Source organism: Amphiura filiformis, chromosome 14 (genome assembly GCF_039555335.1).
Source record: "Amphiura filiformis chromosome 14, Afil_fr2py, whole genome shotgun sequence".
Taxonomy (NCBI): Eukaryota; Metazoa; Echinodermata; class Ophiuroidea; order Amphilepidida; family Amphiuridae; genus Amphiura; species Amphiura filiformis.
The window spans coordinates 66512634-66656812 of NC_092641.1; the positions used below are offsets into that span (position 1 = coordinate 66512634).

The window sequence follows — 144179 nt, forward strand, 5'->3', positions numbered from 1 at the left end:
TTATCTCAAGAACTGAACATGTTAGACTTTTTTAATTAAAATTGGAACAATACATTTTGTCGGTGTACATAAGGTTTTTTTTACATTGAGGTCAAAGGTCATTAAAGGGGACAAAAGGTCAATCAAAAATTTTCAAAAAATCAAAATCGATGTATAAGTTCCGATTAAGCTGAAATTCACCAGGAATATTTCTTATGACATCCTAAGCACACAGTGCAAGAGCAGTTGACCCCATCCGTAACCCAGGGGTCAAGTTATAGGGGTCAAATTACGGCTTGTATTCAGCGTCTGTTGACTCTAGTTACAAGCCGACGACGGATGTCGGCTTGTTCTGTCTCTTCTCAATTCTTCTTACAAGCCGACGACGGATGTCGGCTTGTTCTGTCTCTTCTCAATTCTTCTTACCTAGCCGGGACACCGGCTAGGTCTTGTGATGCTATCGGATCTTTCTTCTTCTTTCTTCTGGCAACACGTGCGTGACTTGTCACGTTTCGACCTAGCTCTGTTATGCTTTGACAGTTTTTGACCATACTTGGTCACAAACACCACTGACCATGTCCTCACATGTGACATGACATTGAACTCCATTTGACCTTTGACCTGCTCACAATGGCAAAAATGTGATTTTTACTCTAAAATGCTTCTTCTTCCACAAATACCATGCGATGGTGACATGCTTAGGTCATGTGACTTGACTTTGGTCGGTGTCTATAATTTATTCACAGAATTTGGGTCAAAAGGTCATTAAGGGGTCATTTCCGGTCTGAGAGCTAAAAATATTCAAAAATCACTGTTTTTACAAATTACATAGCAGAGTGCTGTCATTAGCACACATGCATTGCTACTAACCAGGGTCTTTGGGGTGACTACAGTTTTGGGGTCAAAGGTCATTAAGGGGTCGCTTCCGGTCAAAACCCAAAAATCATCAAATATGTTCATTTTTTTTAATCTCAAAACGTAACCAGACCAGAGTGACATAAACTTCATATATGCATTAGTGTTACCCGATGTATGCACAGTATTTTTATTTTTTTGGTCAAAGGTCATTTAGACGTCATTTCCGGTTTTAAGCTAAATAACTTCAAGAATTTTTATCTCCATAACTAAACATAGTAGATTTTTTAATTTAAACTGTAACAATGCATTTTCTCGGTGTAAATGAGGTTTTTTTATATTGGGGTCAAAGGTCATTAAGGAGGTCAAAACGTCAAATTTGCACAAAAATGTTTAAAATTACGGAAAAGTAGCTGTATCTCAGCATATGGAAGACGGATAAAGCCCCTACATGAACAGTGATGCACCATTAATGGTGTGAGATGTCCATAATAGCCGGTCAAAGGTCAAACTTTAAGTTAAGACTGGCATTTCCGGCCCCAGCTAGGTCCAGATCTGTAACCAGATCTAGTTTCTTCTTTCTTCTTTCTTCTTCTGGCAACCGCAATCAACTGCATGTAGCTCCGCAAGGGATTGACAGATTTCAACCAAAGTTGACCCAAATGACCATTGGGCTAGGCCAAACCTTCCATTTGACTTTGACCTCGCTGTGACCTTTGACCTAGCTATAATGGTCAAAAATGTGATTTCACAAAAAAATGCTACTCCTTCCACAAATTTCATGCAATGATCATGTGACTCATGCATATGAATCAACATGTGGCAGTGCTTAAAACTTCCTAAAAAGAATTGAGGTCAAAGGTCATTAAGGGGGTCATTTCCGGTCTGAAAGCTAAAAATATTCAAAAAATCACTGTCTTTACAAAATATATAGCAGAGAGTCGCCATTAGCACACATGCATTGCTACTAGCCAGGGTCTTTAGGATGCCTACAGGTTTGGGGTCAAAGGTCATTAAGGGGTTACTTCCGGTCAAAAACCAAAAATGTTCAAAAAATTTTATCTCAAAATGTAAACAGACCAGAATAATATAACCAACATACATGAATTAGTGTTCCCTGATGTATGCATGGTATTTTTATTTTGGGGGTCAAAGGTCATTAAGGGGTCACTTCCTGTTTTAGCTGAATAACTTCAAGATTTTTTATCTCAAGAACTGAACATGTTAGAATTTTTTAATTAAAATTGGAACAATGCATTTTGTCGGTGTACATAGGGTTTTTTTTACATTGAGGTCAAAGGTCATTAAAGGGGTCAAAAGGTCAATCAAAAATTTTCAAAAAATCAAAATCCATGTATAAGTTCCGATTAAGCTGAAATTCACCAGGAATATTTCTTATGACATCCTAAGCACAGTGCAAGAGCAGTTGACCCCATCCGTAACCCAGGGGTCAAGTTATAGGGGTCAAATTGCGGCTTGTATTCAGCGTCTGTTGACTCTAGTTCTTTCTTCTTTCTTCTTCTGGCAACCAATCAACTGCATCTAGCTTCTTAAAGGATTGACAGATTTCAACCAAAGTTGACCCAAATGACCACTGGGCTAGGCCAAACCTTCCATTTGACTTTGACCTCGCTGTGACCTTTGACCTAGCTATAATGGTCAAAAATGTGATTTCACAAAAAAAGCTACTCCTTCCACAAATTTCATGCAATGATCATGTGACTCATGCATATGAATCAACATGTGGCAGTGCTTAAAACTTCCTAAAAAGAATTGAGGTCAAAGGTCATTAAGGGGTCATTTCCGGTCTGAAAGCTAAAAATATTCAAAAATCACTGTCTTTACAAAATATATAGCAGAGAGTCGCCATTAGCACACATGCATTGCTACTAGCCAGGGTCTTTAGGATGCCTACAGGTTTGGGGTCAAAGGTCATTAAGAGGTTACTTCCGGTCAAAAACCAAAAATGTTCAAAAAAATTTTATCTCAAAATGTAAACAGACCAGAATAATATAACCAACATACATGAATTAGTGTTCCCTGATGTATGCATGGTATTTTTATTTTGTGGGTCAAAAGGTCATTAAGGGGTCACTTCCTGTTTTTAGCTGAATAATTTCAAGAATTTTTATCTCAAGAACTGAACATGTTAGAATTTTTTAATTAAAATTGGAACAATGCATTTTGTTGGTGTACATAAGGTTTATTTTACATTGTGGTCAAAGGTCATTAAAGGGGTCAAAAGGTCAATCAAAAATTTTCAAAAATCAAAATCCATGTATAAGTTCCGATTAAGCTGAAATTCACCAGGAATATTTCTTATGACATCCTAAGCACAGTGCAAGAGCAGTTGACCCCATCCGTAACCCAGGGGTCAAGTTATAGGGGTCAAATTGCGGCTTGTATTCAGCGTCTGTTGACTCTAGTTCTTTACACAGCCGTGACGTTAGTCACGGCTGTGTCTTTTTTCTTACAGGTTCTTTCTTCTTACAAGCCGACGACGGATGTCGGCTTGTTCTGTCTCTTCTCAATTCTTACAAGCCGTTGTCTTTAGCACACATGCATTGTTACCAACCAGGGTCTTTGGGGTGTCTACAGTTTTGGGGTCAAAGGTCATTAAGGGGTCGCTTCCGGTCAAAAACCACAAATCATCAAATATGTTAATTTTTTTTTATCTCAAAACATAACCAGACCAGAGTTGCATTAACTTCATATATGCATTAGTGTTACCTGATGTGTGCACGGTATTTTTATTTTTTGGTCAAGGGTCATTTAGACGTCATTTCCGGTTTTAAGCTAAATAAGTTCAAGAATTTTTATCTCCATAACTAAGCATAGTAGATTTTTTATATATAAACTGTAACAATACATTTTCGTGGTGTATATGAGGTTTTTTTTGTATTGGGGTCAAAGGTCATTACGGAGGTCAAAACGTCAAATTTGCAAAAAAATGTTTAAAACTACGGAAAAGTAGCTGTATCTCAGCCTATGGAAGACGGATAAAGCCCCTACATGCTACAGTGATGCACCATTAATGGTATGAGATGTCCATAAACTTTAAGACTGGCATTTCCGGCTCCGGCTAGGTCCAGATCTGTAACCAGATCTAGTTACCTAGCCGGGACACCGGCTAGGTCTTGGGATGCTATCGGATCTTTCTTTCTTTCTGGCAACACGTGACATTTTGCGTGACTTGCCACGTTTCGCCCTAGCTCTGTTATGCTTTGACCGATTTTGACCATACTTGGTCACAAACACCACTGACCATGTCCCCACATGTGACATGACATTGAACTCCATTTGACCTTTGACCTGCTCACAATGGCAAAAATGCGATTTTACTCTAAAATGCTTCTTCTTCCACAAATAACATGTGATGGTGACATGCTTAGGTCATGTGACTTGACTTTGGTCGGTGTCTATAGGGTGTTCACAGATAAGGGGTCAAAGGTCATTAAGGGGGTCATTTCCGGTCTGAAAGCTAAAAATATTCAAAAAATCACTGTTTTTACAAATTACATAGCAGAGTGTTGTCATTAGCACACATGCATTGCTATTAGCCAGGGTCTTTGGGGTGTCTACAGTTTCAGGGTCAAAGGTCATTAAGGGGTCGCTTCCGGTCAAAAACAAAAAATCATCAAATATGTTCATTTTTTATATCTCAAAACGTAACCAGACCAGAGTGACATAAACTTCATATATGCATTAGTGTTACCTGATGTATGCACAGTATTTTTATTTTTTTGGTCAAAGGTCATTTAGACGTCATTTCCGGTTTTAAGCTAAATAAGTTCAAGAATTTTTATCTCCATAACTAAGCACAGTAGATTTTTTTAATTTAAGCTGTAACAATGCATTTTCTCGGTGTATATGAGGTTTTTTTAATATTGGGGTCAAAGGTCATTAAGGGGTCAAAACGTCAAATTTGCAAAAAATGTTTAAAATTACGGAAAAGTAGCTGTATCTCAGCCTATGGAAGACGGATAAAGCCCCTACATGCTACAGTGATGCACCATTAATGGTGTGAGATGTCCATAATAGCCGGTCAAAGGTCAAACTTTAAGTTAAGACTGGCATTTCCGGCCCCGGCTAGGTCCAGATCTGTAACCAGATCTAGTTCTTCTTCTTCTTCTGGCAACAAATTTCAAAATGCTTCTTCTCCTACATGTTACATCCTACAATGACGTCACTTGCACATATGCATCGGCTATATCCAGTGTCTATATGATGTTCACAAATTTGGGGTCAAAGGTCATTAAGGGGTCATTTCCGGTATAAAACCAAATATCTTCAAAATGCTTCTTCTGCCACAAATTACATAGTACGATGATGTCACTTACACATATGCATCGGCTATATCCAGTGCCTATTAATTGTTCACAGAATTTGGGTCAAAGGTCATTAAGTCGGGTCATTTCCGGTCTGAAAGCTAAAAAAAATAAAAAAATCACTGTTTTTACAAATTACATAGCAGAGTGTTGTCATTAGCACACATGTATTGTTACCAACCAGGGTCTTTGGGGTGTCTACAGTTTTGGGGTCAAAAGGTCATTAAGGGTCGCTTCCGGTCAAAAACCAAAAATCATCAAATATGTTCATTTTTTAAATCTCAAAACGTAACCAGACCAGAGTGACATAAACTTCATATATGCATTAGTAATACCCGATGTATGCACGGTATTTTTATTTTTTTGGTCAAAGGTCATTTAGACGTCATTTCCGGTTTTAAGCTAAATAACTTCAAGAATTTTTATCTCCATAATTAGGCATAGTAGATTTTTTTAATTTAAACTGTAACAATGCATTTTGTGGGTGTATATGCGGTTTTTTTTATATTGGGGTCAAAGGTCATTAAGGAGGTCAAAACGTCAAATTTGCAAAACAATGTTTAAAATTATGGAAAAGTAGCTGTATCTCAGCCTATGGGAGACGGATAAAGCCCCTACATGCTACAGTGATGCACCATTGTGATTGTACCTTTCTGTCTCAAGTTATATGTAAATAGGATCAAAGGTCAAAGATTAGCATTTCCGGCCCAGAACGCCCGGCTAGGTTCAGATCTGTTCCCAGATCTAGTTCTTACCTAGCCGGGACACCGGCTAGGTCTTGTGATGCTATCGGATCTTTCTTCTTTCTTCTTTCTTTCTTTCTTTCTGGCAACAAATTTCAAAATGCTTCTTCTCCTACATGTTACATCCTACAATGACGTCACTTGCACATATGCATCGGCTATATCCAGTGTCTATAGGATATTCACAAATTTGGGGTCAAAGGTCATTAAGGGTCATTTCCGGTATAAAACCAAATATCTTCAAAATGCTTCTTCTCCTACATGTTACATCCTATAATGACGTCACTTGCACATATGCATCGGCTATATCCAGTGCTTATAAATTATTCACAGAATTTGGGTCAAAGGTCATTAAGGGGGTCATTTCCGGTCTGAAAGTTAAAAATATTCAAAAAATCACTGTTTTTACAAATTACATAGCAGAGTGTTGTCATTAGCACACATGCATTGCTACAAACCAGGGTCTTTGGGGTGTCTACAATTTCGGGGTCAAAGGTCATTTAGGGGTCGCTTCCGGTCAAAAACCAAAAATCATCAAATATGTTCATTTTTTTATATCTCAAAACGTAACCAGACCAGAGTGACATAAACTTCATATATTCATTAGTGTTACCTGATGTATCCACGGTATTTTTATTTTTTTTGTCAAAGGTCATTTAGACGTCATTTCCGGTTTTAAGCTAAATAACTTCAAGAATTTTTATCTCCATAACTAAGCATAGTAGATTTTTTTTATTTTAAACTGTAACAATGCATTTTCTCGGTGTATATGAGGTGTTTTTTTATGTTGGGGTCAAAGGTCATTAAGGAGGTCAAAACGTCAAATTTGCAAAAAAATGTTTAAAATTACGGAAAAGTAGCTGTATCTCAGCCTATGGAAGACGAATAAAGCCCCTACATGCTACAGTGATGCACCATTAATGGTGTGAGATGTCCATAATAGCCGGTCATAGGTCAAAGACTTGTATTTCCGGCTCCGGCTAGGTCCAGATCTGTAACCAGATCTAGTTCTTCTTCTTCTTCTTCTTCTTCTGGCAACAAATTTCAAAATGCTTCTTCTCCTACATGTTACATCCTACAATGACGTCACTTGCACATATGCATCGGCTATATCCAGTGTCTATATGATGTTCACAAATTTGGGGTCAAAGGTCATTAAGGGGTCATTTCCGGTATAAAACCAAATATCTTCAAAATGCTTCTTCTGCCACAAATTACATAGTACGATGATGTCACTTACACATATGCATCGGCTATATCCAGTGCCTAATAATTGTTCACAGAATTTGGGTCAAAGGTCATTAAGGGGTCATTTCCGGTCTGAAAGCTAAAAATATTCAAAAAATCACTGTTTTTACAAATTACATAGCAGAGTGTTGTCATTAGCACATGTATTGTTACCAACCAGGGTCTTTGGGGTGTCTACAGTTTTGGGGTCAAAGGTCATTAAGGGGTCGCTTCCGGTCAAAACCAAAAATCATCAAATATGTTCATTTTTTAAATCTCAAAACGTAACCAGACCAGAGTGACATAAACTTCATATATGCATTAGTAATACCCGATGTATGCACGGTATTTTTATTTTTTTGGTCAAAGGTCATTTAGACGTCATTTCCGGTTTTAAGCTAAATAACTTCAAGAATTTTTATCTCCATAATTAAGCATAGTAGATTTTTTAAATTTAAACTGTAACAATGCATTTTCTCGGTGTATATGCGGTTTTTTTTATATTGGGGTCAAAGGTCATTAAGGAGGTCAAAACGTGAAATTTTCAAAAAAATGTTTAAAATTATGGAAAAGTAGCTGTATCTCAGCCTATGGGAGACGGATAAAGCCCCTACATGCTACAGTGATGCACCATTGTGATTGTACCTTTCTGTCTCAAGTTATATGTAAATAGGATCAAAGGTCAAAGATTAGCATTTCCGGCCCGGAACGCCCGGCTAGGTTCAGATCTGTTCCCAGATCTAGTTCTTTCTTCTTACCTAGCCGGGACACCGGCTAGGTCTTGTGATGCTATCGGATCTTTCTTTCTTCTTCTGGCAACAAAGCGTGACATTTTGCGTGACTTGCCACGTTTCGCCCTAGCTCTCTTATGCTTTGACAGATTTCAACCATACTTGAGCCAAATGACCACTGGACTAGGCCAAACCTTACATTTGACTTTAACCTGACTGTGACCTTTGACCTTGACCTTATGGTCAAAAATGTTGATTAAAAAAAAAATGCTTCTCTTTCCACAAATTACATGCAATGATCATGTGACTCATGCATATGAATCAACATGTGGCAGTGCTTAAAACTTATTTAAAAAATTGAGATCAAAGGTCATTAAGGGGTCATTTCCGGTAAAAGTCTGAAAAATTTGTAAAAAATATTCAAAAAATCACTGTCTTTACAAATTATATAGCAGAGAGTCGCCATTAGCACACATGCATCGCTACTAGCCAGGGTCTTTAGGATGCCTACAGTTCTGGGGTCAAAGGTCATTAAGGGGTTACTTCCGGTCAAAAACCAAAATTATCAAAATGTTCAAAAAAATTTATCTCAAAATGTAAACAGACCAGAGTGACATAAACTTCATATATGCATTAGTGTTACCCAATGTATGCACGGTATTTTTATTTTTTTTTTCAAAGTTCATTTAGACGTCATTTCCGGTTTTAAGCTAAATAACTTCAAGAATTTTTATTTCCATAACTAAGCATAGTAGATTTTTTTTTTTTTTATTGTAACAATGCATTTTCGCGGTGTATATGAGGTTTTTTTTATATTGGGGTCAAAGGTCATTAAGGAGGTCAAAACGTCAAATTTGCAAAAAATGTTTAAAATTACGGAACAGTAGCTGCATGTATCTCAGCCTATGGAAGACGGATAAAGCCCCTACATGCTACAGTGAAGCACCATTAATGGTGTGAGATGTCCGTAATAGCCGGTCAAAGGTCAAACTTTAAGTTAAGACTGGCATTTCCGGCCCTGCTAGGTCCAGATCTGTAACCAGATCTAGTTCTTCTTCTTCTTCTTCTTCTTCTGGCAACAAATTTCAAAATGCTTCTTCTCCTACATGTTACATCCTACAATGACGTCACTTGCACATATGCATCGGCTATATCCAGTGTCTATATGATGTTCACAAATTTGGGGTCAAAGGTCATTAAGGGGTCATTTCCGGTATAAAACCAAATATCTTCAAAATGCTTCTTCTGCCACAAATTACATAGTACGATGATGTCACTTACACATATGCATCGGCTATATCCAGTGCCTAATAATTGTTCACAGAATTTGGGTCAAAGGTCATTAAGGGGTCATTTCCGGTCTGAAAGCTAAAAATATTCAAAAAATCACTGTTTTTACAAATTACATAGCAGAGTGTTGTCATTAGCACACATGTATTGTTACCAACCAGGGTCTTTGGGGTGTCTACAGTTTTGGGGTCAAAGGTCATTAAGGGGTCGCTTCCGGTCAAAAACCAAAAATCATCAAATATGTTCATTTTTTTTTTTTTTTTAACGTAACCAGACCAGAGTGACATAAACTTCATATATGCATTAGTAATACCCGATGTATGCACGGTATTTTTATTTTTTTTGGTCAAAGGTCATTTAGACGTCATTTCCGGTTTTAAGCTAAATAACTTCAAGAATTTTTATCTCCATAACTAAGCATAGTAGATTTTTTTAATTTAAACTGTAACAATGCATTTTCTCGGTGTATATGCGGTTTTTTTTAAATTGGGGTCAAAGGTCATTAAGGAGGTCAAAACGTCAAATTTGCAAAAAAATGTTTAAAATTATGGAAAAGTAGCTGTATCTCAGCCTATGGGAGACGGATAAAGCCCCTACATGCTACAGTGATGCACCATTGTGATTGTACCTTTCTGTCTCAAGTTATATGTAAATAGGATCAAAGGTCAAAGATTAGCATTTCCGGCCCAGAACGCCCGGCTAGGTTCAGATCTGTTCCCAGATCTAGTTTCTTCTTTCTTCTTTCTTCTTTCTTCTTTCTTCTGGCAACCGCAATCAACTGCATGTAGCTCCGCAAGGGATTGACAGATTTCAACCAAAGTTGACCCAAATGACCATTGGGCTAGGCCAAACCTTCCATTTGACTTTGACCTCGCTGTGACCTTTGACCTAGCTATAATGGTCAAAAATGTGATTTCAAAAAAAATGCTACTCCTTCCACAAATTTCATGCAATGATCATGTGACTCATGCATATGAATCAACATGTGGCAGTGCTTAAAACTTCCTAAAAAGAATTGAGGTCAAAGGTCATTAAGGGGGTCATTTCCGGTCTGAAAGCTAAAAATATTCAAAAAATCACTGTCTTTACAAAATATATAGCAGAGAGTCGCCATTAGCACACATGCATTGCTACTAGCCAGGGTCTTTAGGATGCCTACAGGTTTGGGGTCAAAGGTCATTAAGGGTTACTTCCGGTCAAAAACCAAAAATGTTCAAAAAATTTTATCTCAAAATGTAAACAGACCAGAATAATATAACCAACATACATGAATTAGTGTTCCCTGATGTATGCATGGTATTTTTATTTTGGGGGTCAAAGGTCATTAAGGGGTCACTTCCTGTTTTTAGCTGAATAACTTCAAGATTTTTTATCTCAAGAACTGAACATGTTAGAATTTTTTAATTAAAATTGGAACAATGCATTTTGTCGGTGTACATAAGGTTTTTTTTACATTGAGGTCAAAGGTCATTAAAGGGGTCAAAAGGTCAATCAAAAATTTTCAAAAATCAAAATCCATGTATAAGTTCCGATTAAGCTGAAATTCACCAGGAATATTTCTTATGACATCCTAAGCACAGTGCAAGAGCAGTTGACCCCATCCGTAACCCAGGGGTCAAGTTATAGGTCAAATTGCGGCTTGTATTCAGCGTCTGTTGACTCTAGTTCTTTTTTCTTACAAGCCGACGACGGATGTCGGCTTGTTCTGTCTCTTCTTAATTCTTCTTCTTTCTTTCTTTCTTTCTTTCTTCTGGCAACCAATCAACTGCATCTAGCTTCGCAAAGGATTGACAGATTTCAACCAAAGTTGACCCAAATGACCACTGGGCTAGGCCAAACCTTCCATTTGACTTTGACCTCGCTGTGACCTTTGACCTAGCTATAATGGTCAAAAAATGTGATTTCACAAAAAATGCTACTCCTTCCACAAATTTCATGCAATGATCATGTGACTCATGCATATGAATCAACATGTGGCAGTGCTTAAAACTTCCTAAAAAGAATTGAGGTCAAAGGTCATTAAGGGGTCATTTCCGGTCTGAAAGCTAAAAATATTCAAAAAATCACTGTCTTTACAAAATATATAGCAGAGAGTCGCCATTAGCACACATGCATTGCTACTAGCCAGGGTCTTTAGGATGCCTACAGGTTTGGGGTCAAAGGTCATTAAGGGGTTACTTCCGGTCAAAAACCAAAATGTTCAAAAAATTTTATCTCAAAATGTAAACAGACCAGAATAATATAAGCAACATACATGAATTAGTGTTCCCTGATGTATGCATGGTATTTTTATTTTGGGGGTCAAAGGTCATTAAGGGGTCACTTCCTGTTTTTAGCTGAATAACTTCAAGAATTTTTATCTCAAGAACTGAACATGTTAGAATTTTTAAATTAAAATTGGAACAATGCATTTTGTCGGTGTACATAATTTTTTTTTTACATTGAGGTCAAAGGTCATTAAAGGGGTCAAAAGGTCAATCAAAATTTTTCAAAAAATCAAAATCCATGTATAAGTTCCGATTAAGCTGAAATTCACCAGGAATATTTCTTATGACATCCTAAGCACAGTGCAAGAGCAGTTGACCCCATCCGTAACCCAGGGGTCAAGTTATAGGGGTCAAATTGCGGCTTCTTCTGGCAACCGCAATCAACTGCATGTAACTCCGCAAGGGATTGACAGATTTCAACCAAAGTTGACCCAAATGACCATTGGGCTAGGCCAAACCTTCCATTTGACTTTGACCTCGCTGTGACCTTTGACCTAGCTATAATGGTCAAAAATGTGATTTCACAAAAAATGCTACTCCTTCCACAAATTACATGCAATGATCATGTGACTCATGCATATGAATCAACATGTGGCAGTGCTTAAAACTTCCTAAAAAAGATTGAAGTCAAAGGTCATTAAGGTGTCATTTCCGGTAAAAGTATGAAAAATTTGTAAAAAATATTCAAAAAATCACTGTCTTTACAAATTATATAGCAGAGAGTCGCCATTAGCACACGTGCATTACTACTAGCCAGGGTCTTTAGGATGCCTACAGTTTTAGGGTCAAAGGTCATTAAGGGGTTACTTCCGGTCAAAAAACCAAAATTATCAAAAATGTTCAAAAAATTTTTATCTCAAAATGTAAACAGACCAGAGTAATATAACCATCATACATGAATCAGTGTTACCTGATGTATGCATGGTATTTTTATTTGGGGGTCAAAGGTCATTAAGGGGTCACTTCCTGTTTTTAGCTAAATAAAATTCAAGAATTTTTATCTCGACATCTGAACATGCTAGAATTTTTAAATTAAAATTGGAACAATGCATTTTGGCGGTGTACAGAAGGTTTTTTTTTTATTTAGGTTAAAGGTCATTAAAGGGGTCAAAAGGTCAATCAAAATTACAAAAAATCAAAATGGTTGTCTTTTTAAAGACATTTCTTGCCCGATTTTTTGTTTATCATCGTATGTGGTTGTGTTGCCGTACGTGTGCTTTACACCGGTTTCTGCAGTACTGGGAAAGAGGCTACATTGTTTTCCGACCATTTTTGTGTGCATGTAAGGGCTGGGGTATGAACGTTTGGATAGTATTTATTTTGGGACATTAGAGCACATCAGACATATCGAATTGCATTCTGGATACGAAGAATGTCATTCTGATATCAAATAATTTTGATTTTTGAAATTCGCAATTTAATACACATTTTATGGCAAATCATTAAAATTGATATTTTTGATATTTAACAGTACTTGAAGTAAACTTTATAAATCTGATGATTTGTACTTAAAGTGTATGTAGGTGGGATGAAAAGCCGACGATCAATTGAAAATTTTGACCTTTCGTATTGAAGATATGGATTTTTTTCCCAAAACACCAACAAAAAATAGGTCTTTTGGGGAAAAATCCATATCTTCAATATGAAAGGTCAAAATTTTCAATTGACCGTCGGCTTTTTCCTCCCTGCTACATACACTTTAAAATATATCATTAGATTTATATAATTTACTTCGAGGACTGTTATATATCAAAATTTGAAAAATATCAAATTTGTATAATTTGTCATAAAATTTGTATTAGGCCTATATTGTGATTTTCAAAAAATTGAAAATTATTTGATATCAGAAAGACATGCTTCGTATTCAGAATGCAATTCGATAGGTCTGAGGTGCTCTCATGTCCTACAAAAAATACTGTCGAAACGCAATAAACGCTCATTTTAGATCCCGTAAGTGTAGCAAAATTGGATTTGTGCTACGCCACCGTAAAAACGATCTACTGCCCTCACATGACGAGATTGAAATGGGAGACAGGCGGCCGATTGCGATATTTCGCATGGTTTTCCTTAGAGAGAGTGTGTGCCCCCGATCTACGAAAATGCGTGTTTTGATTGTTTTGGACACCAGAAAATGGCCTGATTTTCCGCCGAAACTATATCTGCCAGAGTAAAACTTATATACAATTGGTATGGAGACTCCAGTGAAGTGCCTCATGGAACCTACGGTCATGACAGTGTAGTAAGAGGGTCGAAATATCCAGAAATAAGAGTGTTGATATAAATTTGTAAACAGTGCTTAAAAATATTCATGGTGCAATTACATTGAACTTGTTATGATTTAGAACCCATACACATGGGAAATCATGTACTCATTCTTATGAATATGAAACAGGTTGATTGCCATCTTTTATATCGACCAACAGCTTAAATAACACAACGTCAAGCAAGGGAGCATTAAATCAATAACCTAAACTCTGCCTCTCTGTGTTGACACATGTACTGAGCTGTGGGAAATAATGTGCTACATGTACAACTACAAGCCTGTAAATAAGCCGGAATCATGATTGCACTAAACTTATTCATGAAAGCCGTCAAGCGTATACATAAACCAGCATCATGATTACACTGAACTTATTCATGAAAGACGTCCATATTATACCTAATCAAGGTTGCGCTCAATTGCTGTGTAACGGGTTGTTTTAAGGTTGCGCTCAATTGCTGTGTAACGGGTTATTTTAAGGTTGCGCTCAATTGCTGTGTAACGGGTTATTTTAAGGTTGCGCTCAATTGCTGTGTAACAGGTTTGTTTCAAGGTTGCGCTCAATTGCTGTGTAACAGGTTATTTTAAGGTTGCGCTCAATTGCTGTGTAACGGTTATTTTAAGGTTGCGCTCAATTGCTGTGTAACGGTTTGTTTCAAGGTTGCGCTCAATTGCTGTGTAACGGTTTTGTTCTTAAGGTGGCGCTCAATTGCTGTGCAAAGTGTTTGTCTTAAGGTTACACTCCATTGCTACCGTATTTTATGAGATTGCCGTAACTGTGATTTTTATGTGTGATGCCATATTTTGTGCTACCATATTTTTATGAGGTTGCCCTAACTGTGATTTTTATTGTGTGGTACCATATTTTATTGAGGTTGCTTTAACTGTTGATTTATATGTATGATGTCATGATATTTTACGCTACCATATTTTTATCATGTGACAATACCCTGTAGATCATAGTTGCATAATACATTGTTGATATTTTACCTGCTGGTGGCTCAGTCCATGTCGAAACAGATTGAGTGTACACCCACCCTCTTGGATTTTGCTCTCCTTTGGCTCAGGGGTACCTTCATGGATCCCTAGGTGAGGTCACAAGAAAAAAATTTTTCGTTTGCGAATGGCGGGCAATCAAAGTTTGGCGACCTCGACCAAAATTGTGAATTTAAGGGTCCAAATGACAAAGTGCTCTCTTTGAGGGCACTTTCTTTAATTTAATCAGTTGTGATCCTCTTTTTGAATGTGGTCACTCACTGGCTGTGTCTGAAATACCTAATGCCAAAAAAGATAGATTTGAATTTTATTGGGATTTCAGAGGGGTCAAAATCAGCACTTCGTATGTTCAATCAAATTATCTTGATTTTGAAGGACCCATGATAATGTCACAGTGCACTTATAGGTCCTAATTATGTTCAGAATGGATTAACCATATGCCAATGTCTATGAGCAATTAAAAAAAAAGAAATTTCTAGACCCTACAGAATTTTAGGCCACCCTAAAGTGGTTCAGCCACAAATGGCACTTAAAATCGGCAAATTTTGACCCCTAATAACTTTAGGTGTACACCAGATATGAATTTCTAGTCTTTTGCATCTGAAAGAATGTAGTTTAATGTTACTAGGAACATAAGATTTGTTTTGTATTTTTGTGTTTTAGTATTAAGTTGGCGCTTTCAAAAATAGTAATTTTTGCCTAACATACCATGCATACAGGATACGGTACAAAATGCCAATTTTGTATGATATTTTTTTATATTTTTTATCACTTTATAGCCATTTGTATTATTTATCCTGATATTTCAAGTTGCTCTTGAGTCAAGTAATAAGAAAAAACCACTTTCTAATCCTCTGTATGGATTTTTAAGGGGGTCAAAAATGCACTTCCTGGCAACGATGCACATGCAAAGTACAGGTTATGGGGGTCAAATTTTCAGAATGCTCCCAATTATGTCAAGTAATATATCAAATTACTCGTATGGTCATGAGGATTCCAAAAATGTATAGTTTGTTATGTGTCAGACCTTTCAGGAGGGCTATATGACGAAAAAATGTTCATAGGTCAACGACCTTTTGAAAGTATCAAAACACAAAAAATACAAAACAAATCCTATGTTCCTAGTAACATAAGACTACATTCTTTCAGATGCAAAAGACTAGAAATTCATATCTGGTGTACACCTAAAGTTATTAGGTGTCAAAATGTGCCGATTTTAAGCGCCATTTGTGGCTGAACCACTTTAGGGGGCCTAACATTCTGTAGGGGTCTAGAAATTTCTCTTTTTTGAATTGCTTATAGACATTGGCACATGGTTAATCCATTCTGAACATAATTAGGACCTATAAGTGCACTGTGGCATTATCATGGGTCCTTCAAAATCAAAGATAATTTGATTGAACAGTATGAAGTGCTGATTTTGACACCCTCTGAAATCCCAACGAAATTCCGAAATCAATCTTTTTTGGCATTAGGCATTTCAGACACAGCCAGTGAGTGACCACATTCAAAAGAGGGTCACAACTGATTTAATTAAGAAGAAAATGCCTCTCAAAGAGATCATTTGGACACCTTAAATTCCCAATTTTGGTCAAGGTCGCCAAACTTTGATGGCCCCCCATTCGGAAACGAAATTGAATTTGAATTTTTTTGTCTTGTGACCTCACCTAGGGGTCCATGAAAGGTACCCCTGAGCCAAAGGAGAGCATAATCCAAGAGGGTGGGTGTACACTCAGTCTGTTTTGACATGGACTGACCCTGGTGTCTTTTCACTTCTTGCGCGTAGCGTACAGCGCTGCCTTGCATCGCGTACTGCGCTTCGCCCGAACAACCATCATCCAAGAGGTCCGCTACATAAGTATAGGCTATGAAACTCGGTTTTGAATCGCTCTTTATTTTGTTGACTTCAGCCATCCGGTCATGTAAAGTATCAAATTGCAAAATATATAGATGTCATGGAACATTAGTGAATGGTGATTGTGTGTAATGTTGTCCAATTTGGTGTTTAAATCATGAAGTGAAAATTACGGTGGAGTATAGGCTACAAGTAAGACTGCCACACATGAGGTTTTTACGGTCACATTGTCATTGTATACTGTGTGTTGCAATAGCTATGGTTGTAATATCTTGACCTCCCACAGTAGTAAAATCACATGGGTATGTCATTGATACGCGTGCATGTACCATTGTGCACGGTGCTACACCCATCGTACATGTATGTGTGAGTTAATACATTGTATATACCGGCTCCATACATTCGATGTATGTAGCACGGTGCATGGTGGTGTTCAGTCAAGATGATGTCAGATATTAATATTTTGTTCTGGGTCTGATTATTCGGACTAGATGATGCACTGCATGATCATCGTTGCCAAATCATCAAAATTCATATGTTTAATTTTCAAAGGGATCTCTATTGTCATGATTGTGTGCCATTTACGTTCCCAAACTGGCATAACAATATACATAGACATGATACATGTCCATTGACAAACTATTATACACTGTATAACAGGCAACCTTTATAGTTGACACATTTGCTTGTCAGATTGGTTCAAAAACACAATACAAATTTTACATAGAAGATTAAAAGAAAAGAATCGTCAAGGAAATCTACATAAATATGTTGTCTATACTTCACTTGACACAAATATATGTAATTTATTTTTGTGATGAGACAACCGTGTATGGAATTTTAGAGGGATTTTAATAGCAGTTCCACATAAAAAAAAAATGATGCATCAGTTGGCTGAACGTTTTGGATGAAAGTCAATCTTTGACAAGATGTAACTTTCCTACTGATGGCGTTATGACAAAACGGTTTTCGGTTTTGGCTTTCTTTACTCAAGGGCTTTAATTTGATATATAAAATGATGTGGTGTGATGACAAATTTGATTTCGCTTTTCATACCTATTTATACTAGGCCTATTTAGATATGAGTAAAAAAAAACACCTTTGTTTCTAACTTTACTAAATATGAGGTTTTTACGGTCACATTGTCATTGTATACTGTGTGTTGTAATATCTTGACCTCCCACAGTAGTAAAATCACTGACCTGTGACTATTAATAACAAATGGCGGCTTTATGAGCCTGCTTAAAGGGGCATGTTCCTATTGCTAATAGTCTCATCCCCAGAACCTCAGATTTTACCAGAAGTGGTGTCAATTTTGGTACCAGAAGAAAGATGTCATATTTTTATCATTGACCATGTGAATTTTTAGAGCTAAGAGTAACAGATATTTATTTTGGATTTTATGAACAAAAATAGGGGCACTTTTGGTCGACCGATATAGCTTCATATACACAGTGTTATATAAGGATTAAAAAATATTTTCAATTGAACAAAATATTTTCCCCAGACTCCTTATATTACATGTACATGTATCTCTATTGTTAACAAAGTAAACTGAAGTGCATCTACTTAATTTCTACAGGTGAACTCACATGGTAATCACAGTCACGAGATACACAGAACGTTATCATACGCTAGTTAGAGGTTTATCACTACAACTACAGATTCTTCAGCACTTGCAACATTTTATCACAGCTGCCTCACGTACCAATACCAGGTAAATATTGAAAGAAAACATCATGCAGCAGTGCTCGATTTAGAAAATTAAATTTACATGCACATATAATTTTTTCCTCAAAATTGTCGAAACTTTTGTCGGAATTCTGACTTTTTAGGCTAAGCAGACAAAAATAATTGTCTTTTCGGACTTTTCTAGTCGGAGAGAAAAATATTTTATGTTCATTTTTATTATTAACCATATAACAACTGATAGATATGCTATGTCTTCTGAAGGTATTTAGTCAACTATTTAGCTGCTTTTCGACATCGTTTTCTTCCGAATTCAGATGATACATGCCATTAAAAACATTTAATACTAATAGGCCTACGAGATGATTACCAAAATAATTTCTTCTGACTTTCACTCCGCAAAGCTAGGCGAGAAAATATAAACCTGTACAGTGGAACCTCGTTAATACAAGCTCTGATAATACAAAAACCCTGATAAGACAAGCTTGATTTTCAGGTCCCTGGCACTGAATCCCTATGTAATATGTGATGGATAAGACAAAATCCTGATAAGACAAACTAAATGTTGTGGCCCCACAAATTCCGTATTAAAGAGTTTCCATTGTATTATGAAATGTGGGTGGGGGAGGGGGTATGACTGGGCAATGTAAGCAAGTGTGTGTGAGGTGTATGTAGAGTATGTTATTAGTACACTGTATTTATATCTATTTTTTATTATATAATTTATACATGAAATCATCATTCTGTCGGTCGGCATGATGTTACTTGCGATAGATCCTATCTTCCCATTGGTTGCTTTTGCCGAGATTTGGCTGTTCCATCTCGCCCCCTCATACACAAAGGGGACCGTTGCACTCAATGGGGGAATTGCGGGAAATCACAAAACATGCCAAAATACTTCTTGTTGAAACAAAAAAAATTCCAGAAGTTCTTATCAGGAAATCAACTTTAAATAATTATCAAAGGCAGGGCAAATTGGTATTTTCTGCACTGAGAAAATTGACTAGAACTGAAAGGCCCTGTACAAACCAATAGGAATTTTGCGAAGGTGTCCCCTTTGACAGGCGTGAGAAGTGGGTAAGTGCAATAGATGGAACAACCCCGACCAAGAGAATGTAGGAGCATGCCTAATCGTCTGCCAGAAATAGCATAGCTGATTGGCGCACCATCCACCATTTTAGAAATTTATTACCGTAGTAAATTTTACGGCAATGTTTTTGATAAAAAAATTTTAGGGATCAGATTAGGTAAGACCATTTCCAAAGTTCACAAGGTTAAGCTTAAAGGTTAATTAATAGAGTAAAACAGGGAGCATGCGCCAGCCAGTGCTCCAAAGGGTGCACGCTGAAAACATTTTGCTCCGGGAGGGGTAGTGCATGTACCAGCCAGTGCTTAAACACATTATATTATCTCCCCCTTGGCATGCTTGGTATCAATGCAATTGTGTACTCAGGTGGGTAGTATCAAAACCAGGATATTTTTTAATGACAACTATAAAAAATAAAATCAATCTACAATTTATGCATGCTCATTCATCATTGTATTGCGCACATGTATTTGCACACTGTACGCACATATTTGTGCGTCAATCATGTGCTGAGAATCTGTGCTTTTTTTATATCCGGGGGCGCGCGCCTGTTTAAAAAGGGCTGTATAAGCTTCTGAGCAAGTGCTTAATTCTTAAAATTGTGTACTTTAAGAATGCATAGTATAGGCCTATAACTTGCATTACAATATGTACATGCACAAAAAGTTTATACAGTATATTGGCTGACAAAATTGAGATATTTAAATTAGCATATCTCTGCAACCACATGTCGTATAAAGTTATTTATTGCTCAACAGTTTTCTTTTATTTAGCTCTTGAATATAAGACTAGTTAATGACTGATGAGAATAAAAAAAAGGGGGGGGGAGGTTTTCTACCTATACATGTGGTTTATATTTCAAGGTGTACATGTGTGAATTGTGTATCACACTTTAGAATTTATAACACAGGAGTTACACTTTTTATTTTTTATATTTATTGGAATTGCGATTGTTCACTTAAGTTTGTTTCTTGTTTGATTGTTCCTTGCAGACACATCACTGTGTGCATGACTTATCCCCTTCTATCATTTTACACCACCATGGGATCGGAGTATGGTAATCCTACATCTTCGTCTGGCTTTGCTGTCATTCCTTGCATATGTCATTCCATATCGGCACAAGAAACCTTTGTTTTTGCATGAACAAGAATCTGTGATAACTGCCTGTCAAATCCTTTGTTGAGGCTTTTAACATCAACTACTAAAATTAAGGTATGTTAAAACTAGTGTACATTATACATTTGGGCATTTACAAACAAACAGGGACATGACCAAAAACATCAAAAATGCTTCAGAACTTTAAAACTACAAGTCCTATAATGACAAATTTGGTATCAAATGAAAGAGGTTTACATGCTCTTTAAATTATTAAGTCATCTTACAGTTATGTTGGTGCATGCTTACCAAATTACTAGTTGTAGTAACTACAAATTTTGAATGTTTGAGGACTTGTTCTCAAGTTGTAGATACTCCCGTAGGGTGCATCCAGGGTTTTATTTTGGCAAGTTTGCATTAGTATATATCTAGTAAAATACTATCTTTAGAAACCTGTGTCACTGATATATGTCATCTGTGATTGCTCAACTTATTCTACGCATCGATCAGCTTTTGTCCAAAGAAATATTTAAAAAGCTGATTTTTAAGTGATTTTTATGAGCAGCGAAAAGTCCACTCTACGACTATGTACATGTGAATATGGTTATGAATGCCAGTAAATCGCGGCGACACATACACGTAGCTCCTTGGAACTCACGTTTTTCATAGCTGTCTTATGCGTACAAAAGTTGATATTTTTTTACCCTGGAATTGCCCATTTGTTCCTATCTGGTATTACAAAATGTCAGACATTCCGATGTGCAGATATTATGTACAAAATTTGCACAAATTATGATGTGAATAATTACATACAATGTAGCTCTGACAGATTTGATGGAAACCCAATTTATTTTACGAAAACATGTACAATACTTTTGTCAGATTAGCCCTTTCAGCTGCACCTGTCAAACCCAACCAAACAAGCAAAATAACCTGATACATGAACTTCTCCCTTCTCCATAAAAGAAAAATAAACTGTAATTTTCTTTATTTCCTTTTCAGGTGTTCTGTATGTTGACTGTACTTTGATTTGTTGGTTGGAGTGGAGTACTTACCTGGTCGGCCATCAACATCACCACCATTTAAATTTTGTATGCAGTAGTCTTCCTGAGTTTTCGTCTGGTGCTTTCCAATAAAGGCTTACCTTAAGTCTCAGACTCGGAGCATATATATTACATACTTTCAGCTCAATACAATATACATGTATTGTGTTATTTGAACTGTATGAACATATCTAAAAAAATGTGACTTAAGGTAGGAGCATCGGATAATAGACCCATGCAGGAAAATAGCCACTATTTCAAATCAGAATTATGTATCCATTTCAAATATATAACCAATTGAAGATAAGTCTTTACTCCACTGATTTTTAATGTTTCATGAAAATTTAAACAATTCTTATGTTTTTTTTATTTTTTGAAAATTCTCTAATTTTTTCTACTAATAATTATTGCTAGCCTAGAGGGAATGTGATATGGTCTCCATAGTTTGTGGGGTGGTTAATAAGGCTAATATCTAAATTCTCTCGCCAGATTTTTTGGATAAAGTGTTTATTTTTTGAGAAAAATCATTTTTTCTATTTTTAAATTAGGGAAATCTAGAAACACCCATAACTTAAAATAGAAACACTTTATTAAAAAAGCTGGCGAGAAAAAGTTTCTAAATTTAATAACCTTTCATATGACACCTTGTTTGTTATAATTGGCCCTATGGTTAGCTCAGACAATAATTATGAAATTGGGTCATTCAGTGTTTCTAGATCAAATCAAGAAAATTTGAGCAAGTACTAACATTACCTTCAAATATCCCCTATATTACTGACCAATATATTGGAAAAAAAGTCACTAATATTATTTGGTAACATTTTTGTAATAAAAAGATCCAAAAAGCAGTTCTATAAATGGGATAGAAAGGAGAAACAATAATATTTAAACATAGTATCCATTTTCAAACTTTTACCAATTTTAGTGAACGAGGCTTAGTGTCAAAACCACTTTATGTGCAAAGTCAATGGGGCTTTCTAATGATAAAAAATGGCATAACTCCAAAACGCTTTGTTGGCAAAAATTAAAACTTGGCAGGCAAGTTTTTCTCTCCCAACTACACATCCTGTATCATTTTAAACCAAATCTGTGCATGACACCGTAGCCGATGTTTCTACCTTAAGGTAAAGGTACATTGTGCATATCAGTACATATTATATATAATATGGAAAGACCTAAGCAGTTCCTTTATCTACAATGGCACCAGTATTACATTCAACTTGCATCATAAACTCTATATTATTTTTTAAAACTTTTTTCTTTCCAATGCTTGGCTAAAATCACAGCATTTATTGTGTGCATACATGTTTAATGTACTTACTTTTTATGGATAAAGTAACTACATAATTGTATTCAAAGTAACTGCATGTAGATGTCAGTCACAGTAATGACCTGTATGAACAACACTAAAGTTGTCACTTCTGATTAAGATATGTTGTGCATACCAGTACATATTGTGTAATATGGAGCCCAGCCTCACTGCCGAGAAGTTTACCAGTATTGCATTCAACTGACATCATACATAACCTGTGAACTTTTGAATTTTAACAACCATACTTTTAGATTCGCAGTATTCAATGCTGCGGCAGTACTCAGTACTGTCATATTTTCTGCCATAGATTCGCAGTATTCAATGCTGCGGCAGTACTCAGTACTGTCAGATTTACTGCCATAGATTTGCAGTATTCAATGCTGTGGCAGTACTCAGTACTGTCAGATTTTCTGCCATAGATTCGCAGTATTCAATGCTGCGGCAGTACTCAGTACTGTCAGATTTTCTGCCATAGATTCGCAGTATTCAATGCTGCGGCAGTACTCAGTACTGTCAGATTTTCTGCCATAGATTCGCAGTATTCAATGCTGCGGCAGTACTCAGTACTGTCAGATTTTCTGCCATAGATTCGCAGTATTCAATGCTGCGGCAGTACTCAGTACAGTCAGATGTCTGCCATATAGATTCGCAGTATTCAATGCTGCGACAGTATGGAGTACTGTCAGTTCTTGACATAGCAAAACACATAGATTCGCAGTATTCAATGCTGCGGCAGTACTCAGTACGGTCAGATTTTCTGCCATAGATTAGCAGTATTCAATGCTGCGGCAGTACTCAGTACTGTCAGATTTTCTGCCATAGATTCACAGTATTCAATGCTGCGGCAGTACTCAGTACTGTCAGATTTTCTGCCATAGATTCGCAGTATTCAATGCTGCGGCAGTACTCAGTACTGTCAGATTTTCTGCCATAGATTCGCAGTATTCAATGCTGCGGCAGTACTCAGTACAGTCAGATGTCTGCCATATAGATTCGCAGTATTCAATGCTGCGACAGTATGGAGTACTGTCAGTTCTTGACATAGCAAAACACATAGATTCGCAGTATTCAATGCTGCGGCAGTACTCAGTACTGTCAGATTTTCTGCCATAGATTAGCAGTATTCAATGCTGCGGCAGTACTCAGTACTGTCAGATTTTCTGCCATAGATTCGCAGTATTCAATGCTGCGGCAGTACTCAGTACTGTCAGATTTTCTGCCATAGATTCGCAGTATTCAATGCTGCGGCAGTACTCAGTACTGTCAGATTTCTGCCATAGATTCGCAGTATTCAATGCTGCGGCAGTACTCAGTACTGTCAGATTTTCTGCCATAGATTCGCAGTGTTCAATGCTGCGGCAGTACTCAGTACTGTCAGATTTCCTGCCATAGATTCGCAGTATTCAATGCTGCGGCAGTACTCAGTACTGTCAGATTTTCTGCCATAGATTCGCAGTATTCAATGCTGCGGCAGTACTCAGTACAGTCAGATGTCTGCCATATAGATTCGCAGTATTCAATGCTGCGACAGTATGGAGTACTGTCAGTTCTTGACATAGCAAAACACATAGATTCGCAGTATTCAATGCTGCGGCAGTACTCAGTACTGTCAGACATAGCAAAACACATAGATTCGCAGTATTCAATGCTGCGGCAGTACTCAGTACTGTCAGATTTTCTGCCATAGATTAGCAGTATTCAATGCTGCGGCAGTACTCAGTACTGTCAGATTTTCTGCCATAGATTCGCAGTATTCAATGCTGCGGCAGTACTCAGTACTGTCAGATTTTCTGCCATAGATTCGCAGTATTCAATGCTGCGGCAGTACTCAGTACTGTCAGATTTCTGCCATAGATTCGCAGTATTCAATGCTGCGGCAGTACTCAGTACTGTCAGATTTTCTGCCATAGATTCGCAGTGTTCAATGCTGCGGCAGTACTCAGTACTGTCAGATTTCCTGCCATAGATTCGCAGTATTCAATGCTGCGGCAGTACTCAGTACTGTCAGATTTTCTGCCATAGATTCGCAGTATTCAATGCTGCGGCAGTACTCAGTACAGTCAGATGTCTGCCATATAGATTCGCAGTATTCAATGCTGCGACAGTATGGAGTACTGTCAGTTCTTGACATGTAGCAAAACACAAAGTATTAAACACAAAAGTATGACAACTGAGTACATGACTATCAACTGCAATGAAAGGGTCTATACCATCACCAACACTGTGCCTCTTATCAACTCTGTCAGATCCGAACAACTACGATTCCTGGGACATATCCTGAGGATGCAAGAAGATGAACCATGCAGAAGATATGCTCTCTACACCCCATTACATGGTAAAAGAAGACCTGGAAGGCAAAGAACATCCTACTTGTCTTATGTGCAAAAACTGTTGGGGGATTTCAACAACTTTCTACTGCCAGATGCCATTGCCACTTTGGCTTCAGATCGTAGTAAATGGAGAAACGTTGTAGTCGCCTGCTTCGCAGCCCAATGAAATGAAATGAATTAAACACAAAGTATTGCCTTAGCAAAGTATTCGAACAGTAGTAAACCCCGTAGTAAACCAAAGATTTCTAGGCACAGTTTTCATAACCTACACAGGTATGGGGTCAAAGGTCATTTTGGGTCATTTCCAGAATGAATCAGAAAATCTAAAAATCGCCTAAGCACCCAGACAAACTTTTAAACGTTATACAATAATATATAGACTATCAATGGGAAATAATGAGTGTATATGGTAAATAAAATATGAATACTATGTAACGTACGACATAAAAAATAATGAACTTTTTCTCTAATATTAACCTGCAAAAGCCTAATGAACATGGAGAATTAAACACGTCCAGAACTATCCAATTCATGTATTTCAATAGAATTAGCCTTTATGATAGCATACTTTATACTAGATGTTCTAGATCATGTTAGGCCAATTGTGATGTGTTCAGATGATGAAAGACGTAATAATTTCATAGGCACCCCAGATCTAACATCCATTTTAATTGACGTGTACGAAGAACAAAAAAAACTTGTTACATTACACTTATTCTTTGCTTTACAAATTCATTGTTTAAACAATGTACATTGTGTATTCTTCTTGTAATATTTTATGATGTATTGTACAGCAATAAAGAAATACATATCTCAACCCGAAAAACTCTTTTTAGTCTTGCTAGATTGTCTACACTTTTAACTTGAGTACACAGAAAGTGGGAAAAACAAATAGTCAATAATAAGATTTTTTGCAGTGTTTCTAGTAAGAGCCCGAAAATGTTTTACAGTGCATTGTAGAAAATAATCCCTATACATGCAGATATTTTATATTCATACAAAAATGAAAGACCAAATAATGTATTAGGAATTTATCCATCTGGAAAAATAAGTTTTATTCTATACATTCTAAACATTATTTATTCATGAATTGCATTTGGATTGAAACTTGTCACGTGACGGCTAATGGTGTTCTTAATTCAACGGTCATTCTTGTAGAAACACTCATTTTGATATTCAGCTCTGCTCTGACCCTTCCACTACTTCGGTAATATAATAAGTTTCGTATCTAGTTCAAAAGACAAGACGAAATCAACAATTAAAGAGCATAACCTAGAATTTGAAAGACGACGATTTAAAACTTTAACATGATACCAAATATTATCCGCAATGATTAGGAGCCCGCTTGAATTCATAATCTTTTCCACAGCTGTCTTCCATCATCTTCACAACAATATGTCTTAAATATGAACACCAAGAGACTTTTAAGGATCTTGATATCTTGACATCCGGTTGAACTTTGAATGACAGATATTACTCCGTTTCACTTCCCGCCTCGAAGCTCCCTATCTTACCAACCTCAGTTGTGACATTGTCTTCAACCAGTGAAACATTGTTATTTTAAAACATAAGATTAAACTAGTGAAGTGAAATTCAGTCATAATTAGCATGGTAATTTAGGCGATATAAATATAAGTACCTTGGTACATCATGTAGATATAGACCACTTGACAATTGTAATGATTGAAAAAGTACCCAGTCCAGACCTTCATTTTAAAAGCATAACCTAGAGTCTGAAAACTCGCATTTAAGAATTTGAAAGACAATGATTTAAAAATTAAGCATGGTACCCAATATTATCCGCAATGATTAGGAGCCGGCAGTTGCTACAATTAAAAATGGTCAAGGCAGTATTTTCAGCTTATATCTACTGAGTCTATGTAGGCCGGAAATTCAAAATAGGCTTACTGAATTGTTTTATATACGTGAATAAAATACAGTACTAACTTATATCGCCCATAGTATGGTAAATATATTCTAATGGTATGTTTAAAATACATACTTTATAATGAACCGCTAACATTTTTACAGCACACATCACGTGTCATATCCAGGAAACATTACACAATCCAATTTGTAATCAAAACTGATATGGTCTTAACCTATACACGGGCATATACATGTAACCCCTTCAATGAAAACCTGCAAAAGTGCGCTGTTCCCGTAGTGAGAAATTCACATTAAACCATAAACATTATTCATGATTGAAATATTGAAACAATTCAAGAATATAAACAATAGATTATCATTATAAAAAGCTATTAAATACGTATATTTTCATATGATAATTTAAACGTAATAATCGACCGCAACGTCATGGGGCTTTTGTGTAACTGGTTCCGTATGGTATAGAGAACGCATTTATTTTGCATGCTACAAGTTCAAAGCGCATACAACCAAGTCCCGGTAACGCTAAATGTTACACACAATTTCGTATAACGAATTGATAATCTGAACAGATTTTGTGGAAAAAATTTAATTAATTGTAACGGATAGACTCTACGTGCAGTCCCGCTTACATTTACGACACGAAACGTGAAGAACTGGATGTGATCCAAACTTCAAAAAACTCAGTTTACACATAAATTTAGAAGAATTCAAGAACTTTCATAAAGTATTTTGATTCAAGTTCAAAGAATATAATTATTGTTTGTTTAAAAGTTATTATTGTTACTGTTGTATTCATAAAGTTGTATTTTTCTAGTTACTAATTGTTGTATTTATATTTAGTGTTACATTTTCCAGTTTACATATTTATATACAGATATCGTTTATTAGTTACCCTCGTTGATTATAACTGCATTTATTTACATTGTTTTCGAATTAATTTAGCATAATATTAATTCTATCAAATTATCTAGACACGGTAATAATGCCACGTCCATCAAAGAAATCACGTATTGCAAAAGCAAGCTACAGTAAACAGAAAAGTAAGAAAATATCAGATATACAATCTGAAAACAAGGAAGAATGCAAGAAAGAAATTACAATCGAAATATCAGAAATACAATTTGAAAACAAGGAAGAATGCGAGAAAGAAATTATAATCATCGATGATAATATTCAACCAAATCCTGATTCGATTCGCATTGCCTACATAAATCAAGTGTCTGGTACTTTCCATCAGGGTGATTTTCTATTTAGTGACCATTCTAGAGGTGTCCAATGCTCTTGCAATACATTAGTGTATCTTTGCCGCATTCCTTTTATTTCCCGAGAATTCAATTCTGTGAATTTAGATCAAATATTGAAGGATGGCGATTATCTGTATAGAACTTTATCCCAGAAATTACGTCTATCGGGTGAACTCCACGAAAGTGGTTATTTAGAAAATACGCAATTACCTACAGAATGTAAATTACAAGACAACTCAACATATGCAATCAATTATGAACCCTTAAGATATTGCATACTCGAAAGAGAGGATGGTAATGACCTAGAACCACTCAATGTACAATTGCAAGCAGCATTTACACTGTCAGATTTAAATATACTGATATTTCAATCGTACATGATGGCAATTTACAGGGATTCAGCAACTGGATGCTATATGTTCTTTGATTCACATTCACGAGATGAATTTGGGTTCCCCACAGCAAATAACGGTCATTCAGTACTGTTGGTTTTTGAAGACTTTGACAATTTACATTCTTACCTGAAAGTCTTGTGTTCAAAATTGAAAGTCACAACTGAAATATTCGGTATTCAGTCTGTACATATTAAAATGACCGGCGAAATGTTATCAGAAACTAACATTCACGACGAGGCAGGCTGTTCCACGTGGACCAAAAGTCAAGATATACCACAGACGAAGTCGACAGGACTGTCAAAATACCAAAAGTGGTATCAAAGTTTGACTACCGATCAAAAAAATGAAAGACTCGAAAAGAAGCGAAAAATGTCAAAGCAACAATATGAAATAACCGAATACGCAGAGCGCAAAAAATTGCGGACACGTCAAAAATACGAAATTCCTGAAAATGCAGACAACAAACGTGACCAGGCACGTCAGCAATCAAAGAAATCATATGAAATTCCAGAAAAGGCAGACAACAAACGTAATCAGGCACGTCAGCAATCAAAGAAATCATATGAAATTCCAGAAAAGGCAGACAACAAACGTAATCAGGCACGTCAGCAATCAAAGAAATCATATGAAATTCCAGACAATGCAGGGAAAAAACGTGATCAGGCACGTCAGCAATCAAAGAAATCATATGAAATTCCAGAAAATGCAGAGAAAAAACGTGATCAGGCACGTCAGCAATCAAAGAAATCATATGAAATTCCAGAAAATGCAGAGAAAAAACGTCAGCAATCAAAGAAATCATATGAAATTCCAGAAAATGCAGAGAAAAAACGTCAGCAATCAAAGAAATCATATGAAATTCCAGAAAATGCAGAGAAAAAGCGTCAGCAAACACAGTCAAATATGTACAGCAAAAAATCGGATATCAGTACAGTAATTTTGCATTTTCAAGAATCGTGTAGAAACGATCAGCTTACTTACGTGTGTCAGATATGTCAACGTATCTTTTTCAAGAGACAAGTCAGGGCACTGTACACTAGCGCATATAATCGGTCTATCCTGGAGCAAAGTTTACCTTGCAACACCGATATAAATGCATTATCCGCAAAGAAAAATGATGAAGTTCATGATCAAGTGTGGATTTGCATGGCATGCCATGATAATTTATTAAAAGACCGTGTGCCGAAGTTGTCAACTGTGAACAAATTGACATTAGTACAACAACCTCACCAATTAGCCGGATTAAACATGCTAGAAAGACATCTTATTTCGCCAGCTATCCTATTTATGAAAATGATCCCATTGATTAAAGGTGCTCAAAAAGGTATCAATGGACAAGTCGTGTGCGTAAAAGCTAATATTAATAACACAGCTGCGTGTTTACCAAGACTACCAACGGAACAAAGTCTTATCCGGATCAAGTTAAAACGTCGCCTCATTTACAAAGGGCATCATATGTGTCAGGACGTTAATCCAGAAAATGTTAGACAAGCACTTAAATGGTTGAAAGCCAACAATCCGGTATTTGAAGATATCGATATCAACTTTGATCAGTTTGATTCTTTGTTAGACGACCAACTAATTTCCGGCGAACACGATCAAGAAAATGACATCATCGCAGAACCCCATTCTCCAAATGAGAGTGAACTCGCGACTGAGTCTATAGCTAGTGACAGCACAGAATTGTACGAATACATCAATATTGATGAAGAGCAAGACATGCACGACCAAGATGAGGATAGCAGTGACAACATAGAAATGTACGATGAAGGACAAGACTTGGACAACCATGATAATGATGATGATGATGCTACTAATAATGATGATGACGATGATTGTAGTAATGATGACGATGATGATGATGATCATGACATTACGAACACATCTGCTCCTCTGTATTCCTTTTTGCACCCGGTTGATTTTTCTCAATATCTTGCAGACAAGCATGACGAATCAATCCTCTGTATAGCTCCAGGTGAAGGCAATAAGCCACAAAAGGTTTTGGAAATGGAAGCGCAATCTTTTCCCGCCGAATTCCCGGATGGTTCAAATACTTTCAATGACGACAGAGAAGATAAATTATCGCCATCTCGCTATTTCAATGCACGCATATTGTCAGCAGACAACAGGTTTGCCAGAAACCCAGAATATATCTTTTTTGCGTTGTATGCAACAGAGGTACAACAGATTTGTGACAATATTCAAATTGCACTTCGTAGAGGTAGCACCAAGACTGCAGATGGAAGAAAGATAACAGCTTCAATGTTAAGAAACCATGAAGAAGTGAAGGGTCTGATTCGAAGAGATGAAGGGTACAGATTCCTAGCAAAGATACGAGGAACGCCCGCTTACTGGGAAAAATCAAAGAGAGATGTTTTTGCAATGATACGGCAACTAGGAATTCCTACCTTTTTTATCACCTTTAGTGCTGCTGATAGACGTTGGATTGACATAGACAATGGTATCCTAATATCACAAGGAAAACAGCCAATGACTGCAGAACAGCATAAGAACATGACCTGGGAAGATCATTGTAAGATCATCATGTCAAATCCAGCAGCAGCAGCCAGAATGTTTCAGCAAAGAGTCCATACGTTAATCAATGACGTCATTCTTTCTCCAGCCAATCCTATTGGAAAAGTCGAAGACTATTATTACAGAACCGAGTTCCAACAGAGAGGTTGGCCACATATTCACATGATAGCATGGGTGAAAGATGCGCCAGAATTCGATACAGATCCAGACGAGGAAATCGCTGAATTCATTGACAAATATGTGTCATGTGAACTTCCTCCAGAGGAAGACGTCGAATTGCATGAAATAGTATCAAAAGTACAGATGCATACTAAATCCCATACAAGGTCATGCAGAAAAACTGGACAGGTATGCCGATTTAACTATCCTAGGCCACCATCGAACGAAACCTTCATTTGCAGACGTCCAGAATCCATAGACGATCTAGATCTTAATGAACTGGAAGCGGAAGTGGAGCGTACAGATAGAAAAGAAAGGGAAGAGAATGCAAAGGAGACTATTAAGAAAATGTGGAAAGAAATTGAATCAGCCACCGATGACACAGATTTTGATGAAATCCTCCAGAAAATACAAATAACTCACAGTCAATTTGAAACATGCTTAAGCACACTTGCCAAAAGAAACACCGTCTATCTGAAACGACGTCTCAAAGATCAATGGGTAAACAACTACAATCCTCACTTGATAAGATGTTGGAATGGAAACATGGACATACAGTACATATTAGATCCATTTGCGGCTACAATATACATGCTCTCGTACCTGACGAAGTGTGAAAGAGAAATGGGTGACTTGCTCAGAAACGCACAAAGAGAAGCTAGAGAAGGGAATGTCGATGTTCTTACCGAACTTAGAAAAGTTGGTAACGTATACTTGCAACACAGAGAAATCAGTGTAATGGGTGCTATTTACATGGTTTGCAGTATGCCTTTGAAACAAAGCTCACGTAATGTTGTGTTTGTTCAAACTGATGTTGATGGACACAGGATATCGTTGCCACTCCAACAACTTCAAGAGAATGCTGGGAATTCTGAAGAAGTTTGGCAAACATCTCAAATTGAGAAATACATCGGTCGACCTAAGCTAGCAAAATATGAAAACATGTGCATGGCAAAGTTCTTCTCTAGTCATTATCAAGTATCTAGCAAAGAAAGTACACAGACAGAAAACGAAACTGATGATCAGACAGAAGGTGACCAAAGTGATTATGAAGATGGAAGTGTACCGAAAGAAGGAATTAAGAGATGTCGACCAAAGAAAAAGGCTATCGCATTGTCGGGATGCTCAGCGAAAATGAAACAACGAACCACCGCAAAACCAGCTGTCATTCGTTATCCTCGAGTATCAATTCATAGGGATAAAGAGCGTTACCACATGAACATGCTACGCCTATATCTGCCACACAGAAGAAAGCAAATCAAACCTGAATCATATGAAACGTATGAAAGTTATCACTTACAAGGTCGCGTAACCATTAATGGGGAAATCGTTTCAGTTCAAGAAATAGTGCAACACAACATGAAAGAATTCGAACCAGATAACGGTGCCCTAGATAATGCATGGGATGCACTCCAAGAAATACCCGACCTTCAAGATGCATGGAATGCTTTAAATCCACAAGGAGAACAACAACAGCAGGATGATAGATTGGAGCGTAATTTGTACGAGGATTCAGATGACGAGCTTGCTGAAATCGAAATTCCTGAATTACAGCAGCCGCAACAACAACGTCAAGATTTACCGAGGTGTGCAATAGAAACATGCCGTCCTGAAATTACAGAAGATCAAGCAGAATCTATGATGCGACAGTTGAACGACAAACAACGTCAACTATTTAACTATGTTACCAAGTGGTGCAATGACAAGGCCAGTGACCATACCATATCACCATTCCACATTTTTCTTACTGGAGGAGCTGGAACTGGGAAATCACATCTGATCAAGTGCATAACATATTATGCTAGAAAAACCTTTCTTCCAATGACAGAAAATGCTGAGGAAGTGACTGTTTTACTACTTGCCCACATGGGAACTGCCGCCTTTAATATATATGGCCAAACAATCTGCACTGGGTTAAAGATACCTCCCAGAGGATCACATCATTACACGCCTCTTGCAGAAGAATCTGTAAACACGTTGCGAATGAAGTATCGACACCTACAACTTGTCATCATTGATGAAATATCTATGGTGAGTGTACCACAGTTTGACTATATAAATGGTCGATTGCAACAGATCAAAGGTTGTTCAGACACCACTTACTTTGGCAATGTGTCAATTCTTGCAGTTGGAGATTTTATCAATTACCGCCTATTTCTCCAAGAACACCATTGTGTCTTCCACGTGATGATATATTAATGGACCTCTGGAACCTATTCAATGTTGTTGAACTGACAGAAATTATGCGTCAAAAAGATGATGTCGTCTTTGCTCAAATGCTGAACAGACTTCGCACAAGGAAACGAAATGAACCAATAAGCGATACTGATATGAAGTTACTTCAGTCACGTACAGTTTCCGGTAACCACGATAACGGACTATCCGCTCCCGATGACGCAATGCATCTATTTTATCGCAATGATGATGTCGATGACCATAATGAGAAAATGCTAGCTACCTTGAGTACACATATACATACGATACAAGCCATTGACATTGATCAAACAGGTGGGCGAATCATAAGAAGAAATGAGCAACCACATAAGACAACACGCAAAGATCGCAACACAACTTTGGCAGATGAACTGAAATTAGCAGTGGGTGCCCGAGTTATGCTGATATCGAACGTTGATGTGACAGACGGTCTGTGCAATGGAGTTTCTGGCGTATTTAAAGGTATCGAATTCTGCAACTCGACAAATATGCCAACTGTCGTATATGTCAAATTTGATAGTTCTCGTATTGGTGCCAAGGCAAGAACAACAGAATTCATCCCACCACACTATCAAGAATGTACTCCCATAAAGCCACGCAAGGAATCGTTTCAGTTGAAAGGAAAGACGTTTACCACAACCAGAGAACAGATACCGTTAAAACTTTCCTGGGCTGTAACCATTCACAAGATCCAAGGACAAACTACGGACAAAGCAGTAATATCATTGAAATACTTGCAGCAGGCAATGGCATACGTAGCACTTAGTCGAGTCACTCATCTTGATGGAATGTATCTGATGAATTTTGATGCCAGAAGAATCTATTGTGATGAAACTGTTGCAACCAATATTGCCAAGATGTCGCAATGTGATCTTTCCGTAGCTAACCCTTTATTAGAAATAGACCACAACAACTATTTCATTATTGCACATCATAACATACAGAGCCTAAATCGACATTTCGAAGATATGAAAAACAATAGCGAGTTCAGAAAAGCTCACGTCATTTGCTTATCTGAAACCTGGTTGACAAGTAGCAATAACCCTGAAACAATTGCAATTGATGGTTATTCATTGGAATCAATCAATTCTGGTAGTGGAAGAGGGGTTGCCATCTATGTTCAAAACAGTGTGAAATACAATATATTACCATTGATAACTGAGCACTCCGATGTATTAGCGATAAGAACATCAGGAAGAACCAACTTGCTGATTGCAGCTATATACAAACCTGTTGCAACAAGCTCAAGAGTATTCAATGATGAAATGAATGAGATAACAGCCCAGATTGAAAATCTAGAAACAGATTTTAAAGTCCTTGTGGGAGACTTTAATCGAAACTTGATAAAAGAGCAAGTCCTGCCTGCATTCAGACAATACAATCAATTGATTGAAGACCCAACTACTACCAAAGGAACTCTTTTGGATCATATATATATCAAACCAACACCGCAGAACTACAATGCTTCAGTATTGACTTCCTACTACAGTTACCATCATCCAACATTTGTTGCCATAAAGTATTAGGAACTTCACAGTCTTGATATTGAAGGATCCACATTGATTTCAGTCAACTCTAGTAACGGTAAAGGAATAATTGAAATGATCATTTAGTGACACTCCAAATTGTATTATTTTCAATTCTATAGAAGACAATGAACACGTTCTCGTGGTACAAAAACAATCATTTTGGTTGAAATTCTCCAATTATATGTATCAATTCATGAAAACGCTTTTAATGTTGATGTATCACTGCATACAATTATTTTGGATGGAATATCAATGATAAACTTAACATTGTAACCAATATTTCGATTGAATTTGCATCTTTTTCTATATACAAGATTAAAACAAAGAGACCAACAAGTTCCTATTGACAATTTACTTTTTACAGAATCAAATAAACTCAATGATATTATGAAGAACTCGACAAGAAAACTTAAGATATAATGATAAATGAAGTACAATAAAACGAATGTCAAACATGTTCGAATGTTATGTAATATACAAAGTGTAACTCCATCGTGAGTATATTTAATGGTATTGTTTAAAACTGAAAGTGTTTGTTACAATATATTTGAATTTATATTTGACCATTGTGATCAAAAACACTGAAAAGAGAAAAATAATTTACAATAATTAATGTGCAATATACTGTATACTAGTAATAATCAATATCTACATGTGCAATAATAGTGTAATGAACACTACAGCAAAAATCTTATATGCGAAATATAATCGACATTAATGTATTACATAATAAAATGTGACGTATTTTCATCTACAATGCTGTCCAATTTGTTATTTGTATTGAATTATTTTGCAATTATAAATTTGCCATCTTTTTATTATCATAGAGCTCAAAATAGGCTCGTTCTGGTCCAGGAGAGCAGGTTTTACTGCTCTCACCGAAACGAGTCTTAAAACTACCGATCCTCAAAAATTGAGGATCTGTGGTTAAAACCAGAATGCGGCAATCTGGATCACTGACGAGGAGCCACATTCGCATTCTCTGTTTTGGCCCCCAAGTTCGGCACATTAAAGGGCATTTCGTGATCCACAGCCTCATCCCCCACTTTTGTCAAAAAAAGTTGAGATTTTTATATCACTGGAAACCTCTGGCTACATAATGTTTATGTACAAAATATTTCTTGCAGATTAATTCGTTTTGCAAAGATATCGTGAAATTTGAATTTCGTTCTGGTGCACCATAACGAAATTACAACGCATTGTCTATGGAGCAGTGTAATCACATAATCATGCATAACTCGCAAACGCAAAATCGGAATCAACTGAAATTTTGGGAATAGACTTTTTTCGTGGATATGTACTGAAAATGTCATAAAAAGAGGATGCTAGGATCACGAAACACTCCTTTAAACAGGAACAAAATTAAAATGGGAACAATGCATTTTGTCGGTGTACATAAGGTTTTTTTTTCATTGAGGTCAAAGGTCATTAAGGGGGTCAAAAAGTCAATCACAAATTTAAAAAAATCAAAATCCATGTATAAGTTCCGATTAGGCTGAAATTCACCAGGAATATTTCTTATCACATCCTAAGCACAATGCAAGACCAGTTGACCCCATCCGTAACCCAGGGGTCAAGTTATAGGGGTCAAATTGCGGCTTGTATTCAGCGTCTGTTGACTCTAGTTTCTTCTTTCTTCTTCTGGCAACCAATCAACTGCATCTAGCTTCTTAAAGGATTGACAGATTTCAACCAAAGTTGACCCAAATGACCACTGGGCTAGGCCAAACCTTCCATTTGACTTTGACTTCGCTGTGACCTTTGACCTAGCTATAATGGTCAAAATGTGATTTCACAAAAATGCTACTCCTTCCACAAATTTCATGCAATGATCATGTGACTCATGCATATGAATCAACATGTGGCAGTGCTTAAAACTTCCTAAAAAGAATTGAGGTCAAAGGTCATTAAGGGGTCATTTCCGGTCTGAAAGCTAAAAATATTCAAAAATCACTGTCTTTACAAAATATATAGCAGAGAGTCGCCATTAGCACACATGCATTGCTACTAGCCAGGGTCTTTAGGATGCCTACAGGTTTGGGGTCAAAGGTCATTAAGAGGTTACTTCCGGTCAAAAACCAAAAATGTTCAAAAAAATTTTATCTCAAAATGTAAACAGACCAGAATAATATAACCAACATACATGAATTAGTGTTCCCTGATGTATGCATGGTATTTTTATTTTGTGGGTCAAAGGTCATTAAGGGGTCACTTCCTGTTTTTAGCTGAATAATTTCAAGAATTTTTATCTCAAGAACTGAACATGTTAGAATTTTTTAATTAAAATTGGAACAATGCATTTTGTTGGTGTACATAAGGTTTATTTTACATTGTGGTCAAAGGTCATTAAAGGGGTCAAAAGGTCAATCAAAAATTTTCAAAAATCAAAATCCATGTATAAGTACCGATTAAGCTGAAATTCACCAGGAATATTTCTTATGACATCCTAAGCACAGTGTAAGAGCAGTTGACCCCATCCGTAACCCAGGGGTCAAGTTATAGGGGTCAAATTGCGGCTTGTATTCAGCGTCTGTTGACTCTAGTTCTTTACACAGCCGTGACGTTAGTCACGGCTGTGTCTTTTTTCTTACAGGTTCTTTCTTCTTACAAGCCGACGACGGATGTCGGCTTGTTCTGTCTCTTCTCAATTCTTACAAGCCGACGACGGATGTCGGCTTGTTCTGTCTCTTCTCAATTCTTTCTTTCTTCTTACAAGCCGACGACGGATGTCGGCTTGTTCTGTCTCTTCTCAATTCTTTACACAGCCGTGACGTTCGTCACGGCTGTGTCTTTTTTCTTACAGGTTCTTTCTTCTTTCTTTCTTCTTTCTTTCTTCTTTCTTTCTTCTTTCTGCCGACCACTTCATTTGCTCTAGCACTTACATGCTTACACCGATTTTGACCTTACTTGGTCACAACCATCATTGACCATGCCCCTACATGTCATATGAAACTCGTGGGGTCAAAGGTCACGCAGAGGTCATAGGGGTCAAAAAACGTGATTTCAACTAAAAATGCTTCTGCTCTCACAGATTACGTAGGACAGTGACACCACTTGCACACATGCATTGTTATTATCCAGTGTCTATAGGGTCCTCACAGATTTTGGGTCAAAGGTCATTAAGGGGTCACTTCCGGTATAAAACGAAAAACCTTCAAATTTTTTATTTGCTAAGAAAAACATAGGACAGTAACGGTATAGTTCACACATGAATTGTGGGTACCCAATTCATATGTGGTATTTTTTTATTTGGGGTCAAATGTCATTAAGGGGTCACTTCTGGTATAGAACACAAAACCGTCAACATTTTTTACTTGCTAAGAACAACATAGGACAGTCACTGGCTATTCACACATGAATTGTGGGTACCCAATTCATATGTGGTATTTTTTTATTTGGGGTCAAATGTCATTAAGGGGTCACTTCCGGTATAAAACGAAAAACCGTCAAATTTTTTTATTTGCTAAGAAAAACATTGGACAGTAACGGTATGTTCACACATGAATTGTGGGTACCCAATTCATATGTGGTATTTTTTTTTATTTAGGGTCAAATGTCATTAAGGGGTCACTTCCGGTCTGAGACGAAAAACCTTCAAAATGCCCCTTCTGCCACAAGTAACATAGCAAAGTGGTGCCACATGCACCCATGCATTGACATTAGCCAATGTCTATGGCCGTTTTCATATATTTTGGGGTCAAAGGTCATTAGGGGTAACAACACGGCTGTGTTCGTGGGTTAGACCACAGCTTAGTCTAGTTCTTCTTCTTTCTTCTTTCTTTCTTCTGGCAACCAATCAACTGCATCTAGCTTCGCAAAGGATTGACAGATTTCAACCAAAGTTGACCCAAATGACCACTGGGCTAGGCCAAACCTTCCATTTGACTTTGACCTCGCTGTGACCTTTGACCTAGCTATAATGGTCAAAAATGTGCTTTCACAAAACATGCTACTCCTTCCACAAATTTCATGCAATGATCATGTGACTCATGCATATGAATCAACATGTGGCAGTGCTTAAAACTTCCTAAAAAGAATTGAGGTCAAAGGTCATTAAGGGGGTCATTTCCGGTCTGAAAGCTAAAAATATTCAAAAAATCACTGTCTTTACAAAATATATAGCAGAGAGTCGCCATTAGCACACATGCATTGCTACTAGCCAGGGTCTTTAGGATGCCTACAGGTTTGGGGTCAAAGGTCATTAAGGGGTTACTTCCGGTCAAAAACCAAAAATGTTCAAAAAATTTTTATCTCAAAATGTAAACAGACCAGAATCATATAACCAACATACATGAATTAGTGTTCCTGATGTATGCATGGTATTTTTATTTTGGGGGTCAAAGGTCATTAAGGGGTCACTTCCTGTTTTTAGCTGAATAACTTCAAGAATTTTTATCTCAAGAACTGAACATGTAAGAATTTTTAAATTAAAATTGGAACAATGCATTTTGTCGGTGTACATAAGGTTTTTTTTACATTGAGGTCAAAGGTAATTAAAGGGGTCAAAAGGTCAATCAAAATTTTCAAAAATCAAAATCCATGTATAAGTTCCGATTAAGCTGAAATTCACCAGGAATATTTCTTATGACATCCTAAGCACAGTGTAAGAGCAGTTGACCCCATCCGTAACCCAGGGGTCAAGTTATAGGGGTCAAATTGCGGCTTGTATTCAGCGTCTGTTGACTCTAGTTTCTTCTTTCTTCTTTCTTCTTTCTTCTGGCAACCGCAATCAACTGCATGTAGCTCCGCAAGGGATTGACAGATTTCAACCAAAGTTGACCCAAATGACCATTGGGCTAGGCCAAACCTTCCATTTGACTTTGACCTCGCTGTGACCTTTGACCTAGCTATAATGGTCAAAATGTGATTTCACAAAAATGCTACTCCTTCCACAAATTTCATGCAATGATCATGTGACTCATGCATATGAATCAACATGTGGCAGTGCTTAAAACTTCCTAAAAAGAATTGAGGTCAAAGGTCATTAAGGGGTCATTTCCGGTCTGAAAGCTAAAAATATTCAAAAAATCACTGTCTTTACAAAATATATAGCAGAGAGTCGCCATTAGCACACATGCATTGCTACTAGCCAGGGTCTTTAGGATGCCTACAGGTTTGGGGTCAAAGGTCATTAAGGGGTTACTTCCGGTCAAAAACCAAAATGTTCAAAAAATTTTATCTCAAAATGTAAACAGACCAGAATAATATAACCAACATACATGAATTAGTGTTCCCTGATGTATGCATGGTATTTTTATTTTGGGGGTCAAAGGTCATTAAGGGGTCACTTCCTGTTTTTAGCTGAATAACTTCAAGAATTTTTATCTCAAGAACTGAACATGTTAGAATTTTTTAATTAAAATTGGAACAATGCATTTTGTCGGTGTACATAAGGTTTTTTTTACATTGAGGTCAAAGGTCATTAAAGGGGTCAAAAGGTCAATCAAAAATTGTCAAAAAATCAAATTCCATGTATAAGTTCCGATTAAGCTGAAATTCACCAGGAATATTTCTTATGACCTCCTAAGCACAGTGCAAGAGCAGTTGACCCCATCCGTAACCCAGGGGTCAAGTTATAGGGGTCAAATTGCGGCTTGTATCAGCGTCTGTTGACTCTAGTTTCTTCTTCTTCTTTCTTTCTTTCTTTCTTTCTTCTGGCAACCAATCAACTGCATCTAGCTTCGCAAAGGATTGACAGATTTCAACCAAAGTTGACCCAAATGACCACTGGGCTAGGCCAAACCTTCCATTTGACTTTGACTTCGCTGTGACCTTTGACCTAGCTATAATGGTCAAAAATGTGATTTCAAAAAAAATGCTACTCCTTCCACAAATTTCATGCAATGATCATGTGACTCATGCATATGAATCAACATGTGGCAGTGCTTAAAACTTCCTAAAAAGAATTGAGGTCAAAGGTCATTAAGGGGTCATTTCCGGTCTGAAAGCTAAAAATATTCAAAAATCACTGTCTTTACAAAATATATAGCAGAGAGTCGCCATTAGCACACATGCATTGCTACTAGCCAGGGTCTTTAGGATGCCTACAGGTTTGGGGTCAAAGGTCATTAAGGGGTTACTTCCGGTCAAAAACCAAAATGTTCAAAAAATTTTATCTCAAAATGTAAACAGACCAGAATAATATAACCAACATACATGAATTAGTGTTCCCTGATGTATGCATGGTATTTTTATTTTGGGGGTCAAAAGGTCATTAAGGGGTCACTTCCTGTTTTTAGCTGAATAACTTCAAGAATTTTTATCTCAAGAACTGAACATGTTAGAATTTTTTAATTAAAATTGGAACAATGCATTTTGTCGGTGTACATAAGGTTTTTTTAACATTGAGGTCAAAGGTCATTAAAGGGGTCAAAAGGTCAATCAAAAATTTTCAAAAAATCAAAATCCATGTATAAGTTCCGATTAAGCTGAAATTCACCAGGAATATTTCTTATGACATCCTAAGCACAGTGTAAGAGCAGTTGACCCCATCCGTAACCCAGGGGTCAAGTTATAGGGTCAAATTGCGGCTTGTATTCAGCGTCTGTTGACTCTAGTTACACAGCCGTGACGTTAGTCACGGCTGTGTCTTTTTTCTTACAGGTTCTTTCTTTCTTTCTGCCGACCACTACATTTGCTCTAGCACTTACATGCTTACACCGATTTTGACCTTACTTGGTCACAACCATCATTGACCATGCCCCTACATGTCATATGAAACTCGTGGGGTCAAAGGTCACGCAAAGGTCATAGGGGTCAAAAACGTGATTTCAACTAAAAATGCTTCTTCTCTCACAGATTACGTAGGACAGTGACACCACTTGCACACATGCATTGTTATTATCCAGTGTCTATAGGGTCCTCACAGATTTGGGGTCAAAGGTCATTAAGGGGTCACTTCCGGTATAAAACGAAAAACTTTCAAATTTTTTTATTTGCTAAGACAAACATAGGACAGTAACGGTATGTTCACACATAAATTGTAGTTATCCTGTGTATATGTGGTATTTTTATATTTAGGGTCAAAGGTCATTAAGGGGCCACGTCCGGTATAATACGAAATACGTTTAAAATGCTTCTTCTCCCACAAATTACGTAGGACAGTGACACCACTTGCACACATGCATTGTTATTACCCAGTGTCTATGGGGTCCTCACAGATTTGGGATCAAAGGTCATTAAGGGGTCACTTCCGGTATAAAACGAAAAACCTTCAAATTTTTTTTATTTGCTAAGAAAAACATAGGACAGTAACGGTATGTTCACACATGAATTGTGGTTACCCAATTCATATGTGGTATTTTTTTATTTGGGGTCAAATGTCATTAAGGGTCACTTCCCGTATAAAACGAAAAACCGTCAAAAATTTTTATTTGCTAAGAAAAACATAGGACAGTAACGGTATGTTCACACATGAATTGTGGGTACCCAATTCATATGTGGTATTTTTTTATTTAGGGTCAAATGTCATTAAGGGGTCACTTCCGGTCTGAGACGAAAAACCTTCAAAATGGCCCTTCTGCCACAAGTAACATAGCAAAGTGGTGCCACATGCACCCATGCATTGACATTAGCCAATGTCTATGGCCGTTTTCATATATTTTGGGGTCAAAGGTCATTAGGGGTAACAACACGGCTGTGTTCGTGGGTTAGACCACAGCTTAGTCTAGTTTCTTACAAGCCGACGTCAAACGTCGGCTTGTGCTGTCTCTTCTCAATTCTTACAAGCCGACGTCGATGTCGGCGTGTTCGGTCTCTTCTTCTTTCACTTCTTACACAGCCGTGACGTTAGTCACGGCTGTGTCTTTTTCTTTACAGGTTCTTTCTTCTTTCTTTTTCTTTACACAGCCGTGACGTTAGTCACGGCTGTGTCTTTTTTCTTACAGGTTCTTTCTTTCTTTCTTCTGCCGACCATTACATTTGCTCTAGCACTCACATGCTTACACCGATTTGGACCTAACTTGGTCACAACCATCATTGACCATGCCCCTACATGTCACATGAAACTCATGGGGTCAAAGGTCACGGTGGGGTCATAGGGGTCAAAAACGCGATTTCAACTCAAAATGCTTCTTCTCCTACAGATTACGTATGACGGTGACCCCACTTGCACACATGCATTGCTATTACCCAGTGTCTATGGGGTCCTCACAGATTTGGGGTCAAAGGTCATTAAGGGGTCAATTCCGGTATAAAACGAAAAACCTTCAAAAATTTTTATTTGCTAAGAAAAATATAGGACAGTAACGGTATGTTCACACATTAATTGTAGTTACCCTGTGTATATGTGGTATTTTTTTATTTAGGGTCAAAGGTCATTAAGGGGCCACTTCCGGTACAAAACGAAATACCTTTAAAATGCCTTCTCCCACAAATTACGTAGGACAGTAACACCACTTGCATACATGCATTGTTATTACCCAGTGTCTATGGGGTCCTCACAGATTTGGGGTCAAAGGTCATTAAGGGGTCACTTCCGGTATAAAAGGAAAAACCTTCAAATTTTTTTATTTGCTAAGAAAAACATAGGACAGTAACGTTATGTTCACACATGAATTGTGGGTACCCAATTCATATGTGGTAATTTTTTATTTGGGGTCAAATGTCATTAAGGGGTCAATTCCGGTATAAAACGAAAAACCGTCAAAATTTTTTATTTGCTAAGAAAAACAAAGGACAGTAACGGTATGTTCACACATGAATTGTGGGTACCCAATTCATATGTGGTATTTTTTATTTGGGTCAAATGTCATTAAGGGGTCACTTCCGGTCTGAGACGAAAACCTTCAAAATGCCCCTTCTGCCACAAGTAACATAGCAAAGTGGTGCCACATGCACCCATGCATTGACATTAGCCAATGTCTATGGCCGTTTTCATATATTTTGGGGTCAAAGGTCATTAGGGGTAACAACACGGCTGTGTTCGTGGGTTAGACCACAGCTTAGTCTAGTTCTTCTTCTTTCTGCCGACCACTTCATTTGCTCTAGCACTTACATGCTTACACCGATTTTGACCTAACTTGGTCACAACCATCATTGACCATGCCCCTATATGTCATATGAAACTCGTGGGGTCAAAGGTCACGCAGGGGTCATAGGGGTCAAAACGTGATTTCAACTCAAAATGCTTCTTCTCTCACAGATTACGTAGGACGGTGACACCACTTGCACACATGCATTGTTATTATCCCGTGTCTATGGGGTCCTCACAGATTTGGGGTCAAAGGTCATTAAGGGGTCACTTCCGGAATAAAACGAAAAACCTTCAAATTTTTGTATTTGCTAAGAAAAACATAGGACAGTAACGGTATGTTCACACATAAATTGTAGTTACCCTGTGTATATGTGGTATTTTTTTATTTAGGGTCAAAGGTCATTAAGGGCCACTTCCGGTATAAAACGAAATACCTTTAAAATGCTTCTTCTCCCACAAATTACGTAGGACAGTGACACCACTTGCACACATGCATTGTTATTACCCAGTGTCTATGGGGTCCTCACAGATTTGGGGTCAAAGGTCATTAAGGGGTCACTTCCGGTATAAAACGAAAAACCTTCGAAAATTTTTATTTGCTAAGAAAAACATAGGACAGTAACGGTACGTTCACACATGAATTGTGGTTACCTAATTCATATGTGGTATTTTTTTATTTGGGGTCAAATGTCATTAAGGGGTCACTTCCGGTCTGAGACAAAAAACCTTCAAAATGCCCCTTCTGCCACAAGTAACATAGCAAAGTGGTGCCACATGCACCCATGCATTGACATTAGCCAATGTCTATGGCCGTTTTCATATATTTGGGGGTCAAAGGTCATTAGGGATAACAACACGGCTGTGTTCGTGGGTTAGACCACAGCTTAGTCTAGTTCTTTACACAGCCGTAGTCACGGCTGTGTCTTTTTTCTTACAGGTTCTTTCTGCCGACCACTACATTTGCTCTAGCACTCACATGCTTACACCGATTTGGACCTAACTTGGTCACAATCATTATTTACCATGCCCCTACATGTCACATGAAACTCGTGGGGTCAAAGGTCACGCTGGGGTCATAGGGGTCAAAAACGTGATTTCAACTAAAAATGCTTCTTCTCCTACAGATTACGTATGACGGTGAACCCACTTGCACACATGCATTACTATTACCCAGTGTCTATGGGGTCCTCACAGATTTGGGGTCAAAGGTCATTAAGGGGTCACTTCCGGTATAAAACGAAAAACCTTCAAAAATTTTTATTTGCTAAGAAAAACATAGGACAGTAACGGTATGTTCACACATAAATTGTAATTACCCTGTGTATATGTGGTATTTTTTTATTTAGGGTCAAAGGTCATTAAGGGGCCACTTCCGGTACAAAACGAAATACCTTTAAAATGCTTCTTCTCCCACAAATTACGTCGGACAGTAACACCACTTGCATACATGCATTGTTATTATCCAGTGTCTATGGGGTCCTCACAGATTTGGGGTCAAAGGTCATTAAGGGGTCACTTCCGGTATAAAACGAAAAACCTTCAAAAATTTTTATTTGCTAAGAAAAACATAGGACAGTAGCGGTATGCGCACACATAAATTGTAATTACCCTGTGTATATGTGGTATTTTTTTATTTAGGGTCAAAGGTCATTAAGGGGCCACTTCCGGTATAAAACGAAATACCTTTAAAATGCTTCTTCTCCCACAAAATACGTCGGACAGTAACACCACTTGCATACATGCATTGTTATTATCCAGTGTCTATGGGGTCCTCACAGATTTGGGGTCAAAGGTCATTAAGGGGTCACTTCCGGTATAAAACGAAAAACCGTCAAAAATTTTATTTGCTAAGAAAAACATAGGACAGTAACGGTATGTTCACACATGAATTGTGGGTACCCAATTCATATGTGGTATTTTTTTATTTGGGGTCAAATGTCATTAAGGGGTCACTTCCGGTCTGAGACGAAAAACCTTCAAAATGCCCCTTCTGTCACGAGTAACATAGCAAAGTGGTGCCACATGCACCCATGCATTGACATTAGCCAATGTCTATGGCCGTTTTCATATATTTTGGGGTCAAAGGTCATTAAGGGTAACAACACGGCTGTGTTCGTGGGTTAGACCACAGCTTAGTCTAGTTCTTCTTTCTGCCGACCACTTCATTTGCTCTAGCACTTACATGCTTACACCGATTTTGACCTTACTTGGTCACAACCATCATTGACCATGCCCCTACATGTCATATGAAACTCGTGGGGTCAAAGGTCACGCAGAGGTCATAGGGGTCAAAAACGTGATTTCAACTAAAAATGCTTCTTCTCTCACAGATTACGTAGGACAGTGACACCACTTGCACACATGCATTGTTATTATCCAGTGTCTATAGGGTCCTCACAGATTTTGGGTCAAAGGTCATTAAGGGGTCACTTCCGGTATAAAACGAAAAACTTTCAAATTTTTTTTTGCTAAGACAAACATAGGACAGTAACGGTATGTTCACACATAAATTGTAGTTATCCTGTGTATATGTGGTATTTTTATATTTAGGGTCAAAGGTCATTAAGGGGCCACTTCCGGTATAATACGAAATACGTTTAAAATGCTTCTTCTCCCACAAATTACGTAGGACAGTGACACCACTTGCACACATGCATTGTTATTACCCAGTGTCTATGGGGTCCTCACAGATTTGGGATCAAAGGTCATTAAGGGGTCACTTCCGGTATAAAACGAAAAACCTTCAAATTTTTTTATTTGCTAAGAAAAACATAGGACAGTAACGGTATGTTCACACATGAATTGTGGGTACCCAATTCATATGTGGTATTTTTTATTTGGGGTCAAATGTCATTAAGTGGGGACTTCCGGTATAAAACGAAAAAGCGTTAAACTTTCTTATTTGCTAAGAAAAACATTGGACAGTAACGGTATGTTCACACATGAATTGTGGGTACCCAATTCATATGTGGTATTTTTTTATTTAGGGTCAAATGTCATTAAGGGGTCACTTCCGGTCTGAGACGAAAAACCTTCAAAATGCCCCTTCTGCCACAAGTAACATAGCAAAGTGGTGCCACATGCACCCATGCATTGACATTAGCCAATGTCTATGGCCGTTTTCATATATTTTGGGGTCAAAGGTCATTAGGGGTAACAACACGGCTGTGTTCGTGGGTTAGACCACAGCTTAGTCTAGTTCTTCTTCTTTCTTCTGGCAACCTCGTGACATTTTGCGTGAATTGCCACGTTTCGCCCTAGCTCTCTTATGCTTCGACAGATTTCAACCATACTTGAGCCAAATGACCACTGGACTAGGCCAAACCTTCCATTTGACTTTGACCTTGCTGTGACCTTTGACCTAGCTATAATGGTCAAAAGTGTGATTTCACAAAAAATGCTACTCCTTCCACAAATTTTATGCAATGATCATGTGACTCATGCATATGAATCAACATGTGGCAGTGCTTAAAACTTCCTAAAAGAATTGAGGTCAAAGGTCATTAAGGGGGTCATTTCCGGTCTGAAAGCTAAAAATATTCAAAAAATCACTGTCTTTACAAAATATATAGCAGAGAGTCGCCATTAGCACACATGCATTGCTACTAGCCAGGGTCTTTAGGATGCCTACAGGTTTGGGGTCAAAGGTCATTAAGGGGTTACTTCCGGTCAAAAACCAAAAATGTTCAAAAAAATTTTATCTCAAAATGTAAACAGACCAGAATAATATAACCAACATACATGAATTAGTGTTCCCTGATGTATGCATGGTATTTTTTATTTTGGGGTCAAAGGTCATTAAGGGTCACTTCCTGTTTTTAGCTGAATAACTTCAAGAATTTTTATCTCAAGAACTGAACATGTTAGAATTTTTAATTAAAATTGGAACAATGCATTTTGTCGGTGTACATAAGGTTTTTTTTACATTGAGGTCAAAGGTCATTAAGGGGGTCAAAAGGTCAATCAAAAATTTTCAAAAATCAAAATCCATGTATAAGTTCCGATTAAGCTGAAATTCACCAGGAATATTTCTTATGACATCCTAAGCACAGTGTAAGAGCAGTTGACCCCATCCGTAACCCAGGGGTCAAGTTATAGGGTCAAATTGCGGCTTGTATTCAGCGTCTGTTGACTCTAGTTCTTTCTTTCTTCTGGCAACCGCAATCAACTGCATAGCTCCGCAAGGGATTGACAGATTTCAACCAAAGTTGACCCAAATGACCACTGGGCTAGGCCACACCTTCCATTTGACTTTGACCTCGCTGTGACCTTTGACCTAGCTATAATGGTCAAAAATGTGATTTCACAAAAAATGCTACTCCTTCCACAAATTTCATGCAATGATCATGTGACTCATTCATATGAATCAACATGTGGCAGTGCTTAAAACTTCCTAAAAAGAATTGAGGTCAAAGGTCATTAAGGGGGTCATTTCCGGTCTGAAAGCTAAAAATATTCAAAAAATCACTGTCTTTACAAAATATATAGCAGGGAGTCGCCATTAGCACACATGCATTGCTACTAGCCAGGGTCTTTAGGATGCCTACAGGTTTGGGGTCAAAGGTCATTAAGGGGTTACTTCCGGTCAAAAACCAAAAATGTTCAAAAAAATTTTATCTCAAAATGTAAACAGACCAGAGTAATATAACCATCATACATGAATCAGTGTTCCCTGATGTATGCATGGTATTTTTATTTTGGGGGTCAAAGGTCATTAAGGGTCACTTCCTGTTTTTAGCTGAATAACTTCAAGAATTTTTATCTCAAGAACTGAACAGGTTAGAATTTTTATTTAAAATTGGAACAATGCATTTTGTCGGTGTACATAAGGTTTTTTTTTCATTGAGGTCAAAGGTCATTAAGGGGGTCAAAAGGTTAATCAGAAATTTAAAAATATCAAAATCCATGTTTAAGTTCCGATTAAGCTGAAATTGACCAGGAATATTTCTTATGACATCCTAAGCACAATGTAAGAGCATTTGACCCCATCCGTAACCCAGGGTCAAGTTATAGGGTCAAATTGCGGCTTGTATTCAGCGTCTGTTGACTCTAGTTTCTTCTTCTTCTTCTTTCTGCCGACCACTACATTTGCTCTAGCACTTACATGCTTGTACCGATTTTAACCTAACTTGGTCACAACCATCATTGACCATGCCCCTACATGTCATATGAAATTCGTGGGGTCAAAGGTCAAGCAGGGGTCATAGGGGTCAAAAACAAGATTTCAACTCAAAATGCTTCTTCTCTCACAGATTACGTAGGAGAGTGACACCACTTGCACACATGCATTGTTATTATCCAGTGTCTATGGGGTCCTCACAGATTTGGGGTCAAAGGTCATTAAGGGTCACTTCCGGTATAAAACGAAAAACCTTCAAAATTTTTATTTGCTAAGAAAAACATAGGACAGTAACGGTATGTTCACAAATAAATTGTAGTTACTCTGTGCATATGTGGTATTTTTTTATTTAGGGTCAAATGTCATTAAGGGGCTACTTCCGGTATAAAACGAAATTCCTTTAAAATGCTTCTTCTCCCACAAATTACGTATGACAGTGACGCCACTTGCACACATGCATTGGTATTACCCAGTGTCTATGGGGTCCTCACAAATTTGGAATCAAATGTCATTAAGGGTCACTTCCGGTATAAAACGAAAAACCTTCAAAAATTTTTATTTGCTAAGAAAAACATTGAGGGTGATGGTATATTCACACGTGAATTGTGTTTACCTATTGTACATGTGGTATTTTTTCATTTGGGGTCAAAGGTCATTAAGGGGTCACTTCCGGTCTGAGACGAAAAACCTTCAAAATGCCCCTTTCTGCCACAAATAACATAGCAAAGTGGTGCCACTTGGACCCATACATTGACATTAGCCAATGTCTATGGGCGTTTTATATATTTTGAGGTCAAAGGTCATTAAGGCGTCAAAACACGGCTGTGTTCGTGGTCTTAGACCACAGCTAAGTCTAGTTCTTTCTTCTTCTGGCAACCTCGTGACATTTTGCGTGAATTGCCACGTTTCGCCCTAGCTCTCTTATGCTTCGACAGATTTCAACCATACTTGAGCCAAATGACCACTGGACTAGGCCAAACCTTCCATTTGACTTTGACCTTGCTGTGACCTTTGACCTAGCTATAATGGTCAAAAGTGTGATTTCACAAAAATGCTACTCCTTCCACAAATTTCATGCAATGATCATGTGACTCATGCATATGAATCAACATGTGGCAGTGCTTAAAACTTCCTAAAAAGAATTGAGGTCAAAGGTCATTAAGGGGGTCATTTCCGGTCTGAAAGCTAAAAATATTCAAAAAATCACTGTCTTTACAAAATATATAGCAGAGAGTCGCCATTAGCACACATGCATTGCTACTAGCCAGGGTCTTTAGGATGCCTACAGGTTTGGGGTCAAAGGTCATTAAGGGGTTACTTCCGGTCAAAAACCAAAAATGTTCAAAAAATTTTATCTCAAAATGTAAACAGACCAGAATAATATAACCAACATACATGAATTAGTGTTCCTTGATGTATGCATGGTATTTTTATTTTGGGGGTCAAAGGTCATTAAGGGGTCACTTCCTGTTTTTAGCTGAATAACTTCAAGAATTTTTATCTCAAGAACTGAACATGTTAGAATTTTTAATTAAAATTGGAACAATGCATTTTGTCGGTGTACATAAGGTTTTTTTACATTGAGGTCAAAGGTCATTAAAGGGGTCAAAAGGTCAATCAAAATTTTCAAAAATCAAAATCGATGTATAAGTTCCGATTAAGCTGAAATTCACCAGGAATATTTCTTATGACATCCTAAGCACAGTGTAAGAGCAGTTGACCCCATCCGTAACCCAGGGGTCAAGTTATAGGGTCAAATTGCGGCTTGTATTCAGCGTCTGTTGACTCTAGTTTTCAAATCTGTTTTTATTGCATCTCGTAGTTAATTGTCATATTATATTTAATTGTTTTGCTTATTAATGAACGCACCGCTGTTTTACATGCGAGTGCCGATGTTATGAAATATAATATCGAAAAAAATCTCGCTACCTTGTTGCTGATTGACTCAATCAGGCCCGTAGCCGGGGATGGGGTGCGACACAAATTTTCAAAAGTATACAAAAAATCCAAAAAGTTCAGAATTTGCGAGCGTACGGTAGCGATCAAAAAAAAAGAAGAAGATTTTTAAGCTTCTTTTGATCAAAAAATGTCTAAATTTGGGGAAGAAAGTCCACTTTTCACAGAATTGCCCCCCCCCCCAATCCTAACTACGGGTCTGGGCTAAATAGATCCTTTAATATTATTTAAAGGAAAATCGTACCTCTAAATAAGCCATTATCTCCTCCCTCATTACACAGTTCAAGATGTGCTCCGTTGTCAGAAGTGAATAACACCAGGGTCCGTTCATCTAATCCTAGATCTTTGATCTCGGACATTATCTCCCCAACACCCCAACTCAATTCACGTATGCTGTCTCCATAAGCACCTGTAATGTGTTAGGAATACACCCAATGTGTTAGGAATACACCCAAATGTAGTAGGATTACACCCAAATGTATTAGGAATATATCCAAATGTATTTGGAATACACCCAAATGTAGTAGGAATACACCCAAATGTATTAGGATTACACCCAAATGTATTAGGAATACACCAACTATACTAAGAATACACCCAAATGTACTAGGAATACACCCAAATATATTAGGAATACACGAAAACGTATTAGGAATACACCCAAATGTATTAGGAATACACCCAAATGCATTAGGAATACACCCACATGTATTAGGAATACACCCACATGTATTAGGAATACACCCAAATGTATTAGGAATACACCCAAATGTATTAGGAATACACCCAAATGTATTAGAAATACACCCAAATGTATTAGGAATACACCCAAATGTATTAGGAATACACCCAAATGTATTAGGAATACACCCAAATGTATTAGGAATACACCCAAATGTATTAGGAATACACCCAAATGTATTAGGAATACACCCAAATGTATTAGGAATACACCCAATGTATTAGGAATACACCCAATGTATTAGTAATACACACAAATGTATTAGGAATACACTAAAATATATTAGGAATACACCCCAATGTATTAGGAATACACTCAAATGTATTAGGAATACACCCAAATGTATTAGGAATACACCCAAATGTATTAGGAATACACCCACATGTATTAAGAATACACCCAAATGTATTAGGAATACACCCAAATGTATTAGAAATACACCCAAATGTATTAGGAATACACCCAAATGTATTAGAATACACCCAAATGTATTAGGAATACACCCAAATGTATTAGGAATACACCCAAATGTATTAGGAATACACCCAAATGTATTAGGAATACACCCAAATGTATTAGGAATACACCCAAATGCATTAGAATACACCCACATGTATTAGGAATACACCCACATGTATTAGGAATACACCCAAATGTATTAGGAATACACCCAAATGTATTAGGAATACACCCAAATGTATTAGAAATACACCCAAATGTATTAGGAATACACCCAAATGTATTAGAAATACACCCAAATGTATTAGGTATTAGGAATACACCCAAATGTATTAGGAATACACCCAAATGTATTAGGAATACACCCAAATGTATTAGGAATACACCCAAATGTATTAGGAATACACCCAAATGTATTAGGAATACACCCACATGTATTAGGAATACACCCAAATGTATTAGGAATACACCCAAATGTATTAGGAATACACTCAAATGTATTAGAATACACCCAAATGTATTAGGAATACACTAAAATATATTAGAATACACCCCAATGTATTAGGAATACACTCAAATGTATTAGAATACACCCAAATGTATTAGAATACACCCAAATGTATTAGGAATACACCCAAATGTATTAGGAATACACCCAAATGTATTAGGAATACACCCAAATGTATTAGGAATACACCCAAATGTATTAGGAATACACCCAAATGTATTAGGAATACACCCACATGTATTAGAATACACCCAAATGTATTAGGAATACCCCCAAATGTATTAGGAATACACCCACATGTATTAGAAATACACCCAAATGTATTAGGAATACACCCAAATGTATTAGGAATACACCCAAATGTATTAGGAATACACCCAAATGTATTAGGAATACACCCAAATGTATTAGGAATACACCCAAATGTATTAGGAATACACCCAAATGTATTAGGAATACACCCAAATGTATTAGGAATACACCCAAATGTATTAGAATACACCCACATGTATTAGGAATACACCCAAATGTATTAGGAATACACCCAAATGTATTAGGAATACACTCAAATGTATTAGGAATACACCCAAATGTATTAGGAATACACTAAAATATATTAGGAATACACCCCAATGTATTAGGAATACACTCAAATGTATTAGGAATACACCCAAATGTATTAGGAATACACCCAAATGTATTAGGAATACACCCACATGTATTAGAAATACACCCAAATGTATTAGGAATACACCCAAATGTATTAGGAATACACCCAAATGTATTAGGAATACACCCAAATGTATTAGGAATACACCCAAATGTATTAGAATACACCCAAATGTATTAGGAATACACCCAAATGTATTAGGAATACACCCAAATGTATTAGGAATACACCCAAATGTATTAGGAATACACCCACATGTATTAGGAATACACCCAAATGTATTAGGAATACACCCAAATGTATTAGGAATACACTCAAATGTATTAGGAATACACCCAAATGTATTAGGAATACACTAAAATATATTAGGAATACACCCCAATGTATTAGGAATACACTCAAATGTATTAGGAATACACCCAAATGTATTAGGAATACACCCAAATGTATTAGGAATACACCCACATGTATTAGGAATACACCCAAATGTATTAGGAATACACCCAAATGTATTAGGAATACACCCAAATGTATTAGGAATACACCTAAATGTATTAGGAATACACCCACATGTATTAGGAATACACCCAAATGTATTAGGAATACACCCAAATGTATTAGGAATACACCCAAATGTATTAGGAATACACCCAAATGTATTAGGAATACACCCAAATGTATTAGGAATACACCCACATGTATTAGGAATACACCCAAATGTATTAGGAATACACTAAAATATATTAGGAATACACCCCAATGTATTAGGAATACACTCAAATGTATTAGGAATACATCCAAATGTATTAGGAATACACCTAAATGTATTAGGAATACACCCAAATGTATTAGGAATACACCCAAATGTATTAGGAATACACCCAAATGTATTAGGAATACACCTAAATGTATTAGGAATACACCCACATGTATTAGGAATACACCCAAATGTATTAGGAATACACCCAAATGTATTAGGAATACACCCAAATGTATTAGGAATACACCCAAATGTATTAGGAATACACCCAAATGTATTAGGAATACACCCACATGTATTAGAATACACCCAAATGTATTAGGAATACACTAAAATATATTAGAATACACCCCAATGTATTAGGAATACACTCAAATGTATTAGGAATACACCCAAATGTATTAGGAATACACCCAAATGTATTAGGAATACACCCACATGTATTAGCAATACACCCAGATGTATTAGGAATACACCAAAATATATTAGGAATACACCCCAAATGTGGTGTGATCAAGCAACATTAGTCAGAAATATTGATTTTGAGATATAGTTCAACAAAGGAAATAATTTCTTCAGAAAAGCATACTTTTAAGTATGTTTTTCTGAAGAAATTATTAAAATAACATATCAAAAGTCACCGTAGTGGAACAGCGGTTAATTTGCATAAATCCAAAATGGCCGCTTATGCATCAGGTGTAATTTCAATGTTGATCAAATGTTAATAAAAACATAGTAATGTATTCCACTCGTCATTAGGATTCAGAAAAAGTATAACTGTTTAACTTATGTACAATTCTTGAGTTAGAGAGGAAAGGTTAAATGTCAAAATTTAGGATTCCACAAGGGACAAAAATTGACAAATTATTTTGATACAAATTATTACTCCACTTGCAAGAACATTAACAAAAACGAATAGTTTGCCAGAATTTCAGATGGTTTGTTACCTTGGTAACAACACAGTAAAAAGATCAAAATCCATTCGGTCACAATGGAACAATTTGAGACTGTTACGAGTCGTACAGACGCAAGGCTAAAATCACCTCTTACGAATGCACAACACAAATACACTGTTTGATTAAGCTAACAAAATCTAAGTCTTTAATTGAAAGTAAAATATGATTGGTACATATAACAACAATAATGCATATACAATGTAACAATCACACACTCACAGTTTTGATTATTCAGTACTTAACCAGCAGTCTTCTTGTTGGTGATCACAGAGTTCTTGCAATGTTCTGGATGACTGTTGTATATATCCTTATTCACTTGTCCTGCGAAAATCGGCGAAGTCCATCGTACACTTGCATTTATATCTCCTTGTGTATAAAAATCCTCACACAGAAATGTGTTGCTCTCTCCAAACACTTAACTCATTGCGCAGTTCTCCAAACACTAAACTCCTGGCGCTGTTCTCCAATGCTAAACTCCTTGCGCAGTTCTCCAATACTAAACTCCTTGCGCTTTTTTTCCAAATCTCCTTACTCCTTGTGCAGTTCTCCTACTTGACAGACTTTAGAAGCTTTGAATCAGTTATCAGCATGTCGACGAAGAACAAATCCCTCCTTTCCGGGATGTTTACACACTATCTTCTCCGTTCAACGGCTAAAAACTTAAATATAGCACCTTCGCTACAATTCCAATGCTGATTCAATATTCAACTTTGTAAATATTTTGCTGCACCATACATACAGCATACAAGTGGCGTAGCTGGGATTTTTCCAGGGGGGGGCAAGCCTGTATGGGGCGGGGGCCCAAATCCACCAAACAAAAATGTCACCGCCCCTCAACAGCCCGAAAAGGTTGACCCAATTTTTTTTCAGGTGGTTTGATAAAGTGAAGAGCAAAAAAAAAAAAAAATAAATGAAAAAAAAAAGGATTACATGCGCTAGCGCCTTAAAAGCAATACATTTTGATATATTTATAGTACCATTTTTTCCTCCTCTCCTCTCTCCTCCCTTTTTCCTCTCTCTCTCCTTTTCTCTTTTTTTTTCCGTGCGCAAGGGCGGGGCCCAAATAGCGCTAGGGGGCGGGGGCCCAAACAGACAATTTTTGCAGGGGGGGGGCAACTGCCCCCTGCTCTCCCGGCAGCTACGTCACTGCCTAAAACATGTCATAACACACAATTACTTCCAAGGTGTTTCCCCTTGTCTCATTTCTCATGACATACTTTCAGCTTGTTAACAAAGTTAAATATAAGTTTAATTTTAATTATTTAAAAATGTAATTACTCAGGGCACATCATAAGACCAGTTGAGATTAAAATTGGAGATTTTGTAACTGTAGACGCATGCGAGCCCCAAAATTCGACCTTTGACCTTTTTTCCCAAATATCGAGAACTGTATGTCGGAGACGCGTCAAACTTCACCTTTTCTGAATCCTTATGAGAGCAATACATTGGTATGGTTTTCAAAGATTTGACCAACTTTAAAATTTCACCCCTGCATTAGCGGCCATTTTGTATTTATGCAAATTAAGCACTGTTCCACTGCTTGGATTTTCGGGGACCTTTGATATTATAGGTTAATGAACGCGTATTACTTATTGGAAGAGAAATTAGACAAAATAATGCACGCGTGCTTATGTTGATGGGTCTAATGCACGAGCCCCGAAGGGGGGGAGTGCATTAGAAGCATCAACATCAGCACAAGTGCATTATTTTGTCTAATTTCTCGGGCAATAAGTAATACAAGTTTATTACTCTATTTCATACACGAGAAGAAAAAACACGGGATTTTTACTTTTTTTATATAACAAATTATCACTAAAAATTTTGGAAAACAGAACCAAATCTAAACGCATCAACCCGCCCGAAAAATGAATCAATCCTACGCGACGCGAACGCGGGCGAAACACTGCGCGTAGTACGCGGAGTGCACAATATACACAATCAATGCATGTTTCGTACTTCTCTAACAGCTTTTCTGATTGGCTGCTTTGATATAAGAGTGTATGAAGTATTTATTAATTATGCTTTTCTGAAATGAATGGCGATGAAATGATTTCTGTTGCAATTAATGGCGAGTTAACCGTTTATTTTTCTTAATTTGACTAGCCTAATATAGTACTCGTAGCGATATTGAGTAGTCTACCTCTTTGTGAAGTTCCATTGAAAGATGTACTGCCGAACAAATTCACATGCGGTTGCGAAAAAGACATGAACAAAAAGAACTTATGTGCGCTGTGTTGTCTAATGAAGGTCTTGGCATCCTCGGTGAATGTTTGTGTCAGGTTTTCATGAGCAATGGGTTGTTGGATAATGGTGGCGTTATTGTAGAGATAACACCTGCCAGGATCGGGATAGTTTACATGGATCTAAAAGAGCAAATAAACCAAAAACAATCAAACAAATAAACAAACGTCAAACACAGTAAACAACACATGGTAGTTTTGTAGAAGTTATTATGTATACTTCCCGGGTATACTTAAAATGTTTATTAATCAACGGGGAAGTTGTTACACCTCTCAATGTGCCAAGCTGGAATAAGAGAGAGAAGGCTAACTTACATCCATATGTTGCCTACACATTACTGGGGTATACTCAAAGCCATGATTTCTCCGTGATACGGAAAAACGGAAAAAATCACGGAATTCGGTGTTTGCTCACGGAATTTTGAAAACGTCACAAAATAGTGAAAAACCTGTGCAAATCGTCTACCTTTTGTGTTGATTTGCAAAAACGTGTAATTGAATATGGTGATTCTTTGCGAGTTGCAGCGGCTGACCAGAATATAAGAGCATCATAGTTTAATATAAAGGAACTTATTATAGAATAAAAATTATCTAAATGCTTCTAAAGGCCTATAAAATGTCCATACAATTTGAAACATTTTAACAACTTACACCGCATGGTGTACCAACTTACCCAGTATGCGGGGTAAGTTGTTACAAAAAATTATATTCATTTAGTAGTTAATTAGGTGTTTGATATTTTCATGTTTTGTATGCCCCAAGTTTTAGTAAACATAATGTGCTAACCACAGACCCAAGATGGAGTGTTTGAGTTCTTTCATTGGAATTATTTGGGGCAGAATGTAAATTTTGTAACGTCCATCCCCAGTCTCCCTACTCATGGGGGTCTTCCTGGTTGAAGGTATACGGGGATGTGCCCCTGTTTTGGGGCACCTTTTCAGCGATTTTAGTATATCGCTGGGTAGGTTTTTAGAGGAGACTGATATGCCTGATTGAGCACATTCGGTTAAAGATGCCCTTAAAAGAGCCCAATTAAGGTATGTTTGGGTGTTTTTATTTGTGGAGAAATTGGTATATTCTGAAGGGTTGCAAAAACAGTAAAAGGTAGACATAGAGAAAGTCAGTATTCTTTTTATTTAAAAATGCAAAATATTTAGATAGATTAGCCATATTTTCAATCAGCATGAAAAATGCATTAGATTTAGGTCAAACAAGCCTTAATATTTAAAGACAATATCGCAAAACTTAGGTCTGTTTTAGTGTTGATCGACGACAGGCAGTTTCAATTAGGCGAAATTAAAAAGTATTCATGTTAGCCATGGTGGTCAACGGTAAGTGCGGGTTGTGTAAACTGGCGAACTCAAAAATAACACAAACAGCGCGAACGTACACAAAAAGGGGTTTGTCTAATAATCTAAGCACCCACTACTCAAAAATTTTGGACATGTCTGGAAGAAGATCAATACCACATCACCACAATGCGCCATGCTTCTGCAAAAGACCATAAATCTGGTTCACTATGCATGCAAGGACATTGGACATGTACATGAACCCCGTTATAGCACCAATACCACTGGGGCCCCCAGGTTCTAGATGGTATTTATGGGTAACTGGTGTCTCATGTATTCATTACCAGTGTTCAAAAAATAAGAGCTCCTGAAAGCAAGACAAAATATTGTTGTTGAATTTGAAATGAAAAATATGAACCAGTCTTTTTTGACACCGAGATCAACATTGCTTCTCTTTTGATGTTCACCGATGTATGAAGATTGCGACCTTCATCTCCTAAGTTTCGCCCGGAAATATCGGCTGAAATCAAAGTGTAGTTCCTGATAGATGCACAAATCCATTCGAGTATGAAATTCGTTGTTTGCACATGGATGAACATTATAATCCTTTCCTGATAATAATAAGTCTTTATTTAGCAAGAATATATAAAAAACACGAAAAGACAAAAAAGACGAGTAAAATGACATGGAGGAGATGATCAAAAGGCCATGAAGGCCAGAAGTGATCATCCTCTAAGACATGATAATTATGTCATGGTTTGTTCTAGCTGAAAAATGTAAATTTCACATATAAAGTGGCATTTTAGGGACATTTCTTTTGAACTGCCGTCCTACCTGGTGTTCGTCACATGACCATAGATTGCTGTAAGGTAAATTGGTACCGACATAATCGAAGCCATTACGATATGGCAAATATGAACCATCCATTGGAGTGTCACTATTTATTCCTGAAATAGAATGTTGCAGAAACAATCAAATGATTATTGCATAGGCAAGATACTAGTATATCATACATACTAATCGATTAGGACACATTTCTTTGAACGTAGTACGATGATGGTATCATCATTGAATGACCGTTGAATATGGGTACACAAACTCGTTCTCAACAACTTTTTTTATCTTCATGTATTTTCTCAACAACTTAATCTTTCTCTTTGAAAGTCGCCTCCCCAATGGCCTCCTAAAAGAAAAACCATGACAACGCCACTGAGGGAAGGGGTAATGGGAGTGCCCCGGAGTGGGGTATCATAGGAGGGTCAAGTTTGAGAGAGCATTAGTATAGATGGAGGGAAGAGGAAGGGTAGAGTGTGGGCGGAAGGGGAGGTGAAACAGGAGGGAGAGGGGAGAGAATGCTGCACGTTGTCTTAATTGTTCCATTCCCACCTGTACTTTTATTCAGTATCGCGGTAAGCATGATCCTCACTTTGATGTAGTCTCTGAAAGGCTTACATCTGTATCCCTTCCCTGCTCGAACGAAGTTCATAAGCACGCGACGAACCGTTTTGCTAATTGGCCTAATTAAATAAAGCATCTTGACAATATATATGTTTACATGTATAATTGAGTGGATGAAATAAAACTGAAACGGAAAAACTGAAACAGAATATTTACGTACCTAAATGCCACTTTCCCACCATCCCCGTTGAATAGCCAGCATCTCGTAGCGCCTCAGCCAGGGTGATTTCCTCAGCAGGCAGCCCTGTTGGCGTCCAAGGATTAAAATTCCTTTGACGACCGTACATTCCAATACGAACAGGCAAACGTCCTGTCAGATATAGGCACATACTCGGTAAATCCAGAAAGCAATTGGGCTATTCCAGTTGAAATCCACACACACCCATGGAAGACTTGCCCTTAAAGGAACACTCCGGCAATCATAACATTTTATCATGGACGAATATTAGAGCACGAAGTGCGATGGACTTGCAACTCCGTTCACCGACGTGAGGACAGTGACAAAAAATAAGTCCTTATATAAATACGCGACTTACGTAGCCTATATCGCTAGCTATCGTTAGTGGCAGCAGCATTTTTCTGTAATTATATATTCATATATTCATAATGTATCAAGATGGCGGTCGAATCCCGGTTCTATGTCTCTAATTCTGTGGTGGCAGCAGCATTTTTCTTCAGTCACGTGATAATGGCACCGGCGAATAATACACGTGGGAAGCCGACAGTGTCTCCACTTTTTTGCATTGCGCTGGTATATGAGTTGCAACGGCCTGATTTTATGCCTTATATGTTTATAGAAAAATAATTATCAAGCACAAATCATGTGGTTTATTTAAAACAAACTCATACATACAAATAAAAACAGCAGTCTCTCCTGTGGCAATGACGTCCCAGTAACAGAAATGAAGTCTGACGTCATTTGAGCAAACATAACCATGACGTCATTGCCACAGGCATTTTTTCGTGGGAATTTTGAATATCACGTGTTGAGAGCCGGCTGTTTTTCTTCGTTTTTATGGTTAATATGAGTTTGTTGTAAATAAAACCATGTGATTCATGCATGCTTGATTATTGTTTTTCTAACATATAAGGCATAATGTTGTGATTGCCGGAGTGTTCCTTTAAACTTTCAAACAGGGAGTGTGAATTTTAAAAGGGTTACCTGGATGGGTGGCGCCATTTAAAATCCACACTCCCTGTGTGGAATATCAAGGGGGGGGTGTGGATTTAAACTGGAATAACCCATTGATCACTGATGACGTGTCATTGCTAGGCAAATCTTTGCTGCCCAATTCATATTTGCCCATAATTCCCATTGCGCACGCGCACATCTTTATTAAGCAATTCATATTTGCGGATGTCTTCATTGCGCACGCGAACGCCTAACATTGTTGAATTGTGCAGATGTCACCGCTGATACTTCATCAGGTGTATAATCACAAAGGATTTACTGATTTACCGTTAAGTTGATATGAGAACACATAATTCTCGCGATTCACAATACGATGCGCCGCCAGCGGTTGCACTTGTCAGTCGATCCAAATTGTGTAACTCCAGCGTCACACTTCTAGCCACTAGTTTGAAATCACGCGATAATGTTGAAAACAGCTGCACACATGATTCCGTATGATCAATAAAATTGGTTTCTTCTATAATATTTCTAAAGTGTTGTTTTGGTGTGCAACACAGACATAATGTTCTTGCATTGCATTCTTATTACGCGAGCTTTGGATGTCGATATTTTCCCATGATGAACTGCGTATTTTGTCCCCAACAACCCCTGGAAGCGCATCGTATTGTGAATATACTTAATTATAGAACACGACTGTCAATCTTTTGCTCTGTGTTTTGTTTGCATCACTACATAAAATTTTTAGTTTCGCAATATTTATGACAATGGCAACTATTACTTTCTTGAAACAGAATCACAATAAGTGCGCCCCTAAATTTTTAGCTGGGTCTAACCCACCCTGAAATTACAAAAGAAAAAAAAATAAAGCAATAATTGCCCTCTGCATCTTCCTCTTTGTACACGAAAAACACCAAGATTTTTGCCCAAATAGGGTAAAATTAGAAAATTGAGAGCGCTTGCGCGCACTGGCCCATAAAATAGCAAAACGCACATTCATATGAGGCTTAAATACTAGTAGTCTAGAATTGCAATTTTTGAGCGCTTCGCGCGTTAAAGGAGTCCCAATAAAACCAGAAAATATGCTCAACCCCGACCCCCGTTAAAATTTAGTGCTTCCACCGCCACTGCCGCTGAAGCCGTCAAGCCATACTGTTGCGGATTGGCTCAATAAAATAATGATGATATGCTATCGACCAATCAGCAGGTAGCACATATAATCACGATAATCACGCACCTGTTAATAAAGCAGCTCGATTTGGTGAGCACGTCGAGCTAGCTGTATACATTGAAGTAAATCTCAAGCCTTCCTTAGCGAGATCATCAATCGGTCCCCATTCCTGAGTCGGATGTCCATAAGATGAAAGATCACCATAGCCCATATCGTCCGCAAGAAAGATAACAATATTAGGGCGTTCTGCTGTATAAAGTATAATGAAAAACAAAACAAACGAGGTTATAAATTTGTTTTGTTTGTGTTTTAAGGCGAAGCGATCTACTCGGTTGTTTTTTGGCGGGAAATAATCCCTCCAAAATGTTAATAGGCTTATAGTCTTTTTCAGTCAAGAAAATAATGACGGAGCAGGGTGTCTAGTCAGAGGGTGACATTTCTTCAAAATCAAGCCCAAATTGAAGCCATTTTTAACCCAATAATTGGTTCTAGTAGAACAAAGCTAAACATGTGGGCCTTAATTTCATGTTTATACCATGGAATAGAAACACTTTTGTGGGGACGGACTCTCCGTGACCAGACCGATAATTTACACTGTAGGCAGCACACCACTAAATCCTTCCGCATTTGGTGTAACCCTTGATAGTCCCGGTAAACATAGGTCGGTAGTGCAAACAAGTGGGTGTCCCTTGGGAGCAAGATGAGTAGTCATGATTGTTTATTATAATTAAATTAAAAGATATACAATTGGTAAATGTTCCGAATATCACAAAATGGTGCATCTTGATCTGGTCAAAAAGTTTGGCTCCCAAAACTAATCCGCGTACGGACATGGTAAGGAGGCATTCGTGCAAGCTGAAAATAAGGGTGGCGCTGTTCAGGTCCCCGTAGCTTAAAAGTTAGTCTCAACTTGTGTCAAAAAACCCATTTTAAATTAAATTGTAATCTTTGTTTACGACATTGGTGCTACCAAAATATGAAAAATGGTTTTACATGGGGTAGAAAAACAAACTTACTTTTATGTATATTTACACGTATTGGGAGTTTATTTAGTGGTGTGCGCCCTGTACAGTAATATTTAATCAGATTGCTCATGGTTTAAGTGTTCTGTTCTATTTTGTTCTGTTTGTGGTTAAGTTTTCTGCTAAATTAACATTACAGGGGGGGGGGGGGGCTGGATATGGGATTTGGAAAAGTGTGGTCCCAAAAAATGGCGTTTTGAACGAACAGTGACGTTATAACCATGAGAAAATGACGATTTCTTGGGTACCTTTTAACACATAAAAGAACTTGGATTTAGTGGTGTGATCCCACGCGACAAAAAAGGGTGTCGGATATTTTGTTTTTAAAATGACGCCCCTTTGGGTGCATTCTAAAAACATAATGTTTTGATTGAAGAACCGTCGCACTTACGAAACTTCGGATTATAGAATATATAGAAGCGTTGGATGTCCCCGGAGATCTAATGGCGCCCCTATTAAATTATAAATTAAACTATAAATAGCAATCAAAACGTCAAAAAGACAGATCATTCCGAGACACTTGTTTAAATTTTAAATGCAACGATGTTTTAATGTACTTTTAAGATTTTTTTAATATTTATATTATATAAACTTTAATATTTATATTTTATAAACTTACCTGCTACCAGCATGGTCACACACCATTGCTCACTCGACTGACTGGGTAGTTTGAAAATAAAAAATAAGAATAAGTTTCACATCAGGATAATTACTAGCCTCGGTTCGAGGCGTTAGGGCGCCTGGGATAGTGTTTTACAGGGATAAACCGGGATAAAGCACATGGCAGGCACAAAGATCATTAAAAGGAGCTTATAATAGATTGAGCACCTGTAGTTGTTGAGAGCAGTTACTAAATGAAAATTGGGATCAGTAATTTTCTCTGGTTTATCCTTGTCACATGAAATCATTCCTGTCCCGGTACATCCCTTTTTAAAGGGTTTTTTTTATTCTAAACCATGACAGACAGGGCAACTAGCGATCTGATAACAGCAGCAGTGGGTGGACAAGACATACAGAGATCAGAATAAAAAATAAATTGAGGAAAAAACACTATCCCAGGCGCCCTAACGTCTCGAACCGAGGCTAGATAATCACTGTTTTGTCACCGTTAAGGTGAGGACGGAGGCTTTATCTGCAGAGTAATATATAGATGTTATAAGAAATGAGTCAAGGAAGCTTCCGGTCATAATTTCCATTATGTATTGCAGTTATTGTATATAGTTTTTGAGTTATTTTCCACCTCCCAGTGAAAATAAAACCCATTGCAATAAGCATTGGGATCTTACGTATTGAATTCATACCTTTTCCTATGAATGTGGGCTTTACTTTCACAATATTTTTGCACAAACACCGCTAGTACAGCCGCTGCATGTAATTATATATATATAAACTTATATACGAAGTACCTTCTGTCCAACTAAACTGGTCCCAAAAAGTAACTTACCAGGTAAGAAATTCGTCTGTCAAATTCAAACGACAAATTGTGTTACACTAAATGGGATATGAGTGGAAGCAGTGTTAATTTACGCGAATTTTGACACCTCATTTGTTGCAAACGGATGAGTATTTTTGAAGTTATGCTTATTTAACCGAACCTATCCACTGGAATGAAAGTTGCACTCATACCACTTGAGATGGTTGGCAGTATACAGGTGTAATCAGTGTTCTCCTCTTCTTCTTTGCATGACTAACTTTCCTATTGCTTCTTGTGAGGATGAAGAATGATCAAAGTTCAATGACAATTGTCCTTATTCAATCATCTGAAGAAATTAAGTCGAATGAAAGAATCAATATGCAACTTTCAAATTTGATAGTAGGCTTGTTCAAATGAGCATAACTTCAAAAGTTTTGATCTGTTTGCGACAAATGAGGTGTCAAACTCCTCGTAAATGTACACCGCTTCCACTCATATGCTATTCAGTATAATACGATTTGTCGTTTGAACTTGACAGACGAATTTCTTACCTGGTAAGTTACTTTTTTGGAGCAGTTTATAATACATATGAATACATGAATACAAAAGCCACCTAAGTCCATGGGAAGTGATTTTGAGAGAAAAACCTGTGTATCATTTTAATTCCTTCAGTTAGATTTACCTGGTCAATATGGTAAGTTTTACGTGCAAATGAGTGGATTAACCTGTATTAGGTATGACGATTAGCATTTCAGGGACTTCGTGGGGTTCATTTTAAATTTTGGACTTAGGTGGTTGTTTGAATCATATACAAAGACAACAATGTTAGAATGAGATTACCACTAGTAAGATAATACAAAATAAAGCGCACAGGTATGTATAATGTTGATAAGCATTCTGCCATGTAATATAAACCACACACTTTCCTTTATTAAACCCATTTTTTTTTCAAAAGTCACTCTCTAGCAATGAATGTGTTACAAGTGGACTTTTATACATCCTGGATTTTAATCAATGTGTTACAAGACTCAAATCATGGAATTGGGTGATTCTTTCATACATGCTATTTTTCACATGCTCAATAGACACAGAGGATGAATTTGAGTTGTTCTTTCATACATATGACAGGCCTATGTAAAGGAACACTTTCCCATGCTTAACTCAATTTGGTTTAAGTATGGACTTAGGTGGTTTTTGTATTCATATATTCATATATACACGAAATAATAGTTCATTATATACAAAAAACAACTTATGGACTTATTTCTAATGTTCCATGTTCCAAAATTGCAAGATATCTTTATATATACGAAAACAATTTATAGACTATCAAACTGTTCCAATGTTCCACATTCCGAAATTGCAATAGATCTTTATACAGATATACACCATTACTCTTAAACTTACTTCAACGATGTTCCTCATTCCAAAATTGCAATAGCAATGATAATATATGAAACAAAATATATAGTCCATTACCAATTGCTCTCAAATTGGATCCAATGTTTCACGTTCCAAAAAACCTGAATAGATCATTACCCTAAAATTGGTTCAAATGTTCCAAGTTCCAAGAATCTGAATATACCTCTACAAACACACATGTAAACCATTGCTCTCAAATCTATTCCCAAGGTTCCTTGTTCCAAACATCTGAATCGATCGTTATATATTATACACACCATATGTTAACATGGCTGTCCATCCAATTTGTTCCAAAAATTCCGAATATACCATTAATCTGAAAGTTGTTCCAATATTACATGTTCCAAAAATCTGAATAGATCGTTATATATTGGACACATCATATATCTCAAATTTGTTCCAATATTCCAAGTTCCAAAAATCCGAATAAACCATTACTTTGAAATTGGCTCCAATGTCCCAAGCTCCAAGAATCTGAATATATTAAACCATTGCTGTGACGTCAGTCTATTCAATAAACTGTAGATTATTTTCTACGAATCCACACTTTTCTGCACGAATCTACAGTTAAGTGTGGATTCGTACAGAGAAGTGTGGATTCGTACTAAACATGTAATCTACAGTTTATTAAATAGAATACGGCTGTTTCTAAATTAAGGGGGTACTACACCCCTGGCCAATTTTGTGCTGATTTTTGCATTTTTCTCAAAAATTATAGCGCATTGGTTACAAGTAAGATATGTATATTATAGGGGCAAGGACTACAACTACTGCACTGAAAATTCAGTAACTCAAGGCAAGTAGTTATTGATTTATTGATGAAATACTGGTTTTCCCTCAACTGTTGTCTGTGCTGAAATAAAAGTTTCAGTGCAGTAGTTGTAGTCCTTGCCCCTATAATCATACATGTCTTACTTGTCACCAATGCGCTATGATTTTTGTGAAAAAGGCAAAAATAGGCACAAAATTGGACAGGGGTGTAGAAAAGGAACATTATCATGAACAAATAAAATAAAATGAATGACATTCAAAAATTATGAAACCATTTTACACTAAAAAATACAATGAATACCGGGGTATTTTATTTGTACATGCGCTGACCTTACGTTTTCCAAAAATATATAATAGGCCTACCGAGCTTTTGTATAGGCCTACAAACAATTGTATTTGTTGTAAAATAACAACGCAAATTTTGCATTTTGAGTGTAACTTGGCCATTACACTTTCATTTGTGTCATAAATCTATTATTCAACCAAGATTTGCATAGGCCTATGCAGGGACTGGCATTTGAAATTTTCAGGAGAGCATTAAATAGCTTTTCTGGGCCATCAAGGAGTGCTGTTCGGAGCATTTATAATAGAATGTAGGGACAGAATGGTCACTAAAGAGAGCTAAAAACCCTCTCCAATATCAGATTTAAGGAGAGCATTAGGAGGGTAATTGCTCTTGCTCTCCCTAAAAGGCTCGCTGCCTATATGTTCTGTTTTTTCTACTTATTTTTAATTAAAAATGTTTTATCTTTTGTCTGTTTTTTTTTTTCTTTTATGTTCTTTTTTCTTTTTCTTCCTTTTCATTTCAGTCGCTTACATGTTTTTTATTTAGGAAAATTTGCTACATAATACACATTCTGTATCAATGCATTTAGGCCTATTTATTTGTTTATTTATTTGTTTGCTTTGCACATGTTTAGTAATGATAAAAGCCACCGTAGATCTATTTTCTGTTTAATTTTTATTTGTCTTTCGTGTACAAACTGCATTTGGTTTCATCTGGTGGTATTTTGGCACGCTTGAATATTTACTTATATCGATCAGTAGGCCTATCCGATAATTAAATATTATAATGTTAGGGACACTCCATTTTCCGTGTCGAAGGCGGCGAAGTTTTGTTGTGGTTTCTTTTTTGTTTGTTTGTTTTTTGCTGCTGAAGTTCAGGGACATGTAGGTATTATTAATAGGACCAACCAAATAAAATGGATATATGCCTACCTTTGTTCGGCTAAATGTAGAATCATGTTTTAGGTCCTTTTCCCTTTTCGAAAGACATCTTCAAAACAAATCCCGTGAATCAACAATATATCCTTTGAATGATTCTTTCGAAAAATTGCAATTATCCAAATTACTATGAATACGGGATGCATTTCAACGAAGATAACAAATAATTTCCATAATCGCATGGTTGTTCTTAAGAATTTCATTGCTTTGTATCCTTTCTTCTGAGTATTTTCGATAATTTCCATATGGCAAATAACTGCAAATCATCATGAAGATAGGACATCCTTCATCTTTAATAAAATCGTGTGTAGTAATATACAGAACACAGCACAGGTCTAGCTATCTTCAGGTGTAACACTGCAATGATTTTGTTATTGACCATTTGATATGAACCCGTGACTATTATGGCAATTTTCCTTGTTATGCAAAATAGAGACCTATAAACCCATCTACTTCAGCTATACATCAGAAGTGCATGGTATAAACAACTATTGATTGTCTAATTATGTACGAATCTGCAGATATAGAAATTACAGGTGTGTCCAGTCTTGCGTGCGTGAGATACTTTGTAAATGTAATATCAATAATACGAATCAACAGATAAAGAAATTACAAATGTGGAACAATGTAATGTTTGCTTTCTCCATTTATTATTACTAGTAAGTTACGAATCCACAGTTTTAGAAAATATTAAGTTGTTAGTATAAAGCAATGGTTTAAGTCAGATGCAGAGAATACACTCAAAACTGTTGATTCTTGAAAATAATCCACTCGGCTAACGCCTCGTAGATTATTATTCAAGAATCAACAGTTCTTCGTGTATTCTCCTTATAGTTAGGGGAAAAAGTTCACTTTGGTGACCACTCTCTGGCTAGTAAGGTTTGACGATTGATTCGACTTCTATGGACCATTTAGAAAAAAATAGCCACCATGTCCCTCGCGAAAATCCCGGCATTTTTCGCTAGAGTCCAAAATCCAAAATGGCCGCCACCACCATTTTGAAAATTTAAGTTTTGAACCAGAGCACCTATAATCATGCACAAAGACACTTTTTTCGGATATGTCGAGTACAAGGATTCCGATTCTGACATTAGTTTGACATTACGGCATCATTTTCACCCAGAAATCCAAGATGGTGGCCGGCACCATCTTGAAAAATTTACTTTTGAACAAGAGGACCTTAAATCGTGTACAAAGACACTTTTTTGGATAAGTCGACCAGAAGGATTTCAAATTTGACATTACTTTGACATTACGAACTCATATTTACCCAGAAATCCAAGATGGTGGCCGCCGGCGCCATCTTGAAAAAAATAAGTTTTGAACCAGATTACCTAAAATCGTGTACAAAGACACTTTTTCCGGTAAGTCGACCCCAAGAAATCCGAATCTGACATTAATTTGACGTTACAAAATAATTTTTGCCCAGAAATCCAAGATGGCCCCCATTTGGTAGAGCGTAAATGTGATTTTTGAATGAAAGCAGAAGCATAAATGTGTCATTTCCGCCGTATCTGGGGTTCATGTCCCTTATATGGGGTTTAAACTGCCTTATCTTGGGTTTACATCCCTTATCTAGGGATAAGGCGCCTTACCTGTGGTTTAGACGGCCTTATCCTGGGTTTACGTACCTTACCTGTGGCTAAGATGCCTTAACCTTAGCATATCGCAGTCTAAACCCAGATAAGGCATCTAAACCCCAGATAATGCGCCGTAACCCCAGATAAGAGACGTAGACCGTCGATAAAGCAGTCTAACCCCCAAGTAAGGCGCTTTAACCCTAAATGAGGAACATAAACCTAAGATAAGGCATCTAAACCCCACACAAGGTGCCCAAACTCTAGATACGGGTGGTTAACCCCAGATAAGGGTCGTAAACCTCAGATAAGGCATCTAAATCCAAGATAAGGCGCCTTAACCCCAGATAAGAGACGTAAACTCAGATATGACAGTTTAAACCCCCGATAAGGCGCCGTAACCCCAGATAAGGGACGTACACCTCAGATAAACCAGTCCCAACCCCAAATAAGGCGCCTTAACCATAAATAAGGAACATAAACCTAATATAAGAGAAGTAAACCCCAGACGGCGCCTTATCTGGGGTTTAGACTGCCATATCTGAGTTTACGTCTCTTATCTGGGGTTAAGGCGCCTTATCTTGGGTTTAGATGCCTTATCTGAGGTTTACGACCTTTATCTGGGGTTAACAACCCTTATCTAGAGTTAAAGCACCTTATGTGGGGTTTAGATGCCTTTTCTGGGGTTTATGTTCCTTATTTAGGGTTAAGGCGCCTTATTTGGGGTTTAGACTGCTTTATCTGGGGTCTACGTCGCTTATCTGGGGTTACGGCGCATCATCTGGGGTTTATATGCCTTATCTGGGTTTAGACTGCGATATGCTAAGGTTAAGGCATCTTAGCCACAGGTTAGGAACGTAAACCCAGGATAAAGCCGTCTAAACCACAGATAAGGCGCCTTATCCCTAGATAAGGGATGTAAACCCAAGATAAGGCAGTTTAAACCCCATATAAGAGACATGAACCCCAGATAAGGCGGAAATGACACACTTATGCTTCTGCTCTCATTCAAAAATCACATTTACGCTCTACCAAATGGGGGCCATCTTGGATTTCTGGGCAAAAATTATTTTGTAACGTCAAATTAATGTCAGATTCGGATTTCTTGGGGTCGACTTACCGGAAAAAGTGTCTTTGTACACGATTTTAGGTAATCTGGTTCAAAACTTATTTTTTTCAAGATGGCGCCGGCAGCCACCATCTTGGATTTCTGGGTAAATATGAGTTCGTAATGTCAAAGTAATGTCAAATTTGAAATCCTTGTGGTCGACTTATCCAAAAAAGTGTCTTTGTACACGATTTAAGGTCCTCTTGTTCAAAACTAAATTTTTCAAGATGGTGCCGGCCACCATCTTGGATTTCTGGGTGAAAATGATGCCGTAATGTCAAACTAATGTCAGAATCGGAATCCTTGTACTCGACATATCCGAAAAGTGTCTTTGTGCATGATTATAGGTGCTCTGGTTCAAAACTTAAATTTTCAAAATGGTGGTGGCGGCCATTTTGGATTTTGGCCTCTAGCAAACATGACGGGATTGGCGCGAGGAACATGGTGGCTCTTTTTTTCTAAATGGTCCATAGAAGTCGAATCAATCGTCAAACCTTACTAGCCAGAGAGTGGTCACCAAAGTGAACTTTTTCCCCTAACTATTAACTTATTATATATTTTATTCAGATTATTGGAAGTTGGAACATTGGAGCCAATTTCAGAGTAATGGTCTATTCGGATACTTGGAACGTGCAACGTTGGAACAAGTTTGGGAGCAATAGACTATATCTGATATTTCATAATTTCATAAAGATCTATTGCAATTTTGAAACGTGGCACATTAGAACATGTTTGTGGTTCATGGTCAATATAGGTAGGGATGACCAATGAACCATCAACTTGATTAGAACACTCCCATAGACATGCAGGGAGCTCAACTGTGCACTGCTTGCACAGACATTTCTAAATTGAGCTCATTCTTTTATTTTTCATAATTTTTCTGTAAAATTAGAGATGTTAATGCCAATTATGTTTTGTAACTATCCTGCAAATTACAGCATCATAACTTATTTGGTTTTTCTGTAAGTGTGAGTCAAAATTGGTCAATCGCCACAGTGCGCTTAATTGCCAGTGGCCCAGTGCAGCACTGCTCAGAATGGCACAAAATATTCAGATGAAAAGATCAGGTGAACACCTTGACCTACTGAGCTGTAATTTGGCAGAGTTGTTGATATTACCTCTATCATACCCTCTGTAAAAAGGAAAAAAAAACGGACAAGTAGATCTCGAGTTAAAAATTAAATCACCAGCTTCCCTTTGGAATTTCCAAACACCTTTCGAATCATGTTAAATAGACACCTTTCTGAACATAAATGTGAAGTTTCATGCTCATTTGTTGTATTATTCACCTGATCTCAACCCTAAACATTTTCTTATATTTATACCATATGCACTGACTTGCTGCTATACACGCACAGGAGCTGTACTTTTAAAATACGCGCCTAATCAATAATGAGTCTTTCACTCCATTGTTAAAGTACTGTGCTCTCTGTAGCATATGGAGTGTGATGGTTTTGTAGCACATGACAGTATTCATTCAAGCCTATCAAGGTCTGTTATTAGCCACTTGCTGAATGGCTGGGCATTATCAGCTATCAAAGAGATACCTTATGCTGCTGCCAATCACAATAGAGGTTAAACATTTTGTTAAAACCCCAGAAGTGATATCAGGATAAAGCTGTGCATGTTGGTACTTGATTGTTTGGATTCCTATGTTGAAAATGCCTTGTAGTACATTAGTATTTTTCTTATGTGTAGTGTATATTGTTGTGGAAAAAAAGTTCACCTGGACTTTTGATTTTGTGCCACTTTGGCCATTATGGATGATTTTTGGCAAATGTTTTCTAAAAGCATGATTTCAGTGCCTCGGTTTGAAGAAATACTTAATGCTATTGACTAGTAAAGTGCCATTTCATAAGAAACCCTTTGATACTTTCACAATATGCTTGTTTCATGTTTGCATATATATTAAAATAAAGAAATATAAAAAGGTAAATATATGCTTATACCAATTTTGCTCACATTGCTATATTTAGACTTTGTCACTTTATTTCGTTCCAATGACCGGTCAGAATGGGAAACTTTGAAAATTCATAATTCGAAAAGTTTTTGACCGATTTTGACCATTTAACCACCAAAATACTTCTGTTGATGAGTTCTTTCCAGAAAACAATATTTTGTAGCAAAAGGGCAACATGAAATTATGATGGTCATCCCTAATATAGGTCCTTTTTATGCTAATATCTATTCGATTTTGAGAATATTAAACATTGGAACAAGTTTGAGACCATGAACGTTATGTGTTGTTTCATGTATATAAAGATTTATATAACACCTAAGTAGATCCTTGTCATTTGATTGGTTGATTGTTGGTCACATGTCATTCAATAAATAAACCATTTTACGGCCTACGTCACTACCGTGGAATTTGGTTATATGCGCCGTGCATTTTCGTTATATGCACCGTGCATTTTTGTTATATTCCGTACGTTCTATTGCACGGCTATGTTTATTCGGTCCGATCAGCCAACAGTATGCCGGGTTTACGGGAGATTTAAAACAACAAACTTATTTTGCGGCAATTCTGGATGATACATACATCTACAAATAAAGCCGCGAATATGCCTGTTCCGATTTTTTTCTTTGGCTGTTTGGGGGAAAGAAAAAGTAGAAAACAAGAAAGCAAAAAAGGTAAGCTTAAAATACGCATTGGTTAGGCCCGGTGGGGTGACTAGGTAAGCTTAAATTCTATTTTAACTCGTAGTATAAGCCTGCTATAAATAATGATAGGGGATAGGCCCTTATAATATTACTTTTAAATGGCTTATTTTTGGATGATACATGAATATATTGCTAAAAAAGGCCTACTTGTCTCCCGGGACTTGTCTACGATACGTACGATATGCCTTTTATTATTTTTTTCAACTCATGCAAAGCCATTACAATCAACCAATCAAATGACAAAGATCTACTTAGATGTTATATAAAACAAATAATGAATGTTTTTCATTCGTGCAATGGAAAGAATATTTTCATTCGTTGAAAAATGGAATGTTCCATTCAACTCAGCTTCGCTTCGTTGAATGGAACATTCCATTTTTCAACTCATGAAAATATTCTTACCATTGCACTCATAAACATTCATTATTTGTATACTATTGCATTTTGGAACGCGGAACATTGGAACAAGTTTGAGGGTAGTGAGCTTTTTATGTTGTTTTATGTATATATGTAAAGTTCTATTCGAATTTCTACACATTGGTGTAACACGTTGGAGACCATGGACTACGTGTTTTTCCATTTATATAAAGATCTATTGCAGTTGAGGATCGTGGAACATTGGAACAAGTTTGAGAACAATTGTCTACATAGGTTGCTTTGTGTATGTAAAGTTATATTCGAATTTGAGAAAGTAAAACATTAGGGACCGTTCACAAATACTTGTTGGGGGAGGCTGATGCAAAATGGGTGGGGGTGCTTAAAAGTTTTGACCCTCCTAAGGGGAAAATTGAGTTTATATGCTTTTCTATGTGGTTGACCCACAATTTTCACGTCAAAAAGGGGGGCCCTACCATTTTTGAGATCCGAAAGGGGGGGGAGGGGGGCGAAAAAATTTTGCGATTTTTTTTTTTGCATCAGGCTCCCCAAACAAGTGTTTGTGAACGGTCCCGTAATACTATATATATCACGGTGAATGGGAACTTGAATTTGAAGGTGAATTTGGATTCGATGAAGTGCGCGTGGGGCGCGGGAAAATTTGCAATTTTATACTATTTTAGCCGAAAATCAAGGTATAATACCGAATATTGCCTGCAATTTTACAGTAAGTCTACTTAGACCAGGGAGTTATTTGCCAAAACTTGGAGGGGGGGTCATTTGATATCGTGTCCCCCATCCCAAAATGTGGAGGGGACGTGTCCCTCACTGTCCCCCGGATTGACGCCCATGCTTGCAAGGCACCTGATGATAGGAATTTAAGCCCTTCATGCTTTAATTTCAAGTATTGATTATTGCTGTGATTTGTTATTTTCATGTTACAATATCGAAACAAAATATACCAAGCACAATTCCATTCATTTTGCAGGAGCCTCTCTTCACTATTGTGTACATTCCCTCATTTCAAATTATAAGTTTGGGTTTTTATTTTGTTCAGAAACTAAAAATCAAGGGATTAAAAGGTGGAGCAGATCTGGTCTACAACCATAACACTATTGTGCTGGGAGGACACAGTATAGGGTATATAACAATAAATGCATAATGGCCTATTGTGCTAACATAATTTTCGGAGATCTTAACCAGATAAGTTTGTCGTAGGTTGTATACTTTCATGTCACCGTATAATTCCACCCCGAGGTCTAGGCCTAGAAATCATACCCGTATATTGAGGGAGGAAGGCTTTGTTTGTTTGTATGAAACATAAACGAAATATGCTGATGGAGATGATTTGATTTTGAATTAGTTTTGTCCCGGTAAGCACAACCCATACCTCTTACCCAGACCCCCTCTCCCCTACCTATATAAACTCCTCTTCCCAAAGTGTCTCCTTCCACACCCTCCTTGCCTCCCCCTACATTAGATGTGTCCTCTATCTCGAGCTCTCCTACCCCTTCCCTTTCCACAGCCAATGCTCTCTCTCATCCAATGCTCTCAACCATCTCTTTCTATTTCTCCCTTCCCCTACCTCCCCCACACTCACACACCACCCCCTCTCTCTTCTCTCTCCCTCTCTCTGGCGTCAATAAATAACTCAGTTGAATAAAAGTCTACTTAGTCTTTACTGGAAGTAATATAGCTTCATCAAACAGCCCGGTATTGTTAGTCCCTTTTGTATAACACATAATGTTTGACCTTACCACATATCATAAACTGAAAAGCAGAATATATGGTGTCCCTCTTGATCCGATGCTGGGGTCCAATTAATAGTGATATATGTCGTGTTTCCTTCTCCGGGCATAGGATATGAGCTTTCCATACCTTTTGGTGAAATCATCATAAAGTCGATAATCCTGGACAGAACAAAATAAGGATTTGAAGGGTTAAATTCATTTATAATGCTTGTTTTATATTAAAAGAAATAGGTAATAAAAAGAATGTAGGCACCAAGTTCAATGTAACAATCTATCTAATAAAATAATTGATTTTTGGGTGACCTTTGATGACCTTGAAATAACCCCGGGAAATAACCAGCATCATGTTTTGAATCATATCAACATCACTTACGAATTACCATTCAAATTGTAAAAATTTCGGAATTTTACCCCCGTTGACCCTTGGTTGACCTCTGGTGACCTTAAAATGACCTCCATCATATTTTGAATCATATCAGGATCACAAAATAATACTAATTTTTATTGAAATTGGACAAATTTTATAATTATACCCCTTTTGACCCCAAAACAGACCCCTGCCCATGTTTAAGCCAAATCTGATTATAACGCTATATGCACCGAATGGTAGAGCCTTATTATTATTATTCTGATGATCACAACACTTGCATAAAATATGCAACAGATAGTGAATTTCAAGGTGAGTTTCAGTAATCAAGCCTGTTTGACCCCTGCATGACTTTGAACTCAAAATCTGTTTACCCCATAGATACCAGCTAATGTCGATGCATTGTGTCAGTCGCATCTCTTTACCACTTAATATGTAGGAAAAGAAGCATTTTAAAGGTGTTTGGTTATGTACCGGAAATACACCCGTAATGACATTTAACCCCAAAGTTGTGTTTACCCAATAGGCCCCGGTAATAGCTAAGATCAATGTCAAAATCTCATTGTACCATGTAATCTGTAGGAAAGGAAGCATTGAGAGAAGCACTGAGAGGAGGAAGAGGACCAGGAGGAAGAGAAGGAGGAGTAAGTGGAGGTGGAGGAGTGACAAGAAGAAGAAGAATGAGTAGGTGTAAAAAAGCACCAGCAGAAGGAGGAAGAGGAGGAAATGGGGAACAACATTTGAAGAAGGGAGAGGTAGGGGGAGACGTAACTTTGTGAAGAAGAGTGAGAAGATATAGAGAAGAATAAAAGGAGAAGAATATGAGGGCGAGCTTGAGGAGGAAAGTTGCGCGAGAATGGTCTATAAATAGTTCTAAAGGCCTAATCCAGTTGAAATTTATACACCCTTATGGAAGACATGACCTTAATCTTCCACACAGAGAATTTGAACTTTAAGGGTAGACGAGTTATTGTTGGTCGAAGCAACCTAAAAATCGATCTAGATCAATATATTATTGAAAATCAACACCTTGATGTTTTGCAAAAGTTCATTTTACAACTCGTATACTTTGCTAGGCTACTCCGTAGTCCACTTGCCCATTGTCATGATTGTGCATACTCTGGATATTGCATTTAAGCTTAAAACTCCGATTTAATTAATTTGTGCACAATTGATAGATTTTCACAACTAATCATCTTTTCAGTCACCGTACTCCCTCTGTATGTTAGCTTCCCAAGTGGACTACTGACTTTGGATTGCAGTTAACATTTTTAACATGGGACTCTATGGAGAGTTAGACCTATTTCTGGCCTAACTAAAATTGGTCATGATGTAATGCATCTTTAAATGAATCTGGCTTGTGATTGGTCGTCCAGATCTCGTTATTGTTTAAATCCTCCCGACACGTACCATTACCATTAACTATACATGGTACACATCTATCTTTGGAATGCGGCGCTTTTGTGCTGGCGCGAAAGTTGGTGGATGAACGTACGCATCTACTGCGTATTGTACCACCATGCTTAGTCTTGTGGTTAGATTTGATTGATAAACATGTATGATTGACAGTGTGTTTTAGAGAACGAAGTTCCGGGGTAAACAGGGGGCAAAGTTCTGCTTAAAAGTGAAAGTCCATAGTCAATTTTTAGCTAAAATTAGAATTGTTCAGTATTGAAATGCCATTATAGTTATGTCATTATGATATGTTGCATTCAATAATATAAGCCTACGTATACTTTACTTTTACTGTCACAAATATAATTATATAAACTTTTTCATAACCATTTTATACTAGTATTTTGATGTAATAAATATTAGTATAATTTCGAGTTCAACTGAATGCGTTCATCATGATTAATAACGTATTTTTTATTTATCAAAAATCGACTATGGCATAGTCTAATACTTTGCAAACATGCTTAATTTATTGTTGTCAATGAGTGATGTACGTTTTACAAAAGTGTTGTTGTTTCAGCCCTCTTTACAACGTAATTCAAGAACCGCAGCACCTATAAAAGTATAGCTGTGATATTTTAATTCTTCTACACGCTCGCTATGAATTTAGCAATGCAGTTTTTACCAAAGCTCACTACCATTCGTAAGATGCTATGGACCACCAAATCGCAACAGTTTAAAATAATTAATAACCTTAAATGAGATTTCCTGAATTGGTGACCCCATTTGAATTCTACATCCTCTGTGTGGAGGGAGGGGGTGTATGGATTGCAACTGGAATAGCACAAACTCACGGAGTATTTCCTGAAACGGGGCTCCCATGTAATTCCATTGTAAGCAATTCTTCTGCATATATTTCAAGCTCTGTTCCATCGGCTGGAGATGGTGAAATCAGCGTAGGTTTAGTGGTTGTACACCCTGGTGGCAACTCCTCTACCTGAATTAAAAACTGCAGTGGGACTGTACTTAGAGGAGTTGTCGAGTCGCTGGTAAGGAAATCCTCAATATATATGGCGATACCCCAGAGGGTGCCGGACGCAGTGAAGGTTATTGTACAGGTGACCTGTAAATTGACAGTAAAATTGTCCGGTCTTATAATACAGTTCATATGTTTGGGAGTAACCTGTCGTATGTTATATTACAGGCGGTATCAAAATGATTGGTACCTTAACTCTCTTCACGCGGGTGTCGACTACAGACGACAAGTTTCAATTTTTTTTTTTTTAAATTCAAACATTTCAAAAATATAAATTTTCATGACCATATTTTGAATCAGCATGAAAAATGCATTAAAATGAGTACAAACAAGCCTAGTATTGATTCAGTAGTTCTTAACATAGCTCTTGATATTTTGAGAACATATTTCAAAACTTCAACTTTTTCCGTTGAAGCGCATGGCTAGCACGCAGACATGCGACATTGGATCCTCTTGAAGAGGAAGCCCTAGATAACCTGTTATAATTATAGGTTTCATGTGGGTTCAATGTAGCGAATTTGGCCTGAGAGTTTAAAATAAACGGTGTTAATTTTCATGAGGCAATGAATTTAATGGCAGCGGATCTTTGATAAGTGCGTTTCGTGCATTGATTTCTGTCAATGCACAGACTACATAATATGTCTGTTTATATTTTTGAATTTCGACAAGTATTTTTTGACTTATTTTAAAAAGTATTTAGGGGGCTTATAAGTTCTGGACCCTATATTTATACGTACTGGATCTAGACTAAAGACACTTGGCGATGGCTCATTCAAACCCCCACTTTGTGCCCATCTACATCTGACATAGTCACCGTCTGCATCTGCAGCTATTCATAATGATAAACAAATTTAAGCATTAAAATATTAGGAATGTGACCACAGAATTAAAACCAGAGAACCAGGACTCGGCCGCCATCTTCATACAGACATGGAGCAAAAATTGGGGGTATTCGGTTTCACTCGGAATGCGCTCGAGGCATTCGTTGTCATGCAATCGCGACATGGATGATGGGCGCATTTGAGAGACGCACTTGATGCGACCTGCACGCGAGTACCAAGACGCTTCAGATGAGACGCAGAATTGTTTTCGTTCGTCTCCGCGCACCGTCGGCAAGGACCCGAACACCCCCAATTTTTTCCCCATAGCTGACGGCGCGATTGTACGTGGCGGTATAGGGAGTCCCGGTTCTCCTTCTCTAATTCTGTGAAGTCCCAAATGTCACAGAACTGCACCCAAATGTATTAGGAATACACACAAATGTTTAGATATATACCATTATATTAGGAATACACCCAAATGTTGCAAGAATGCACCCAAACGTATTAGGAATACACCCAAATGTCGCAAGAATGCACCCAAACGGATACACCTGAATGATAAGAATATACCCAATTATATTAAGAATACAAGGCCTTTCTTTCATCAAACCCTCGATATAATAATGCACAATGCTTCCATGGCCTGCTTTCCACCTATTAAAGGAGATCCCGATTTTATTAGCGTGCCAGTCTGTCAAGAAGCCTATACAGAGACCCTGCACAAATGTCTACACAGAGAGCCATAAAAAAACAAAAAAACAACAACCAGAAAACAAAACAAAACAAAAAACAACAACAACAACAACAACAACAACAACAACCACAACAACAACAACAAAACCCAAAACATTATGCGAACGGAAGTGGAAATGAAGTTGAATCGGGAAGAGATCGTTGTTCCGAAGGACCATTATTCCAAATGATTATTAACCTTCGAAGTAACGAACCTTGTTGTAAGTACGATGTATTGATCCTTCGGAATAACGGACCTTTTGTAAATTCGGATTACTGACCCTTAGATTAATGAGCCGTTTAATCTAGACAAAATAGTGCTGAAAATAACTCATTCACACAATCCATAAAAATAACTCCTTTTCATTTGTAACCAATGACCTCCGCGACACATATTCTCACACATTAGGCTTTGCAATTGAGCTATTCTTGTTTTAATCCATCAGGAGTCGATATTTTTTTTTTACTAGTTAACATTTGGAACACATAATACATTAACATGATATACTTTAGTATTGCACTGTGTTCAGTTTTGTACGACGGATTTATTGCCATAATTATTACCTCTTACTTAACAAAAGAAAAGCAAATTTATTACAATCAAAATACGTTTGTTCATCATACTAATTGATTACGGAATAAAGCGCATACACAAAATATACTATTACTTGTCTATTACTAAGAAATACGTATATCTCCGATCAATAATGAATCTTGCTTCCGACTACGCGGTTCCTATGCAAATGTTGGCTAGTAAAAATAATATCGCATCAGGGGCCAGGTGGTGGATGACATGATCGAGCCACCACCTGTCAGGGGCGTAGCAAGAGCCTCGCACACCGACATCGCCTGGTTAATAATTACATTGTACAGCAGAGACACTAATATTAATACCTGGGATCGATACACGTGAATGTGCTATGCACGATTTGATATTCAGACAAATCTTTGGATACCGGGGTAGAAAATGATGAATATCTCCCGTAATTTTTTTATACTAAAGAAGCCGCTTTTGATACTTACACTTGAATATATGTCTTGAAAGGATATGATAGTCGTTAGCTTGCGTATTGAGAAAAAACCGTGCGTATTGAGCTCAAAAACTGACAAAAAATTTGATTTTATATGTGCCGAACTATAGCGCAGCGTAGGCCACTGGTGGAGGCAGTCTGAAAGCAGATGACCTCATGGCGTATACCATGCTCACTGACATCTACAGAGGTCAGTCACCAGGCTATTGTCAATAGCCTTAGTCGGATGTCCTCGGCCCAAACTATTAAACAGGTCGGAACAAAATGGCCATGCATGGCTGTGGATTCAACCTACCATGGCGATTTCTGCCATGAAGCTCATGCTCATTTTCTTAGCAAAGTTGAACACTGATGGCGCTATTTATCGTAAATATTGTTTGCATCTATACAAGAAAATGAATAACTCATTTTGTTGGGCTAAATTAAACTTTTAATATATGTAAATAGCGCCCTCAATTTGAACACAAGTATACAATTTAGAGAATGAAATTACCACAAGAAGGCAGGAAAAGATAAACAACTTGGAAAATCTATGTTTAAATAAATTAGCTTTAAACTATATGTATAAGTTTAGCTGTTGGTAAAGTACATTTCAACAACTCCTCCTATACCTTTGTACAGGAGCCAACCGTTGTTAATCCGTGATGAATCCACACTTTTACTATAGCGTATACGCGAACGCGAGCGAGACTACGCGTTACGCGAGAGCGCGTAAAATTCGTCATGTTTGGAACCTGTGTGCGTATGCAAGCTTTACAAATTAAATTCAGTATTTTTCAGCGGCTAAACATTGCAGTTTTATTCTGTAGTTTTATCCCAGTTTTATTGCTGATTTTAACAGAAAAATCATCGAAGTTTTTGTAAGGCTGAGTGGCAATGATTAACTGACATTCCTCATGAAATAATCAAGTGAATTATACGATCTTTAGCTTCTTTTCGTTGTTGAAAGGGATTCAATCATGTTTCACCGTTGTTCATCACCGTTTAACAACTCGCGTCCGGCGCGTCTGCGGGCTGCCCTCGCGAAGTAAACCACGCAGACGACGCGGCCGCATCGTTGTTAAACGGTGATGAACAACGGTGAAACATGATTGAATCCCTAAGTCTAGTATTGAAAATAATATGATGATTTATTGGAAAATTAATAAATGATCACATCAAACTTACTTGGTATAACTATGGTGCTTGTTGTATTAATAAATACCATGACCACAGGCGATATAGTAGTGATAGGCGACGTGTTTATTGGTCTTCCAGGTGTTGAAGTAAGATTCACATAAGATTTAATATCCCAACTACCGCCACCGTTATCTAAGGATACCCAACAACAGCTAGTATATCTGGGTATAGCAAAACAAAACACAATTCAGAGTGCGGTTAATTTTGAGGCGCCACCTATCACGGTTGTTTGATGTAATGTATAACTGTCTCATTTTAAGTCAAGTTGAACAATGATGGCGCTATTTATCTTAAATCTTGTTTGGATCTTTACAAGGAGTAGACACTTGCATAATGTTATTAGAACATCAGAAAAAATACTAACAAAAGGCAAGACAATTTTCAAAAAACCTTTTATCATAAAACGTAAGGAATAAGTCATTATTTAGCTAATTTAAATCAAAAATATATGTAAATAGCGCCCGCAATTTGCACACAAATGTACAGTTAATAGAATACAAAGTAAAGATATATTTAAATACAAAAGGCAGAAAATATGAATAATTTGATATAAAATCGAAAATTTATCTTGAAAATAGTTTTAAAATATATGGGCATTAGTGTGATAGCTGTTGGTATTGTCCAGGTTGTTTTTTGTAAGAAAAATTGATAAATGAACACATCAAACAACCGTGCTATCAGGAGCGTAGCAAGAGCCTCGGGGGCCCATATGGATATCCCTAACAAATTTCATTTTTACCGGGGCTCCTGAGAGTTCTCGCGAGAGATACAGTGAAGTGAGCCTGGAAAGCACCTGTGATCAAGATGACATACCCAGCAGTCGATAGCTAAGAAACATGAGACAAATCCAGAGATTAAAATCTCTGGATTTGTCTATCCAAAATTTATTAATTTTATAGATTATAATAATGAAAATTTTTTTGTTTAAACTTTCGTCAACTATACATTACACTACAATTTTTACTCCAAAGATTTCTTGAAATACTTTTTATTATGATCAATGGAAACCTCTCGCCGTCTACACTGTACGTAAAATAGTAAAATAAACTTAACATGCGTCTTGATAACGACGGAAATACTTTTTGTGAAGTCTTATCTCCACGCGGGTGTCGTCTACGATAGCTTTATCTTTAAAATGCGATTTATCTTGAAAAATTCAAAAATTTCAGAAATGTAAATTTTCATGACCATATTTGGATCAACATGAAAAATGCAGTAAAATGAGTACAAAGAAGAGGACTCTTGATATTTTGAAAAAAAAAATATCTCGAAAAATGCCACGAGAGTGTCAACTGCAGACGATTAGTTTCACATTTTCTATAAATGTACAATAATTATTGTATATCTGTGACCATAATCTGGAATCAGCATAAAAATAACTTTAAATGAGTACAAACAAGCCTAGTTTTGGTTCACCGGTCCTTGAGATAACTTTTGATATTTTGTGAAAATATCTCAAAATGTGTAGGTCGAAGCCTATGATACGCACGCAGAACATTAAGCTACTTACTGTAACACAAATGACGTTCTGGGGGCATTGGTTATTATTGTATTGGTACCACTTGACCAGTTGTCCTCCACATTGTAGTCATTGCAATATGTCCGAGAATCAAAACAATAACTTGGGAACCGTAATGAAGACGAATAAGACGATGAATAAGAAGAGGAATACGAAGACGAAGACGAAGACGAAGACGAACCCGAAGACGAACCCGAAGACGAAGACGAAATGTCCAAGTTAGTTACACATATGGAGCCTTCTCCTATAAGATAGTTATTGTCAATGGTCGACTGATCGCAGTAAATACTGCTGCGTCTCCAGGAAAGTCGCCACATGACTTTTATCTGAAGGAGAAAAACCACGAAATTAAGTTATCAAAATGGTCAAATAAAGACTTTAATTCCGATGTTCACTTGGAGAATGCACATATTACGTAGAAGTGATGTAGTTAATCGGATTAACTACCATAGCAATAGATGAATACAATTTTGACTATACCGCCCTGCACTCAACGTTCACGCGGTTCCGATGCATTGAACCATAGATGTTAAAGAAAGGCTGATCACTCGCACCTGTAGATAAGTATCTTTGAAAAGAGCGATATTGTATTCAATCTATGTTTGCTGACATACACATGTGATAAGTGCAATATGCTTGTAGTGCCGGGCGGTCTATTCAACAATTATATTCATCTATTGCTATGGTAGTTAATCCAATTATGACGTCACTTCTACGGTGTATTATAGCCGATACAGACTTTTGTCGATGTGGAATATTCGATGTAAGATGTTTTCGTTACTTTATCTATTCCTATTCTATTTCCAAGTTTAACGAAAGTTGGATGACGTAAAATCGATGATATGTTACGTCGAATGTCTGGTAGAAGTATGTTATCGATATCATTTGCGTCATCAAGCAATCGTCAGAAGTTTAAACGTTGCTGGAAAATGAGAATAGCTTGAATAAGGAAGACATGATACATCGAATATTCGCCACTAAAAAGTATGTAGCAGCCGTTAGAGTGTTTGCGAAATGTAATACAATTACTACTTGTCATCAATGCGCTATAATTTTAGAGAAAAATGCAAAAATAGGCACAAAACTGTGCAGGGGTGTAGTACCCCCTTAAAATCAAGATATATATATACAGTAAGCCAAAAAATTAAGGTACCAGTTACGTTCACCCCCTGTATATCCTAAACAAAGGCAGATATGTAATAATTGGAACCAACAGCCAATAGCTACATCTTTTAGCTCGAATTTAAGACCTCATTCGTTGACATTCTTGAAAAAATAAAGACACGACGATCCAAAAACCCAAGGAAGATGCCAATCTAAAAGTTGCAGTTTGGCACATTGCATGCCCTATTGATTTGTACACAAAGCGTCCGTGAACAAGATAACTAGCGCTGTGCTTTCATTGATTAGCACGAAAAACTAGCGTCATGCTTTCATTGATTAGAACACAAAAGTGCAACTTTTTATTTCGTATCTTCATCAGGTTTTGGACTACCGTTTCCTTAATTCTCAACCAATTTCAACAAATAAGGTCTTGAATCAGAGCTAAAGAGTACAGGCATCGGCTGCTTGTTTTAATTTTGACACATTTGTCTTTATTTAGGATATACAAGGGTGAACACAACTGGTACCTTAATTTTTTGGCTTACTGTATATAATAACTGGTTCACTACTTCACGCAGTCTATTGCTGACCATGGCCAGATGGTTGTACACAAAAGTAAATAAAACAACATCAAACAAACTAATACACAAACCTGATTTGGTTGATTTTCTACTGGTGCCCAAGTAATATAACCACCTCTGAAATGAGAAGCCCCAGCCATGTACAGAAAACAGAGTAGCCATGCTAATCTCAAGAAACCATGTTTTATTCCCATCTTGGATGTCCACTAATTTTCCGCACGGGGATCGACTGCAGACGACAAGTTCCAAATTTTCTGTAAAAAAATAATTCTCAGAATTATACATTTTCAAGACCATATTTGAAATCAGCATGAAAAATGTTTTGAGTACATACAAGCCCAGTTTGGTTCAGTGGATATCGAGATAGCTCTTGATATACCCCCCCTCGCTTCACACACACACACGCACATTTTCGATGGTTAAGGGGGTACTACACCCATTGAATTTGTTTGCATTTTTTTTTTTTTGCATTTTGTGAAGAAATTACGAAAAAAATTGGACAAAGTGGTATGCAAAATGAAGGGGCAAATCTTATCGTTTTATTGGTGGCATCGGTATCAATGTAGCTTACATGCTTTTAAAGGTAGAAGCCAAAAGGTGGTACATCACTGATGTTTTAAATTCACTTCATTTTGGAAAGCTTACTATCAACGGATTTCGTTAAAATTTTGGATATGTGTTACTAACACATTAGGGAAAAAAAGTTGATATGTAAAATGGGAATAAGTGGTTCCTGATTTCTTTCATGCGTTCATGAACTTGGTGCTCCACACCTATCAAAAAAGGAACTGGTTAAAATACTTCTATTTTCAATGTTGAGCTATATTTTGTATTTTTAACTTGCGACATTATTTCACTGAAACTTAATTAAGCCATAGGTAACAGGTTTCCACAACCATACTACAGCAATGTTGAAAAAATTGTATTTCTTGTCACCTATACCACCATATTGGGTAGTTTTCCGTGAGCTTAACTTTTGTGATTTTGGTAACTATTTTATATTTATTTGCGAAATCCATCTCAACTAGGCATTCTAAATTGTACTCACCGTTTACATCCCAAGGTATATTAGTATATCCACCTTGCACTTCTCGATATATATCCAGAATAAATAATAAAGACGGAATATCAAAATTATGCCTCATTATGATATAACATACTCTCACATGTGTATTTAACCTGACATACGGTGACATAATAGCCTTTTCTTCTCTTAACAACACATTTTGACTAATGACTATGCATCCACTGTGTAAGTGTTTATTTAATTTATTCAGTGTTAATATTAACTGTTATTTTGCATGCACCACTAGATTCTCTATAGAGAGTATAACAAAGGATTTAATGTATTCTATTCATGTGTACTACTTGAACATGTTGAATAGAATAAATTATGGTTTGTTATGAAACACACATCTGAGTTACTAGGATACAGTAAACAAAAAATATATAGGGCTAAAATGACTTACTAAAATGGTTTAAAAGCACTTTGTATGTAGGGATATTTTATAAGTTCAGGACATGAGGTGATGAACATATTTATGTACTTCATAAATTTGCAAGAAAAAAAAGAAGAGGGGTACTGATGAAAACCAGGGTATTGTTCCCCTTAAAGCATTCTCTCCAAGTTTTTCAATGTAAAGTGCCTCTGTCCTTAGTAAAAGTAATAAAAAACGGTTACACAATGACTAGAGTTCTAGGGCTTGATAGAGCGAGTTTATAGTGGCTGTATATTGGGGGGGGGGGCCACTTCAATATGAAATGGATAATGGATATAGGTGTAGGGCTGGCACTTTCGCAGTAAGGGGCATTAGGTATGAGAGCAAAATGTCGAACAATATGGGGGTCAATGGGTGAGAGCATGTTTTTTGGCATTCGGTGAGAGCAAAATGTACAAAATATGGGGTCATTGGTTGAGAGACGGACCATTTGGATCTAAATTAGGGGGCATTTGGTGAGAATATGACCTTTTTTAAATGGGGTCTTTGGGTGGGAGCCAAAAGAAGCCTCGAAAATTGAATTATTAGTTCTAAATGGCTTCAAAAAGTAACAAAGTCAGTGATAGATGACTCGTTGCTGTTCAAATGGAAATAAAAGGGTCTCTGGGTGAGTACAGATCTTAATATGGGATCTTTGGGTGAGAGAGCATCTGCTCATCAAAAAATATGGGGTTTTTGGGTGAGAGCGATGCTGAAAAGGGGGTCTTAACAGCCCTACATACGCGTCACCTCCAAAGTTGGAGTGCCCCCCCCCTGATGAGCTTCACGTTGAGGCTAGAGACCGTTGTATTTGAAATCTAGTCGGATTCGCTGAAGCATGACACCGCGTAAAGCAATGGAAGTTCAGAAGTAAATACAGCCGATCACGACGGGCGATCGCCTCAAAAATGTTGCTAAAACTGCACTTCAACACAATTTTAGACTGTTCAAAATAGGCAAATTTTACTTAAAAGATACATTTGACTCATCCAAATAATTTTCATCCAAATTTCACCATTAACAGAATGAATAACATCCGTTGGAAAAAATGTCAACGCTGTCCGACCGAAAAACGATAGCAACGTACTAGTCCGAATAATCAGTCCCAGAACAAAATATTATTAATTTCTGACATGATCGTGTAGCAACGTACGTACTCAAGCATCAAATGCGTAACTATCGTGTTACTTGAGAACTCTAGCTTCGAATTTGCACTATGCCCAATAAAAAGTAGACCATTTCGAGGGCTCTATTTGGTGTACAAGTTCTGAACAGTAAAAAGCGACCATATATTTGCTGAAACAATAGAGATTCACCTTACCAGACAGCAAATACGCAGAACCAGACATAATTTGAGGCAAGCACGATTAAATCGGTGCATTTTGAAAAGTTGGCCTCTGTACATGAGGTATTTGACATTTGACCAAATTTACTCTATAACTAAGCATTCAAGTGCAATATGACAATTGACTTTTTTTTATTCCTACAAGGAGAGAAATAGTTTGAAGTATATTACAACATGATAGAACAAAGTTTACATTTTGGCCTCTATTATAACCTTTGACCCCTCGTGGGAATCATAGATGCCATATAAAAAATGGAACCAATTGTAGTTGCTAGACTGCGGAACTCAGTCCTCAATGATAGTCAGTCATTTATCTTTTGGTCGTTATATGACTATCATTTGAGATGTTTTGATATATGAAGAATGGCAAAAATCATTGGTTCCACTAATGTAGCAAGACAAAATGCAAACTCGTATGTATCCGCATAGGGCCATGTACTATTATAAAATAGTTGAAAGAAGTAAAGCAATCTTTTGAATAACTGTTACATACCTCTAAAAGAACAGGACTTATGGTTGCAGCGAGCCTTGTAATTGAAGCATGCAGCAAACACTAACGTCCGTACGTCTTGATGTCAAGCAGGACGGTTTCAATAATTATGGTGTTTGATATGCCGCAGAGATCGGCTTTATAACTTCCACAGTGTTGCCAAAAACCCAGTCCAAATAACAGGTAAAATCATCCGATTTTTTTGCCCAATTTCCCCCCTCAACCCGAGACAGAGACAAGAAACTAGCAGGGAAGCTGCTGTATATCGCGGTATCCAATGTAAAAAATTGGATAACTGTTGTTATTATTTGTAATTTAGGGACAGGAAACGTTTCGGTTAAAATCTTCGAAAGTCGCCCAATTGCGCTACCAAGGCTCGGGTTTGGTCCGGTAAGTCCTAGAAATCCTTCAAGCATCATGAACATAACGAATAACAATTGACAGTGGTGACAGAACATTGTAGGATTTTGGGCATTATACTAATTTATAAACATCACCAGTTATCGAAACATACAAGATCGATTATTCCAACGAACACATTATAGACATGGTTCAAACAGGTGATTCTATTGTTGTCATTCTGCTACCTACAAAGAAGAAGTAAGCTCAAGTTAAGCCTATTACACAAGTAATATTGTTATGTAATACAACACTTTGTCAATGCAATAAGGTGCTATGTACTTTGAGCGTGTTTATACGCTGTAGAAGTGACGTCATAATCGGATTAACTACCATAGCAATAGATGAATACAATTTTTGAATATACCGCGCTGCACTGCAACAGGTTGCACTCATCACCTGTCTTCAATCAGAGAAGATGATCTCTGCTTCAATCAAATAATATATTGAATACAATGCCGCTCTTTTCAAAGAAACTAATCTTACAGGTGCAAGTGATTAGCATTTCTTTGAAATCTATGGTTCAATGCATCGGTACCACATGAACGTTGTAGTGCCGGGCAATATTGCCAAAATTGTATTCATCTATTGCTATGGTAGTTAATCTGATTAACTACGTCACTTCTACGGCGTATAGCGGGACGTGGTCTAATTCTGCATAAAACTGGGCAGCATTATTTCTATAGATCTGCTGCGCATTCAAATTCGTAATTTCATTTGTGCCTATGCTAATTATGTTTACACAACATGAACTTACGTGTTTTCAAGCAAATTCGCCGATAATAGGTGATCAAAAGCGATCGGAATGTTACAAAAGTACAGATCGCATTCAGCTTACTTCATATGAGATGATCTTTGGAAAAATACGGCATAATTTATCTTGGTGCTTGCGGAATGCCATGCAGTAAAATATTTTAATGTTTTAAAAAACGTTGCGGCAATTCATGTTTGACAACTAACAATCGGCGTGTCCTTCGTATCCTCCACTGTCAATTTTTATCCACTCACTAATCCTCACAAAAGCTTTGTGTTGATTACGTAATGTGTGGAGGCAAATTGCAATAAGTACAAGGAAATAATGAGTAGGGCGGGCTCCGAGCCGGGTTTCTTCTTCATCTTACGTAACAGTATTGTTCTCCAAAAAAACCCGGAAGTTTGTCGTCTGGCGCTCTAGCTGAAATACAGCAAGATAATGTAAGATAGTAAATGTAAACCTGTATTTGAGCTAGAGTATCTCGAGCTACTGCACACTGAAAGATAACACTTGATTTCGCCGTAGAAGTAGTGATGTAACAGGATTAATTACCATAGCGACCGAAAAAACCCCCTTTTTATGAATGTAATGCCCTGCACTAGATGTACGCTGTAACTCTGCATCGCATCATAGAGGTTGTACATATGACGCATCAGACGTACCAACGCACTGAATGGTCTATTGTTCTATTGTGTCCGATTTGAGCGCTGACATATTGGAAAATGTTGCCAATCAATATTCATGAGAGTGTACATTCAACGTCCAATTTTCGAAATTGGGTGACTTGTGCTTGGCAGGTGTAAAATACATCTGACTAGGCGTTTTCAATACGTAACGCATAAAGGCATTGACATCATCGATTGGCTGCCGATAGTGCTGTTAGTGTTAGGTCTATGTGTGTGTGTGTGTGGGGAGGGGGGGGGGGGGCTGTGTTTAGTTTCTATAATAATTATTATAAGGCCTACATTTATTTGCCATTCCTTTCTTTTCCTTTCTCTGTACTTGCTAAAGTATCACTCCCTCTTCTTATCCCCCTTCCCTTCTCCATCCCCTCTTACGTTTTGTCGCCTCTCATTCCTATCATTTTCCTTACCGTTCTATTTATTTACGTCTATTTATTTATTTCTCTTTATTTCTTCCTCTTTCTCTCTTCCTCCTGTCCCCTCTCCTTCTTCATTTCCCTCCTCCACCCTCACCCCCTCCCAAGACCTCTCACAGAAGAGCTGCCCCCTTCAGTACGCCACTGATTATGACATTCTGCTTCTTAAAATAAAATAAAATAAAATGTCAATTTGTAAAACAACTTTTATATAGGTCTATACCGGTATACTTATTATATGTTACATGTATACGTAGCTCCCGGGACGTAGCTATTTAATACCATTATTGTACTATAGACATGCAGACATGGCAGCCTTGATGTGTAATCATTCAGCAAGCGCATTCAATTTATTTAAATGAAGCACCTAATGTCAGTGGGGTGACAACGAACTATACATTAGCGGCTAATGTGTGGCTTTTGTGTTTACGGCTACTCAATCACACCCTTGGGTTTATGGTAACAATAGGTACTTTTCGTTCCATTAGGCGCTTTCACGCGACTGTCATTTGATCACCTATTGACAGTAGCCTGCTAGGTAAAGCGTTAACACACTGTCGGGTCAGCTTACCGATTTAATGGCGGAAGCCCTTTGTCCTAAACAAAAGGTACCTTTCGATGAATAGCTTGTCAGATTTCAAATCGGCACAAGGTTTCAATGCGTTACGTAATCTATTTCTTCTCCATCTTTAATAACTCCATGAGACGTACCATACCGTAAATATGGCGGACTACTCAAATGCATTCAACAAAAGCATGATTGCACTCTACCGCGACAATTCGTCACAAACACACACACATAACAAATGCACTAGGATCAGATAAGTTGATGACAACATTTGATTGAATAGACTCCATGACTACGGTGAAGGACACCGATTCAAATCCTTTGTTTGGAGCCAATAGATAAAAGCAGGAAAGTTGAAAAAGAAGGAGGAAGAACGGAATTATATCCTTGAGATAATCCCGTAGGTTATCCTGTTGCACCTATTCATAGTCCTTTATTCTCAAGTAGTTACACATCTACTTGAAAGTAGCCTTTGATGTGATGTGCCTTGCCGACTACGGTTGATAAATTTTCACTCCAGAATTGAAACCATATCCAATGTTTCTATAGATAATTCCTTGAAAGTATGACACGTGTGTGTTAAGAACCCGATGTTGCTCTGCAGGGATACCGCACGTGGATACTATAAGAAAGAAATGTAGTTTTGTAAAGATTCCAAAAAAATCCGCCCATTTTGGAATATATATTAATTATTTAGGAGAGTGTTTTTGGATTTTGTTAGAAACGGGATGATTTTTGATCATCTATATTTTATTGTTTTAATGTATTTTCCTGTCATTTCCTGCAAACCTAATAAAGATATTTTGATAATTGAAAATAGTCTGTATCATAAATCGTAGAGGTTGAAAGCGTAACCAAGCGTGCAAAATTATTATTTGCCATGGAACTTCGGTCATATTTTATTTGAAATAAACTGGATGTTAGGATCTGCATGCATGGTATGCATGGTATTGATGGTATACAGACACTGACCTTTCCTAAAACCAGTAAGCAGCAACTTGTGTATCACACCCGTCATGGGTTCGAACCCTTTTGTTGTATTTTATTGTTAAACCTAAATAGCGTGATTGCTTTTGAATGAGCGGCAACACACATATTTTGTTTGAGGATAGCTGGATCTATCTCCTTCTTTTACATCTTCTCTGAGCGTGTTTATAGTGGTGTACGGTATTTATACGGTATCCTTATACGTATATGGGATTAGGCTGGAATGTCACTTATCCGTTATCTCGGCTGTTTATAGTGGCGACCAATAGCGCTATTCTGAATCCGAGGTGATTGAACTCAGCGTGTTCGAGGTCACCGCAATGCAATGTGGGAGACACAAATATAGTGCCAGTTTCAAATAGTTTGCCGTCGAAACGATACCGGCCTACTTTTTAACATTATTGCTGCAGTACCGTACCATATTTGTAGGTGATGTGTTATTAAACTGACAAATATGTGCTAATTAGGCCTATATAACCCTGCTCCACTTCCTTGAATAACGGTATCGTTAATCCCTGTCTGTTTATAGTGGCCGTATACGGAATGAATATACTGCAATATCCATCGATTTCGAAGGATATCAGTTCCGTATAATATGTGCGGCAAATAGCGCTATTGGTCTGTTTATAGTGGCGATCAATACCGTATAAGATGTACTTATACGCTAAATACCGTATAATCTGGCTCACTATAAACAGACTCTCTGATAAAAGCATGTAGGGCCTCTATGGATTATCAAAGGTATAAATCAGGTGGTGGCCGCATTGCATTCTCTAAATTCAGTAAATTTGCATCGTCAACCGTGTAATTGAATGGGATTATTTTGACATTTTAAAACGCTTGAAATATCACAAACAAATAGGCCTATGTTGGTAAATAATATAAATACAAGCTAAAACCGTTGGGGTTCGATAATGAACCCCACAAAACTAACCGACTATATTGGAAAATGCCATACGGCCGGGCGGTTTCACAAGTTGCCGGCTCGATCATGTCATCCGCCGCCTGGTATAAATACTTGTATCGAGATTCTATAGAAATTTCATATTATGCTGAGTCCTTGTATGTTTCATTCGCACCTGTACGATTAGTGTGTATTACGGAAAGCGAGAGCGGACCCCCGACCCGCCAAAAAATTAACGTGTAATTTCAATGCAAATTGCGGCTTTCGGTTTCCAATATCGGTAACTTAGCGACATGCAGAAAATAAGCCGATATATCACTTATTGCGGCCGCCTCCGCTGATTTTATACCCGAGAAAAGTAAACAGTGTCTCAAAAAAGCGGGTTTTCTTTCCACCCGACAAACTCTTAACCGCTCCCGCATCTGAAATGCCGACCCCGATAAAAAAAACACCGCTTTGCGGCCGCTGCGCTGCACTGCACGCGCCAACCGCCTAAAATGCGCCCGCCTAAATCGCGCCACCGCCTAACTTTATCCACCCGCCTAAAATGCACCACCTGCTTAAACTGATAAATTAGTGCGCCAATGGCAATGTCGCTATCCTATCCCGAATCCCGCTATCCCGAAATCCCGCAAAAGCGGCCGACATCCAGCAATCCCGCAAAAGCGGCCGACATCCAGCAATCTCGCAAAAGCGGCCGACATCCAGCAAACTCGCAAAAGCGGCCGACATCCAGCAATCTCGCAAAAGCGGCCGACATCCAGCAATCTCGCAAAAGCGGCCGACATCCAGCAGTCGCGCAAAAGGCGGCCGACATCCAGCAATGAAACACGAGAAGATGCTGTGTGCATGTGCTGGAAGCAACCTGAACCTTGGAAAGTTAGGCAGAAATAATATGGTGCCGTTAGTAATAGTAATCGCGATCATATAGTTAGTCAGATTAAATGTTATGCCATAAATGTAGTGATGACCTTGTGACAGATGCATAGTTGAATAGAAGGCTTCGCTCATCAGATCATGGTTGGTCATCTGGTATCTTTAATAGTTTTAAAATGATAAATAGGCTGGATATACGGTATGGGATAAACCCAATTCCAGGACTAAAGTTAGTCTCCTTTTGTGAATACCGGCCATTGGGTTTATCCCATATATCGAATTTTTTTTTGTAATTTATCGAATTTCTTAGAATTCCTAGATAAATGGCCTTTCCTTTTCATTCTTCAATATTTGCGTATTTAAACACATGATAAAAGCCCGTTTGCTCATTAGTTTGGGGCTTGGGCAATTTGTTTGAGTCTGGTATGCAACCTGAACCTTGAAAAGTTAGGCAGAAATAATAATGGTGTCGTAATAATATAATAGTAAACGCGATCATATAGTTAGTCAGATTAAATGCTAAATGCCATAAAGGTATGGCCTTGTGACAGACGCATTAGTTGTCTCATATAATACTAGTTGCCTGATAACACTAATAGAAGGCTTCACTTATCAGGTCATGGTCATCTGATATATTTTAGTTTAAAAATGATAAATATGCTGGATATATTATGTAATTACTTTATCGAATTTTGATGATATTGTGCATAGTTGTATTAAAGATACATATTGATATATGGGTAAAACAACTCACCTGTTATCAGGCTAAACTTAAGACTTTTAAAGAAAACATTTCGTTAGAAAATTACGGTATGATGATGAACCACTCCTATAGTGTCTCATTTTGTAAATAAATCATTAGGCCAAGTAAAATAAAAAACATGTTTCACGTCCAGGTTTTTGAAAAAAAGGAGGAATAGGGGGCTTTTTATTTTTTATCGCAAAATCGGTGTAAATACCCATAATTAGAGCTGCTTTAGCGTATAAAATAATAACTGGAAAAAGGGGGAGGCCTCTTTTTATTTGTTGTTCTGAGAGATAGGCCCTCTAATTATCACAAAACCCTATAAAAGTGTTTCTTGTATATTAGCAAGCCTATAGAAAGCATTTCTACTTCCTAGACATATTTTTTGAAAAGTTATAATTGAATTTCAAAAATAAAAAAAATAAAATTGAAGAAACCTCAAAGAAGGAAACGGGAGGGACGTGAAACATATGTTTATTTTTATATACCGGGTACTAATTCTTTGAAATAGAAAAGGGTCGTCATTTTTATGATGATGAGTTTCACTTTATGAAGTCTTCTTTTTACAAAGATTTATAAGATTGCTTGATAATTTTAGAAACATCTATGACAATGGCAGTCTATCTGATAGAAATATTTGTATTCTTCGGGTACAACATAGGCGTAGATCCCGAAGAGGGGGGTAAATCCCCCTATATTTTAATCTGGGGATGATCCATACAATCATCCCCCAATGTTGACGCCTATATGTGTGTTTCTCACCAAATTGACATTAAAAAGGCTCGAACTTTCCAGTGCGTCCCTTAATTAGAAGGACATTTCAAAATTATTTACTGGCTCAGTCTCGTACTTACTCAACTTAATTCCTCTCCTCAACTTCTATCACATGCTGACAATACACATAACTGATTGGTTGAGCAGGTCACCATGGTCAGTATAATCATAGGCCTTCATGTTTTGAAGGCCTATGGTATAATGTAGCTATAATTTTATTTAGAAACCTGCAATAGGCGATTGACTTCAGAATACACTGAAAACTTATATTGGTCAGCTTGACTAACGTAAAGTTAGTCCAGATGGTACCCATCTTGACTAACGTAAGGCTAGTCAAGCCTGCTTGACTAACGTGCTTGACTAACTTTGACGTTAGTCGAGCAGGCTTGACTAACTTGCCTGACTAGCTTGGACGTTAGTCAAGCCTGCTTGACTAGCTTAGGTTAGTCGCTCGACTAGTTTATGACTAACTTTACGTTAGTCCAGATGGTGTCCATTTTGACTAACCTAACGTTAGTCGAGCGGTCCTAAGCTAGTCAGGCAGCTGCTTGACTAACTTTCTTGACTAGCGTGCTGCAAACCACGTTACTGGTAAAAAATGAAAAAAAAAGAGACAAATGTGGAATTTTATCTTGTCTGGTGGGATTTATTCTCATATTTTTGAAACTGATATGTTACTTGAAGAAAATCCTCTTACCTGGTTATCATAATTACAGCAAATTTATGACCACTTACCTTCTTTGGGAATTGAACTCGGACCTGGAGATTACGAACCCTCTACCCCGGGCCCTCTACACTCACCACTAGACCACGGAGGCACATACTAACCTAAAGCTAGTCAAGCCGGTTTGTATCTTCAAGTTAGTCAAGCCATCGATATTGTAAGCTTGTCAAGCACCGCATTACACGTTAGTCAAGCAAGGTAGACTAGCTTATCAAAATTGCAAGTTAGTCCAGCAAGCTTGACTAGCTTGAGATACGGGCTTGATTAACGTTATGTTGGTCAGGCGGTCTGGACTAACCTGCTTGACTGGCTTTAAGTTAGTCAAGCAACTGTCTGACTAGTTTACTTTTTCAGTGTATAACCACAGCGCACAAAATTAAGCCCATTCTATATAGTTAATTGAACCACTTCCCTGATTAAACACTGTTAGTTAAATTGGTTGTTTATTGACTTTTGTAATAACCAAGCAAAAAACATATCCAATGTTATATTTTCGGGCACGAAATAATAATTGGTTTGCATATAAAAAGCTGGGATATGCTGACAAAAACTAGCAAGACCATGCAGTGTAATGTGTTTACTTTAGTGATATTGGCAACTAGCATCTGTATAGAAAACTCAGTATTCAACAAACATGCAGCATGTGCAGTGTTCCTGAAACACATTAGGCGTTTTGCTTCCAAACGAAACTTCTTTTAAAAAGGAATGGGGTGTCGAATGGGAAATAGCATCTGATGGGCTGATAGAGTGGACATTTTGATGTAAGTTTGTTTCCTATAGGTGGCATAAAAACCTAATTTATACAAAATGAGGTTTTTTGAAAATTATTTTCCAGAGTCAAGATGCAAGTATCATGTATGCCTCAAATCACTTATTTATTGTTAAATCAGTGCAGAGTAGGTTAGTATCTGTGGGTTAGTATAATAATATTGAAAGTTAGACCAAAGTAAAGAACTATACACCTGTTTAAAGACAAATTCTTGTTTGAATAAATATATGAAGTATTTTTAAAAGATTTGAAAATGTGTACCTTACTCATACGGCGAGTTTCCCGACAGGAGTCTTAGTAAGCTAAGGTGGAATCATTATATAGGTCTTCGTGATGATGATGATGATGATGATGATGATGATGATGATGATGATGATGATGATGATGATGATGATGATGATGATGATGAATGAATTTTGTTTTTCGTTGCTCTAAAAAAGTCATCATTCAAAATGAGGCCTTATGATAGCAACAGCAATTTAAAAAAAACCCTCAAATGAACACTAAAATAAAATGCTGAAATGTTAAACTAAATCGAACAAATTACTTACTCACAGTGGCGCAACTAGACATTTTCATTTGGGGGGCAAGCGGGGGCAGGTATCGTTCATGCTGTTTGGGATTGTAAGCGCGTCAACACCCTCGTCTACCAGTGTATACCAGCACAATTTTCGCCAGCCCATAGGGCTGGTACCTAATTCTGAGCTGGGGTTTGTGTACACTAAAGATTAGCTAAGATTATAGCCTTCTTCTATTGGTATGAATTATTTTTTTTACTTCTCGTGGTGGAAATGTTTTGATGTCTGCTAATTCGATTTGCAAGGAAAAGAAAGTATGTTTTGCCGTTTCAACGAACGAAAACGGTTGAGTATTGCCAAAGTTATGTTTGAATTAATTATGACATAAAAAGTTATCATAGGTTAGGCCTACACATATAAACATAAACTTGTTCAGCAATCAGCATATCAAAAAAATGACATGGTCAAAGCGGGGGAATGATCACGAGGTCATATCAGTGGCCTACTGAGCATAGCATGATGTTTGGTTGCCTGTTTCTGTTTGCTATTCTCAAAACTTCTAGCAAATATATTTCTCTAACATGACCTAAAATTACAGCTAGGTTAGATGTTCAGAAATAGTCGCACTTTTGTAAAATATGAGTGAGGGCAAGGCATAGCTAGCCAACTCCCCGTGTTAATTGAATGGAGATTTGACCGAAAATATTGGTATCGGACCGCTCACTTCTGAAGGATGCCACAAAAAAACGGTACAAGCTACATTTTAACTCTTCTCTGGCAATCATCATGATGAGTTTCTTATATAGTATGCCGAAATTGGGTACTGTAGGTGATTGACAAATGGTCGCACTTTTCTGATAAATAAGTGACAGTGAACATGAAATATCAGCGCCCATAAACCCAAGTTAGTAGCTAGTTAGTGGAGGCCGTCACGGGACTGATTATTATGATTATTGAAGTGCCTTATTAATAGATACGCACGATTTAGGGCAAGAAAAACAAACCGGGACACTTTTGGAGACATCATCATCATCATCATCATCATCATCATCATCATCATCATCATCATCATCATCATCATCATCGACATCATCATCATCATCACTTTCTACATTTTTTCTAAACAACATAGGGCCTACCGTTTTAATAAGATTTTTTTCTTGAAATGCATGTAACTTTAATTATTGTTTAGAGCGTGATGAAATAAAACATCACGATTTTCATCACAAAACAAATATAATGCATAAGAAATCGTTTGTTTTAGAGCGTGATGATGAAATAAAACATCACGATTTTCATCCCGAAACAAAGTAATACATAAGAAATCAATTTTTCGTGAGTGATGAAATAAAACATCAAAATTGTCATCACGAAACAAAGTAATACATGAGAAATCGTTTGTTTTAAAGCGTGATGAAATAAAACATCACGATTTTCATCACAAAACAAAGTAATAGGCCTACAAAAGAAATACATTTTTCAAGAGTGATTGAATAAAACATCACGATTTTCATCACGGAACAAAGTAATACATAAGACATCGCACTACAAATATTACTGTATCCAAATGCTTGTTAAATTACTCGCGCATGCTCCAGCCGCTTGACCAATCACAGTCGACTCAGCGAGTTTCTGCCGATGTTTGCCGAATGACCAGCCGAACTTTTAATCTTCGTGTGTTCGGCACGGGGATTTTAGGAAGGTCTTTGAGGGTTGAATAATGTTTTGAATCTGACAACTTTCTACTCCCATTTAGACAAAATGGCAATCTACACGAAGTTTTTAAACCTTGAAAATCGGTGAAGAGATAAGGAAAATAATGACATTTTCAGGGCACATGTTTTTGATCAACGGAATTTTTAGGCAAGTTGACAATTCTGAAACATTTTGATGTATAAATTTCATCGCAAGATTCACAATTTCTTGGATTTTTACGATGAATACTTTGATTTTTTGCATCATCGGAAAACTACACAGTATAACACTGTGCTAGTTTTAACGTGTTACATTTTCGATTTTTGTGTTACATTTAGGCCAAAGTTGGACCAAATTTGAGTAATATTTCGGATTTTCCCGTTTCTACTGCACGGAAGATCATAAGGCCGAATAAAAATAAAACATGTTTCTCGTCCCCTTCCGCTTCCTTTTTTGAGGCCGCTTCAAATTTATTTTCAGTTTTTAAAATTCAGTCAAAACTTTTGAAGAAAGATGTCTTGGAAGTTGAGATGTTTTCTATAGCCTTGCTAATATGCAAGAAACAATTCTGGATGGTTCTGTGATCACTAGCGGGGGCGTACCTACCAGAACAATAAAAAAAGGGCCTCAAGCCCCTCTTCCTCCTTTTTTAAACCCGGACGAGAAACATGTTTTTTTTTTTACTCGGCCAAATCATCCTCCAGACACGCTCCAGATAATATGCAAATACATGGAGTACACAGCTATGGCACGATTTAGGGTCAAAAGTTACAGGTAAGGATTTGGTTCCTTACCTGGCTTCCTAACCATCATTGCGCTCCATTTTTTCTTTACCTCGCACATAAAATTATATTGTCAGGTAAAGAAAAGAGGTAAGGATTTATTTTCTTACCTGGAACAAAAATGATTTTGTCAGGTAAGGAAAAGAGGTAAGGATTTTTTTCCTTACCTCGATATTTTTTTCCTTACCTCGCACATAAAATGATTTTGTCAGGTAAGGAAAAGGTAAGGATTTATTTTCTTACCTCAATATTATTTGGCAGGTAAGGATTTTTTCCTTACCTCGCAGGCTCGCACATAAAATGATATTGTCAGGTAAGGATTTATTTTCTTACCTCGAATAAAAATGATTTTGTCAGGTAAGGAAAAGAGGTAAGGATTTATTTTCTTACTTCGAATAAAATTGATTTTTTTTGTCAGGTAAGAATTTTTTCCTTACCTCGCACGTAAAATAATTTTGTCAGTTATGGAAAAAGGTAAGGATTTATTTTCTTACCTCAATATTATTTGGCAGGTAAGGATTTTTTCTTTACCTCGCACATAAAATGATTTTGCCAGGTAAGGATTTATTTTCTTACCTCAATATTATTTGGCAGGTAAGGATTTTTTCCTTACCTCGCACATAAAATGATATTGTCAGGTAAGGAAAAGAGGTAAGGATTTATTTTCTTACCTCGAATAAAAATGATTTTGTCAGGTAAGGAAAAGAGAGGTAAGGATTTATTTTCTTACTTCGAATAAAAAATTTTTTGTCAGGTAAGGAAAAGAGGTAAGGATTTTATTTTCTTACCGCGACATTTTTTGGCAGGTAAGGATTTTTCCTTACCTCGCACATAAAATGATATTGTCAGGTAAGAAAAAGAGGTAAGGATTTATTTTCTTACCTTGAACAAAAATGATTATGTCAGGTAAGGACAAGTAAGGATTTTTTCCTTACCTCGCACATAAAATGATATTGTCAGGTAAGGAAAAGAGGTAAGGATTTATTTTCTTACCTCGATATTATTGGTATGTAAGGATTTTTTCCTTACCTCGAATAAAAATGATTTTGTCAGGTAAGGATTTTTTCCTTACCTCGTACATAAAATGATTTTGTCAGGTAAGGAAAAGAGGTAGGGATTTATTTTCTTACTTCAATATTTTTTGGCAGGTAAGGATTTTTTTCCTTACCTCGCACATAAAATGATTTTGTCCGGTAAGGAAAAGAGGTAAGGATTTATTTTCTTACCTCGAACAAAAATGATTTCACGGTCAGGAAAGGAAAAGAGAGGTAAAGATTTATTTTCTTACTTCAATATTTTTTGGCAGGTAAGGATTTGTTTCCTTACCTCGCACATAAAATGATTTTGTCCGGTAAGGAAAAGAGGTAAGGATTTATTTTCTTACCTCGAACAAAAATGGTTTTGTCAGGAAAGGAAAGGAGGTAAGGATTATTTTGTTTGCTTTGCACATAAAATTATTTTGTCAGGGTAAAAGGTAATGATTTATTTACTTATCTCGACCAAAAATGATAAAAAATAACAGATGGAGCTATCACTGCAATAAAATGATACATATGATCATTTTATGACCAGTTGTAGAATGATTTATATGATCATTTTAGTGAGGTGACTATGTTGACATAATATTTTAACGCAATTTGACGCACCTAATGACGCAAGACTATACTGTATTTAGTTACGCATTTCGATGTGTTGGGAAATCCAACAGAAATCTCACGACAATATGCCCTTTTGTGGTGGATAGTCACATGTTTCAATTCAATTTGTCGATGGTAAGGAAATAATGATACTTTTTTCAAAAAAGATGTCCGAGATACGGCACGATTTAGGGTCCAAACAAAATCGGACATCTTTTTTGAAAAAAGTATCATTATTTCCTTACCATCGACAAATTGAATTGAAACATGTGACTATCCACCACAAAAGGGCATTAACTGGTATTGATCAAAGTAATTCTTTGTACTCCATGCATTAGCATATCTTATGGAGCGTGTCTGGAGGATGATTTGATTCACGGCGGGAAGTGCAGGGCAGCATGAGTGAACACGGGTCACTGAATTAGCATAAAGGTCACACAAAACAGCTTCCGCGCAAGCGTGGTAACCTCACAGTGAAAAGTTTGACCTTACAAAGCTGTCGAGTATTTAGATACAGCAGTATAGTGTGTAAGTTCGTAGTGCATCGTTTGTTTGATTGCAATCAACCGCGACAGTTCGTCTCACACACATAACAATGCACTGCGATCAAATAGGTTGATGACAACATTTGATTGAATGGACTGCACTGCGCCATGATTACGTGCACCGGTTCAAATCCTTTGTTTGGAGCCAATCAATAATTTCACGTACAGCCTCTATGCAAATTAGAGTTTACACGCTGCAGCTGGGGTAATCGACCGAAGCTTGTTGCCGTTAGTGATCGAATGCATGAGCTTATTTGCTTTACTGAATCGATTTACTGGATTAATTTCCTGTTAACTGGGTTTAATGCCACAAAGGTCGAATCGCCTTTGCCATGGACCATGACTGCATCATGTGAAGCGCCGCTTGTGTTCACGACTTCCTGACTTTGAGAGAGAGCCTAAATGCATGCATTATAATATCAAATGATGGCGCTAGCAACACACGTGCTAAAGTCAGGAAGTCGCGAACACAAGCCGTGCTTGAGTTCTTGTGTTCGTGACTTCCTGAGTTCAAAGTCAGGAAGTCGTGAACTCAAGCGCGGCGTGTGTTCACGAGTTCCTGACTTTAAAGTCATGAAGTCAGGAACTCAAGAACACACGCGCGGCTTGAGTTCACGAGTTCCTGACTTTAAAGTCATGAAGTCAGGATCTCGTGATCCTGTGTTCCTGACTTGAAGTCAGGAAGTCAGGAACTCAAACGAGGTGACATAGGTCATTATAAACTTCTCATATTAACTACGCGACATATAGGGACGTGTTCATCGAACTGCAGCCAAAACAAAAAATTACACCAAAACGTAATTTTTCTTGCATTTATAATGTTGTATTATCATTGATACATAAATACAGATGGTTTTAATTGATATCTGTATTGGGAACATATGGTATTTGTCAAAGATTTAATGCAGTTATAAACTCCTTATTCGATTTGTATTTTGTATACCCTGAAGAAAATATAAAAATGTGCACTAGGGGCACGTTCGCCCTTTGAGGATGGGGCATGTTCGCCCTATATCTTCCCCAGGCGGACTTACCCCAAACTGGAGGGCGTACCTGCCCCATCAGCGTATTAATGCAACATATCGATAATTATACCATTAAACAAGGTAAAACTACTGAAAAGCATGTTTTTTAAAGTTATGTGGTATCAGTATTACTCATACCACCGTTTATGTCCTAATCCATAATCTCCCCGAAGTTGTAAACATGATACGTTTAAGCTCACTTTGGACCCCTACATTTTACCCTGACCCGACCCCTGCAAACAAATTTAGTGACTCCCCAGAAGAGAATGAATGCCCTGTTTACTCTTGCTAAATGTTTGCATTGAACATGTTATTGTTGTGTAATGTTTAAACCTTTTTTGTGATTAGGGTGAACTTACCCCACCATATGGGCGAACCTGGGGCAAGTTCGCCACTTTGCAAAACTTTTTTGTTTGCTCTATCCTGTTGCTATTGTAAGGCCTATAGTTCTGGGATTGTGGTTGTATATAGCTAAGACATATGGCTTTCACATGAGCTAACCAGGTCATCCCTAACCTTAAAATTGACATCGCTTGGCTCAGGGGCTTGCGCGACGCAGGGGGGTGTCTGAGGGGGGATGTGGCCCCCTCAGAAGTGAGAAACTTTTGGAAAATGAAGACCCAATTGAAGCCATTTGGTGGACCATTTTGTTAACATTCTTGTGTAAAATTTAAGTTTGAAAAGGCCTAAAATTTGCCAAAAAACGGCCCAATTGAAGCCATTCGTGGACAAGTTTTGACCTCTTTTGTAAAATTATTGCTTTATGTACCCATAACATTGCGCGACATGGGGGGGTGTCTGAGGGGATGCCCCTGAGAAATGAAAACATTTGCAAAATAAAAACCTAATTCAGCATCGAAGTGGTTACGTAATTATCTTGGTTACCGGATCACGCTATTTTGATATGCCTTCGAGTGCCATACACTTTGTGTGGTGATCGTTTCGATCGTGGTTCAATACTCAAGAGCGTGATCCTGTTGACATAGTAACATTACGTAACTTCGATACTGAATTGAAGCCATTCGGTGGACTATTTTGGCACTATTATGGTGTAAAATTTGAGTTTGAAAAAGCCGAAAATATAAAATTTGTGAAATGACAGGCCAATATAGCCACCTTTTTTCACTGTTATTGTATAAATTCAGAGTGCTGGGTGTGAAATATAAACAGAAGCAAAAACGGGCAGTTGTTTATATAGACAGGGGGTGTCTGATGTTCCCCCTCCGAAATTTGGAAATTTTGCAAAATGAAGGTCCAATTGAAGCCATTTGGTGCATCTGTTTTACACTATACGAGAGTATATCATTGCTTTTTAAAACAAAATTGAGTTACTGTAATTTTTACATTACACATACAATAGGCTATCATGTACTGAAAACGCCAAAGGTCTAGCATACTTGGTTCTAAAGTTATGAAGTTTTTTGATGTCTATTTTCTTATGTATGTTATTGGGTTTTTTTACTCCATATTTTTACCTTTATCTCAGTTTCAAATTTGCCGCCTTTGACCCCCATGGACCAGATCGTGTCACATTTGTAAAATGTTACACTGACACTTTAATAGCCTAAGACTCAGAGATTCGCAATTTAAAGCATGCATGGATCGAAGTCAGCATGGAGTCCGTATTTAAAATACTGACTTTGGTGACAAAATGTGACGGGCCCTGGCCTTGCATCATCGGCGGGCCAGCAGAAATCAACAAGTACTGCCTAAAAGAATCCGGCCTATATACTAGTATTATAGGGCCTACTTTTGATAGACCAGACTGTGAGCTACTGTGCGGTTTATTTGGCATGGGCCTACTAATTACGTGCAATTTAACTTTTCCCCTTCTCCTTTTCTCTTCTCTCTTTTCCTCTTTTTTTTTGGGGGGGGAGGAAGGGCCCCCCTGAATCCGCGCCTGGAGAGTGTCACCCCGGTGTATGATACTCGCTACAGATTTATTAGGCTATAGGCCCGAGGATTTTCACGTTGTTCCGTTTTCTTTCTTTTCTTTTCTTTTTTCCCTTTCTTTTCTTTTCCTCTTTTCTTTTCTTCTTTTTTTATTTTTGGGATCCGCCAAAGGGGGGCACAGGCCGGCTGTGCCCCCTCTAAATCCACTGCATGGCTAGGCTGGTCAGAAAAAAAGGGCGAACACTCCCCGCTCTCCCCTATGCACAATGGGCAAGTGGACTACAGGGTAGTCTAAGCGAAGAGGGGCTTTTTATTTTTTATCGCAAAATCGGTGTAGCCTAAATACCCATAATTAGAGCTATTTTAGCGTATACAATAATGCCTGGAAAAAGGAGGAGGACTCTTGTTGTTCTGAGAGATAGGCCCCCTCTAACTATCACAAAACCTTATAAAAGTGTTACTTGTATATTAGCAAGGCTATAGAAAGCATCTCTACTTCCTAGACATATTTTTTGAAAAGTTATAACTGAATTTAAAAAAAATTAAAAAAAAAAATTGAAGAAAGCTCAAAAAGGAAGCGGGAGGGACGTGAAACATGTTCTATTTATTTATTTATTTATTTTTTTTTGGCCTTATCGGTTCCCACTGTGATTCGAATCAGGCTAGCTGAGTGCTAGTGGTGTCCGATAATCGGTAGGCCTATCCTATCCTCTTTTAATTTGTTGGACGCCTCTTTTTATTTGTTGTTCTGAGAGATAGGCCCCTCTAACTATCACAAAACCTTATAAAAGTGTTTCTTGTATTAGCAAGGCTATAGAAAGCATCTCTACTTCCTAGACATATTTTTTGAAAAGTTATAGGCCTAACTGAATTTCAAAAAATAAAAATAAAATTGAAAAGACCTCAAAAAAGGAAGCGGGAGGGACGTGAAACATGTTCTATTTTTTTTGGCCACATCGCCCGTTCGTGAAAAACTACCCTTTTTTTTTTTTTTGTACACGAGCATGGTGTCCACCTTGTAATGGCAGTGCCCCCCCCCCGAAATATCAATTTTTAATGATTTGCCATAAAATGTGTATTAAATTGCGAATTTCAAAAACCAAAATTATTTGATATCAGAATGACATTCTTCGTATTCAGAATGCAATTCGATATGTCTGATGTGCTCTAATGTCCCAAAATAAATACTGTCCAAACGTTCATACCCCAGCCCTTAACATGATTAAGAAAAAAATGTTTAATCTAATAAACGAGAGACAGGACGGAATTTGGCACCTTATATTTTGAATCATGAATGGTTTTTGTTAAAACATCTAGCCAAAATGATTTAAAAATCAAGTTCGTCTTTGACTAAATTTGGACCAGGGAGATAAATAACATGTTAACTGGGTGGGCAAATGCCCACCCAGTAAATTATTTTGCCCACCCAGTAAATTCAACTTGCCCATTGCCCAAAAGTGCTCACCCAGTAAATTATTTTGCCCACAAGAAATTGGGCACCATAATAATTATCATAAAACTAGTACCAACGTGCATATCTTGAAATCAACTTGCATTTTGAAATTAATGTTGAATAATGAAAGTGATGCATCTATTCTTAACATTTGCCAATTTATTCATTTACCATCACTGCAAAAAGCGTGTTTAGGGATTAAACACCTTTCTTGCACCACATTTCTAAACATGCTTGATTCCTAAACCCTATAGTGGCAGCCAGCCCTGATATATAGCTACTAATAGGGTTGGGCGAATCACCATAATTTTTCTGCCTCCGCAGGAGGTAGTATGCTTTGAAATTTACACCTAAAATGCCGCACATTGCGCGGCATGTAGGCCGATTGTACAAATTTATATTCTGACAAGTACTCTAATTTCCGCCCAATATCGAGAGCCCAATATATATCCCCCACCTCTTTGCGCGACATAAATTCGCCTATCGCCATTTCCGAATGTTCAAAAAGGTAATCACGCTTCCTTAGCATGTGCAATAAATTAGCATTAAAATTAATCTTATTCTATAGGGATTCTAGAAACGCCTAGCACGTGGCGCCAATGGCGTGGGTCTATCAAGTTAATGAATTATGCATTAGAATATTTTCAAACTCATATGTTGTATAATTGAAGACCGAATTAAAAAGACTAGCTTGCGTATGCCGTCCTGTAAACCAGACCAAAAATGCCATACTGCGCAGGTCAGCAACCAATCACGGCGCGCCTTTGTCATGACGTCAGACGCAAACTAGTCTTTTGTAATTCGGTCTTTAATCTAGGTTGTAACCTCAGCGCTCATCAGCAGCCACGGCACCTCAATGCCTTCTGTGTGATCAGCAGCTTTATCGTTGAAGACAAGTTGGAAAACCGTTATGCTGTGGCAATGGGAATACACCTCAAACAAGGTTTAATTTCATGATTACATGAAACCTGATTATTAATGCAAAAACTTTGGCTGGAGAAGTTGAAGCTGACGTTCATGGCGACACTTTGGATGTGATAATTTGACATCATGGATTGTTTTGTGCAAAATTGGAGGTATTTTTGTGCCACGGCGAGTCAGCAGACCGACTGGCATGCATGCTAGGCTCGACTAGGCCACAATCATGATCCGATGCATTTGAACTGCAATGTATGGTATGATACGCCTAGCCGCGCCTATGGCCGGCTTCATTGCTGCCCGGGCATTGCTGTTCAAATACATGTACTAAAGTATTGCAATTTTATTGCGTTGATATAATTCGTTTTAAAGTATTTGCTTCCCCAATTCCCATGCGTGGTTGTGTTTTATGTTCTACTGAGTACTGTTGCAATATTTTTGCATGCATACCCATGACCGTTTCAAGACTTTGACTGAGAAATTAGCTTTTTGTTTGTTAAGATAAAATAAAAATAAAATGCAAGAATCATCTTTCCCCACAATACTTCTTACAAACAAGGTGTTGATATTGGCCCTTTCGATGCAAGACAAAGCACAAATGAAGGAAACAAAACAAAACAATAATGTTTTTGATTTTTATTCAATTACACATACAAAAGAGTAATGACCTATAAAAAGACCCCCTAAATATAATAATATTAATATTATTTTAGTCCTGAATACAAAATATAATAAACAAGCATTAAAAAATCTGAAACGTTACAATCGTAATTTTCAGTCAAAAAATCCACGAGAAATGACTCTTGATACAACTTGGGCATATATGCATTTAAAAAACAGAAACGGCTGCCTGCATCTGGAACTCTTCATATCTGAAAGTTTGAAAATTATCTGCAAGATTGCAAGATGGCTTTAGGTGACCGTGGTCCTATTGGCTAATGCACAAATTTAGATTTTCTTTCTATTTAAATAATATGTTAAAGCTTATGCCCTGTAGATTACATTCGGTTCTTGAGATATGGCCTGTCAAAATGGTGCGAACCCAAAACAAAAAATTGGCAACAACTTTCTTTTTATTTTCTATATTTTGACAAGTCCAGTTGCCAGATGATTTTCTAATTACATGTATGAATTATGCAAAGTAAAGATTTCAGATACAATTAAAAGAGCTATAGTAGGCCTACTGAGGCATGGTACATGGGTAGAACACACACTGTAGACCTACTACAAAATTACGGTTGCGTTTTGGCAAATTTCAATTTGCATAATTAATTTGGGCCACTTATTAGAAAAGTTGATTAGGGCCCTAATTAATTATGCAAATGGAAATTTGCATTTAGAAAGGCATTCATGGGTTTTATATCTTATTTTGTAGCCGATCTGAACCACAGCAGCAAACGATACTATCCCATTACGCACTGCAGGGTGGAGTGTGGATTTGCGAGTGCCATAGAAAATGCACACAAAAGTTCGCCCGTTTAAACTTGCTATTACTCGCTCAAATTTGGGCCGCTTAGATTCCCATCCACATAAATAACACCCCTAAACTATAATGAAAGCGTCCTTGGTACCTTACCGTATGCGGTTCCTTCTTTTTCTTACAAATGAATGACAAAAAAGATCAATTTTACCAGCCAAATTCGGGAAATTCAGTTTTTGCGCATGTGCAGTATTATGTATGACGTCATTTATCAGAGAACTCGTGTCAAGGGTCACGTTGAAAAGTAAACAGTGGCCTGTCACATTGTTTGCCGAGTCCGGAGCAGTGATTTTTTCGTAAGTAAAAGCATATATTTTCTATGATTTCATAGTTGTATTTTAATATTGGAAGCTGCATTTGGCGAGCAAGATATTGTTTTTTCACGAAATTGCATTTGGTGACCAGAAAGTGAGTAAAAGGAAGGATTATTGACGCTAAAAATTGTCATGATGGTAGCTATTTTAATGTCGCCAGTTTCAGCATGTGCTGATTTTTACTTCGGAAATCAGTGTTTGTTCTTCCGTTTTGTGTTTAAATTGTCTTCTAATCGAATGTCCACGTTCAATGTCATGTTGAGACAATTGTGTGGATGTTTTACTCAACCCAAATATGAAACTTAAAACAAGCCAACCATTGTTTATACACCATTTTGGAAAGAGTAAGAGTGTAAGCAAATGAATTCGGCATTTTCGGTCTGTGCCACAGAATTAGAGATGAAAGAACCGGGACTCGATCACCATCTTGATGCAGGCATGGAACAAAAATTGGGGGTATTCCGTTTCCCTCAGAATGCTCTCGAGGCATTTGTTGTCATGCAAGCCGCGCGATATGGCATACTAAGTTTAAGCGTAATTTGACATGCTTCACAGTGGCGTAGCCGTAGTGTCATCATGGTCAAAGGGCTTGTGCCCCCCCATCAGACCCGGTGCCTGTGCCCCCCCAATCATGGTCGGTGCTACCCCCCCATGTGATGATCCATGCTACGCCAATGTGCCCTCCAAATCCAATCGACATGATCGATAAGAAATCGTCAAGAAACGTAGGACTGCCCCCCCCATCATGGTCGGTGTCACCCCAAACCCCCACCCCCACATGACTCACTACGTCACTGCCATGCCTGCTTATGATATATTGATCGTGGCGGGCGTGACAGCTCAGTTGGGCGACCTCCCCCCCCCAAAAAAAAATCATAAAAATGTTTCTACAAATCCGATTGTGTGTTTTATGGTGTGTTTTTTTTTTTTTTTTTTGGGGGGGTTTGTTGTTGTTTTTCCTGTAGTATTAATAAACCTGATATTTTCATTTTCTATACATTACAGGTGCTCGCCAGATTTGGGGCTCTGCAAGTTGTTTTTCTTTGAGGACTCGCTCATCAAATACTTCGATGGCCGGGGACACTTTTGATATTTACAAAGACTCAGTTGACTGGTCGGTCACTCCATTCAACAAGCCAGGGGCAACGGTTCGAGCATGGCAGGTGTCGAACTTACTCGAAATATTGCAGGAATTTAGCCAGATATTATTTCTTCATGTGGGAACAAACACATGAAATTCCGACTTTGTTTCTCGAACTGCTGCAGAATTTACATAATTGTGATATGCTTGTACCCTGAAAAAAAAAAATGAGGCAGTTCTACTGTTCTGACTTGGACAAATGACATAAAATTACTTGACATTCAAAATTCAGACCTGGGCACAAATTACTTCACTTCACATTTGCAGTTGAAAAACGTTGAAAGCCAGACTGTTCCGAACATGACCTGCTTCATCTCAACAGAGATGAGGGGAACTATAATTTTGTAGAACAAGTTGTCGGTGTAGCAGCATCAGGTACAACGCCTATGATAAGGCAGAAATGTGCAAAAGATGGTGTTATTTGCAGCTGATAATTATTTAATATTATTAATAATTATTTAATAATAATTAAATAATTTAGTTATTTTATTTTTACTACTACTGAATAAAAATGAAAAATATAACAGAAACTTGGAACATTCATATGTATCTTTTTTGTTTTAGCATGATTTTTTTTCCATTCAATCATCCATAAGGGGCGCACCATTTGATTTCCAGGTGGGGAACAGGTTTTTTTTTAAACAAAAACTTTGCCCGATAGTAAGACAGGGAAAAAACTTTGCTCACTAGTGAGACGAAAAAACTTCGCCCCCACTAGTGTAACAGGGAAAAAAATTTGCTTCGCTGATGATTTTAAAAATTCTCCCCCAACAAATTGAAGAAAAAAAATTGGCGGAAAAAAATTCTGCCTGACACAAACTCTGATGCCCCCATAATCAAATGGTGTGTCCCTAAGGTAGCGATCGTTATTTACGATGGGATAGAGGGGGAAATGGGCATTTGGAGGGGGGACCCCCAAAATTTTTTGGGGGTCTGGGGGGGGGGGGAACACAAATTTTTTTTTGTTGAATTAAAAGGGGGGAGTGGAGAAATTTGGGAAAACAAGGGGAATCCGAAAATTTTGAGCAGACGCGAGGGGGGGAACACAATTTTTTTGTCAATATTTTTTCCAAAACACCCATTACCCCTCCTGCCGTAAATAACGATCAGTCCCTAAGTAGTATTTATTATGCCCGCCAATAATCAACTGCAATGCCGGAGCTAGGATTTTTTTCTTGACTCGATGAGGGTGTGAAAAAAAAAAAAAATGCCGAAAATAATATTTTTCTGTGATTATTCAGCTGTCTGTGGGAATAAAAGGGGGGAAATCCTCCTGCCCTCCTCTACCATGGACTGTCAGTCACTAATTGCTTGCATCCTTTTGACCTGTCAAAAATCCCACCAGGCTCTTAGGGGCTATCATTTTCTTCAAAAGGGGGTCCCAAATATATGGGGGGGTGGGGTTCATACATTTTGAAAAGAAAAATGGGGGGTCATAAAATATTTGATGACCAAAATGTAGGGAGTCACAAGATGACCACAGATAGTGTGTTTATTTTATTCCAAAAAAAATTTAGCCTACTAAGGAGGTAAGATGTATCGGTAGAAGGGGTCAAAAAAATTCTGTTGCGGAAATAGGGGGTCACAATTTTATTGATGCCGACATTTTGTATATTTGGGAACCCCCCCTTCCGAAGAAAATGCTCGCCCCTTATTTGAACCACTCTATTAATGTTGAGTAATTACTTGCAAAAATGTTGAATTGCAAGTTGTATTTTTAATTAATCTTGAAACCACTGATTTTAGTCACAAACGTTTCAGGAGTTCATTATTATGTAGGCCTATATAACCTATTTATTTGCCCAATATTTAAAATTATTGGTATTTTTATTTTATTTTTCAATAACATGTACCCCCCCCCCACCACTTGGACGACCTTGGTGGAACTTAACTGTCCAATCAGGAGCGATCAATTAGTGAAAGGTCATGACCTGCTGATTGTGGCAAAATCAAAACACACTGCAGTCAAAAATGGCGAGATTTGACTGGGACCGATTGTGACTTCGATCAAATAAACCGTGGTCTTGAATTTCTTAAAAGAAGTCCTGGCTTAAAACTATGGTATTTTTCATGACAAAACATATCAATCTTTGATATTCTGAAGTATAAATTTGTTGGGCAAAGCGGAACATCGTTTATTTAGACTGTTTTTGCTACGGAAAAATAGGAAAATTTTCCAATTTTGCGAGGGGTAAAATCTAATTGAAGATCTAATTTTTCTTCAGAATCATGTACATAAATCATGAATCATGTATGGTTAAATTGACTGTTTTTAAAAGAGTTAATGAAATACGAAAATTTTGAATGGCTTTCGGTCCATGTTTTGCTCTACATGGAGGTCACTGAGTGTAGCGTGTGTACACTGAATCTAAGCCCGCTACGGCCCGTGACCTGAGCGCTGACTGTCTCGTCTTGCAGTTCGTTCGTTTCGATAATTAAACAACCTCTTCTCTCTCGGAAGATTTGACTGGGAACGAAATGTATGCCAGGCGACAAATTGCAAGGCCTCCAGGAAAGTTGTCAAATTTGATCCGAATCTTCTCTTGTTTTCCTATTCAATGAATATTTACAAACTCGTTGTCTTGAAAATCAGAATGCTGTGATGCTGCGATCGACCGGACGTCTATCGCGAAGGAAGCCATGATCACAACTGAAGCGATCACGTGATGCGATCGTTTGATAATATGTTTGGTGTTTCCCAATCGCGGCGGGGTTTCTTTTGCTGCTGTGGATCTGAACATTCTACTTTGTACAATTCTTGCATATATAATTAGAAAATAAGGCCTACCTGACATCATTGCATATCAAAAATAAAAGAAATTTGTTGCCAACTTCTTGGTTTCGCGCCATTTTGACAGGCCATATATTTTGGTAACCGAATATCCGATTAAAATAAAATTTTCAGTCTTGTAATCAGGAGAGAATGGACTCACATATTTCAATCAGACAAAAATCTATATCCAATAGCGTTACCTTAAAGCTAGCATTATGAGATTGGAATTCCAGTTTCCTTTCTCACGAAGTAAGGGCTAAGAGTAAAATTGTACAATTGTGTTTGGGAGTGGCCTTCTCTCTTTTCTCTTTTTCCTAGCTATTTTCTTCCATTTCTTGCTTTGTTTAGCAAAGCTATCTAGGCCAGCATGCATATATTAGCCTACACTGGCTATCCAGGCTTGTGCATTTGTATGAGCTTGGAACGGTCCATGGTTTTCCATGGATTAGCATGTGTTCCTCACGGACCAACCTGGGTAAACAAACAAGTGTCTCCTTAACTAATAACAAAAGGTGCCCACTGGTATCTTGGAGGCATTGTCTTTTTTAAAGACATTTCTTGTTTTGAAACAAGTTGTTTCTATGGCCAAATATGCCGTAGAACACGAATCTGCCAAAATTTTTGACCTCCGATGACGTTTGACCCCTGTACTGTTCAAAAATTCAAAATGGCTGCCAAAATAACATATTTTTGCTTGTTTGTGGCATATTTTAATAGATAAAGAGCTTCAGTATGTCTTTTTGTATGTTTTGGGGTAGAGGAACACCGATTTGACACTTTTGAGATGATTATCTGTACCTTGTACAAGTTCAGTCGCCAAAAAATTCAAAATGGCCGCCAAAATGACGTCATTTTGCTTGTAATACCATATTTTAATAGATACATGGCTTCAAATAAGTCGTTTTATATGTTTTTGGGTTTGGGATCACAACTGTGACACTTATAACAAGATTTGTAGTATTCTGTACGAGTTATCAGTTGCCAGAAATTCAAAATGGCTGCCAAAATGAAGTCATTTGTTTGTCAAAAGCATATTTTCACAGATACATCGGCTACAAATCATGTCTTTATCTATGTTTTGATGTTGGGGAACACAAATTAGCGACTAAGTAGTCTTAATTAGCAGTACCATATACGGATTAGCAGTACCATTTACTAAATTAGCAGTACCATGTACGGATTGTGAGCTGCTAGCATTGAATATCATCCACTTTTGTTGAAGAAAACTGCTGAAATTTACTTCTCTAAAGGAGTAGAAATATAAACAGGATTATAATTTACATGTATTTACATAGTATGTCATTGCATTTGTAATTTCTAGTAACTGTGAGCAACCTGCATTTTGTATTTTACACTAGAATATTTATCAACAAAGCATCAATATGCTGACAAGTTTGATTCACCATTTTGAATCTATTGTTCACTTTCATTTGTCGAATTTGGTGAATATCTGGGGCTACTTTAACCCCTGAGGTAGCCAAATTTGCTAAGTAGTACTTTTTCAGTTAAGTGTGCAATGATGATATTGATAGAATCCTGTGTCACAGGGCCTTGGTGGCTCTTATACATGCATCTAGAAGTTTCATGGTTCTAGAAAGTTTCTTCCTTTTCAGTTCTGCTAGGGTGAGTCGCTTTGATATTTTAATTGTCTGCAGGTAATTGGACCCTGTCTCCTTAACATTTTAAACACTGTCAGAACTGTCAGAACCCATTTCCATTTTCGGCATTTATCAGCATTGTTAAGTGAATGACTGGTCCAACACCACCAGCCGATTCATTGTGACTATGTTTTTACGAGAATGGGTTTGAACTGACATGACTGACGTGGATGCACCACTTGCTACAATGCTCATATCATGCATCTGATGAAGTCTTCAGAAATATTGAACAGAAAACTGGGAGTTCAGAAGCCACATCTATTGTCTATACATTGACCCTTATTGCGATTTCGAAGCCACTATCTCCAAGTCATGCACCTCACTGCATATTCCTCTAGATTGAATACACTACATGGATGGAGACAGCAGGTATCGACCATACTGGCTTCAATGGGTTCACTGCAAATAGATTGGTAGAATTGCTGAAATTGCAAAGGAGTTCTTGTGTCGTCAGCAGTTTATATCATAGACGTCTTTTATGCTTTCGTTGATATCAACCTTTAAATAAATTACTTTTGGCAGTGTCCACTGTCCACGTACATGCAGAACGATTGATTCCTGCGTTGTTCTGAGATCTATTCTCAACTGGATGAAGCTTTCATTTTCCCACTGATGGATCTCCTGGAAATAAATGCTTGTTGGCAAAAGTGGACAGAATGGGATACATTCATTTTTTGAGCAAAGGTTACCTGAACTGAAACAAATCAGAGATGATTCCATGGTTGCAAATGATGGCCAGTCAAGCAGACTTTATGGAGCAGTACTTGATGAGGTGATTGATATGTTGGAGAGACAGTTATCTGAATTAGCATTCTGTCAAAGCTTTAGACATTGATGAAGCTAAGATGTAATTCGTTCCTCTGAAAAATCTAGGATGTGAAGTAGCATTTGATAAATTGGACGTTCGCATTGTAGCAAGTGGTGAATATTTCGTACAAAGAACTGAGACAGTCCATGAGAGTCCATTCAAAATGGTGTGAAACTAGAATCAACCTTGTCAGCAGATATTGATGCTTTGTTGAAAAATATCCTAGTGTAATACAAAATGCAGTTGCTCACAGTTACTAGAAATTACAAATGCAATAACACCTTAGATTTCAGCAGTTTTCCTCAACAAAATTGGATGATATTCAATGCTGACGACACATAATTTGTATATGGTACTGCTAATTATGTTAAAAGTGTTTATTTTGTATTCCTCTACATAAATAAAGACATACTTGTAACCATGTTTTTGTCAAAATGTTCTATTACAAGCAAAATGACGTCATTTTGGCGGCCATTTTGAATTTCTGGCAACTGATAACTCGTACAGGTACTCCAAATCATCTTAGAAGTGTCAAAGTCGGGCTCCCAAATCCAAAAACATCAAAAAAACTTATTTGAAGCCATGGGTCTATTAAAATATGCTATTACAAGCAAAATGACGTCATTTTGGCGGCCATTTTGAATTTTTTGGCAACTAAACTTGTACAGGGTGTGTCAAATTTGTGTTCCTCAACCCCAAAAACATAATAAAAAGATGCATTGAAGCTATGTATCTATTAAAATATGCCACAAACATGCAAAAAGATGTTATTTTGGCAGCCATTTTGAATTTTTGAATAGTACAGGGTCAAACGTTATCAGAGGTCAAAAACTTTGACGGATTTGTATTCTACGCTAAATTTGGCCATAGAAACAACTTGTTTGAAATTAGTTTTGTAAAAAAAGTTCAGATTCGCCCAACCCTACTACTAACCGCTCCATCTCGGGGGCACTTGACGTGATGGGGTGTGCAGACAGCGCACTGCAAAAAGTGTGTTTAGGAATTAAACACATTTCTAAACACTATCTTGCACCATGTTTTTAAACATGTTTAAATGCTACACATGTTTAGGAATTTGATGGGTATGTGTTTAGGAATTTAACACATGATGTTATGGAATTTGACATTGGTTTTTAGGAATAAAACACTTTTCTTGCACCACGTTTCTAAACATGTTTGATTCCTAAACACCAATGTCAAATTTCCTAAACACAGCCCATCAAATTCCTAAACATGTGTAGCATTTAAACATGATTAAAAACATGGTGCAAGATAGTGTTTAATTCCTAAACACACTTTTTGCAGTGATGTTTACAACTTCGGAGTAAGAATAATTATCACACAGTACAAAATGGTATATAAGAAGCCAAAAAGTAATATAATTTTGAGCAATTTCAACACAAAACCTCAAAACATTCTTATCAAATCATGCTTATGAGCCCAGTAATATGAATATTCATGAATAAGGTGTGTTTTTAATAGACTTGGAGCATTATAATTATTTGAAACTTAGATCCAGATATACCGTATGCATTGTTCATTTCAAGTCTTTGAGATTGCACAAATGTGACTCTCGCCACAACTGAGCCCGGATGTCGCCAGTGCCACTATTGAGATATGCTCCATCGAACTTAACAATAAACAATAGGAAAGAAAGGATTTATTGACTGTTTTATTGATTTTTCACTACTTAAATGTCAAGTACTATAGACATGATATACATCATTTTAAAGCTAATTTCAAGCAGAATATTTTGGTTGAATATCTCAAAAATGATGATTGGCGACATCCGGGCTCAGTTGTGGCGAGGAGTCACAAATAGGTAATAGCATTATGAAAATTGACTGAAATCAATCTAAATTTTAAATGTTGAAAAAATGCATGTTATTTTACATTGTCATCTTTTTACACCTTTTGACTGTGATTCTGCATCCGTCTTTATTATTATTTTGTGCAACAATGGGGCCTATGTTATAAGAATTAAGAATTATAAAAATTTAAGGGGGCACAACACCCCTGGTCAATTTTTTGTCTATTTTGCTCAAAAATTATAGCACATTGGTGACAGGTAAGATATGTATATTATAGGGGCAAGGACTACAACTACTGTACTGAAAATTCAGCAACTCAAAGTTAGTAGTTATTGATGTATTGATCAAAAATTGTTTTTCCCTTATTTTTAACTGTAACTCCACAACTGTTGTCTGTGCTGAAATAAAATTTCCAGTGCAGTAGTTGTAGTCCTTGCCCCTATAATATACATATCTTACTTGTCCCCAATGCGCTAAAATTTTTAAGAAAAATGCAAAAATAGGCACAAATTCGGGCAGGGGTGTAGTACCCCCTTAAGGTTATCAATTATTTTAAACTGTTGTGATTTGGTAGTTCACAGCATCTTACGAATGGTAGTGAGTTTTGGCAAAAACTGCATTGCTCAATTCATAGCGAGCGTGTAGAAGAATTGAAATAAAACAAATTAATAGGTACTGCGGTTCTTGAGTTACATTGTAAAGAGGGCTGAAACAACAACACTTTTGTAAAACGTACATAACTTATTAACAACAATAAATTAAGCAAGTTTGCAAAGTGTACGATTTGTAGAATGAACTTTTGCAAAACATCAAGGTATTAAGTTTCAATAATATATTGATCTAGATAATGAAAATCGATTAGGAAGAGGTGAGCGAATATGAAAAGGGCCTGTTGATCAAACTTGGAATGAACTGCATTGACGCATGCATTATTTAAACGCTCATTTCTTCGCAATTGGTCAATTGATTCAGGTAAAATTGACATATAAGATGCAAAATAAGATGGGCTATACGCTGCTTTTTAAATTGTTTGATTTGGTTGCTTAATTTTCAACTTACGGCCAAATTAGTTTGCCCGGTATTTTTTTCTGGGACACCCTGTACAACTTTAATGTTTACACGTTTAAACTTTATCAAAACAACTTGTTCCAGGTCCACCTGTTTTCTTTACGAATTCTATCTTATTCATTCTAGAAACAGCAATTTTTATTTCCGACTAATAAGTACCGGGCCAGCTCATCCTGGCCCAGTCCAAAAAAGGTCTTTGATCATCATCGTCATCATCATCATCAAATCATCCGAAGCATCATCATTATATCCAAGTCATCATCCGAGTCAGTGACTGAATCTGATGCATCGGCATCTTGTCATCCTCATTGTCACCATGATCATCGAAGTCCTCATTATCCTAGGCATCATCATCATTCTTATCTAGTACATCATCACCACCATCATCATCATCATCTGAGTCATCACTGAGTCATTATATGAGTCACCATATGAGTCATCTGAGAAATCATCATCATCTGAGTCATCATCATTATCTGAATCGTTATCATTATCATCATCATCATCATCATCATTTGAGTAATCCTCCTCGGCTAAGCTTTACTATACCCTACCACATTTGGCCGTCGCCGAAGCTACCCTAGTTTTAGCCCTGCTACACCGACGGCGCGAAACTCGATGATAGGATTACATTGAACTCAGTGCAATAAATAAATCACTTAATTCAGCAAATTAGATAAACGAACCAGAGAGATTCAAAACAACATTGTAGTAATTTAATTAATAATGCCACTATATAATGAAGAAGAGGAACATTGGTAAATTTTAAATTTAATTAATATTCATAATTAATTATTGCTTTGCTTCCCATAATCAGCCAGGAATCATAAATCTGATGCTTATTTTTTCACCTAATTAGTCGGGACTTTATGACCATTTTCTTCTTAGTTAACTTTTCAGTGGTCACGGTCCTGTTTTTATTTATAACAACTAACAACTACCAAGTATGAAATCACATAAACCAGTGTATACGTCGTTCATAAAAGGCCCCCAACCAGTGATAACCAGGTGCAAAAGTTCTGTTTCTTCTTAATTAACTTTTCAGTGGTCACGGTCCAGTTTTTATTTATAATATCTGGAAATTATGAAATCACATAAACCAGTGTATACGTCGTTCATAAAATGCCCCAACCAGTGACAACCAGGTACAAACTAAGTTATGTGCATTATGCGCTTACCAATGACAACTTAACTTAATATTGCCTCTTGTCAACAAACAAGCAACTCCCCATTTCACATGTGCATCATATGTATATCGCCCAAGCATAATCATCTACAATCCAACTATCACTTGTATCAATATGCAAATATATGATTCAACACGTGCATGTTGAATAATAGGGATCAGTTTTTTAACGGCTTTTAAGTCGGGCCTGGGCGGGCGAAGCGTAAATAAACATGTGTTGCTTAATCCTAAAACCAAGCTGGTCATTTATTTTTATTCTTTAAATAATGAAATTTAAAAAAAATCATTCGCGGCGTCGCTGTAGCACGGCAACAGCGGTACCTTCACCCAATGGCAAGGTATAGGTTAGCGGCGTCGCTGTAGCACGGCAACAGCGATACCTGCCTCCTCTTCATTACATTTATTTGATCAAGTCATTACAAAATGCGCAAAAAGTCTAACTTTGCGCCGTCGCTGTAGCACAGCAACAACGATAGCTTTGCGCCGTCGGTGTAGCCCAGTAAAAAGGTATAGCTTCGCGCCGTCGCTGTAGCACGGCATCAGCGATACCTTCCTCCCCTACATTAATTTGGTGACATGACCAAATAAGGTATACCTCAGTGCCGTCGGTGTTACCATACGGAAATAGGTTTACTTTCGCGCTGTCGGTTTAGCCCCTCAAAAAAGTCTAGCTTCGCGCCGTCGCTGTAGCATGGCAACAACGACACCTTCGCGCCGTCGGTGTAGCCCAGTAAAAAGGTATAGCTTCGCGCCGTCGCTGTAGCACGGCAACAGCGATACCTATCTCCACTACATTCATTTGGTGACATGACCAAATAAGGTATATCTCAGTGCCGTCGTGTTAGCATACGGAAATAGATATACCTTCGCGCCCTCGATTTAGCCCCTCGAAAAGTCTAGCTTTGCGCCGTCGCTGTAGCACGGCAACAACGACACCTTCGCGCGTCGGTGTAGCCCATTGAAAAGGTATAGCTTCGCGCCGTCGCTGTAGCATGGCAACAGCGATACCTTCGCGCCGTCGGTGTAGTCCTGTAAAAAGGTCTAGCTTTGCGCCGTCGCTGTAGCACGGCAACAACGATACCTTCCTCCACCACACTTATTTGCTAATATGACAACTTTAACAATTAGGCCTACTTAAGATGCACCTTTGCACCGTCGGTGTAGCTTTACGGAAATAGGTCTACCTTACAACCGTCGGTGTAGGCACCTCATAAAATGTCTAGCTTCTCGCCGTCGCTGTAGCACGGCAACAGCGATACCTTTGCGGCGTCGCTGTAGCACAGCAACAACGATACCTTCATTCATCATCACATCATTATTCAATAAATGATACTTAACGTATTTACTCCATGAAATAAATGCTACTCATTCTTAATCAAACCACTCATTAACAATTAACATTCCTCTTATCAATATAACTTTAATCACTATTAACAATCATTGTTAATTACTTATAACAACCCTCTTATCCCTCACACTCATTATTATTATGTCATAATTATTAATTAACTACCATCGCCCTGTAATCTTACTATAAATAGGGGAATGTTGTGTGTATCTATCTATGTGGGCACATAAAGGCTCCGTCAGTTTCGATCCAAATGTCGCCAAATTCATACGGGAGATTGATGAATATACGGGAACGTGTTTAAACTTTATTTGGTTGAAAACGGTCAAGAATTGGCCTCAAAATCAGTGAAAATGTGGTACGTTGCTATGCTGGGTAAACAAAAAGGGAGTCAGTTGTCAAGCTAGCCCGTGCGCGTCGTACGGGCGTATCTAATGCTGCCGCTCGCGTAGCGCAGCGATAGCGCGCAGGTAACGCAGCACTACGCCATGTCGCGCGTAAACGACGCAGAGTCTCGCAATGAATGATAATACGGGTGAACGACCGACCGTAGGCGTAATAAATACGGGGAAAAGATGTGTGTTAAAAAGTACATACAACATGAAGAGGTAGGCCTACTGTAATTAAAAAAGAAAACAAAATGAGGACAAACAGGTAGGCCTACGAGTATGTGGGTTAGCCTATAGTTAGTCACAGTAAGAAAATGAAAACAGGAATAAAATAGGCTAAAGAAGGAAAGAATAACAAAATCTAATAAAATTAGATGATTTAAATAAAACTAGACTTAGCTGTGGTCTAAGACCACGAACACAGCCGTGTTGTGACCCCTTAATGACCTTTGACCCCAAAATATATGAAACCCCATAGACATTGGCTAATGTCAATGCACATTAGCACGTGGCATCACTATGCCATGTTATTTGTGGCAGAAGGACATTTTGAAGGGTTTTCGTCTCAGACCGGAAGTGACCCCTTAATGACGTTTGACCCAAAATAAAAAAATACCACATATACACTGAGTAACCACAATTCATATATGAACATACCGTCACTGTCCTTCGTTTTTCTTAGCTAATAAATTTTTTTGAAGGTATTTCGTTTTATACCGGAAGTGACCCCTTAATGACCTTTGACCCCAAATCTGTGTACACCCCATATACACTGGGTAACACCAATGCATGTGTGCAAGTGGCGTCACTGTCCTACGTAATTTGTTTTGTGGAAGAAGATGCATTTTATAAGTATAATCTATTTATACCGGAAGTGACCCCTTAATGACCTTTGACCCCAAATTAAAAAATACCACATATACATTGGGTAACCACAATTTATGTGTGCATATACCGTTACTGTTCTACGTTTTTCTTAGCTAATAAAAATTTTGGAAGATATTTTGTTTTATACCGGAAGTGACCCCTTAATGACCTTTGACCCCAAATCTGTGTACACCCCATAGACACTAGGTAATTATAATACATGTGTGAAAGTGGCGTCACTGTCCTACGTAATTTGTGGGAGAAGATGCATTTTAAAGGTATTTCGTTTTTATACCGGAAGTGACCCCTTAATGACCTTTGACTCCATATAAAAAAATATCACATATACACTGGGTTACTACAACTCATATGTCAACATACCGTTACTGGCCTATGTTTTGTTTAGCTAATAAAAATGTTTGAAGGTATTTCATTTTATACCGGAAGTGACCCCTTAATGACCTTTGACCCCAAATCTGTATACACCACATAGACACTGGGTAATATCAATGCATATGTGCTAGTGGCGTCGCTGTCCTTCGTAAGTTGTGGGAGAAGATGCATTTTTAGTTGAAATCACGTTTTTGACCCCCATGACCTCTGCGTGACCTTTGACCCCATGAGTTTCATGTAACTTGTAGGTGCACGGTGAATGATCATTGTGACCAAGTTAGGTCAAAATCGATGTAAGCATGTGAGTACTAGAGCAATGTAAAAATTGACAGAAGAAAGAAGAAGAATTAGCTGTGGTCTAAGACCACGAACACAGCCGTGTTGTGACCCCTTAATGACCTTTGACCCCAAAATATATGAAAAACCCCATAGACATTGGCTAATGTCAATGTATGTGTGCACGTGGCATCACTTTGCCATGTTATTTGTAGCAGAAGGGCATTTTGAAGGTTTTTCGTCTCAGACCGGAAGTGACCCCTTAATGACATTTGACCCCAAATAAAAAATACCACATATGAATTGGGTAACCACAATTCATGTGTGAACATACCGTTACTGTCCTATGTTTTTCTTAGCAAATAAAATTTTTGAAGGTTTTTCGTTTTATACCGGAAGTGACCCCTTAATGACCTTTGACCCCAAATCTGTGTACACCCCATAGACACTGGGTAATAACAATGCATGTGTGCAAGTGGCGTCACTGTTCTACATAATCTGTGGAAGAAGATGCATTTTAAAGGTATTTCGTTTTATACCGGAAGTGACCCCTTAATGAGATTTGACCCCAAATAAAAAAATACCACATATACATTGGGTGACTGCAGATCACGTGTGAACATACCGTTACTGTCCCATGTTTTACTTAGCTTATACATTTTTTTAAATATTTCGTTTTTTACCGGAAGTGACCCCTTAATGACCTTTGACCCCAAATCTGTGTACACCCCATAGACACTGGGTAATAACAATGCATGTGTGCAAGTGGCGTCTTTGTCCCACATAATTTGTGGAAGAAGATGCATTTTAAAGGTATTTCTGTTTATACCGGAAGTGACCCCTTAATGAGCTTTGACCCCAAATAAAAAAAAATACCACATATACATTGGGTGACTGCAGATCATATGTGAACATACCGTTACTGTGCTATGTTTTACTTAGCTAATAAAAATTTTTGAAGGTTTTTCGTTTTATACCGGAAGTGACCCCTTAATGACCTTTGACCCCAAATCTGTGTACACCACATAGACACTGGGTAATAACAATGCATGTGTGCAAGTGGGGTCACTCTCCACCGTAAGTTGTGGGAGAAGATGCATTTTTTAGTTGAAATCACGTTTTTGACCCCTGTGACCCCTGCATGACCTTTGACCCCACAAGTTTCATGTGACATGTAGGGGCACGGTCAATAATCATTGTGACCAAGTTAGGTCAAAATCGATGTAAGCATGTGAGTGCTAGAGCAAATGTAATGGTTGACAGAAGAAAGAAGAAACTAGACTTAGCTGTGGTCTAAGACCACGAACACAGCCGTGTTGTGACCCCTTAATGACCTTTGACCCCAAAATATATGAAAACCCCATAGACATTGGCTAATGTCAATGTATGTGTGCACATGGCATCACTTTGCCATGTTATTTGTAGCAGAAGGGGCATTTTGAAGGTTTTCGTCTCCGACCGGAAGTGACCCCTTAATGACATTTGACCCCAAATAAAAAAATACCACATACGAATTGGGTAACCACAATTCATGTGTGAACATACCGTTACTGTCCTATGTTTTTCTTAGCAAATAAAAAATTTTGAAGGTTTTTCGTTTTATACCGGAAGTGACCCCTTAATGACCTTTGACCCCAAATCTGTGTACACCCCATAGACACTGGGTAATAACAATGCATGTGTGCAAGTGGCGTCACTGTCCTACAGAATCTGTGGAAGAAGATGCATTTTAAAGGTATTTCGTTTTATACCGGAAGTGACCCCTTAATGAGATTTGACCCCAAATAAAAAAATACCACATATACACTGGATGACTGCAGATCACGTGTGAACATACCGTTACTGTCCCATGTTTTACTTAGCTTATAAAAAAATTTTAAGATATTTCGTTTTTTACCGGAAGTGACCCCTTAATGACCTTTGACCCCAACTCTGTGTACACCCCATAGACACTGGGTAATAACAATACATGTGTGCAAGTGGCGTCTCTGTCCCACATAATTTGTGGAAGAAGGTGCATTTTAAAGGTATTTCTTTTTATACCGGAAGTGACCCCTTAATGAGCTTTGACCCCAAGTAAAAAAAATACCACATATACATTGGGTTACTGCAGATCATATGTGAACATACCGTTACTGTGCTATGTTTTACTTAGCTAATAAAAATTTTGAAGGTTTTTCGTTTTATACCGGAAGTGACCCTTAATGACCTTTGACCCCAAATCTGTGTACACCACATAGACACTGGGTAATAACAATGCATGTGTGCAAGTGGGGTCGCTGTCCTACGTAAGTTGTAGGAGAAGATGCATTTTAGTTGAAATCACGTTTTTGACCCCTGTGACCCCTGCGTGACCTTTGTCCCCACGAGTTTCATGTGACATGTAGGGGCATGGTCAATGATCATTGTGACCAAGTTAGGTCAAAATCGATGTAAGCATGTGAGTGCTAGAGCAAATGTAATGGTTGACAGAAAGAAGAAGAAGAAGAAGAAGAAGAAGAAACTAGACTTAGCTGTGGTCTAAGACCACGAACACAGCCGTGTTGTTACCCCTTAATGACCTTTGACCCCAAAATATATGAAAATGCCCATAGACGTTGGCTAATGTCAACGCATGTGTGCACGTGGCATCACTTTGCCATGTTACTTGTGGCAGAAGGGCATTTTGAAGGTTTTTCGTCTCAGACCGGAAGTGACCCCTTAATGACATTTGACCCCAAATAAAAAATAACACATATGAATTGGGTAACCACAATTAATGTGTAAACATACCGTTACTGTCCTATGTTTTTCTTAGCAAATAAAATTTTGTGAAAGTTTTTCGTTTTATACCGGAAGTGACCCCTTAATGACCTTTGACCCCAAATCTGTGTACACCCCATAGACACTGGGTAATAACAATGCATGTGTACAAGTGGCGTCACTGTCCTACAGAATCTGTGGAAGAAGATGCATTTTAAAGGTATTTCGTTTTGTACCGAAGTGACCCTTAATGGGATTTGACCCCAAATAAAAAAATACCACATATACATTGGGTGACTGCAGATCATGTGTGAACATACCGTTACTGTCACATGTTTTACTTAGCTAATAAAATTTTTTGAAAGTATTTCGTTTTATACCGGAAGTGACACCTTAATGACATTTGACCCCAAATCTGTGTACACCCCATATACACTGGGTAATAACAATGCATGTGTGCAAGTGGCGTCTCTGTCCCACATAATTTGTGGAAGAAGATGCATTTTAAAGGTATTTCTTTTTATACCGGAAGTGACCCCTTAATGAACTTTGACCCCAAATAAAAAAAATACCACATATACATTGTGTGACTGCAGATCATATGTGAACATACCGTTACTGTGCTATGTTTTACTTAGCTAATAAAAATTTTTGAAGCTTTTTCGTTTTACACCGGAAGTGACCCCTTAATGACCTTTGACCCCAAATCTGTGTACACCACATAGACACTGGGTAATTACAATGCATGTGTGCAAGTGGCGTCACTGAAAGTATTTCGTTTTATACCGGAAGTGACACCTTAATGACATTTGACCCCAAATCTGTGTACACCCCATATACACTGGGTAATAACAATGCATGTGTGCAAGTGGCGTCTCTGTCCCACATAATTTGTGGAAGAAGATGCATTTTAAAGGTATTTCTTTTTATACCGGAAGTGACCCTTAATGAACTTTGACCCCAAATAAAAAAAATACCACATATACATTGTGTGACTGCAGATCATATGTGAACATACCGTTACTGTGCTATGTTTTACTTAGCTAATAAAAATTTTTGAAGCTTTTTCGTTTTACACCGGAAGTGACCCCTTAATGACCTTTGACCCCAAATCTGTGTACACCACATAGACACTGGGTAATTACAATGCATGTGTGCAAGTGGCGTCACTGTCCTACGTAATTTGTAGGAGAAGATGCATTTTGAGTTGAAATCACGTTTTTGACCCCTGTGTGACCTTTGACCCCACGAGTTTCATGTGACATGTAGGGGCACGGTCAATGATCATTGTGACCAAGTTAGGTCAAAATCGATGTAAGCATGTGAGTGCTAGAGCAAATGTAATGGTTGACAGAAAGAAAGAAGAAAGAAGAAGAAGAACCTGTAAGAAAAAAGACACAGCCGTGACTAACGTCACGGCTGTGTAAGAACCTGTAAGAAAAAAGACACAGCCGTGACTAACGTCACGGCTGTGTAAGAAAGAAGAAAGAAAGAAAGAACTAGACTTAGCTGTGGTCTAAGACCACAAACACAGCCGTGTTGTGACCCTTAATCACATTTGACCCCAAAATATATGAAAACCCCATAGACATTGTCTAATGTCAATGCACGTGTCCACGTGGCATCACTTTGCTATGCTTTTTGTGGCAGAAGGGGCATTTGAAGGTATTTCGGTTTATACCGGAAATGACCCCTTAATGACCTTTGACCCCAAATCTGTGTACACCCCATAGACACTGTGTAATAACAATGCATGTGTGCAAGTGGCGTCACTGTCCTACATAATCTGTGGAAGGAGATGCATTTTAAAGGTATTTCGTTTTATACCGGAAGTGACCCCTTAATGAAATTTGACCCCGAATAAAAAAATACCACATATACATTGAGTGACTGCATATCATGTGTGAACATACAGTTACTGTCCTATGTTTTTCTTAGCAAATAAAAAAAATTTGAAGGTTTTTCATTTTATACCGGAAGTGACCCCTTAATGACCTTTGACCCCAAATCTGTGTACACCCCATAGACACTGGGTAATAACAATGCATGTGTGCAAGTGGCGTCACTGTCCTACAGAATCTGTGGAAGAAGATGCATTTTAAAGGTATTTTGTTTTATACCGGAAGTGACCCCTTAATGAGCTTTGACTCAAATAAAAAAAATACCACATATACATTGGGTGACTGCAGATCATGTATGAACATACCGTTACTGTGCTATGTTTTACTTAGCTAATAAAATTTTTTGAAGGCTTTTCGTTTTATACCGGAAGTGACCCCTTAATGACCTTTGACCCCAAATCTGTGTACACCACATAGACACTGGGTAATTACAATGCATGTGTGCAAGTGGCGTCACTGTCCTACGTAATTTGTAGGAGAAGATGCATTTTGAGTTGAAATCACGTTTTTGACCCCTGTGACCCCTGCGTGACCTTTGACCCCACAAGTTTCATGTGACATGTAGGGGCACGGTCAATGATCATTGTGACCAAGTTAGGTCAAAATCGATGTAAGCATGTGAGTGCTAGAGCAAATGTAATGGTTGACAGAAGAAGAAGAAAGAAGAAGAAAGAAGAACTAGACTTAGCTGTGGTCTAAGACCACGAACACAGCCGTGTTGTGACCCCTTAATGACCTTTGACTCCAAAATATATGAAAACCCATTGGCTAATGTCAATGTATGTGTGCATGTGGCATAACTTTGCCATGTTATTTTTGGCAGAAGGGGCATTTTTAAGAGTTTTTTTTGTCGCAGACCGGAAGTGCCCAGTAATGGCCTTTTACCCCAAATACAAAATACTACGTATACACTGCGTAGCATCAATTCATGTGTGAATGAACCGTTTCTGTGCTATATTTTTCTTGGCTGATAAAGTTTTTAGAAGTTATTTCATTTTATACTGGAAGTGACCCTTAATGACCTTTGACCCCAAATCTGTGTACACCCCATAGAAACTGGGTAATAACAATGCATGTGTGCAAGTGGCATCACTGTCCTACGTAATTTGTGGGAGAAGATGCATTTTAAAGGTATTTCGTTTTATACCGGAAATGACCCCTTAATGACCTTTGACCCCAAATAAAAAATACCATATATACATTGGGTAAACACAATTTATATGTGAACATACCATCACTCTCCTGTTTTTCATAGATAATATAAATTTTTGAATTTATTTCGTTTTATACCGAAGTGACCCCTTAATGACCTTTGACCCTAAATCTATGTACACCCCATAGACACTGGGTAATAACAATGCATGTGTGCAAGTGGCATCACTGTCCTACGTAATTTGTGGGAGAAGATGCATTTTAAAGGTATTTCGTTTTATACCGGAAATGACCCCTTAATGACCTTTGACCCCAAATAAAAAAATAACATATATACATTGGGTAAACACAATTCATATGTGAACATACCATCACTCTCCTATGTTTTTCATAGCTAATAAAATTTTTTGAATTTATTTCGTTTTATACCGGAAGTGACCCCTTAATGACCTTTGACTCCAAATCTGTGTACACCCCATAGACACTGGGTAATAACAATGCATGTGTGCAAGTGGCATTACTGTCCTACGTAATTTATGGGAGAAGATGCATTTTAAAGGTATTTCGTTTTATACCGAAAATAACCACTTAATGACCTTTGAAAACAAATAAAAAAAAAATATCATATATACATTGGGTAAACACAATTCATGTGTGAACATACCACCACTCTCCTATGTTTTTCTTAGCTAATAAAATTTTTGAAGGTATTTCGTTTCATACCGGAAGTGACCCCTTAATGACCTTTGACCCAAAATCTGTGTACACCACATAGACACTGGTTAATAAGAATTCATGTGTGCAAGTGGCGTCGCTGTCATACTTAAGTTGTGGGAGAAGATGCATTTTAGTTGAAATCACGTTTTTGACCCCTATGACCCCTGCGTGACCTTTGACCCCACAAGTTTCATGTGACATGTAGGGGCACGGTCAATGATCATTGTGACCAAGTTATGTCAAAATCGATGTTAGCGTGTGAGTGCTAGAGCAAATGTAATGGTTGACAGAAGAAGAAGAAGAACCTGTAAGAAAAAAAGACACAGCCGTGACTAACGTCACGGCTGTGTAAAAGAAAGAAAGAACCTGTAAGAAAAAAGACACAGCCGTGACTAACGTCACGGCTGTGTAAAGAACCTGTAAGAAAAAAGACACAGCCGTGACTAACGTCACGGCTGTGTAAAAAGCTATTAAACTGAGGACAGAACTAAATAAATAACATGAAAACGGGAAATCACAAGCTAAGCAGCAAATAAAAAATGAAGTCAACAGGAAATGTAAGAAAGGACAGATTTAGAAAATAATGGGAACGGGATTGAGTAAATAAAAAACATGGTAACGGAAATTTGCAAGCTTAGCAGCAAAATGTTTTTTAAAATGGAACAAAATTGGCCCATGTAGAAGAAACTAAAAAGAAAGAAAGAAGCTAAAATGGAAACTTAGGCTTTACGAGGGTCAGACTCAGATAAATGAAATTTACCTTTTCAATGATTCTACCTGTTCAGTAATTCCTCCCGTTTTAGTGAACGCTCCCATTTACTCACCTAGCGGGACCCGCGCGTAGCGCGGTGTCCCGCTAGTCCATCATAATAATTAGAATTATATAATCATTCATAACCAATTACAATCGGCCCCTTATATGTCACACTAATTATAATTATATCATGCTTATTAACATCATCTTTTGATGCGGTCATCATTACTTGAGTACATTAAAATCTATTACGCATAATTAATACTTCTAAGCCATTATATAATGCAATATAGTTATTTCATTATGCTTAAATTAAATTCAAATGACATTATTACTATCTAGAAGTAACCACAATAATTTAATCGTACTAACACTTATTACCTTGATGAATGCAAACTTCATTTAGGCAAACGCCGACATACTTTATTAAAAACCTGACTCATATACCTCTAACTTAATTTAAATCTATCCCATTAATAAGTAATTCGCGCCGACGTCGGTGTAGTTTTACAAAAAAAGGTGCAGTTTCGCGGCGCCGTCGATGTGGTAGGGTATTCTAAAGGTACTCCTCCTCCTCATCCGAAACATCGGCAACATCAGGGTCATCATCCTCAGGTACATCATTATTTTTGGTGATACAATACACACTAATTTTACAATTGTTTGAATTGTAGGCCTAATGATTCTAAATTTTATTTGCCCATATTAACGATAGGCCTACTGATACATGGCTAGACGGACGTGGTATATTGTGTCTCTTCGCATCGAATAAATGAAACCCGTGGTTCCCCTGGTTGGCGCAAATTCCCCGACAACGAGAAAATTGCTACCGCAATTTACATTAGAAATACGTTATAATTGTTCTGGCGCATCGGCACCTCTTGACTGGTTGGCCAAGCCGGAAATCGACCCGTATCATTCATTGAACGGCGGAATTTCCACAGAAATTTGTCCATTGGCTTTTACGCAAACAAAAGACCTTGACCGGTCTTTGGGCAAAAACAATTATTTCAAAAACGCATAGGTTAAGGTGATACAGATATGCAAGAGAATAAAAAATTAGATCATTGGGATAAAATCATCGTGCTACACGGATAAACATAAACCAGTAAGCCGGGGAGGGGGGGGGGACTACCATATATTGGTACGCATCATGTGCCTGTCAATAGATCCCCATTTTTGAGGCAAATCTGCCACCCGATGACCCCCTTTTTTCAGCAGAATACACCCAATGACCCCTCTTTGTTTCAGAAATAGGACATTTTTTAAATTTTTGTAGCAATTTTTGTTTAAAATGACCCAGTGTCCGTACTCCGGATCCGGTAGGCACAGATATGTCATTTTCATATTCGAATGCCCCCCGGCCCCCAGGGACCAGGAATCTTTAGAGGATATTTAGGCTGAGGAAAGAGCCTGTCCAATTATTATAAGCCCTAATAAAATTGGAGGAGTCAATAAATATGTTTGCCCTCCACCTTTTGGGGCCAGTTCAAAAGGGGAGGGGAAGGGTTTGATGGCAGGCAGGGAGGAGGGAAAAGCAATTGAATATATGAATACAAAACCCACCCAAGTCCACAGTTTGGCCAAATTGAGTTAAGCATGGGAAATTGAATGAAGATGTTTATGTTTTTTAACACAATATAGTGTTTAAATACATATTTTAAACACTATCTTGTGTTAAAAAACATAAACATCTTTATATTTCTAAACGTGTTTTGGTGTTTATAAATTAACACCCCTATACCTTCACTGTACAAACAAGTGTTTATGAAGTGTTAAAGTGTTTATTAAGTGTTGCTCTGCTGTTTTTGCAGTGTGTTATATGTATGAAAGAACAACTCCAGTTCTCAAATCCTGGACTTGGGTGGTTCTTTCATACATGCTATTTTTCACATGCTCAATAGACACAGAGGATGAATTTTAACGGAGATGTGCCACGCAGACTTTTTGATGCTGAATTTCTCTATGGCCTACTTACTTTTTGCTGGTTTTTTTTTAAACCCAAAACCGTGGCACATCCCCATATACCTTCAACCAGGGAGAACCCCCTCGGGGGAGGGGGCAGGGGAGGGGGAAATTCAACCGGTCAGAACCCTTGTCTCTCTTCAAGCTAGCTTTCGCAGATAGTCATTTTTCAAGAAATTTGGACCCATTGATATACCAAAAGTCAAAAATTTCGGCCAAATTTACCCAAAATTGTCTTAGTTTTTACAAATTTTCCCACAATTTTTGGAAAATTTTGGCTAGATTAAGGAAAAATTGGGCTGTTTTCCGAAAAAATTGAGAAAATTTTGAAAAAAGGACCCATTCATATACCAAAATAGGCTTTGAAAAAGGGGTCATTGATATACCAGAAGGCTGAAAATGCTACCCATGTTTGCGGCACGTCCCCGTATGGTCATTTGTACTGAGTACCCCCCCCCCGGTTTTTCATAAAAACTACAATAAACATTGACAGAGAAAATCATCGCAGGGCACACGGATGATCACCTTAAACCATGGACTGTAAAAAATGTTCCGTTATATGCAAATGTATTAACCCATGCAATCACGACAGCCATACGGTAGCAGGACGCTAAGAACAGTAATAAACAAATAAATAAATAAATATAATTAATAACAATTATAAGTATAAAATGCATGATAATGACCATGACGAACACACGACAAGAACATGAATACCAAACCATTAACGAAGAACTGGAATTAGTAATAAAGAAAATAAATATTTATAGATGTTCGAGAGCTTCGATCCCTGGCTTCGATATTCAGAATCCGGTTCAGAATATGGTGGGTTAATATCCAATCTATTACGATAATTCTGTGAGTAAACACCATCACTAGCATGCTAGGATCTACGACATGCTCATCTATCAGGGGCACAGTTCTTTAATCCAAATACATCTGTACACTCATTGAATGACCTTTAAAAATTGGGGTACAAAAACTCATACGCTGCAACTTGAGGTTAAATTTTGCACTATGGATGTTTAATTGAGCTTATTGAACTATGTTATTTGGGATGAGGCTATTGTGGTCCATAGTGCATGCAGTTTTATATCAAGAAGGTTCAGGTTGCATACAGTATCTTCTCATGTTTATCTCGGCGCAGTCGGCATTGCTGGATAGCGGCCGCTTTTGAGCAGTTGCTGGATGTCGGCCGCCTTATCTTCTCTATTTCGGCGCAGACGGCATTGCTGGATAGCGGCCGCTTTTGAGCAATTGCTGGATGTCGGCCGCTTTTCAGGGATTACTTGATGGATAGCGGCCGCTTATGAGCAATTGCTGGATGTCGGCCGCTTTTAGGCAAACGCCGACATACTTTATTAAAAACCTGACTCATATACCTCTAACTTAATTTAAATCTATCCCATTAATAAGTAATTCGCGCCGACGTCGGTGTAGTTTTACAAAAAAAGGTGCAGCTTCGCGGCGCCGTCGATGTGGTAGGGTATTCTAAAGGTACTCCTCCTCCTCATCCGAAACATCGGCAACATCAGGGTCATCATCCTCAGGTACATCATTATTTTTGGTGATACAATACACACTAATTTTACAATTGTTTGAATTGTAGGCCTAATGATTCTAAATTTTATTTGCCCATATTAACGATAGGCCTACTGATACATGGCTAGACGGACGTGGTATATTGTGTCTCTTCGCATCGAATAAATGAAACCCGTGGTTCCCCTGGTTGGCGCAAATTCCCCGACAACGAGAAAATTGCTACCGCAATTTACATTAGAAATACGTTATAATTGTTCTGGCGCATCGGCACCTCTTGACTGGTTGGCCAAGCCGGAAATCGACCCGTATCATTCATTGAACGGCGGAATTTCCACAGAAATTTGTCCATTGGCTTTTACGCAAACAAAAGACCTTGACCGGTCTTTGGGCAAAAACAATTATTTCAAAAACGCATAGGTTAAGGTGATACAGATATGCAAGAGAATAAAAATTAGATCATTGGGATAAAATCATCGTGCTACACGGATAAACATAAACCAGTAAGCCGGGGAGGGGGGGGGACTCCCATATATTGGTACGCATCATGTGCCTGTCAATAGATCCCCATTTTTGAGGCAAATCTGCCACCCGATGACCCCCTTTTTTCAGCAGAATACACCCAATGACCCCCTCTTTGTTTCAGAAATAGGACATTTTTACATTTTGTAGCAATTTTTGTTTAAAATGACCCAGTGTCCGTACTCCGGATCCGGTAGGCACAGATATGTCATTTTCATATTCGAATGCCCCCGGCCCCCGGGACCAGGAATCTTTAGAGGATATTTAGGCTGAGGAAAGAGCCTGTCCAATTATTATAAGCCCTAATAAAATTGGAGGAGTCAATAAATATGTTTGCCCTCCACCTTTTGGGGCCAGTTCAAAAGGGGGAGGGGGAAGGGTTTGATGGCAGGCAGGGAGGAGGGAAAAGCAATTGAATATATGAATACAAAACCCACCCAAGTCCACAGTTTGGCCAAATTGAGTTAAGCATGGGAAATTGAATGAAGATGTTTATGTTTTTTAACACAATATAGTGTTTAAATACATATTTTAAACACTATCTTGTGTTAAAAACATAAACAACATTATATTTCTAAACGTGTTTTGGTGTTTATAAATTAACACCCTATACCTTCACTGTACAAACAAGTGTTTATGAAGTGTTAAAGTGTTTATTAAGTGTTGCTCTGCTGTTTTTGCAGTGTGTTATATGTATGAAAGAACAACTCCAGTTCTCAAATCCTGGACTTGGGTGGTTCTTTCATACATGCTATTTTTCACATGCTCAATAGACACAGAGGATGAATTTTTACGGAGATGTGCCACGCAGACTTTTTGATGCTGAATTTCTCTATGGCCTACTTACTTTTTGCTGGTTTTTTTTTAAACCCAAAACCGTGGCACATCCCCATATACCTTCAACCAGGGAGAACCCCCTCGGGGGAGGGGGCAGGGGAGGGGGAAATTCAACCGGTCAGAACCCTTGTCTCTCTTCAAGCTAGCTTTCGCAGATAGTCATTTTCAAGAAATTTGGACCCATTCGTATACCAAAAGTCAAAAATTTCAGCCGAATTTACCAAAATTGTCTTAGTTTTTACAAATTTTCCCAAAATTTTGGGAAAATTTTGGCTAGATTAAGGAAAAATTGGGCTGTTTTCCGAAAAAATTGAGAAAATTTTGAAAAAAGGACCCATTCATATACCAAAATAGGCTTTGAAAAAGGGGTCATTGATATACCAGAAGGCTGAAAATGCTACCCATGTTTGCGGCACGTCCCCGTATGGTCATTTGTACTGAGTACCCCCCCCCCCGGTTTTTCATAAAAACTACAATAAACATTGACAGAGAAAATCATCGCAGGGCACACGGATGATCACCTTAAACCATGGACTGTAGAAAATGTTCCGTTATATGCAAATGTATTAACCCATGCAATCACGACAGCCATACGGTAGCAGGACGCTAAGAACAGTAATAAACAAATAAATAAATAAATATAATTAATAACAATTATAAGTATAAAATGCATGATAATGACCATGACGAACACACGACAAGAACATGAATACCAAACCATTAACGAAGAACTGGAATTAGTAATAAAGAAAATAAATATTTATAGATGTTCGAGAGCTTCGATCCCTGGCTTCGATATTCAGAATCCGGTTCAGAATATGGTGGGTTAATATCCAATCTATTACGATAATTCTGTGAGTAAACACCATCACTAGCATGCTAGGATCTACGACATGCTCATCTATCAGGGGCACAGTTCTTTAATCCAAATACATCTGTACACTCATTGAATGACCTTTAAAAATTGGGGTACAAAAACTCATACGCTGCAACTTGAGGTTAAATTTTGCACTATGGATGTTTAATTGAGCTTATTGAACTATGTTATTTGGGATGAGGCTATTGTGGTCCATAGTGCATGCAGTTTTATATCAAGAAGGTTCAGGTTGCATACAGTATCTTCTCATGTTTATCTCGGCGCAGTCGGCATTGCTGGATAGCGGCCGCTTTTGAGCAGTTGCTGGATGTCGGCCGCCTTATCTTCTCTATTTCGGCGCAGACGGCATTGCTGGATAGCGGCCGCTTTTGAGCAATTGCTGGATGTCGGCCGCTTTTCAGGGATTACTTGATGGATAGCGGCCGCTTATGAGCAATTGCTGGATGTCGGCCGCTTTTGAGCAATTGCTGGATGTCGGCCGCTTTTCACGGATTGCTTGCTGGATATCGGCCGCTTTTGCGCAATTGCTGGATGTCGGCCGCTTTTCAGGCATTGCCAGATAGCGGCCGCTTTTGCGGGATTTCGGGATAGCGGGATTTCAGCATTGCGGGATTTATATTTAGGCGGGCGGGTATTTAGGCGGGCGGATATCTAGGCGGGCGGATATTTAGGCGGGCGGGTATTTAAACTTGCAGACGGCTGCATACACTAGGCGGGCGGGTGTTTTAGTTGTCGGGGTCGGCATATTTATTAAATAATTTTGTCGGGGTCGGCATAATTTGGGCGCAGGCGGCACAAATTTAAGCGGGTCGGTGCTAGAAACAAAAAGTAAAAGCACTCTTCAAATGGTCAGCTTTTTTTTGTCGGGTCGGCATATTATTTGGCGCAGTCGGGTGAAACTTCGTCGGGTCGGGGGTCCGCTCTCGCTTTCCGTAGTACTTGAAAAGAGCGGCATTGTATTCAATCTATGATTGCACACATACACAACAACATGTGATGAGGGCAGACTGCGTATAGACGAATCCAACGAGCCAAGTCATGGTCAGGATTTGGTCGGACATCTTTGGGTAGCCGCTAGCACCAACCTGGTGTTTTGAGCGTCCAATTGTGCAAATAAAAGCCGCCTAACACCTAGAGAAGATGCAAGGACGAGGAGGGTTAATAGAATAATATATACAATAGAGATAATTCCGCAGGTAATTCCGTCGCATATATTCATACTGTCCTTATGTTCGCAAGTACATCCATTTGTAGCGTTTGATATGGTGTAGTTAATCCGATTATTATGTCACTTCAACAGCGAATAGATAATGTAGAAGCTGTGTGTTTTGCCAAAGGGAACTATAGGGCCTATTGTGTTGTAAACTTTCTTTTGTCTACCTGTGTTTTCGCGGTAGGGGTAAAACGGGTGATGGAATGTAGTTTAAAATTTACGCCAAGGCCGAATCATTTCACATTTTGGGTGCATTGTAGCCGACGGCTACCCAACTAAAGGCTGCTAGTCAGGTGTAGGAATGCGTGGATTTGGATTCGTCTTATATATAGACGAATCCAACGAGCCAAGTCATGGTCAGGATTTGGTCGTGCAAATAAAGGCCGCCTAACACCTAGAGAAGATGCAAGGACGAGGAGGGTTAATAGAATCATAGCTAATAATATTATATAATGGAGATAATTCCGCAGGTCATCCCGTCGCATTTATTCATACATAGTCCTTTTGTTCGCAAGTACATCAATGCATAGATACCGCGTGTAGTTAATCCGATTATTATGTCACTTCATCAGCGAATAGACCACATAGAAGCTGTGTGTTTTGTCGAAGGGAACTGTATTGTGTTGTTATTAATCATTCTTTTGTCCACCTGGAATGCGTGGATTTGGATTCCTCTATAGTGAATCCCTCATTTCAAATCATTAGTTTTGGTTTCTCTTTTGTTCAGAAACCAAAAATCAAGGGATTAAAAAGTGGAGATGAGCTGGGAGGACACAAGAGGGTATATATAACCAAAAGTATAATGGCCTATAACCATACGTATATAATAGCCTATTGTGCTAACATTTTCATTATCGGATATCTATTAGGCCAGTAAAATCAGCTGAAAAGGTCAAAAAAATTGCAACATGGAATTTCTTTGCGGAAAACATTTCTATTAGGTGCCCTTATCAATATACTAAAAGTCTACCAAAATCAACCTCTGCGAAATATGGATAAATCGATTTTTTTTCAAAATGGCTCCAAAATGATTAAAATGGTGGACAAAATAATAGAGAACAGACTCACTACGTCACTTATTAGTAATAGTAACACGATTCGTATGTAGCAAACCATGCTTCGAGGGCAGCTTCGAGGGTCTAAAATAAGATTAATCACTTTTTCTCACTTGTAAGTTTTCAAAATGGCCGCCAAAATAGCTGGAACGGTCATTATTCCATCACTAAATATATGGAATTAAATAATTAGCACTTGTAAACACAAACTGATAGTTTGGGACCACAAGAAACCCTCTGTACCACAGAAAAAGGTTTTGACACCCCCAGAGGAACGGTGATGCCCGGTATCACCAAACCCTAACGACATATCGCCCCACCAACGCACGTTTCTTGTGATTCTCTACGTATGAGGGTGGAACGCCTCAAACGCGGGTCAGTCTCAGTTCGTGAGAGGTGAGTATTGTGCGCTTGTGTATCTCCCTCTCACTTCTGAGTGGGGTAAACACTGAGCAACTCTACTTACCTCCCACGATCTCTTTGATACGCGCAATGTACCCTCTCAGAGCCCTGACTGGGCGTGACGGTTTCATCGCATATATCCCGCAATGAGAACCAGATCAGGGAGGCACATCGGGTAACGAGTAAAGGACAGGGCATGGTCTGGTTCTTGTCCAGGAACCCAGCCCGGGGAAGGATAGAGACTACCCAGTGGTGAAGCGTAGGTGGTGCTTGTCTATAGACAGAACATGTACATAACTGAACAATGTCGACCGCAGGCCACTGCCATCAAGAACACAGTCTTGCAACGAGAGAGGTCCTCCGTGGGTTCGAAGGCCTTGGGTAGATACTGCAACACCAACATGAAGTCCCATTCCGGAACCAAGGAGCGAACTGGAGGTCTTTCTGTCACCATACTCTTAATGATTTCCTCAAGTGCTGTACTCGATAAGACCATCATATGCCCCCCCCCCCCAAGTCATGATGAATCGCTAAAATGGCAGTATTGTATGCTTAAGCGGTACGAGGCATACGGTTCCCGTGGTAAGGAAATCTGTGACTTGTAGAATCGGCGAAGTCGCGAATCGTAATTCTGTCTAGTTGACTGTTGCCTTGCCTTTCAGCAAGCGCAGCAACCGAATATTAATGGCCAGCTGTCTGGACGGACTGGCGGAAGTACGCCAAACAGTCAGGTGGAGGTTGTTAATCTCCTCCATCTGTACCTGGTGCCGGTGGCGTGGCGGAACTGTGAGAAGATCTACGCGGCATAGACGACTGACTGGTTCTCCCACGAGAAGATCCAGGAGGCGGGAGAACAATCCACTGCTTGGGCCAGAGAAAGTGGCTAAAAAAGTGGCGTAACTTTGGGACAGGGTGCCCGGGGGTGAAAGTAGTTCGGGTGCCCCTAACCAAGGGTGTGCATGGTGCAGAGCTAATCAATTTTGGTATTGAAAGGCATATAGACCTACCGAATAACTTACAAATAGTGTTTCCACGGCTGTTTGATGTATATAGAATTGGCTCCATTATTAACTAAATGCAAACTATAGATGGCGCTATTTATCATAAATCATATTTCTTTATTTGCAAGGGTTAAGTGATTAATACTGCCATTAAAACAGCTGAAATAGGTGAAACAAGCAACAAGGAAATTTTATAAAATATTTTATCAAACAATAAAAGGAATTATTTGTATTAAAAGCTTGAAAGAGTAATTTCCAGTAACTAAATAGCGCCACCAATTTTGTCATTAATAGACACATTCTATATCCGAAAAAGCTTTAAAAATTACTATAAAAGTGAATAATTTTGTAAAAGAGGGGAAATTAAAGTTGAGAACGACTAAAAATCATTTGTTGACATTAGCGTGATATCACTTTTAGCTTTTTAAGCCTAAAATTTGGTTGTACATGATGTTTTGTTTGAAAAACTAATAAATGATCCCATCAAACAACCGTGTTTCAGATTAAATTTATTTCATGTTTCAATACAAGCTAATGCAGTGCATGTTAATAAAACAAAATGTTTTCATATTCTCCAATGTCTTTACTTTTGAAGACTCATCACTAGCTGCAGTGACGTAGCTAGTGATTGTGGCGATCAGGGGCAAGAATACAAAATACCCCCTCTTCCTAAAACAATTGCGTGCAGGCGTGCAAAAATACCACTAATTTGGTATTAAATCAAGTTGAATTTAGGTCTTTAAAATGGCAATTTATGTTTCAATGCGCGCGAAGCGCGCGAAAAATTTTGTGTTGAAGGGCACCCAAATGAAGAGTAATTCTATGCATGGTGGGTAAAGGTTTCCACTTCTTTCCTATAACAAAGTATTATCGTGTCAAAGGCTATCCAGGCTTGGGTGCCCCTTAGCCCGGGTGCCCGGGGGCGCGGCCCCCCAGAGCCCATAGGAGTTACGCCACTGGGCTAAAAGGAGTAATCAGTTCCAAGAATTGGCTACCTTCAGCAGAACCAGAAGGATCATGGCAATGGGATGGGAGGGAAGGCATTATACCGAATATGCCCTCCCAACTCTCCTGCATGGTGTCCCGGCCTACCGCCCTTAATCCCGGGTGAAGTAAGGCGGAAGCTAATGGTTCTGATGGGACGATCTAACCTCTGAAAGCACGGCTGTTTGATGTATATAGAATTGGCTTCATTATTAACTAAATGCAAACTATAGATGGCGCTATTTATCCTAAATCATATTTCTTTATTTGAAAGGGTTAGGTGATTAATACCGCCATTAAAACAGCTGGAATAGGTGAAACAAGCAACAAGGAAATGTTATAAACATATTTTATCAAAAAATAAAAGGAATTATTTGTATTAAAAGCTTGAAAGGGTAATTTCCAGTAACTAAATAGCGCCACCAATCTTGGCATTAATACATACATTTTATATCCGAAAAAGCTTTAAAAAATACTAAAAAAGTGAATAATTTGGTAAAAGAGGGGAAATTAAAGTTGAAAACGACTCAAAAGCATCTGTATACATTAGCACGATATCACTTTTAGCTGTTTAAGCCTAAAATTTGGTTATACATGATGTTTTGTTTGAAAAACTAATAAATGATCCCATCAAACAACCGTGAAAGATGGACCGATATCATGCATACTACTGAGTGAGGTGCCACTCAATTAGACAAGAGAGATGAGGACTGACCCACCCCGACAAGCAATCGCGAGTCAACCCCGTCCGAAGCTCCGTACCACCTCCACTGACACTACAGAAGAAGGGACACTGTCTCCCTGCAAATGCTGATAGCTGGGACTTTTGGTGCCCCCTCGCTGTTGATGTAAAACACAACGGTCATGCTGTCATACTGAGTTGATTTATCCACCAGGAGAGGCAGGAGTGGAGCTGCCGAGGGACCGGAATTATGAGTGTATAATAAGTATATCTGTATCTCCCTCGTACGCAAGTGGCAGCTCCGAACGCTGGCCACCAGCCCTAACAGGCGAAGCCACACCCGAGCCTGAACCGATGCCGCCTGCCTGATAATCAGAGCGCATAATCAAACATCAGCGATCCTCAATCCCATGGGAGAGACCCGGACCCTGGCGAAGTATATCGTCGCCCCCAGAATTATTCAAGTGGAACAGTAAAAATAAGTTACAGTCATATTGCAGTCATGCTGATAATTAAATCACCTTTTCGAATCACCCCTGATTTATAGGTCTTTAGAATCGACCCTGTAGCTCTTTGTGGGAGAAATGTTTGACGACGCTGTATTGAATGTTATATTAGGACCGTCCATCCAATTACCATTCAAATATTTACTCTAAAGTATCCGATACACATAATAGGCCTATGTGGATCATAACTTACATGTACTATTTTAATACTGATTCAGCTTCTATGGTGAAAAGTTGATTGCCCTGTCTGTATTCACAACTCATAATGAACGTATTTGGCGGCCATTTTGAAATTTTGGACAAAAACTACGCAGACAAATAAATATTTATGAAACGGTAAGGGCATAAGAGCATTTGTAGGTCAAAATGTCACCCAATTCCCACATGGACACTCATATAATATTGATATCACAACTGTCTATTTTTACGACATTTTGGCTGCCATTTTGAAAAAGTCAATTTTACACATCTTTCGCAGAGGTTGATTTTGGTAGACTTTGAGTATGTTAAAATAGAGACTTAAGAGCAACATTTTCATAACTAACATGTACTATTTTAATACTGATTCAGCTTCTATGGTGAAAAGTTGATTGCGCTGTCTGTATTCACAACCCATAATGAACGTATTTGGCGGCCATTTTGAAATTTTGAACAAAAACTACGCAGACAAATAAATATTTATGAAACAGTTAGGGCATAAGAGCATTTATAGGTCAAAATGTCACCCAATTCCCACATGGACACTCATATAATATTGAAATCACAACTGTCTATTTTGAAAAAGTCAACTTTACACATCTTTCGCAGAGGTTGATTTTGGTAGACTTTGAGTATGTTAAAATAGAGACTTAAGAGCAACATTTTCCGAAAATAGAATTCATGTTGCAATTATTTTGACCTTTGGAGATTTTGGGGCTGATTTTTACTGGCCTATATCAGCGCGGGCGACAGTTGCTCTCTTCCGTAGGTGGCACACTTTCATGACACTTTATAATTACACCCGAGTTCTACGAGGCCTACATGTAGAAATCATATGTGCATATATTGAGGTGGTGGGGAGGGGTGTTTTGTTTATTTGTCTGAAATATAAACGATGCATAATGATGTAGATGATTTGATTATGAATTAGTTTATTCCCCGGAAAGCACAACCCATACCTCTTACCTATGTTCCCTCCGCCACCTATATATAACCTCCTCCCTCCCCCCTCCCCACACTCGATATCGACAATGTACATTGTGTTGTTCATGTTCTCATCTAATACTACCGCTTAGTCTGTAATATTAAAATCAATAATTGCATCTTTTAATTATGAATTCAAACATGAAAAACACAGTGCAAGAAAGTGTATACAAGAAGCATTCAAAACAGATGCACGAAGTCAATCAGATTTTTTTATTTACAAATTATTAAGTTTTATCAGGTGCAGTAAGTACTAGTGAACTCATGAGTATTGATTTGACTTTGTAAAAAGCATTTTCACACTGTTCTGACCAAATGAATTTTGCATCCTTCTTCAACAAATCAGTCAAAGGACTTGCTATCTCTGAAAAGTTTGGACAGAACTTTCTGTAATAGCCAACCATTCCTATATAGAAATCTCATGGCTTTGATAGGTTTCACCTGACCATGACCTACACCATATCCCAGGTCCCAAGTATATAACTGTGGCATGACAAAACTCACTTTTACCAGATTAACTGTCAATTGTACTTGTTCTTAAGGTTAAAATACAATGGATTTTCAAGGCTTGATTCAAGAGGGGCGTAAGTTAATAATAGAAACAGCCATGCAGAAAAAAAAATGAACTCAAGCGTAGGCCTATTTGGTGTATCAATCTACATGCAAAATGACCACGGACCTATG

General features: G+C 37.8%; 1 protein-coding gene and 3 long non-coding RNA genes across 4 annotated transcripts; 2 read left to right on the top strand and 2 right to left on the bottom strand.

The window, feature by feature from the left end:
* The first annotated feature begins 13380 nt into the window (after positions 1–13380).
* On the top strand, positions 13381–21599 carry LOC140170458 (uncharacterized). The gene is made up of 4 exons (XR_011861550.1): positions 13381–13659; positions 18114–18248; positions 20300–20519; positions 21405–21599. It is a non-coding gene; the product is annotated as an uncharacterized lncRNA (long non-coding RNA).
* A 13456-nt stretch (positions 21600–35055) lies between these two features.
* LOC140169593 (arylsulfatase-like) lies at positions 35056–62695 on the bottom strand. Its single transcript, XM_072192857.1, has 6 exons — positions 62551–62695; positions 60345–60494; positions 59561–59673; positions 57338–57560; positions 51347–51511; positions 35056–35099 (listed from the first exon to the last, which is right to left on the bottom strand). The coding sequence occupies exons 1-6, from the start codon at positions 62693–62695 to the stop codon at positions 35056–35058; spliced, it is 840 nt and encodes a 279-aa protein (XP_072048958.1).
* A 26-nt stretch (positions 62696–62721) lies between these two features.
* On the bottom strand, positions 62722–75948 carry LOC140169126 (uncharacterized). Its single transcript, XR_011861364.1, has 3 exons — positions 75816–75948; positions 64126–64166; positions 62722–62733 (listed from the first exon to the last, which is right to left on the bottom strand). It is a non-coding gene; the product is annotated as an uncharacterized lncRNA (long non-coding RNA).
* A 33634-nt stretch (positions 75949–109582) lies between these two features.
* Positions 109583–111417, top strand: LOC140170459 (uncharacterized). Its single transcript, XR_011861551.1, has 2 exons — positions 109583–109728; positions 110752–111417. It is a non-coding gene; the product is annotated as an uncharacterized lncRNA (long non-coding RNA).
* Positions 111418–144179: the final 32762 nt, after the last annotated feature.

Excerpts from the sequence above, each read along its gene's own strand:
- LOC140169593 (XM_072192857.1), bottom strand. The coding sequence starts at position 62,695 with ATGGGCTATGGTGATCTTTCATCTTATGGACATCCGACTCAGGAATGG. Across the intron at positions 59,674-60,344 it reads GGTGGGAAAGTGGCATTTAG|GAATAAATAGTGACACTCCA; the intron begins GTACGTAAATAT and ends ATTCTATTTCAG. Across the intron at positions 51,512-57,337 it reads CAATGGAACTTCACAAAGAG|GTGCTTATGGAGACAGCATA; the intron begins GTAGACTACTCA and ends AACACATTACAG.